The sequence below is a fragment of the Notamacropus eugenii genome, chromosome 1, assembly GCF_028372415.1.
Source record: "Notamacropus eugenii isolate mMacEug1 chromosome 1, mMacEug1.pri_v2, whole genome shotgun sequence".
In the NCBI taxonomy this organism is placed as follows: domain Eukaryota; kingdom Metazoa; phylum Chordata; class Mammalia; order Diprotodontia; family Macropodidae; genus Notamacropus; species Notamacropus eugenii.
In genome coordinates, this window is record NC_092872.1 from 472,159,438 (window position 1) to 472,303,616 (window position 144,179).

The following is a 144,179-nucleotide window of genomic DNA, read 5'->3' on the forward strand; positions in this document are numbered from 1 at the left end:
CCACTATTTGGTCTCTATCCCAAAGAGATAATCAGAAAGGGAAAAAGTCCTACATGCACAAAAATATTTATAATAGTCTTTTCCGTAGTAGCAAAATACTGAAAATTGAAGGAATGTCACCAATTGGAGAATGACTGGACAAGTTTTGGTATATGAATGCAATGGAACACTATAGTGCAATAAGAAATGAACATGCTTTTTTTAAAAAAAATTGAGTTTTGGAGACAGAGCCAAGATGGTGGAGTGAGAGCAATGACTCACCTAAGCTCTTGGACAAACTCCTTCAGATACCTCTGAAAGGAGAACCTGACCAAATTTTGGAGCTGTGGAATCCCATGGGAGACAGATTGTGGCAGATTCAGAGCCCAGGACAGACTGGAAGGTCTATGGGAAGGATCTGTTCCACCAGAGTGAGCCCCCAGGGCACAGCCCAGCACGTCCAACACAGTGAAGCAGAAGCGGCCCAGGAAACCTGAAAACGGCAGGTGGAACCAGCAGAGCAGCACCCAAGGGTGGGAGACCAGCCAAGCCAAGTCAGTCAGAGTCACTGAGCACCAGATATTAGCACAGCAGCTCCTGAGACTTTCAGCCCGAAGATTAAACATCACCTACTTGAACTTCCAGGAGCCAGGATGGTGGAGTGATCACTAAATTATCCCTCCTCCCTCCTTGATGACCATGAAAGAACCATAAAATATTTCCCCAGAAAAATCCTGGATCAGTAGGAACAGAAGAGGGAGCGAATAGTCTCATAACACCTGAGGCTAGGGAAAATAGCTAAGGGGGATTCCTCCTACTGTGGTGGAGACAAACCAGAAGGACAGAGGACCCAGGGTGGAGAAAATTCTCACTAGGACCCAGGCAAGCCTCAGTGCCAGGAGAGGAGCCCCAGGAGGGGTGGGAACTTGCATTACCTTCTAGGCATGTCTCAGCCCTCCAGGGAAACAGGAAGACAATAGGGCAGCTGGGACAACCATCCCCTGAGCTTGCCTTTGCCTCAGTTCAGCTGAGGAGATCTCCCATGACCAGACCACTCCTCCCTCACTTTTAACAAGCTAACCCCAAGGCTGATTGGAGAAACACAAAACAAAAACATGCTCTTAGCTTTTTCACACGTCAGCTCAACACAAAGTTCTGTAGCTTCTAACTAAAAAAACCAGAAGCCACAACACACAATCGAAATCATGAATAAAAAGAAGCAAAATAAGTGTGAAAAACCATAGAATCATTCTATGGAGATAAGGACCAAAACAAAAATACCAACGAGGTCAGTGCTGAGACTGTACTTCCATCTGAAACATCAGAAGGGACTATGAACTGCTCACAAGCGCAAGCAGCTCTCCTGGAACAGCTGAAGAAAGAAATAGAGGAAAAACTGGCCAATGATTTTAAAATTATAAAAAAAGAATTCACTGATGAGAACATCTCTTTGAAAAGGAAAATTGAATAAATGGAAAAGGAAGTACAAAAATTAACTGGAGAAAATAATTCCCTAAAAGGAACAGTTGGTCAAAGGGAAAAGGAAACACAAAACCTAACTGGGAAAACTGGTCAAAGGGAAAAGGAAACACAAAACCTAACTGGGAAAACTGGTCAAAGGGAAAAGGAAACACAAAACGTAACTGGGAAAATTGGTCAAATGGAAAAGGAAGTACAAAAATTAACAGGAGAAAATAGCTCCTTAAAAGGAAAAATTGGACAGATGGAACAGGAGATGCAAAAGTTAACTGAAAAAAACCAATTTGATAAAGATTAGAATTGGGCAAGTAGAAACTAATGACTCAATGAGACAGCAAGAATCAGTCAAACAAAATCTAAAGAATGAAAAGATAGAAGAAAATGTAAAATATCTAACTGGAAAAACAACTGACCTGGAAAATAGATCCAGGAGAGAAAATTTAAGAATTATTGGACTGACAGAAAGCCATGATGGAAAAAGGAGTCTGGACAATATCTTCCAGGAAATGATCAAGGAAAACTGCCCAGAAGTGCAAGATTCAGAGGACAAAGTAATCATCGAAGGAATCTACCATTCGCCTCCAAAAGAGATCCCAAACTCAAAACCCCAAGAAATATCGTTGCCAAATTCCAGAGCTATCAAAGTGAAGGAGAAAACACTACAGGCAGCCAGAAAGAAACAATTCAAATATCAAGGAGATACGATCAGGATCCCACAGGCCCTTGCAGCTTCTACATTAAAAGATCAAAGGAATTGGAATCCAATATTCTATAAGGCAAAGGAGTTGGGACTACAACCAAGGATCAACTACCCAGCAAAGTTCAGCAAAACATTTCAGATAAGGAGAAAGTCATTCAATGAAATAAGGGATTTCTAGAGCTTCCTGACCAAAATGCCGGAACTTAACAGAGAATTTGATCTTCAAATGCAGGTCTCAAGAGAATCATAAAAAGGTAAACAGGGGGGAAAAAAACAAAAAAACTTGTTACTCAATTAGGGCAAACTGTTTACCTCCCTATAAGGGAAGATAATACCTGTTAATCTTGAGAATTGTGCAGCTATTATGAAATATAAAAGGGATATACATAGAAGGAATAGGTATAAAGTAAATGAGGTCATGTTAAAAATATGAATGAAATATGAGAAGGGATTGTAACAGGAGGAGTGAAAAGGAGGAAGCAGAAAATGGTAAATTACATCACAGGAAGAGGTACAAAATTATAGTAGAGAGAAAGAGGGGAGGGCGATGAGCATTGTTTCAGAGGTACTCTCATCTGATTTGTTTAAATGAGGGAACAATAAACTGAAGTAGATAATCCTAACTAGCTCTATAGGCAGTAGGAGGGAAAGGGGGAAGAAAGGGGAGGGAAGCTAAAAGGGAGGGAAGAAGCAATAAAGGTAAAGAGGAATAAAAGGGAGGTGCGCTAAAAGAAGGAAGGGAAGGCAGCAGGAGAAGGTGGTGAAAAGTGAAAATTATTGAGAAGGAGAAGGGAGATGGGAGAGCTAAAAGGACAAGTGGTGGGAAAGAGGATGGAGGGAAATACACAGATTGTAATCATACCTGTGAATGTGAATGGAATGAACTCTCCCATAAAACGAAGAAGGATAGCAGAATGGATTAAAAGCCATAATCCAACAATATGTTGCTTACAAGAAATACATTTGAAACTGGGGATACACACAGGATAAAGGTCAAAGGTTGGAGCAGAATATAATGTGCTTCAGCTGATGTAAGAAAAGCAGGAGTAGCAATCCTAATCTCAGATAAAGCAAAAGCATAAATAGGTTTAATCAAAAGACATAAGTATGGAAACTATATCCTGCTGAAAGGCACCATAGACAAGGAAGCAATATCATTACCAAACATGTATGCTCCAAGTGGTATAGCATCCAAATTCTTAGAGGAGAGGTTGGGGGAAATGAAGAAAGAAATTGACAACAAAACTATACTAGTGGGGGACCTCAACCTTCCCCCCTCTGAAACTGATACATCTACCCTCAAATAAACAAGAAAGAGGTGAAGGAGGTAAATGAAACTCTGCATAAGGTAGATATGATAGATCTATGGAGAAAACTGAATGGGAATAGAAAGGAATATACCATTTTTCTCAGCAGTTCATGGCACATATACAAAAACTGACCATGTACTAGGACATAAAAACCTCACAATGCCGTGCAGAAAAGCAGAGGTAGTCAATGCATCCTTCTCAGATCGTAATGCAATAAAAATTATATGTAATAAAAGGCCTTGGAAAGATAAACCAAAAATCAATTGGAAACTAAATAATCTAATCCTAGAGAAGGAGTGGGTTAAACAACAAATCATAGAAACAACCAACAACTGCATTCAGGAGAATGACAATAATGACACAACCTAGGAAATCTTATGAGATACTGCAAAAGCAGCTCTTAGAGGAACTTCTATATCTTTGAATGCCTACATAAATAAAACAGAGAAAGAGGAGATCAACGATTTGGGCATGCAGCTGAAAAAGCTAGAAAAAGAACAAATTGAAAATCCTCAAGTACATACCAAATAAGAAATACTGAAAACCAAATGAGAGATTAACAAAATTAAAATTAAGAAAACTATTGAACTAATAAATGAAACCAATAGTTGGTTTTATGAAAAAAAAACTAATAAAATTGATAAATCTTTGGTCAATTTGATTACAAAAAAGAAAGAAGAAAATCAAATTGCTAATATCAAAAATGAAAGAAAGGGGTGAACTCACCTCCAATGAGGAGGAAATTAAAACAATAATTAGAAATTACTTTGCCCAACTTTATGCCCATATATTTGGCAACCTAATTGAGATGGATGAATATTCCCAGACTGACAGAAGAAGAAACTGAATACTTAAACAACCTAATCTCAGAAAAAGAAATTGAACAAGCCATCAATGAACTCCCTAGGAAAAAATCTCCAGGGCCAGATGGATTTACAAGGGAATTCTATCAAACTTTTGAAGGACAGTTAATTCCAATATCATATATACTATGTTGCAAAATTGGGGAAGTAGTCCTCCTGAATCCTTTTTATGATACAAGTATGATTTTGACACCTAAACCGGGAAGAGACAAAACAGAGAAAGAAAATTATAGACCAATTTCTTTAATGAATATAGATGCAAAAATTTTCAATAAGATTTTTATCAAAATGAATACAGCATCTTATCATGAGAAAAATACATTATGATCAGGTAAAATTCATACCAGGAATGCAGGACTGGTTCAATATTAGGAAAACTATTAGCGTTATCGATCTTCTCAAAAACAAAACCTAACAGAAACCACATGACTATATCAATAGAGGAAGAAAAAGCTTTCGACAAAATACAACACCCATTCCTATGTAAAATGCTGGAGAACATAGGAATAAAGGGAACATTCCATAAAGTAATAAGCAGTATCTATCTAAAACCTTCAGCAAGCATTATATGCAATGGAGATAAGCTAGATGCATTTCCAATAAGATCAGAGGTGAAACAAGTATGTCCATTATCACCACTATTATTCAATATGGTACTAGAACTGTTAGCTATAGAAATAAGACAAGATAAAGAAATTGAAAGAACAACAACAGCCAAAGAAGAAACTAAGTTATCACTCTTTGCAGATGATATGATGATTTACTTAGAGAATCCCAGATATTCAAGTAAAAAATCACCTGAAATAATAAACAACTTGGGCAAAGTTGCAGGTTACAAAATAAACTCGCACAAATCTTCTGCATTCCTATATATTAGTGAAAAATTCCAACAGGCAGAGATAGAAACAGTAATCCCATTTAAAGTTAGGGTAGATACTATAAAATATTTGGAAGTTTACCTGCCAAAACAAAACCTTATTAGACAATTTTTGCACAAATGAAGTCAGATCTAAGTAAGTGGAAAAACATCAGTTGCTCATGGGTAGGCCTAGCCAATATAATAAAAATGACAATTCTACCTAAATTAATTTACTTATTTAGTGCGTTATCAATTAAATTATCAGATAATTATTTTCCTGGATAAAATAATATCAAAATTCATCTGGAAGAACAAAATATCCAGAATATCAAAGGGAGCAATGAAAAAAAATGCTCGGGGAGGTGACCTAACACTACTGAGTCTCAAATTGTATTATAAGGCAGCATTTATCAAAACTACTTGGTACAGGCAAAGAAACAGAAAGGTAGACAAGTGGAATATGCTAGGTGCTCAAGACACAGTAGACAAGTGATATACCAACCTCCTGTTTGATTAAACCCAAGGACCCCAGCTTCTGGGATAAGAACTCACTGTTCGACAAAAATTGCTGGGAAAACTGGATAACAGTGTGGTGGAAAATATACATAGACCCATATCTGACCCTATACAAAAAAATAAAGTCCAAATGGGTACACAATCTAGCTATAAAGATTGATACCTTGGACTAACTGGAGGAGCAAGGAATAGTGTATTTATCAGACTTGTGGAGAAGTGAAAAATTTTTCACTAAGGAAGAGACAGAAAGCATTATGAAGTGCAAGATGGATCATTTTCATTAAATTAAACTGAAAGCTTTTTGTACAACCAAATCTAATGCCATCAAAATTCGGAGGGATGTAGTATATTGGGAAAGAATTTTTAAGACTAATCTGCATGATAAAGGCCTCATTTCTAGAAAATATATAGAACTGAGTCAAATGTACAACAATACAAGTCATTCCCCAATTTATAAATGGTCAAAGGATATAAAAAGGCAATTTTCAGAGGAAGAAATAAAGATATCTATAACCATATGAAAAAATGCTGTAAATCACTTTTGATTAGAGAGATGAAAATTAAAACAACTCTGAGGTACCACATCACACCCTATCAGATTGGCAAACATGACAAAATAGGAAAATGATAAATGTTGGAGAGGATGCGGGAGAGTTGGAACACTAATTCATTGTTGATGGAGCTTTGATGCCATCCAACCATTCTGGAGAGTAATTTGGAACTGTGCCCAAGAGCTACAAAATTGTGCATGCCCTTTGACCCAGCAATACTGTTTCTAGGACTGTATTGCCAAGAGATCATAAAAATGGGAAAGGGTCCGACAAGTATAAAAATAATTATAGCAGCACTCTTTGTAGTGGTCAAGAACTGGAAATCAAGGGGATGCCCATCAATTGAGGAATGGCTGAATAAATAATGGTATATGAATATAATGGAATACTATTGTGCTAGAAGAAATGATGAACAAGAATGGTTCAGAGAGGCCTGGAAAGACTCATATGATCTGATGCTGAGTGAAAGGAGAAAAATTAGGAGAACTTTGTGCACAGCAATGACCACAGTGTGTGACAGTTTTTTCTGGTAGACTCAGATCCTCATAGCAATGCAAGGACTTAAAAAAAAATTCTCAATTATCTTCTAAGGCAAAATGTCTTCCACATCCAAAAAGGAACTATGGAATTCAATCACAGAATATAACAGATCATTTTTTGCGTGTGTTTAATGTTTTGGTTTGCTTTATGATTTTTCCCATTTATTTTATTTCTTATACACAGCATGACTATAGTGAAAATGTATTCAATAGGAATATATATGCAGATCCTATATAGAATTGTAAGCCATATCAGGGAGGGAAGGGGGTGGTGGGGGATAAGGAGAGGGGAAAAGTCTAAGTTCTATGGTAGTGATTGTAGAATACTAAAAATAAATAACATTAATATAAAAAAGACCTGTAAAAATAAATAAAATCGTTTCTGAAAGTGCAAAAAAGAAAAAGAGATTAGACTCAGCTTCTTGTTTCACCTGGGCTTTGGGTAGGGGCAGGGCCACCAATCAAGGCTGGGGTTTAGATCAGCTGCTCTCTACTGCCAGAGGCTTTAAGCTGAGCTACCTGAACAATAGATCCAGGTTGCTTCCAAACCTCCATAGATGCCTATATTCTGCTGCAGCAGCCTCTGCCATCCCCTAGAGCTATTGCTGGAGGAACCCCATTCTTCTTGCCCAGCTGGAAAAACCCTCCCCCACTGACCTTTGGAGCTTTCTTTGTCCCTTGTGGGTTGAGGTATCTGGAACCTTCCCTGCTAGGAACTCTCTCTTGGAGGTCTGTTCAGGTCCTGTTCCTCCCAGTGCCATGTGGCCAGGGCTGTGTTCTGCTCTGCTCAGTGTCCCATGAGATAGACCTTTCCTGTTGGCATTCTGGCTTACCTTTGGCTGGAAACCTCTTTTGCTCAGTTGTTCTGTGACTTCTGCTGCTGTAGACTTTGTTGAGAGTCATTTTTACAGGGTATTTTGTGGGTTGTGGGGGAAGTGGTAGTGTATATGCATCTTTCTGCTACGCAATCTTGGCTCTGGCCCCTAAAGCATTCTTGATGAAAAACCAGGCCTGAAGAAAAAGTTTGAATTTCAAACATAAGATTCAAGACAAGCATGAAAAGGTATATAGAAAAGGGAGGACATAAAGGATTTAATAAGGTTAAAATGTTTACATTACTACATGGTAAGATCTTATTTGTATTTCATAAGACCTTACTCATGTTTAACGAAGTTATCAGAAGCATATATAGGCAGAAGACATAAGTACATGTAAATATGAAGGGAAGATATCTGAAAAAAAAATTGAAGAGTGTGAGAGAGGAATGTACTGGGAGAAAAAGAAAGGGAGAAGTAGATTGGGGTAAATTATCTCACATAAAAAAGGCAAGGAAAAGCTTTTGCAGTGGGGAGAAGAGGGGGAAGTGAGGGACATTTTCAAGGGTCATTGAACCTTATTCTCATCAGAATTGGGTCATATTGGGAATAATGTATTCAAGTGGGTATCAAAATCTATTTTATTTACTTACCTAGGGGTAGGAAAAGGGGGGAGGAGATTGAAAGGAAAGCACAATGTAGGAGGGTATAGTTAGGAGTGAAAAACTTTTGAGGAAGGACAGGATGAAAGGAGAGAGAGAATACAATAAATGGGGGAAGTAGATGGAGGGGAATAGTTATCAATACTCACCATGAAAAAGAAATTTTAAGTAAGTTTTGCTGATAAGGCCTCATTCCTCAAATATATAGAGAACTGAATCAAATTTATAAAAATAAGAGCCATTCCCCAATTGATAAATGATTCAAAAAAGATCAGTTTTCAAATAAATTAATCAAAGCTATCTATAGTCATATGTAAAAATACTCTGACTGACTATTGATGAAAGAAATGTAAATTAAGAGAATTCTGACTATTTCATTTCTATCAGATTAGTTAATAGAACAAATGGGGTAAGTGACAAATGTTAGAGAGGATGTGGAAAAATGAGACATTAATGCAGTAGCTTTGGAGTTTTGAATTGATTTAACTATTCTGTGGAGTAATTTGGAATCATGCCTAAAGGTGTATATAGCTATGCATACCCTTTGAACTAACAGTATCACTATTAGATTTGTATCCCAAAAGAGATAAAAACCAAAAAGGAAAAGAAACTACACATAAAAAATATTGATAGCAGCTATTTTCTGAGGGTAAAGAATTAGAGGTTGAGGGGATGCCACATCAGTTGAGAAATGGCTGAAAAAATTGTCATATTTGATTATAAGGGAATACTATTGTATTATAAGAAATGATGAGCTGAATTCTCTCAGAAAAACCTGGAAAGTTTGCATAGACTGATGCAAAGTGAAATGTACTGTATGCAAAGCAACAGCAATACTATACGTTGATCAACTTTGAGTGACTTAGCTATTCTTAGCAATACAATCATTCATGACAAGTCTGAGGACCTTATGATAAAAAATACTATTCATACCCAGAGAAAGAACTGATGGTGTCTGAATATGGATTGATTTGAGTTCCAAATTTTCTCCCCATCCATCCCCTCCCCCACCACAAGACACCATGTATACTGATTACCCCTTCCCCAATCTGCCCTCCCTTCTATCACACTCCTCACTTCCCTTATCCTATCTTCTCTATTTGCCAGTTGCATGCAAAAACAATACTCAACATTCGTTCCTAAAACTTTGAGTACCAACTTCTTTCCCTTCCTCCCTCCCCACCCATCGTCACTGAGAAGGCAAGCAGTTCAATATAAGCTATACATGTGTAGTTATCCAAAAGATTTCCATAGTAGTCATGAGTAGTCATGTTGTGAAAAACTAACTGTATTTCCCCCCATCCTGTCCTGTGCCCATTAATTGTATTCTCATTTTTGACCTTGTCCCTCCCCAGAAGTGTTTACTACTAATTACTTCCCCCTCCAATTTGCCCTCCTTTCTATCATCCCCTCCCACACCCACTTCTCCCATTCTCCCCTACTTTCCTGTAGTGTAAGATAGATTTTCATACCAAATTGAGTATGTGAGGAGAGTAAGATTCACTTTTTCCCTCTTACTTCCCCCTTTTTGCCCGCCATTGAAAAAACTTTTTCTTGTCTCTTTTATGAGAAATAATTTGCCTCATTCCATTTCTCCCTTTCTCCTGATAATATATTCCTATCTCACCCTTAATTTTATTTTTTAAGATATCATCTTTTCCTATTCAACTCACCCTGTGCCCTCTGCTTATATGTGTATAATCCTTCCAACTACTCAAATACTGAGAAAAGTCTCAAGAATTACAAATATTATATTTCAATGTAGGAATGTAAGTAGGTCACTTCAGTAAGTCCCTTATGATTTCTCTTTCCTGTTTAAATTTCATGATTCTCTTGATTTTTGTGTTGGAAAGTGAAATCTTCTTAGCTCTGTTCTTTTCATCAAGAATGCTGGAAAGTCTTCTATTTCATTGAATGACCATTTTTCCCCTGAAGCAATATACTCTATTTTGCTGGGTAGGTGATTCTCGGTTTTAATCCTAGTTCCCTTGACTTCTGGAATATCATATTCCAAACCCTTTGATCCCTTAATGTAGAAGATGCTAGACCTTGTGTTTTCCTGATTGAATTTCCACAATACAGGCATTGTTTCTTTCTGGCTGGTTGCAATGTTTTCTCCTTTACCTGGGAACTCAGGAATTTGGCTGCAATATTCCTAGGAGTTTTCCCTTTGGAATCTCTTTCAGGAGATGATTGATGGATTCTTTCAATATTTATTTTACTCTCTGGTTCTAGAATACCAGGGCAGTTTTCCTTGATAATTTCATGAAAGATTATGTTTAGACTCCTTTTTTAATCATTGCTTTCAAGTAGTCTCATAATTTTTACATTGTCTCTACTGAGTCTATTTTCCAGGTCAGTTGTTGTTCCAGTGAGATATTTCACAATGTCTTCTATTTTTTCATTGTTTTGGTTTTGTTTTGTAATTTCTTGGTTTCTCATAAAGTTTTTCACTTACATCTGCTCCGTTCTAATTTTTAAAGAACTGTTTTCTTCAGTGAGCTTTTGAACCTCCTTTTGCATTTGGCTAATTCTTCTTAAATCATTCTTCTCCTCACTGACTTTTTGGCCCTTTGTTGCATTTTGGGGTATTCTATTTTTAAAGGTGTTATTTTCATCAACATTTTTGGGGCTTCTCCTTCAGTCTTTTGACTTGCTTTTCGTGATTTCTTTCCTCACTCTCTTTCTCTTCCCAATTTTTCCTCCTCCCCTCTTACTTGCTTTTCAAATTCCTTTAGAGCTCTTCTGTGGCCGGAGACCATTGCATTTCTTTGGAGGTTTTGGACGCAGAAGCCTTGAGTTTTATGTCTTCCTCTGATGGCATGCTTTGTTCTTCCTCATCCAAACAATTGGAAAAAATACCTTTTTACTAAGAAAGTAACCTTCTATAGTCTTATTTTACCCCTTTCTTGTGCATTTTCTCAGCCAGTTACATGACTTTTGGGTCCTTTGTCAAGTGGAGGCTATACTCTAGGGACCTGAAAGTTCTCAGTTCCTCCAAGGTGACACAATAAATGAAGAAGAGTTTATTCCTCTCCTGGCCTGTGCTCTGGTCTATTGGAGCGACCACAAGTTTTCTGCCCAGGATCTTCGAGTAGAATTCCCTTTCCAGAGCCTCAACCACCTCCACCAAGTCAGTGCTCTTCCTCACCCCAAGGCTGCAACTCAGAGTGGAGACCCAGAGCAGGTGCTGGATTCCTCCGTGGTCTTTACTCTGAGGGTTCCTTAAATGGATGCTGCTGCAGCAACAGCTGCTGCCCTGGGCCTGGGGTCAGACTGAGTTCCCTTCTAACCCAGGTGAAAGATCTTTCTCACTGACCTTGGAAGCTCTTTTTGGTTTTTGTGGGTTGAGAAATCTGGGAACCCTAGCTCCTGCCCATGATTCCAAATCCTGAAACCTGTTCCAGCGTTGTATGTGTTGTATGGCCAAGGCTAAGCTGGAATTTGTTCTGACCCTGAGCTCCTGCCAACCTTCCAAGCTGTCTTGGGCTGGAAATCTCTTTCACTGTGTCATTTTGTGGCTTCTGCTGCTCTAGAATTTGTTTAGAGTCATTTTTTCAGGTATTTTATGGGCTATGGTGGGGCAGAAAAAGAGCTGGTTCATCCTTCAACTCTGCCATCTTGGCTACACCCTAAAGCACACTTTTAAAATTCATTTTTCTTGAGATTTTTTTTCTTTTTTCCGATGATTTTTTCTTGTCTATGATTTCTTTCACAACATGACTATTATGAATATGTTTTGGATGACCACACGTACAAAACCTGTATTGAATTTCTTGACTTCTCATTGAGCATGAGGGATTCAGGGATGAGGTAAGTTTGGGTTGGAGTCAGGTTGGGACTCAGCCAGTCTCTGCTTCCTGGAGGTTTTCCTTAGACCCAAGGGAATGCATGATGTCTTCTTTCTCCCAAGCAGAGCTAATGTAAGCCAAAAGGGAGACAAGTAGGCTCCTCCCTGACATGAGCAGGAAGTGTCATGATGGATCTGTCTAGATATCATCAGTTGCTTTCCCTGAATCCTCCAGAGTCTTCTGTAGGCTGGGTCTGGATGTTTCAGAACTTATGTTGGGAGTGGTATGACCACCCTGAAGGCTATTAGTAGGTTATATATATGAGGTGGGGGTTGAACTGCCTGTGCTCTTTCTTCTGCTTGATTCTAGATCTACACGGGTTGCTTACCTATCCTAGGTTCTCTGGAGAACTCAGTCTGTCCCTCTGTGGATTCCTGGATTGAGTGAAGGGTATACAACAATGATGACTCCATCTATAGTCTAGTAGACTGGTGCCTCTCTAAGCACTCAATGAAGTGCTTAAATGAAATCTGAAAGTTTCTTCAATTTAGCATGTCTGCATTTTCCCATGATCTTGGAATTTTGCACTGTTCTCTGTAACTCTATTATAACATCTCCTTTAGTTCCTCAAGTGATAGGGATATACTGGAGAAAACATGAGAAAATGTGCTTAGCATATCAAATAATCGGAGATGTACTCCATCTTGAGATTCAATTGACAAAAATAATAAAAGATAATAAAATTCAGTACTGGTGTGGTGAAGATATATGAGGTAAATTGTTACACAGCAATGCTGAGTTACAGATTGGTTCATCTCTTTTGAAAGTCATTATGAAATTAAACAATGAAATTAAAAACTGTTTGATGGTCTCACTAGTAGGACAACAAGCAGATGAGTTTGGACCTGTGATGTGATTGCTCTATGTTCTATTGTTCAGTGATGTCACTACATTCTATGTTCTATTATTCAGTGATGTCAAGTTCAAATAGAAATAGAGATCACTGAGTTAATTTAAAATGCAATATTATCTATGTTTTATAATACTTTAATTTATTTTGGTAAACATTACCCAACTATATCTTAATTTAGTTTAGATTGAACTTAGGTACGTTGTGGGGCATATGTGACCCATGGCCTGCACTTTTGATACCACTAGTAGAGGCAATAGTCAAAGTATATATTTCCTCTACTGATGCATGTTAACAAGGCATCTCCAACTTCCAGTTTTAGAGAGTTGCCTGAAACATTGCGAAATTATGTGACTGGCCCGTGGTTACACAGCTAGTATTTGTCATAATCAAGACTTCAATCTTGGTCATCTTAACTCAAATGCCAGGTCCCTATTCGTGACATGAAACCTCATGCAGAATATTGACAGAGGAAAGAGGAAAGACCTAAATGTAGAAAAAATTTCCAAGAAATGATATTTGGATTAACAATTAAGGATCCAAAGAAATGCGATAAGACTTGAAGTGATTCAGAATAAAGAAAAGCAGAAAAGATCAATATGTACGTTGACTACAACTAAGATGACCAAAAAAAAAACCTCACAACAAATTCTCCTTATATAACACATTAAATAAAGACAATAAAACATAAGAATAATACTGAAATTATTATATCAATGTATAGATAGTATATTTTTACTTATTTTCTGAATAATATATAGGTATGTGTGTACACACATATACCTACACATATATTTCAAGATAAGTTAAAATAAAATTTACATTAAAATCTTCACAATTACAAAATGGGCAAAAGTGTAGATCGCAGTTAGTAGGAACAGATATGTGGGTTGTTCCAAGTGAACTGCAAGGTTAACATCAACTGGAAGTGCTATACAGCAGGCAACAACACTAATAAGTTTGTAAGATAACAATTACACTGATCTTCCTACAGACAAGCTAATTTTGAAGTATGGTATTTAGTTATGGACAGTACACTACTGACAGGATGAAATGTGTCCAGAGAATACTGTTCAGGGTGATGAGGAATATTAAACTTCTGCTATAAAAAGATCAGTTGAAGAAACTGATTTTGTATAATATATTCTGTTGTCCTGAGTTTCCTCATCTGTCAAAGAAAGTAATCTGCCTCACCTAACTCACAGAGTTGTGATAGAGATTAAACTTTGTAAGAGATGTGAAAGTGTTCTAAAAAAAAACTTGAAAGTACCATGACATATTATTATTTAGGTTCAGCCTATATTCAATTCTTTTTTTTTTTTTTGGCTTATCAAAATGATGTTTTAAAATGCATAAAAGAAAACACATAGGATTACAAAGAAACCATTGATTAGTGAAAACAAAGATGTAATTTTTTTCTCATTCAAATTAACTGACTCCTCTGAAATCAACCTGCAGATTCCTATTTACAAAGGCATACTTGGGGGACACTAAGTTAAGAACCTCTGATTTAGTTCAAAATTCACTTACAATCACTCCATTTAAAAAAAAATAGATGAAGACATTGAAATGCAGAGAAGATAAATAGGTGGACCTAGTTCACAAAGATTAGTGACACACCTGGGTTTTAAACTCTGGTCTTTAGGAAACCAAATTTAGGTTTCTTTCATTTACTTTTTTTGTTTGTTTTCTATTTATTTTATTTTATTTTTTTACTGAATTATTTTATTTGTTTTCAGTGTTCAACAATCACTTCCATATATCTCAGATTTTTTTTCCAGTCCCTCCCCCTTATTCCACCTTCCTTCCCCACTCTCTCCCTGAGACAGGGTACAATCTTATATAGGTTCTACATGTATATTCCTGTTAAATGCATGTTGCATAGAAGAATTAAAATGAATGGGAGAAACCATAAAACAAAATAAAACAAAACATAATACAAAAGAAAATGATCTGTTTCCATCTGTGATCCAATTCCATAGTTCTTTCTCTGGATGTGGAGGGCATTTTGTCTCAAGATTCCAGTGGAAAATTTTTAAGTCCATGTATTTCAAAGAAGTACTAAGTCTACCAGAAAAATTCCTTGCACACTGTGGCTGTTGCTGTGTACAAAGTTCTCCTGGTTCTGCTCCTTTCACTTAGCATCATTTCATATAAGTCTTTCCAGACTTCTCTGAAGTCTTCCAGTTCATTGTGTCTCATAGCACACTAGTACTCCATTACATTCATACACCACAACTTGTTCAGCCATTCACCAATTGATGGGCATCCCCTTGATTTCCAGATTTTGGCCACCACAAAGAGAGCTGCTATAAACATTTTTGTACATGTGGGACCCTTTCCCATTACTATGATCTCTTTGGGATAGAGTCCCAGAATTGTGCTGGGTCAAAGGTTATGCACATTTTTGTGGCCGTTTGAGCATAGGTTCCCAAATGCTCTCCAAAATAGTTGGATCAGCTCACAGTTTCACCAACAATGAATTAGTGTTCCAATTCTCCCACAGCTTCTTCAAGATTTATCATCTTCCTGTTCTATCATGTTAGCCAATCTGATAGGTGTGATGTGGTACCTCAAAGTTGTTTTGATTTACATGTCTCTAATCAATAAAAATTAAGAGCATTGTTTCATATGACTACAGATAGCTTTAATTTCTTCCTCTGAAAATTCCCTGTTCATATCATTTGACCATTTATCAAATGAGGAATATTTTATATTCTTGTATATTTGACCCAGGTCTCTTTATATTTTAGAAATGAAGCCTTTATTACAGACACTAGTTGCAAAAATTCTTTCCCAGTTTTCTGCTTGCCTCCTAATCTTGATTGCATTGAGTTTTTTTGAGAGAAACTTTTCAATTTAATGTAATCAAAATTATCCATTTTGCATTTCATAATGTTCTCTATCTCTTCTTGGGTCATAAATTTCCCCATTCTCCATAAATCTGACAAATACACTATTACTTGCTCCCCTAAGTTGTTTCTAGTATCAATCTGTGTACTTAGATCATACACTCATTTGGACTTTATTCTTATGTAGCATATCAGGCAGTGGTCAATGCCCTGTTTACACCACACTGTTATCCAGTTTTCCCAGCAATTTTTGTCAGACAGTGAGTTCTTATCCCCAAAGCTGGGGTCCTTGGGTTTATCAAACAGTAGACTGCTATATTAGTTAATTGCTGTGTCTTGAGTACCTAACCTATTTGACTGGTCTGCCTCTCTGTTTCTTAATCAGTAACAAATGGTTTTGATGATAGCAGCTTTATAACAGAAGTTGAGATCTGGTAGGGCTAAGTCACCTTCCCTGGTATTTCTTTTCATTAGTTCCCTTGATATTATGAACCTCTTACAGACGAATTTTCATATTATTTTTTCTAGTTCCAGTCTACTCAGGAGCAGCTAATGTTTTTCCATTTACCTAAATCTGACTTTATTTGTGTAAAGTGTTTTGTAATAATGTTCATATAGTCCCTGGATTTGCTTTTGCAAATAGACTCCCAGATATTTTATAGTGCCTATGGTAGATTTAAATGATATTTCTCTTTCTATCTCTTGTTGTTGGGCTTTGTTAGTAATACATAGAAATGCAGATGATTTATCTGGGTTTATTTTGTAATCTGCAACTTTGTCAAAGTTGTTTATTATTTCAAGTAATTTTTTACTTGATTCTCTGGGATTCTCTAAGTATGTCATCACATCTTCTCCAAAGAGTGATAATTTAGTTTTTTCTTTGCATATTCTAATTTCTTGAATTCCTTTTTCTTTTCTTATTTCTATAGCTAGCATTTCTAGCGCAATATTGAATAACAGTGATGATAATGGACATCTTTGTTTCACCCCTGATCTTATTGGAAATGCCTCTAACTTGTCACCATTGCATATAATGCTTGATAATGGTTTTAGGTAGAAACTGCTTATTATCTTAGGGAAAGTTCCATTGATTCCACTTTCCAGTGTTTTCAAGAGGAAGGGGTGTTGTAATTTGTCAAAAGCTTTTCTTGCACCTACTGAGATAATTATGTGGTTTCTGTTATTTTTTTGTTGATATGATCAGTAATGCTAAAAGTTTTTCTAATATTGAACCAGCCCTGCATTCCTCGTATATATCCTACCTGATCATAATGTATTATTCTAGTGATAAGTTATTTTACCCTTTTTGCTAATATCTTATTTAAAACTTTTCCCTCTATATTCATTAGAGAAATTGGCCTACAATTTTCTTTCTCTGTTTTGGCTCTTCTAGGTTTAGGTATCAGAAGCATATTTGTATCATAAAAACAATTTGGTAAGACTCCTTCTTCGACAATTTTCCCAAATAGTCTGTATAGTATTGGAATTAACTGTTCTTTCAGAGTTTGATAGAATTCACTTGTAAATCCATCTGGCTCTGGAGATTTTGCCCTAGAGATTACATTGATGGCTTCTTCAACTTCCTTTTCTGAGATGGAGTTATTTAAGTACTCAACTTCCACTTCTGTTAATCTGGGCAATTTACATTTTTTAATTTATTTATTTTTATTTATTTAACTTTTAACATTCATTTTTTTAATTTAACTTTTAACATTTATTTTCACAAAATTTTGGGTTACAAATTTTCTCCCCTTTTATCCCCTCCCCCCCCAAACCCAAGCATTCTTATTGCCCCTGTGACCAATCTTCTCTCTGCTCTATCCTCCCTCCCTGCCCTTGTCCCTGTCTTCTCTTTTGTCCTGTAGGGCCCGATAGCTTTCTTGACCCCTTAACCTGTATTTCTTATTTCCCAATGGTAAGAACATTACATTTGATCCTAACACTTTGAGTTCCAACTTCTTTAGCTCCCTCCCTCCCCACCCCTTCCCTTTGGAAGGCAAGCAATTCAATATAGGCCAAATCTGTGTAGTTTTGCAAATGATTTCCATACCAGTTGTGTTGTATAGGACTAACTATATTTCCCTCCATCCTATCCTGTCCCCCATTACTTCTATTCTCTTATAATCCTTTCCCTCCCCATGAGTGTCGACCTCGTATTGCATTCTCCTCCCCATGCCCTCCCCTCCATCCTCCCCCCCACCCTGCTTGTGCCCCTGTCCCCCACTCTCCTGTATTATGAGACAGGTTTTCCTATCAAAATGAATGTGTATTTTATTCTTTCCTTTAGTGGAATGTGATGAGATAGACCTCATGTTTTTCTCTTGCCTCCCCTGTTTATCTCTCCACTAATAAGTCTTTTGCTTGCCTCTATTATGAGAGATAATTTGCCTCATTCAGCTTCTCCCTTTCTCCTCCCAATATTTCTCTCTCACTGCTTGATTTCATTTTTTTTTTAAGATATGATCCCATCCTCTTCAATTCACTCTGTGCACTCTGTCTCTATGTATGTGTGCGTGTGTGCATGTGTGTGTGTGTGTACTCCCACCCAGTACCCAGATACTGAAATGTTTCAAGAGTTACAAATATTGTCTTTCCATGTAGGAATGTAAACAGTTCAACTTTAGTAAGTCCCTTATGACTTCTCTTTGCTGTTCACCTTTTCATGGTTCTCTTCATTCTTGTGTTAGAAAGTCAAATTTTCTTTCCAGCTCTGGTCTTTTCATCAAGAAAATTTGAAAATCCTCTATTTCATTGAAAGACCATTTTTTCTCCTGAAGTATTATACTCAGTTTTGCTGGGTAGGTGATTCTTGGCTTCAGTCCTAGTTCCTTTGACTTCTGGAATATCCTATTCCATGCCCTTCGATCCCTTAATGTAGAGGGTGCTAGATCTTGTGTTATCCTGATTGTATTTCCACAACACTTGAATTGTTTCTTTCTAGCTGCTTGCAATATTTTCTCTTTCACCTGGGAATTCTGGAATTTGGCCACAATGATCCTAGGAGTATCTCTTTTTGGATCTCTTTCATGCGGTGTTCTGTGGATTCCTTGAATATTTATTTTGCCCTCTGGTTCTAGAATCTCAGGGCAGTTTTCCTTGATAATTTCATGGAAGATGATGTCTAGGGTCTTCTTTTGATCATGGTTTTCAGGTAGTCCCAGAATTTTTACATTGTCTCTCCTCATTCTATTTTCCAGGTCAGTTGTTTTTCCAATAAGATATTTCACATTATCTTCCATTTTTCGAATCTTCTCGCTATGTTCTGTGATATCTGTCTTTCTCATAAAGTCCTTAGGGTCCATCTGTGCCATTCCAGTTTTGAAAGATCTATTTTCTTCAGTGAGCTTTTGAATTTCCTTTTCCATTTGGCTAATTCTGCTTTTGAAAGCATTCTTCTCCTCATTGGCCTTTTGAACCTCTTTTGCCAATTGAGTTAGGCTAGTTTTCAAGGTGTTAATTTCTTCAACATTTTTTTGGTTCTCCTTTAGCAGGGAGCTGATCTGCTTTTCATGCTTCTCTTTCATCCCTCTCATTTCTCTTCCCAGTTTTTCCTCCACCTCTCTAACTTGATTTTCAAAATTCTTTTTGAGCTCTTCCATGGCCTGAGCCCATTGGATGGGCTGGGACACAGAATCCTTGATTTCTGTGTCTTTGCCTGATGGTAAGCATTGTTCTTCCTCTTCAGAAAGGAAAGGAGGAAGTGTCTTTTCTCTGAGAAAGTGCCCTTCAATTGTTTTATTTCTTTTCCCTTTTCTGGGCATTCTCCCCAGCCAGTGGCTTGACCTCTGAATATTCTCCTCACACCCACCTCGCCTCCTGGTCCTCCCAGCCAGAGTTTGGGGACTGAGATTCAAATGCTGCTTCCCACCTTAGGGCTTTTGGCGGGGACAGGGCTGCTATTCAGTGTGAGAATTAAGTTCAGATGGTCAGGTCGGGGCAGGGCCGCCTCTCAGGCACAGTTCCCTCAGGGGGTTTATGCACAGACCTTCCACAATGGATCCAGGCTCCCGCCTGCTTGGGGAGCCCCTGTCTGCAGCCGCCTCTCAGCTTCTATCTCCCAGGGGGGCCCGAGCCACAGGGGCACCCCACTCCCCTCTCCACCCGCGAAAGAGACTCTCTCACCTACTCTCGTCACCTGTGGGTGGGGGGGTTTGTGCGGCCGCTGGAGATCCCGTCTCTGAACCCTGCTCAGATCTGTACCTCTCGGAGCCGTGGCCGCCGCAGGGCTGGGCTCCGCGTCTGCAGCGCAACGGACCTTTTGTGAGAGGTTTGCAGGTCCCTCTGAGGGTGGAGGGACCTGCGTGGCCGCTGGAGATCCCGTTCCCATAGCCCGCTCGGATCTTTTCCTCATGGTGTCACGGCCGCTGCAGGGCTGCACTCAGCTCCCAGTCCCGGCGCCCAGTCCACAGAGCAAAGGACCCCCCGCGAGAGGTTTGCAGGTCTCTCCAGAACAGAAATCTCCCTCGCTCCAATATTCCGTGGCCTCTGGGTGCAGAATTCACCGTGAGTTGGTCCCCTCTAGCCGTTCTGTGGGTTGTGGGTTCGGAGCTATGTGTATGTGCGTCTTTATACTCCACCATCTTGGCTCCACCCAACTTAACATTCATTTTGACAAAATTTTGGGTTCGAAATTTTCTCCGCTATTGTCCCCTCCCCCCACCCTTAAACACAGAGCATTCTAATTGCCCCTATCACCAATCTGCTCTCTCTTCTATCATCCCTCTCTGCCCTTGTCTCCATCTTCTCTTTTGTCCTGTAGGGCCAGATAATTTTCTATACCCCTTTACCTGTATTTCTTATTTCCTAGCGGCAAGAACAGTACTCGACAGTTGTTCCTAACACTTTGAGTTCCAACTTCTTTTCCTCCTTCCCTCCCTACCCCTTCCCTTTGGAAGGCAGGCAATTCAATATAGGCCAAATCTGTGTAGTTTTGCAAATGACTTCCATAATAGTCGTGTTGTATAAGACTAACTATATTTATCTCCATCCCATCCTGTCCCCCACTACTTCTATTCTCTCTTTTGATCCTGTCCCTCCCCATGAGTGTCGACCTTAAATTGCTCTGTCCTCCCCATGCCCTCCCTTCCATCATCCCCCCCACCCTGCTTATCCCCTTAACCCCCACGTTTCTGTATTGTGAGATAGGTTTTCATATCAAAATGACTGGGCATTTTATTCCTTCCTTTAGTGGAATGTGATGAGAGTAAACTTCATGTTTTTCTATCACCTCCCCTCTTTATCCCTCTACTAATAAGTCTTTTGCTTACCTCTTTTATGAGAGATAATTTGCCCCATTCCATTTCTCCCTTTCTCCTCTCAATATATTTCTCTCTCACTGATTGATTTCATTTTTCTAAGATATGATCCCATCCTCTTCAGTTCACTCTGTGCACTCTGTCTCTATGTGTGTGTGCATGTGTGTGTGTAATCCCACCCAATACCCAGATACTGAAAAGTTTCAAGAGTTACAAATATTGCCTTTCCATGTAGGAATGTAAACAGTTCAACTTTAATAAGTCCCTTACGACTTCTCTTTGCTGTTCATCTTTTCATGCTTCTCTTCATTCTTGTGTTTGAAAGTCAAATTTTCTTTTCAGCTCTGGTCTTTTCATCAAGAATGCTTGAAAGTTCTCTATTTCATTGAAAGACCAATTTTTCCCCTGAAGAATTATACTGAGTTCTGCTGGGTAGGTGATTCTTGGTTTTAGTCCTAGTTCCTTTGACTTCTGGAATATCCTATTCCATGCCCTTCGATCCCTTAATGTAGAAGCTGCTAGATCTTGTGTTATCCAGATTGTATTTCCACAATACTTGAATTGTTTCTTTCTAGCTGCTTGCAATATCTTCTCCTTGACCTGGGAACTCTGGAATTTGGCCACAATGTTCCTAGGAGTTTCTCTTTTTGGATCTCTTTCAGGTGGTGGTCTGTGGATTCCTTGAATACTTATTTTGCGCTCTGGTTCTAGAATCTCAGGACAGTTTTCCTTGATAATTTCATGAAAGATGATGTCTAGGCTCTTTTTTTGATCATGGCTTTCAGGTAGTCCCATAATTTTTAAATTGTCTCTCCTGGATCTATTTTCCAGGTCAGTTGTTTTGCCAATGAGATATTTCACATTATCTTCCATTTTTTCATTCTTTTGGTTTTGTTTTGTGATTTCTTGGTTTCTCATAAAGTCATTGGCCTCCATCTGTTCCATTCTAATTTTGAAAGAACTATTTTCTTCAGTGAGCTTTTGAACCTCCTTTTCGTTTGGCTAATTCTGCTTTTGAAAGCATTCTTCTCCTCATTGGCTTTTTGAACCTCTTTTGCCAATTGAGTTAGCCTATTTTTCAAGGTGTTATTTTCTTCAGCATTTTTGGGGGTCTCCTTTAGCAGGGTGCTGACCTGCTGTTCATGCTTTCCCTGCATGTCTCTCATTTCTCTTCCCAGTTTTTCCCTCACCTCTCTAACATGATTTTCAAAATCCTTTTTGAGCTCTTCCATGGCCTGAGCCCATTGAGTGGGCTGGGATACAGAAGCCTTGACTTCTGTGTCTTTCCCTGATGGTAAGCATTGTTCTTCCTCATCAGAAAGGAAGGGAGGAAATACCTGTTCACCAAGAAAGTAACCTTCTATAGTCTTATTATTTTCCCTTTTCTGGGCATTTTCCCAACCAGTGACTTGACTTCTGAATATTCTCTTCACCCCCCACTTTGCCTCCAGATCCTCCCAGCCAGGGCTTGGCATCTGAGATTCAAATGCTTTTTGCCAGCCTCAGGGCTTTGGGTTGGAGCTGGGCTGCTATTCAGTGTGAGATAAAGTTCAGGTGCTCAGGTGGGGGCAGGGCCGCCTCACAGACTCAGTTCCCTCAGGGGGTTTATGCAGAGACCTTCAACAATGGATCCAGGCTCCTGCCTGCTTGGGGAACCCTGGTCTACTCCCACCTTCCGCTGCTGCCTCCCGAGGGGGCCTGAGTTATGGGGGGACCCCACTCCCCTCTCGATCTGCCAAAGAGACCCTCTCACCGATCCTTGTCACCTGTGGGTGGAAGGACTCAAGTGGCCACTGGAGATTCCATCCCTGAAGCCTGCTTGGATCTGCTCTTCCTGGTGCCACGTGGCCAAGGCAGGGCTGGGCTCGGCTCCGTGTCCACAGAGCCACAGACCTTTTTCGAGAGGTTTGCAGGGCTATCTGGAAGAGAAATCCCATCGGCTACATTGTTCTGTGGCCTCTGCTGCTCCAGAATTCACCGGGAGTTCTTTTTTACAGATATTCTATGGGCTGTGGATTAGGAGCTAGTGTGTGTGCTCCTTTCTACACCACCATCTTGGCTCTTCCCCCCAATTTACATTTTTTAAAAGAATCATTCATCTTGCTTAGATTGTTGAATTTATGAGTATACAGTTGGGCAAAGTAATTTCTAATTCCTTTTTTATTTTCTCTTTATTGGAGGTTAGTTCATCCTTTCATTTTTGATATTAGTAATTTGGTTTTCTTCTGTATTTTTTAAATCAGTTTGTCTAAAGGTTTATCAATATTATTGGTTTTTGCATAAAACCAACTCTTAGTTTTGTAATTAGTTCAACAGTTTTCTTAATTTCAATTTTATTAATCTCTCCTTTGGTTTTCAGTATTTCTTATTTGGTATTTACTTGGAAATTTTCAATTTGTTCTTTTTCTTGCTTTTTAAACTTCTTTCCAAATTCATTGATCTCTTCTTTCTCTATTTTTTTCATGTAAGTATTCAAAGGTATAAAACTTCCCCTAAGAATTGAGTTTGCAGTATCCTAAAAGATTTGGTAGGTTGTCTTGTTATTGTTATTCTCTGGAATGAAGTTTTTGATTGTTTCTATGATTTGTTTTTTAACTCACTCAGTCTTGAGGATGAGATCGTTTAGTTTCCAGTTAATTTTTGGTTCATATTTTCATGGCCTTTGATTACATATAATTTTTTTGCCTTATGATCTGAGAAGGATGCCTTGACTATCTCTGCCTTTCTGCCCTGGGTTGTGAGGTTTTTTTGGCCTAGTTCATGGTCAAGTTTTGCAAATGCACGATGTACTGCTGAGAATAAGGTATGTTCTTTCCTATCCCCATTCAGTTTTTTCCAGTGATCACTCATATCTAACTTATCCAGAGTTCTATTCACCTCCTTAACTTCTTTCTTGTTTATTTTGAGGTTAGATTCATCAAGTTCAGAGAGAGGGAGGTTGAGGTCCCCCACTAGTATAATTATGCTGTCTATTTCTTCCTGTAACTCACTTAACTTACCCTCTTAGAATTTGGATGCCATAACACTTTTAGTGTATATGTTTAGTAATGAAATTGCTTTGTTGTCTATGGTGCATTTTAGCAGGATATAGTTTCCTTCCTTATCTCTTTAGATTAGATCTATTTCTGGTTTTGCTTTGTCTGAGATTAGGATTGCTACTCTTGCTTATCTCACATCAGCTGAAGCACAATATATTCTGCTCCAACCCTTTTACCTTTACCCTATGTGTACATCCCCATTTCAAATGTGTTTCTTGTGAACAATCTATTGTTGGAGTATGATTTTCAATTCATTCTGCTATCAGTCTCTGTTTTATGGGAGAGTTCATTCCATGCACATTCACAGTTATGATTGCTATCTGGTCTTTCCCTCCATTCCCTTTCCACTTGTTTATGCCTTTTGTTCTCCCTTCCCCTTCCCCTCCACAATAGTTTTAATTTTTGACCACCCCCTCCAGCAGTCTTCCCTCCCTTCTTTCAGCCACCCTCCCTTTTAATCCCCTTTTCCCTTACTACTTCTTCCCTCCCTTTTAGCCTCCCCTTCCTTTTCTTTCCCTTTCCCCTCCTATTGCCCGTAAAACTAGTTGTGTTTCTGTACTTAACTGAGTTTGTTGTTCCCTCCTTGAATCCAATCAGATGGGAGTACATCTCAAACAATGCACATATCCCTCCTCTCTTTCCCTCTACTGTAATATATTTTTGTGCCTCTTTCTGGGATGTAATTTTTTTCTGCCTCCTCCTTTTCACATCTTCCATTACAATTCTTCACACCCTTAAATCACATTTGCTGTCATCACATCATTTAATTTATAGCGACTCCCTCTATCTAAGAATATCCCTTTTATATATCGTAATAAATACACAGTTCTCAAGATTAACAAGTATCATATTTCCTTATAGGGATGTAAACAGTTTGCCCATATTGGACAATAAGGGTTTTTTTTTGTTTTTTTTTTTCCCTGTTTGCCTTTTTATGCCTCTCTTGAAACCTGTGTTTAAAGATCGAATTTTCTCTTTAGTTGTGGCTTTTTCCTCAGGAAGGTCGCAAAATTCCTTATTTCATTGAATGTCCATCTCCTTGACCGAAATATCATGCTCAGCTTTGGTGGGTAATTGATCCTTCGTTGCTGTCACAGCTCCTTTGCCTTATGGAACATCGTATTCAAATTCCTTCAGTCTTTTAATGTAGAAGCTGCAACGTTCTGTATGATCCTGGCTGTAGTTCTTTGATATCTGAATGGTTTCTTTCTGGCTTCCTGTAGTATCTTCTCCTTCACTTGATAGTTCTAGAATTTGGCAGCAATATTCCCCGATGTTTTTAGATTAGAATCCCTTTCAGGAGGCGAATGGTGGATTCTTTCAATGACAATTTTGCCCTCCACATCTAAGACTTCTGGGCAATTTTCCTTGATGATTTCTCGGATGATATTGTTTAGGGTCTTTTTTCATCATAGCTTTCTGGTAGACCAATAATCCTTAGATTTTCTCTCCTGGATCTATTTTCCAGGTCAGTTGTTTTTGCAGTTAGATATTCTGCATTTTCTTCTTTCTTTTCATTTTTTAGATTCTGCTTGACTGATTCCTGATATCTCCTAGATTCATTACCTTTTACTTGCCCGATTCAAATTTTTATGAAATTGTCTCCTTTGATTAATTTTTTTTCCTTCTTAAATAGTTGTTTGTTGGAAAAAGTGGGCTGAGGAGGGGTCACTAGATTCACCAGAGAGCAGAAATACCACACAAATTAGGAGCGATGGGAGAGGTCAGCACAAAGCTCTGGGATCTCAGCTTCTTACTGGACTGTGAGGGATGGCCTTGAGTGTTAGGGCACACCCAGGTGGAAGGCCTTGACTTAAGTTAGTAGGCATGGTTAGAGATAGAGACTCGCTGGCTGCAGCTCCTGATTTTCCACTTGGCGTATACTTGCCTTGAGCACCTTGGCTTTCAGCTGTGGCCCACTTAATATATTCCTCTTGGGCAGCCTTGACATTTTCCTTTTTTTCCACTCCAGGTCTTGAGGCCAAGTGCCTGCAGGGTTTGGCCATTAGAGAAGGTCAGGACCCATGGCTTGTGCAAGGGGCAGGTATTAATGGCATTGAGGTTGATGGAGGCATCCTCTTCCCTCTGACCCCTAGAGAGCAAGGTGATACAAGTGACTGCAAGAGGCACAGTCCTACGAAGGGCAGTTATAGTTGTTATAGAAATCTTCTCATGTGAATATTTCTGGGTACAAGCATGGCCAGGGGTAACCATGTTAGGCTTCAGCAAAGTCCCTTCCAGATAGATATGGACGTCACTCAGAGCTTTGTAGACAGCAGCCAGAACCTTCTCAGCGACGTACTGACAACGCTTTAGATCATGTTCTCCATCAGGGCGGATCTCTGGCTCCACAATGGCCATTCTGCTGGCAAATGCTAGCATACAGGGCCAGCACATTGGCATTCTCCATGATAGCAAGTGAGGAAGGTGTATCATCCCCAATCTTCAGTACACAATGCCACTTGGCAAAGTCAGTTTCATCCTTTTTATACTGGGCACAGTGCTCACTCAGCCCATCCAGACCTTAGGTGGTAGTCTCGCCATTGGTCCCTGCCAGAGGCACTACAGCTTTGTCCACCTTGATGCCCACAATACCACCCTTATCCTTTATGACTTTGGAGAAAGGATGACCATAATCAGCTTTCTGGTAGAGTGTTTCACAGAAAAGGATAACACCTCCAATACAGGAGTTCACTTGATCATCTGCTGTCAGAAGCAACTGCCTATAAAGGCACCGATTATCCTCTGTGTTCTCAGTTCCGATGGACTGCAGCTGCTTTGCAATGCTACCAGTGGACTCATGTGCTGCCAAGATTCCCTTGCCCAGAGCAACAATTTGGTGAGCTATATCAGATAGTTCTTTCTTTTGTTCTGGTGTCAGTACTGAGTATTGATGAGGCATGTTTTCCTTGGTTGGACTGGTAGTCTCCAGCAGAAAGCAGACCTCTTATGGTCAAGAACCAAATTTATGCCTTCATTTAATTTTTACATCTCCTTTTCCATCTGCCCAATTGTTCCTTTTAAGGAGTTATTTTCTACAGTTAGGCTTTGTACTTCCTTTTCCATTTGTCGAACTGTCCTTTTAAATCCTTCTGTCATTTCTTTTTTTCATATTTTTAAAGTCATTTATCAGTTTTTCTTCTATTTCTCTGATTTGGGTTTTAAAATTCTTCCTGAACTCTTCCAAGAAGGCTCTTTGTGCTTCAGATCAGTTCATATTCCTTTCTGAAGTTTCAGGTGGGAGTACAGTCTCAATGCTGACTTCTTTAGTATTTGTGTTTTGGTCCTTGTCCCCATAGAAAGATTCTATGGTCTTTTTTTTTCTGCTTTGCTTCTTACTCATGATAATAATGATTACCTTTTTCCTAGCCTTCAAAGTAGATCTCTGCATCTGGGGCACAGGGGGCATAGTTCTTGTGCCTTGCACTTGTAGCTTTGTGTGTTGTAGTCTCTGGTTCTTTCAACTAGAAGCTAAAATGCTGTAACTTACCTGGTGCTGACCTGGCTGGTGTTGGAAAGCAGAGACCAGGTGAGATCTTTTTGTGTTTTCCCACAGTTACCCTGGAGCTAGCTTTTCAAGTGTGTGGGAGAGGCAATCTGGCCACAGGAGGTCTCCTCTGCTGAGCTAGAGCATAGACAAGCTCAGTTGTGGGTTGTCCCATCTGTGCTAGTGTCTTCCTAATTCCCCTGTTGTGCTGGGACATGCCTGGGGTCCTGGTATAGGTGGTTGCTGGCTTCACCTCCCTGGGGCTCAGGATCTTTTGTCTGGTTGTGACTTGGGGCTGTCTGGGACAGCTCTGGTCCTGCACTCTTCCCCTTTAGCCACAATAAGAGGGCCCCTCCTTAGCGATCTTCCTAGTCTCACAGGCTAAGAGACTGTTTATCCCTTCTGCTGTTCCCACTGTCCCAGGTTTTATCCCAGGGAGATATTCTCTGGCTTGGTCAAGGTTAACAAGGGGAGATAGCAATTACCAATCACTCCACCATCTTAGCTCCAAGAAAAGGATATCAGTCTATATCCATTTCAAGGCTTTCTATTCCATTCCAAATGAGTAAAGTAGTGGGCAGTCTGGCCCTTCTAGAGGGCCACAGAGATGTCATCATCATCATCACCATCACAATAATAATATCAATGTCTATCATTTACATAGCACCAGCTGTGTACCAGGTATTATGCTAAGCCCTTTGCAAATATTATCTCATTAGATTCTCAAAACAGCCATGGGATGTAGGTGCTATCGTAGTAGCATGAACAAACTTGAAGTCTTCCCAGAAAGATGAGGGGTGAAGCAAGGATTTCTATTATCAACAGAATTATTTGATACTTTATTAGAAATAATAGGTATAGCAATAAAAGAAGACAAAGAAATTAAAGCAATGAAATAGGCAATGAGGAAACAAACTAAATGCAGATTAAAACATACTTTTAACTTTAATTTTCTTGGGGATTTTTTGTATGTAAGTTTTTGTTTTTGCAACTTGACTAATATGGAAATATGTTTTGAATTACTTCACATGTACAATTGATATATGATTGCTTGTCTTCTCAAGGAAGAGAAAATGGCAGGAGGGAAGAAGAGAATTTGGAACTAAAAAATTAAAAAAAGTTAAAAAATTTTACATGTAACTGGGAATTTAGTGAAATTAACAAGAAATAGATTTTTAAAAAGTCTACCTCTGCAATACATCATGTAAACCTAATTATAAACCTAACAATTTGAGCAGGGACACTACACTAGGAGGAGGAAGTATTTGACCTGAACTTTGAAGGGAGGTATGGATATTAAAAAGCAAAAGTGAAGAATAAATTCCTTTATGGCATGAAAGATTAACTGTGAAAATGCACAGAAGTGGGAGCTAGAATGATAAATTAAGGAAATTGCAATAAGACTGATTTGTCTGGAAGGTAAATTCTTTAAAGTGTAGTGATATGAAATAATCATATAAAAGCAAGCTTAGGGTCAGAATGCAAAGAACTTTAAACATCAAGATGAAGAGTTTGTACTTTATCCTACAAACAATATTGAGTCAGTGAAAGGTTATTGAGTAGTAAAACTTGCCTCTTTTTTAGGATTATTTTTGATAATTAAGAAAGATGCCTAGTATAGGAGAGAGAACTGAAGCTAGAAGTGTAGTAATGAATGCATGAAAGAAAGTAAAAGCTTACTCTCTACAAAGCACTGTGCTAAACACTGGGGATTCTTGTACATGAGCAAGATAGTCACTACTTTAAGGAGTTCACATTTTAATGGAGGCAAAATAAATACAACAGGCTTCAGTTGAAAGTAAGACAGAAAGGCTTTGTGAGTCAAATAATAAGACAGTAGATGGTAAGAGTTCTTTAATGTCACTACCCTTGGTAAAACCTATTTGTTCCTTATGGTGAAGCATTTGAAAGAGAGGTGATGAATAGATGAACTAGACTGATGGCCATGGGAATGAAGAGAATGAGATAAATGTTAAGAGATTTTTTTTTGACCCTGTCCCTCCTCAAATGTGTTTACTTCTCATTACCCTCTTCTCCCATTTGTCTTCTCTTCTATCATCCTCCCAAGACCGCTTATGCCCTTTCCCCCTACTTCTCTGTAGTGGAAGATAGATTTTCATACCAAATTAAGTGTGCATGTTATTCCCTCAGAAGTCGAATATGATGAGAATAAGATTCACTCTTTCCCTCTCAGATTCCCCCTCTTTCCTTCCAGTGAAAAAGCTTTTTAGTGCCTCTTTTATGAGAGGTAATTTATCCCATTTTATTTCTCCCAATATATTAATCTTTCACCCATTAATTTTGTTTTTTGTTGCAGATATCATCCCTTCATATTCAACTCACCCTGTGTCCTTTGTCTACATGTATATAATTCCTTCAAATACCCTAACACTGAGAAAAGTCTCAGGAGTCACAAATATTATCTTCTCATGTAGTAATGTAAATAGTTCAACTTTAGTAAGTCCCTTATGATTTTTCTTTCCTGTTTACCTTTTCATTCTTCTCTTGATTCCTGTATCTGAAAAACAAATTCTCTATTCAGCTCTGATCTTTTCACCAAGAATGCTTGAAAGCCCTCTATTTTATTGAATGACCATTTCCTCCCATGAAGTACTATAGTCAGTTTTTCTGGATAGGTGATTCTTGGTTTTTTAATGTTTATCTACTTTTTTTAGTTTTCAAAATTCATTTCCACAAATTTTGAGTTCCAAATTTTCTCCCAATCTCTCCCCATTCCCCACCCAAAAACACAGTGCATTCTGAATGCTTCTTACCCCAATCTGTCCTCCCTTCTATCACACACACCCCCTTTCCTTGTCTCCATCTTCTTTTTTTTTCTTGTAGGGAAAGATAGATTTCTGTACTCCATTACACGTAGTTCTTATTACCCAGTTGCATGCAAAAACAATTCTCAACATTTATTCCTAAAACTTTGAATTCCAACTTCTTTCCCTTCCTCTCTCTCCACCCATCCCCACTGAGAAAGCATGCAATTAAATATAGGCTATATATGTGTAGCTTTGCAAAAGGTTTTCATAATACTCATTCTGTGTAAGGCTATAATTCCCTCCATTCTATCCTGCCCCCTATTTATTCTACTGTCTTTTGATCTTGCTCCTCCCCAAATGTATTTACTTATAATTGCTCACTCCTTCCACTTGTCCTCCATTCTATCATCCCCCACTCCACTTATTCCCTTCTCCCCTACTTTCCTATACTGTAAGATAGATTTTCATACCCAATTGAAGGTATATGTTATTCCCTCCTTAAGTCAAATGTGATGAGAGTAAGCTTCACATTTTCCCCTCTCACCTCCCCCTTTTCTCCTCCATTGAAAAAGCTTTCCCTTGCCTGTTTCATGAGAGATAATTTGCCTCATTTCCTTTCTCCCTTTCTCCTCTCAATATATTCCTCTCAGCCATTAATTTTAATTTTTTAGATATCAACACTTCCTTTTCAACCCACTCTGAATGTGCTCTCTCTCCTTCTCTCTCTCTCTCTCTCTCTCTCTCTCTCTCTCTCTCTCTCTCTCTCTCTCTCTCTATCTCTCTCTACCTGTCTGTGTTAGTGTGTATATAATCCCTCCAACTACCCAAATACTTAGAAAAGTTTCAAGAGTTGCACATATTTTTCCATGTAATAATGTAAACAGTTCAACTTTAGTAAGTCCCTTATGATTTCTCTTTCTTCTTCACCTTTTCATGCATTTCTTGATTCTTGTGTTTGGAAGTCAAATTTTTTTTATTCAGCTCTGGTCTTTTCATAAAGAATGCTTGAAAGTCCTCTATTTTCTGGAATGACTATTTTTCCCCTGAAGTATTATAGTTTTAATAGTATATATAATTTTCCTTGTGGATTACTCTTGGTTTTAATCCTAGTTCCTTTGACTTCTGGGTTATCATATTCCAAACACTTTGTGCAAGTAGCTAGATTTTGTGTTATCCCGATGATATTTTCATAATACTCGAATTGCTTCTTTCTGGCTCCTTGCTATAATTTCCCCTTGATCTAGAGACTCTGGAATTTGGCTGCAATATTCCTAGGAGTTTTCTTTTTGGGTTCTCTTTCAGGAGGTGATCAGTGAATTCTTTCAATATTTATTTTACCTCCTGGTTCTCAAATATCAGGGAAGTTTTCCTTGATAATTTCATAAATGATGATGTCTAAGATCTTTTATTGATCATGGCTTTCAGGTGGACTCATAATTTCTAAATTGTCTCTCCTGCAACTGTTTTCCTGGTCAGTTTTTTTTTTTTTTTCCAGTGAGGTATTTCACATTGTTTTCTATATTTTCATTCTTTTGGTTTTGTTTTGTTATTTCTTGGTTTCTCATAAAGTCATTAGCTTCCATGTGCTCCATTCTAATTTTTAAAGAACTATTTTCTTTAGTGAGATTTTGAACCTCCTTTCCTGTTGGGCTAATTTTGCTTTTTAAAACATTCTTCTCCACATTGGCTTTTTTGGCACTCTTTTCCCCAGTTGAATTAGTCTTTTTTAAAGGTGTTATTTTCTTCAGCATTTCTTTTTGGGTTTCCTTTAGCAGGCCACTGACTCACTTTTCATGATTTTCTTGCATCACCCTCATTTCTCTTCCCATTTTTTCTTCCATCTCTCTTACTTGATTTTCAGAATTCTTTTTGAGCTCCTCCACGCCCTGAGACGATTGCATTTTTTTGGAGGTTTTGGATGAAGAAGACTTGACTTTTAATTCTTCCTCTAATGGTATGCCTTGTTCTTCTTCATCCAAAATGATGGAAGAAAATACCTGTTCACTAAGAAAGTAACCTTCTATAGTCTTATTTTTTCTTTCTTTTTATTTTTTCTTTTCTGGGACATTTCCCCAGGACTTGACTTTCAAGTCCTTTGTCAAGAGGAGGGTTTACTCTGGGGACCTGTAAGTTCTCAGTTCCTCCAAGGTGGCACAGTCAAGGGAGAGGAGTTTACTCCTCTCCTGGCCTATGTTCTTGTCTGTGAGCAACCAGAAGCACTCTATTGTGCCCAATATCTGCCAGTAGGATTCCCTCCTTACAGCCTCTACCAGCTCCATCGCCAGTGCTTCTCCTCACTCTAGGGCCACCACTTAGGGCTGAGAATCAGAGCAGTTGCTCAATTCCCCCAGGGTCTTTAGGCAGAGGATTCCAAAAATGGAAGCCTGGGCTACTGCTCCTGGAAGGACTAGATCACGTTCCCTTCTTACCCAGGTCAGAGAGCTTTCTCACTGGCCTTTGAAGCTTTCTTTGGCGTTTGTGGGTTGAGCAATCTGGGATCCAGAGGTGCCGCTGGGGATTTTGCCCCCCTGAGCCCTGCTCCAGTCCTGTTCCTACTGGTGCTATGCCCCCAAGGCTGAACTGTGCTCTGCGGGCTGCACTCTGCCAGGAACCTGGTGTGATAGACCTTTCCTTCCAGCCTTCCAGGTTGTCTTGGGCTGGAAATCTCTTTCACTCTGTCGTTTTGTTGCTTCTGGTGCTCTAGAATTTGTGTAGAGTCATTTTTACAGGTATTTTATGGGCAACTGGGGAGAGCTCCTACAGGTCTGTCCTTCTACTCCACCACCTTGGCTCTGCACCTCAATTCATGGTTTTAATCCTAGCTTCTTTGATTTCTGGAATACTATATTCCAAGCCCTTTCTTCCCTCATTGTAGAAACTGCTAGATCTTGTGTTATCCTGATTGTGTTTCCACAATACTGGCTGCTTCCTATATTTTCTCCTTGACTTGGGATCTCTAGAATTTGGCTATAATATTCCTAGGAGTTTTCATTTTAGGATCTCTTTCAGGAGGTGATTGGTGGATTCTTTCAATGTCTGTTTTACCCTTTATTTCTAGAATATCAGGGCAGTTTTCCTTGACAATTTTTTGAAAGATGATGTCTAGGTTATTGTTTAATCACGTCTTTCAGGTAGTCCAATAATTTTTAAATTTTTTCTCCTGTATCTCTTTACCAAGTCAGTTGCTTTTTTCCCATGAAATATTTCACATTGTCTTATATGTTTTCGCTACTTTGGTTTTGTTTTATACTTTCTTGAGTTTTCATAAAGTCATTAGCTTCTGTCTGCTCCATTTTATTCCTTAAGGAATTATTTCCTTCACTGAACTTTTGGACCTCCTTTTCCAATCTGGTCAATTCTGCTTCTAAGCCCTTCTCCTCACTGGCTTTTTGGATTTCTTTGGCCATTTGGATTTGTCTATTTTTTAAGGTGTTCTTTCTTCAGCATTTTTGGGTCCCCTTTAGCAAGCAGTTCACTCACGTTTTATGCTTTTCTTACATCACTGTCATTTCCCTTGCATATCCGGGCTCTACTTCTCTTACTTGATTTTAACTATCCTCTTTCATCTCTTCTATGTCCTGAGACCAATTCATATTTTTCTTGGAGGATTTATTTGGATGTAGGAGTTTGACTTTGGTGTCTGCTGCTCTTTTCATGTTTTCTTCTTCCCTGTCTCCAAAGTAAGACTCTGTAGTCTGATTTTTACCCATTTTTTCATTTCCCCTGTCACTTACTTGACTTTTGAGCTCATTTTCAAGGTCGTTCTCTGTTTCAGCTGTACAACCGCCCTCCCCAATCTGTGAACCTAGATCTCCATAAATAGCCCCAGCTGCATAGCATCCAAAATACATCTTGACAGGTGTCTAATAAATCTTTATTGAATGATTAAAGAAAAATAGGAAATAGATAGAAAAAAGTTATAGAAAGAAAAAGTGAAGTAGAGAAATAGGATGGATTAGAGGAAGAGTAATATGAAAGAGAAGAAAGAAAGAAGAAGAAAGGAAGAAAGTTAAGCATCAGTATGATATACTGATTTAAAGACTTAATGGTATGCAGTATGAGGGGCCTGTCTCTATGGGTAGAGGGTTTGGGGGATAGGATAGAAAGATAATACAGAGAAAGAAAGAATAAGATAATGCATCATAGACAAAGAGTTATTCATATACCCTCAAGGGACTTAAAGTGGATTGTAAGCACATGAGAATTTGCATATCTCGACTAAACTGCATTACATGGTATGATAAAAATACTGTTTGTTGTATCTTTGAAAGTCTCAAATTCAACTTTATCCTTGAAAAGAAAGTAGTAGAGAGAGGTACTAATTAGAATGCATATAGGAACTAAATCTTATTTTAAATGTGGATTTATTTATTTCCTTGGATGAGACTAAAATCCTGGAACAGGCAGCAAGAATCAAAAATAAAGTTGATTTCATTTAATACAATCCTAGGTCAACCATTTCCAAGGAAAACTGATTCTGTCAAGCATTCTGCAAAACAATATAATGTCCCCTTTTGTAAGAGCTATGGAGTCCTTAACTCCCAATAATTGCACAATGTGTTGAGATTTAGCTGGTTCTTTTTATCCCTTCTACCTCCATGTTGAAAAGTTCTCCCATCGCCAGACAACCAGACACCCATTTCAAGTCTGAAAGTTATTCACATCAAGTTTCATGGAGTTTTCTTTCAAAAGAAATAAATTTTCAAATTATAACTCTGTAATGTCTCTTTTCACTCCAACTGGCTTCTCTGCCAAGATCTTAGTCCAAAATTTCAATTCCTTCTCCTTGAGCTTCTTGCCTGTCTTTATGGTGATGTTGATTTGAAGATACTCTTCATTCTGATCGTATACAGGCCACTTTAGCAAACCTTCACCATTGGGGTCTCTGAAAATGTAACAAAATTTTTTTAAATCTGTTAATCATTTAAAAGATGATGGTCATGGTTTTTAAAAAGAGGTATGAGGTGAAGAACTCACTCATTAGTCACACAAAGCCAAATTCCCTAGGATTGGGGCATTATTGTTTATACTTTGTCAATTGAACTTCAAATGCTCGTATTATGAAATATTTGTAGTGGTCATAAAACAAAAAATTCATTAATAGAATAGATTCAAATCAGTTGAATAGAATTCTAGACAACACACAATACCTGAGTATTTGATAAACTGAAGAACATAAATCCATAAATTACTTGGAGACATATTCCATGTTTGACAGTGGAAAAGGTATGTGAGGGAAAATTGTTTCCTCTCTCAACTTGAAGCTCAGTTAATACAAATAAAAATCTAAGCAGAGTTAACAAAATATTAATGTGTGAAAAGAGTGTTAACACCTTGTAATCTGTTTCAAAAATGTCCATACCCTTTGACCCAGATAGCTCATTGCCAAGTATATACTCCAAAGAAGTCAACGATAAATTATAAAAGCACCTGTATACATGAAAATATTTAGAGTAAACTTTTTGTAGAAGTAAAAAAGTAGAAATAAAGTAGACAGTCATGAATTGGGGTCTGGCTACATGAGTTATATATGATGGAAGATCATTGCATTAGAAGATATAAGAAATATGAATATGTAGAAGCATGGGAAGACTAATTTGAATTGATATAAACTTAACAGAACCAGGAAAACCATATATACAATGATGACAATAAGAATGCCTCAAAATTGTAATGAACAAATTTGACCCCAAAAAAGAAATATGATAAGTTGCCTCTTTCTGAAGTATGGAATGGTGTATATAGAAGTTTGTACATGTCAAACTTATTTGATGTGTAAATTAGTTCTCATGAATTTTCTACTCCAATACACATGCAAACTTGGAAATATACACATGAACAGACTTTTACAAAAATCTTTCATTAAGCTAGGAGAATTTCTAGGATAGGAAGAGTGGAGGAATATGTAACAGAAATGTAGGTGAAGGGAGAAAGAAAATATATTGGTAACAGTTTGGGAACAAAATGTTTCCCTCTTCTCTGTTACTAGTCTTACCCATTCCGAGCAAAGTTGGCCCAATATTTCATCATTATCTTTCTAAGTTGCTTCTCCTCTTCTGAGGAACTCTCAGAAAATAAGAGCAGAAGACAGAATGCAACTAGGTGTTAGGGATCAATACCGATTATTCTTCATTGTCCCCTATCACTTTACCTTCACACCATGCTTCCTTCAGGAAGTTCTTCTCTTCACAAACTTTTTCTACTTCACCCAGTGCCCACCATAAGAAATGCTCTGATTTTATCCATGAAACTTAAAAGAGGTTTTGATTTCCATTTATTTCCATTTACTGATTATCAAAAGACGATAAAGGAATTTAATACCCAGTCACAGTATTGCAAATACTAGCAAGTTTTTTGGAAGATGATGACAATATCTGATAAATATCATGAGATTTTACAGGTTGTGGGAAGATCCATATAGTTAAACCCCTTTGGTTTGCAGATTGGCAAGCTGAGGGCCAGACTTAAGTGACCTGTACAAGATCATACAAGTATAAGTAGCAAAGGTGGGATTTGGCTGCAGGTTCTCAAACCCCAAGTCCATGGTTCTCATTATGCCAAAATCCAAGTTTGCATCTAAAATCTGAGTGTCTTTAGTACTAACATTCTACCTGAAGATCCTTGCTTCTACTAGCAATGGAAAAGCAAAGAAAAAGGAAAAATGGGCTCAAATTTCTGTCTGAATTTTCAAGAAGTCCAATGAAGGGAAGTAGAAACTGCAAAACTTGAATAGAAAAATGAGAAAAATGAAGAGGCCTGAATTCCATGATAGAAAGAGGTATAATCATAGGGCTATAGCATGAACCTCCAAAACACCAATGAATTATCTGATTCTGAAGCTGAAAGACTCTTCCAAGGTGTGGCATCATGTGATCTCTTAACATTATTACCAAGAGCAGCTATGTGGTTCATTGGATAGAGCACTGGGTCTCTGGTTAGGAAGACTTGTCTTCTTAAGTTAAAATCTGGCCTCAGATACTTAGTAACGATACAATAAGAATATAACTTATTAATGATATAGCAAGGAACAAGAGTTCCTCATCTCTAATGCCTCATCTATAAAATGACCTGAAGAAGGAAGTGGCAAACCACTCTAGTATCTTTGCCACGAAAATCCCAAATGGGATCACAAAGAGTTGGACATGACTGAAACAACTGAACTGAATCTCATTAGTAATGTATTTTAAAGAAAGGCAATCATCAAAAGGAATCAAGGACCTGGAGCAGAGTTGTCTGGAATACTCATGGCTTTCTGCCTATAGAAATCACTCAGATTATGCCATATTTCACAATACATTCTACATGGATATACAACTTAAATATTAAAAAATTCATATAATAAAAATTATAAGATAAGCAATTTATCTCTTTCATACCTATAGATATAAGATGTATCCTTAACCAAACAGTGAACAGAAATAATTACCAAAAAAAAAATTGATCGTTTTGATTATATATGAAACTGAATTGCTTCTGCACTGAAAGAATTAATGTGTCTAAAAAACAATGGAAATGACTGAATGGAGAAAAAATATTTTTATTCAATTTCTCTTTTAAGCATTTATTATTAAAGACATATAAATAACAACCAAATTATATATATGCATGTATGTATATGTTGTGTATGTATATGTATGAATGTGTGTATATATACATGCATATATGCATACATACATGCTTACCTATGTGTGTGTACATTCCTCAACACATGAGTGGTCAAAGAATACGAACAACCATTTTTCAGATGAAGAACTGCAAAATTTTTATAGCTACATGAGCGAATGCTCCAAGTCACAGCTATTAAGAGAGACATAAATCAAAACAACCCTGAGATCTCATACCCTGCAATTGGTAAAGATAACAAAGAATGCAACAATCAATGTTAGAGAATGAAGGATGATAGGCATACTATACATTGTTCATGGATCTGTGAAATGGTTAAAAAAAAAAAAACTAGAATACAATCTGGCATTATACAAATAAAATTACTAAAGTGTCCATTCCCTTTGACCAAAAGACTCCATTACAGAGAATATACACCAAGGAAACCATCAACAAGAATAAAGTCACTATATACACCAAAACATTCAGAGAAGTGTATTTGAGTGATACTAAAGAAATGGAAATGACAAAAATCACCATCAATTAGGAAATGGCTAACAACATGTGGTACATTAATGTAATGGGATACTACTGTGTTATAAGAATTGAAATGTGATTAATACATAGAAGCACGAAAAGACCTACATGAGTTAAGATCTACATTAATTTAGCAGTGTCTCACAAAACCCAATATACAAAATGGCTAAAACAATGTAAATAGAAAGAACAGCCACTCTAAAAATATCAAAAGTGAATATGACAAAATTCAAGAAAAATTCGAAAGAAGAACTATGAGAAGAAATTCCTAATCTTTTCTTCTGTAGAGGAGGGAGGCCCACAGGTTCTGCACATCGTATATACTTCTGGACTTTTTCAACGTATTGTGGTAATTATTCTGCTTTTTTATTTTTTTAAATGCTATTTGTTATATAGAATAGTTTTCCAAGGGGGGAACAGCCAGGAATATTGGGGGAAACTATTATGACTTTTAAAAAACGATATAAAACAACGTATTTTTAAAAAATGCACTCAGAATTCTAGACTCTCTGAACTGGAAGGGGCCTCAGATAGCCACTAGCACAATTTATGCTGAACAAGAATAACCTTTCCAACTCCCCTAACCAATGGTCATATAGCTTTGACTTGAATAGCTGAGTAGTGGGGAAGTCTGATCTTAATTGAAAGAACAAGAATGATTTTGAACAGTCGAAATATTTCTTTACATCAAGTCAAAATCCACCTTTATGTAACTTTTTCTGAGCCTTAGTTTTACCTAATAAGACCAAATCTAATCGCAAATGGCAATTTTTCATATACTTGAAGATAGCTACCTATCATGACCATGCAGTCTTGGCTTCATGCTAAATCTCCCCCGGTTCTTCATCTATGTTTATGCAGCATGGTCTCCAAGTTCCTCTCCAATTTAGGTACTCTTCCTTCAGTCACTATCACAGGTCCTCCAGATATGATATAACCAGAACTTAGTATAGCTTTTGTGACCTTCCTAAATATTAAACTGCTGTTAATGCACCCTAGCATCACTTCCTAAAGTAAAAAAGGAATCCTTACTCAGTTTTGAAAACTTGTTTTTATGTTATGGGATGGAAATTAAATGAAGATTGATCTAGTTCTAGCTCTGTCACCAATCTTAACCAAATCACTTAGCCTGTGTGGGCCTGTTTCCTCATCTGTAAATTGAGTACACTAAAATAACATCCTTTCTACACCATAGGCTGTTATGATTATCAAAAGAGATAAAGGAGAGGAAGATACTTTGTTAAGTTAAAAGGGCTATCCAAGGGTTAATAATTAACTTCCAGAAATAAATAGTTGGTGATATTGTTTATGAAGCTTTTGTAATAAGCAAAGATTCATTACCCATTAGAAATGGAGCTCCAAAGACAATGAAAAGGTCATCCCCATGGTCTGCCTTCACTGTCATTGGTTTCAGGTTTCCCCAAAAACTTGGTCGATGCTGAAATTGGTACATGTAGGTAGGTGCACCTGAAGCTGAAAGTTAAGAAAATGGTGGATAATTTGGAATTTTAAGTCTCTTACCATTGATGGAACTCCTTACAGAACTCTTAAAAAGTAATAAAAAAAACTTCTGCTCTGGGACATTCAGATATTTTAAATAATGAGAGATTGTACGTCTTGGGCACAATACCTAGATTTACTAACAGATGCATGTAGAAGGATATTTCACAGCATTTGCTTTCTCTAAAGTTGTTATTCATATGTAAGGTAATTCAGTAAGTTATGCTCTTCTTCCTTCATTATAGAATCTTAGTGATAGCTAGGATATTCAAGGTCATCTTGTACAGTGTCATATGGGTCTCCTCAATAGAGGTCATCAAATCTCTGCTTGATAAAGGCAGATCATTCTAGATCTCCAGGTACCAAGTATAATCATGGTGCTGTCCCCAGCATCACCTGCTCTCAAACTATTGCTATATATATATATATATATATATATATATATATATAGTTTTATATATATGGTTTTATATATAGTTATATATATAATTATATATAGTTATCTATTCTGCCCTTGGGTAGAATGAGTTAGCATCATTGGTTAAAAAAAGGGAGAACTAAGTCTGATTGTATCTCTGTCCTCCTATTTGGTGTCCTTTGGAACTCACCTCTATGAAATTGAGCCACTATTATAGATGGAATGCCAAACATCAAGTCTCCCATCATGTCCAGAAAGAGGCTTTTCTTTTTGACAGGATCTTCTGTAACTCCAAGATACTCCTTCTTTACCAGAGGAGTAAGGTCTTTAGGGATTTTCTGAATGGATCATGAATGAAAAGTGATTGGTCATTCATTCAAAGCTTTCATTTTGTCATTCAAACATATACTATTTCATTGACTTTATACCCTATAAAAGATTGGCCCAAACAACATCTTTTCTTGATGACATTGTAAATCCATTCTAGCCAATCCTCAGCATAAATATTTGAAAACTTGCTGTAAATTGTTTGCCAATCACCCATTTATAACATCACTTATTAAGGCTAACTGCCCACGAAAATATTGTTTCATTTAATATGGTGTATTTATGGAACCATTATGATCTTTCTCATTTGTTCAATCATGTCAAATTTTTTCATGACCTCATTTGGTATCCTCTTGGCAAAGATACTGAAGTGGTTTACCCTATCCTTCTCCAGCTCATTTCACAAAGAAGGAAAATGAAGCATTCATACTTAAGTGCCTTGTCCAGGGTCACATAATTAGTAAGTATCTTAGGACAGATTTGAACTCATGTTTTGTAGATGCCAGGCCCTGTACTCTATCCAATGTGCCCCTGGGTTAACCCTGGAAACATTAGAGTTCAGTGGAAAATTTGTTTTCATATCTTCGTTCTAAAACTGAACAACTGCCCAGAGGGAAATAATTTTGCTTCTCTGGGGCTCAAGTTCCCCCTTTTTTTGCAATGAAGCTATTGATGTACTTTGCTTCTAGGTCCACTGATTTCTAACATTCTGCAATTTAAAATCCCCTCTCCACCCACTCATCTACCAATTTATATTGTAAATTTCTCTTCAGCTCTTGCTCTCTTACAAGAAGTGGGTAGGAACTCCACAATAAAGCTGTTGCTGTCTCTTGGTCCAGTTTGTCACCTGATAGAGGATATCTCAACATCTGCAAAATAAATAAACAAAAAAGCAAATATTTAATAAAATAAAAACAAAAATTTAATATTATTTTAGTTGTTTTTCTAAATACCATGTCAAAACAATTTTTAGCATTCATTTTTTACAAATTTTGAGTTCTCAGTTTTCCTCTCTCACTCCCCTCCTCCTCTGCCTAAATTGGTAGGCTATTTTATTTAGCTTATACATGGATACTGTGTAAAATATACTTCCATATTAGCTACAGCTTTGAAAAAATAACAGATTAAAAGGAAATAAAAAACCATGAAAGAGAATAAAGTGAATGAAAAAAATATGCTTCAATCTGCATTTGGATTTTATCAGTTGTTTTTTCTTTTAACCTGAAGGTGGATTACATTTCCCTCCTGAGTCCTTTGGTTCATTGTGTTACTGAGAAGAACTGAGTCATGCATAGTTGGTCATTACACGATACTGCTGATACTGTGTACAATGTTTTACAGGTTTTTCTCATTTCACTTTGCATCTATTTGTACAAGTTTTTCCACTTTTTTTTCTGAAATCTGACTGTTCGTCATTTCTAATCACACAATAATAACCCATTGCATTCACATGCCACAGCTTGTTCAGCCTTTCTCCAATTGATGGGCATCCCCTCAATTTCCAATATTTTGTCACCACAAAAGGAGCCACTAAAAACATATTTGCACATGTAGGTCCTTTCCTCTTTCTTGTGATCCCTTTGGGATACAGACCTAGTAGTTGTATTGCTGGATCAAACTGTATGCACAGTTTGGTTGCCTTTTGGATATAGTGCCAAACTGCTTTCAAGAATTGCTGAAACAGTTCACATCTCCACCAACAATGCATCAATGTCCCAATTTTCCTACATACTCTCCAATATTTATTATTTTATTTTTTGTCATACTGTCCAATGTGATAGATGTGATAGGTACTTTAGAGTTGTTTTAATTTGCACTTCTCTAATAAAAAAATTACTTAGAGCCTTTTTCATATGCCTAAAATACCTTTGATTTCTTCATCTGAAAACTGTCTTTTCATATCTTTTGAGCATTTATCAATTGGGGAAAGATCTCCATCCTTACAAATTTGACTCAGGTCTGTATATATTTGAAAAATGAGTTCTTTATCAGAGACTTGCTCTCAAGATTTTTTCTCAACTTTCTTCTTTCCTTTAAATCTTGGTGGTTTTGGTTTTGTTTGTGCAAAAGTTTTTAATTAAATACAATCTAAATTATTTATTTTATTTCATAATGCTTTCTATTTTTTGTTTGGTCATGGATTCTCCCCTTCCCAATAGTTCTGACTAGAAGGTTATTCCTTGTTCTTCTAATTTGCTTTTAGGTCTTTTACATCTAAATCATAGACCCATTTTAATCTTATCTTGGTAAATGGTGAAAGATGTTGTGCCCTGTTTTTTTCTAGTTTTTGCAGCAGATTTTTTTTTCAGATAGTGAGTTTTTATCCCCAAATCTGGGGTCTTGGTGTTTATCAAACACCAGGTTACTATGGTCATTGACTACTGTGTCTTGTGTATCTGACTGATTGCATTCATAAAGCATTGTGTTTCTTAGGCAGTACCAGAAGGTTTTGATGATTACTGCTGTATAATTTGAGATCTGGTACTGCTAGGCTACTTTCCATTTTATTTTATTTTTCATTAATTCTCTTGATATTCTTGACATTTTGTTCTTCCAGATAAATTTTGTTCCTAATATTTTCTAGCTCTGTCAAATAATTTCTGGCAGTTTGATTGGCATAGCACTGAATAAGTAAATTAATTTAAGAAGAATTGTCATTTATCTTATGTTGCCTCAACCTACCCATTAGCAATTGATCATTTTTCAGTTGTTTACATCTGACTTTATTTGTGCAGAAAATGCTTTTAATTCCGTTCATATTGTTTCCTAGGTTACTTTTGTCAAGTTTACTCCCAAGAATTTTATTTTGTTTAGAGGGATTTTGAATGAAATTTCTCTTTCTATCTCTTGTTTCTGGGTTTTGTTGGTCAATAAATACTAATGACTGGAGGTGGAGTCAAAATGGCAGAATAAAGGCAGAGACTTGCCTGAGCTCTTCTATAACTCCCTCCAATTACCTTTAAAAATGATTTCAACCAAAATCTAAAGTAATAGAACCCACAAAAAGATGGAGTGAAACAAATTTCCTGCCCAAGACAAGTTGGAAGGTAGGTAGGAAAAGTCTGTTGTACCAGGGTGAGAGTACAGCACAGTCCAGCTCAGGTCATGCCAGCATAGACTGAACACCAGAAAACCTGAAGCTGACCTCAGGGTGACTGACTCATTTGCAACATTGGTGGCTTCCAGATATCTCAGCCCACAGAAGTCAATGACAGCTAAGAGCATCAGCAGGAGAGATCTATTGATCCTGGATGAGAGTGAAGCACAGTGAAGCATGTAATTCCAGCACAGCCTTGGGGCCAGCAAACCAGGAGCAGACCTTGGGAGTGACTGAATCAGTAGCAGCAGTGGCTACTTCTGATGTTTTCAGCCCACAGATAGTAAGGAGGGGAGTGTCAAACAACTATTCTGAAGATTAGAAGGGTGTTTTTGCTAGCACTGAGGCAAGCCTTTTTCGCTTTGTCCATTTTTGGATCAGGGTCACAGTCCTGGTTGTCATTTCCAGGGTGATGACGAGCACTAGCATAGTGAAGCTTATTACCACAGTGGAGAGCAGATCCATCTCATAGTCCCAAGACAGAAAAGAGTGCTTGTGGTAGCTAACAGACCAGGCATAGTCCAGGAAAGTTGTAACCTATCATTAGGTCATAGCACCATGGGAAGGACTCAAAACCTGTAGGTCCCTGGAAGTATCTCTGAAAACAGCGGCACAAAACCCCTGAAGTTTGAGACAGTACATCTTCCACACTGGAAGCAGAGACCTGTTTTTCAATGAGATACTTCATATTTTCTTCTATTTTTTCATTCTTTTGGTTTTGTTTTATAGTTTCTTGGTTTCTCATAAAGTCATTAACTTCCATCTGGTCCATTCTAACTTTTAAAGAACTATTTTCTGCAGTGAGATTTTGATCCTCCTTTTCCATTTGGCTAATTCTACTTTTCAAAGCATTCTACTTCTCATTGGTTTTTTGGACCTCTCTTTGCCATTTAGTTTAGTCTATTTTTTAAGTCTTTTTAAATATATATATATATATATATATATATATATATATTTAAATTTATTTATTTTTGAGTTTCAACATTTATTTCCACAAGACTTCAGGTTCCAAATTTTCTCCCTATTATCTCCTTTCCTCCCATCCCAAGACACCTTGTATTCTGATCATTCCTTCCCCCAGATGGCCCTCCATTCTGTCACATTCCTCCCTTCCCTTATCCCCCGTCTCCTCTATTTTCTTGTAGGGAAGGTTGATTTCTATACTCCATTACCTACATTTTTTATTTCCCAGTTACATGTAAAAAGAATTTTGAACATTTGTTTTACAATTTTGAGTTCAACTTCTTTCCCTTTCTCCCTCCACACCCATCCACACTGAAAAGGTAAGCAATTCAAAATAGGTTATCCATGTGTAGTTATGCAAAACACTCCCATAAAAGTCATGTTGTGAAAGACTAACTATATTTCCCTCCATTCTATCCTGCCCCCCATTTATTCTTTTCTCTCTTTTGATCCTGTCTCTCCCCAAGAGTTTTTACTTCAAATTTCTCCCTCCTCCCACTGCCTTCCCTTCCATCATCCCCTCACCTTGCTTATCCTCTTCTCCCCCACTTTCCTGTATTGTAAGATAGGTTTTCATATCAAAATGAGCGTGCATTTTATTCGTTCCTTTAGTTGAATATGATGAGAGTAAGCTTCATATTTTTTTCTCTCCTCTCCTCTTTTTCCCTCCACTGAAAAGTCTTTTGCTTGCCTCTTTTATGAGAGATAATTTGCCCCATTCCATTTCTCCCTTTCTCCTCCCAATATATTTCTCTCACCGCTTAATTTCCTTTTTTTGAACATGTGATCCCATCCTATTTCATTCACTCTGTGCTCTCTGTCTCTATGTGTGTGTGCATGTGTGTGTGTGAGTGTTGTGTGTGTTTGTGTGTGTAATTGTACCAACTACCCAAATACTGAAAAGTTTCAAGAGTTAAAATTATTTTATTTCCGTGTAGGAATGTAAACAGTTCAACTTTTGTAAGTCTCTTATGACTTCCCTTTGCTGTTTGCCTTTTCATGCTCCTCTTCATTCTTGTGTTTAAAAGTCAAATTTTCTTTTCAGCTCTGGTCTTTTCATCAAGATTGCTTGAAAGTCCTCTATTTCATTGAAAGACCATTTTTTCCCCTGAAGTATTATACTCAGTTTTGCTGGGTAGGTGATTCTTGGTTTTAGTCCTAGTTCCTTTGATTTCTGGAATATCCTATTCCACACCCACCCTTCGATCCCTTAATGTAGAAGCTGCTAGATTTTGTGTTATCCTGATTGTATTTCCACAATACTTGAATTGTTTCTTTCTAGCTGCTTGCAGTATTTTCTCCTTGACCTGGGAACTCTGGAATTTGGCCACAATGTTCCTAGGAGTTTCTCTTTTTGGATCTCTTTCAGGCGGTGATCTGTGGATTCCTTGAATACTTATTTTGCGCTCTGGTTCTAGAATATCAGGGCAGTTTTCCTTGATAATTTCATGAAAGATGATGTCTAGGCTCTTTTTTTGATCATGGCTTTCAGGTAGTCCCATAATTTTTAAATTGTCTCTCCTGGTTCTATTTTCCAGGTTAATTGTTTTTCCAATGAGATATTTCACATTATCTTCCATTTTTTCATTCTTTTGATTTTGTTTTATGATTTCTTGGTTTCTCATAAAGTCATCAGCCTCCATCTGTTCCATTCTAAGTTTGAAAGAACTATTTTCTTCAGTGAGCTTTTGAACCTCCTTTTCCATTTGGCTAATTCTGCTTTTGAAAACATTCTTCTGCTCATTGGCTTTTTGAACCTCTTTTGCCAATTGAGTTAGCCTATTTTTCAAGGTGTTTTTTCCTTCAGCATTTTTTTGGGTCTCCTTTATCAAGGTGTTGGCCTGATTTTCATGCTTTTCTTGCATCTCCCTCATTTCTCTTCCCAGTTTTTCCTCCACCTCTCTAACTTGATTTTCAAAATTCTTTTTCACCTCTTCCATGGACTAAGCCCATTGAATATTTATTTTGGATTTTTGGGAAACAGAGGCCTTGACTTCTATGTGTTTCCCTGATGGTAAGCATTATTCTTCCTCTTCTGAAAGGATGGGAGGAAACATCTGTTCACCAAGAAAGTAACCTATAGTCTTAATTTTTTTTCTCTTTTTTGAGCATTTTCCCAACCAGTTACTTGACTTTTGGGTCCTTTGTCAAGAGTAGGGTATACTTTGGGAATCTATGAGATCTTAGTTCCTCCAAGGTGGCATGATTAAGCATGTACTGGTCTGGATGCAGAGAGGGATTTTTATTTCCAGAATCTTAGCAATTGCCTCTCCACAGCCACCTAGCCTCCAGGTCCACCAAGTCAGCCCTGGGTGCTGATTTTCAGATAAGCTGGATGGGCCGGGCCACCATTCAGTGTGAGACAAAGACCAGCTTGGCCAAGTCCTCCACCCAGGGCTGAGGTAGGACTCAGCTCTTCAGCGCCCCCAGGGGTTTTTACACTCCAACAATGAGTGGTCTGTATGGGCTGCTGTGCACCCTCTGTGGGTGCCGCCTGCTGCTGGAGCTATGGGAAGGCCCTTCTCCCTTCCTGGCCAGCTGATAAACCCCCATCACTTCCTTTGGTGCCTGTGGATTGAGGGATCTGAGGCCCTGATGCTGTGATTGGAGATTCCTCCCTGAAGTGTCCTCCTCGCCACATGGTCAAGGCTGGGCTGGGCTCCACGCTCGGTTCTGAGAATGTGCAACTGATGTTTCTGTGGGCCTTTCAGGTCACCATGGACTGGAAATCTCCTCCACTCTACTGTTCTCCACTTCTGCTGCTCCAGAATTTGTTGATAGTCCCTCTCTACAGGAATTTTGTGTGCTGTGTGGGAAGACAGTATGTAAGTGTGTCTTTCTAGTCTGCCATCTTGGCCCCAGTGAGATATTTCACATGGTCTGCTATTTTTTCATTCCTTTGGTTTTGTCTTATAATTTCTTGATTTTTCCAACAGTTACTAACTTCCATCTGCTCCGTTCTAATCTTTAAAGAATGATTTTCTTCAGTGACTTTTTGGATGTCCTTTTGCATCTGGTCAATTCTGCTTTTTAAGACATTCTTTTTCTCAATGGTTTTTTGGATCTCTTTTGACATTTGGGTTAGTCTGTTTTTTAAAGTGTTATTTTCTTCACATTTTTGAGAGTTTCCTTTAGCAAGCAATTGACCTATTTTTCATGATTTTCTTACCTCACTCTCATTTCCCTTTCCAATTTATACTCTACTTCTATTCCTTGATTTTCAAAATCTTTTGTGAGCTCTTGCATGGGCAGAAACCAATTCATATTTTTCTTAGAGGCTTTGGCTGGAGGAGCTTTGACTTTGTTTTCTTCTCTTTGCATGATTTGGTCTTCCTTTTCACCAAAGTTTCTATAGACTGATTCTTTTTCTGGTTTTTGCTCATTTCCCCAGCCATTTATTTGACTTTTGAGCTCTCTGTCAAGGTAATTCTTTCTCTGCTTCCAGTGGAAGTGGGAGGTATACTGTCAGCTACTCAATTCTCCCACAATCTGTTGGCTTAGAGCTCCAAAAACAGTTGCTGTCTCTGCTCCTGCTGCTGCAGTGGCTGCTGCAGGTTCTTCTACCCCCTACCCTCCTCCACCACCCTGCGGCTGGGGCTAAATCACTCCTTTCTCCTACACTGTTTACATAGGCTTTTCTCACTGACCTTCCAAATTATCTTTGGTGTTTTGGGGTCCTGAAGTCTGGAAACCATCACAGGTGTGAGAGATTCAGACACCCAAGACTTGCTCAGGTCCTGTCTGTATCAGCCCTGCACTCTGCTCCCAGTATGGCATGATAGACACTTCCCAGCAACCTTCCAGGCTGTCTTGGACTGGAGATTTGCTTCACTCCATCATTCTGTCACTTCTGTAGCTCCAGAATTTCATTTTTTTATTGAATTATTTTATTTGTTTTCAGTGCTCAACAATCACTTCCATGTATCTTAGATTTTTTTTTCCTACTCCCTCCCTGAGATGGTGTGCAATCTTGTATAGATTCTATAGGTAGATTCCTATTAAATGTATGTTTCATAGAAGAATTAAAATGAATTGGAGAAAACATAAAACAAAACAAAACATAATATGAAAGAAAATGGTCTGTTTCTATCTGTGATCCAATTCCATAGTTCTTTCTCTGGATGTTGAATCATTTTTCCTCAAGATTTCATTGGAAAGTTTTTAAGTCCATGCATTTCAATGAAGTATTAACTCTACAATAAAAATTCCTTATACACTGTGGTCGTTGTTGTGTACAAAGTTTTCCTGGTTCTGCTCCTTTCACTCAGCATTAGTTCATGTAACTCTTTCCAGGCTTCTCTGAAGTCTTCCTGTTCATCATTTCACAATAGTATTCCATTACATTCATATACCACAACTTGTTCAGTCATTCCCCAATTGATGGGTATCCCCTCGATTTTCAATTTTTGGCCCCCACAAAGAGAGATGCTATAAATATTTTTGTACATATGGGACCCTTTTTAATTTCTATGATCTCTTTGGGATAGAGTCCCAGAAAAGATATTGCTGGGTCAAAGGTATGCACATTTTTGTGGCCCTTTGGGCATACTTCCAAATTGCTCTCCAGAATGGTTGGATCAGCTTACATCTCCACCAACAATGAATTAGTGTTCCAACCCTCTCACATGTTCTCCAACATTTATCATTTTCCTGTTTTGTCATGTTAGCCAATCTGATAGGTGTGATGTGGTACCCAGAATTTCTTTAGAGCCATTTTTTGCAAGTATTTGTCTGGACTTGCTGAGAGTGCTCTTGAAAGTCTGTGCTGTACTCAGCCATCTTGGCTCCCTCTCTAGATTAGTCTACTTTTAAAGGTGTTATTTTCCTTAGCATTTCTTTGGGTCTCCTTTAGCAAACTGTTGACTCAATTTTCATGACTTTCTTGCATTGCTTACATTTCTCTTCCCAATTTTTCCTCTACCTCTCTTTCTTGGTTTTCAAAATCATTTTTGAGTTCTTCCTTGACCCGAGACCATTCCATACTTTTTTTGAGGTTTTGGATGTAGAAGGCTTGACTTTGATGTTTTCCTGAGATGGTATATTTTACTCTTCCTCATCCAAAAGGATAGAAGTAAATACTTTTTTCTCAAGAAAGTAACCTTCTATAATCTTATTTTTTCCTTTTTTGGGGCATTTTCCCAGCCAGTTACTTGCCTTTTGAGTACTTTCTCAAGTGGAAGGTACACTACCCTAGGTTTCAGAGGTTTTGTCCATCTGTTCTCTGAGATATCTCTAGGGATCTGTAAGTTCTCATTTCCTCCAAGGTGGCACAATCAAAGGAAAGGAGTTTACTCTTCTCCTGACCTGCAGTCTCTTCTGTGAGCAACCACAAACACTCTTTTCTGCCATGGAACTGAGAGTAGGATTCCCCTCTCCACAGGTGTTATGCTTTCTGCCCAAGCCAGTGCTCCTACCTCCACTCAGGACTGAGACCAACATCAGCTGCTCGACTGCCCCAGGATCTTCATGCTGAGGGCTCCAAAAGTTGACACTGCTTAGGTAGTGACTTGTATTATCCTGGTTCTATTTCCACAATACTCGAATTGTTTCTTTCTAGGTGCTAGCAATATTTTTGCCTTGACCTGAGAACTCTAAAATTTGGTTACAAAATTCCTAGGGGTTTTGATTTTGGTATCTCTTTCAGGAGGTGATCGGTGGATTCTTTCATTTTCTATTTTACCTTCTGATTCCAGAATATCAAGATAATTTTCCTTGATAATTTCCTGATAGAAAATGTTAAGGCTGTTTTTTTTTAAATCATGGCTTTCAGGTTGCCCAGTAATTTTTGGATTATCTTTCCTGTATGCATTTTCCAGTGAAGTCATTTTTCCAGTGAGATATTTCACATAGTTTTCAATTTTTTTTCAAACTTTTGATTCTGTTTTACAATTTCTTGATTTCTCCTAATGTCATTAGCTTCCATTTGTTCCATTCTAATTTTGAAGGGATTAGTTTCTTCTGTAAGCTTTTGGATCTCTTTTTCCATTTGGCCCTTTCTGCTTTTTCTCATCATTGGCTTTTGGGGCCTCTTTTGCCATTTGACTTAGTCTAATTTTAAAAGTGTATTTTCTTCAACATTTTGAGGTCTCCTTTAACAAGTTGTTGAGTCATTTTTATGATTTTCTTACATCACTCTCATTTCTCTTCCTAATTTTTCCTCTTCTTCTCTTACTTGATTTTCAAAACACTTTTTGAGTTCTTCCATAGTCTATGACCAATTCATATTTTTCTTGGAGGCTTTAGATGCAAGGAGCTTTGACTTTGTGGTCTTCATTTGGTTGCATGTTTGGATCTTCCTTGTCACCACTGACATGAGAAAACACCTTTTCACCAAAGAAGTAAGAATCTATAGTCTGTTTCCCACCTCCTCTCCTGAGCTGTTACCTCATTTTCCCAGCCAATTACTTGAGTTTAGAGTTCATTGTTAAGTGAAAAGCTCCAGAAGCAGCCACTGCTTTGGCAGCAACTGCTCCTTCCCTGGGGCTTGGGCTTGGGATGGGGTGGGACCATGCTCCCTTTTCAGTCAGGTAAGAGAGCCTTCCCACTGAACTATGAAGCTGTTTTTGGTGTTTGTGGTTTCAGATATCTGGAAACTGTCATAGTCACCAGCAATTCAGTCCTCTCAGGCCTGCTCCAACTCCTTCTGTGCTGGGATGGCTCCTGTCAAACTGCACTCTACTGTAGCCCAGTGCAATAGACTTTTCTTGTTGAACTTTCAGATTGTCTTGTGCTGGACATTTGCTTCCGTCTATCATTTTGTGCTTTCTTCTTCTCTAGAATCTGTTTAGAGTCATTTTTATAGGTTTTTTGAAGGGCTTGGGGGTCAGAGCTATACCAGGTCCCTACTTCTTCTCTGCCATCTTGTCTCTGCCCCCTGAGATAGAAGACTTTCAAGCATTCTTAATGCTAACACCAAAACAAAATAGAAAATTTCACTTTTAAATACAAAGGTGATTGGCTGCTTACTCTACCATCTTGGCTCCTGGAAGCTCCTTCCATTCATAAAAATTTACATTTTTTGCAGGTCTCCAGAGAATCATAAAAAGGTAAACAGAGGGGAAAAAACAAAAACAAAAACTTGCTACTCAATTAGGGCAAACTGTTTACCTCCCTATAAGGGAAGATGATACCTGTTAATCTTGAGAACTGTGCAGCTATTATGATAAAAGGGATATATGTAGAGGGAACGGGCATAAAGTAAATGATGTCATGTCAAAAATATGATTTAAGTATGAGAAGGGAATGTAATAGGAGGTGTGGAAAGGGGGAAGCAGAAAATGGCAAATTATATCACAGGAAAAAGTACAAAAGTATAGTAGAGGGAAGGAGGGGAGGGAGATGAGCATTGTTTGAGAGGTACTCTCATCTGATTTGTTCAAAGGAGGGAACAATAATCTTAAGTAGATAAGCCTAACTAGCTCTATAGGTAGTAGGAGGGGAAGGGGGAAGAAAGGGGAGGGTGGCTAAAAGGGAGGAAAGAAGCAATAAGAGTAAAGGGAACTAAAAGGGAGGGGGGTCAAAAGAAGGAGGGGAAGGCTGCAGGAGGAGGGGGAGAAAAGTGAATACTATTGAGGAGGGGAAGGGAGACGGGAGAGCTAAAAGCACAAATGGTGGGAAAGAGGTTGGAGGGAAATACACAGATTGTAATCATAACTGTGAATGTGAATGGAATGAACTCTCCCATAAAACGGAGACGGATAGCAGAATGGATTAAAAGCCATAATCCAACAATATGCTGCTTACAAGAAACACATTTGAAACGGGGGGATACACATAGGATAAAGGTCAAAGGATGGAGCAGAATATATTGTGCTTCAGCTCATGTAAGAAAGGCAGGAGTAGCAATCCTAATCTCAGACAAAGCAAAAGCAGAAATAGATCTAATCAAAAGGGATAAGGATGGAAACTATATCCTGCTAAAAGGCACCATAGACAATGAAGCAATATCATTACTAAACATGTATGCTCCAAGTGGTATAGCATCCAGATTCTTAGAAGAGAGGGTGGGGGAGTTGAAGGAAGAAATTGATAGCAAAACTATACTAGTGGGTGACTTCAACCTACCCCTCTCCGAACTCGATAAATCCAACCTCAAAATAAACAAGAAAGAGGTTAAGGAGGTAAATAAAACTGTGGATAAGGTAGATATGATAGATCTTTGGAGAAAATTAAATGGGAATAGAAAGGAATATACTTTTTTCTCAGCGGTACATGGAACATTTACAAAAATTGACCATGTACTAGGACATAAAAATCTCACAATACAGTGCAGAAAGGTAGAGATAATCAATGCATCCTTTTCAGATCATAATGCATTAAAAATTACATGTAATAAAAGGCCATGGAAAGAGAAACCAAAAATCAATTGGAAACTAAATAATCTAATTCTAAAGAAGGGTTGGGTTAAAGAAGAAGTCATAGAAACAATCAACAATTTCATTCGAGAGAATGACAATAGTGAGACAACATACCAAAACTTATGGGATACTGCAAAAGCAGTTATTAGGGGAAGTTTTATATCTCTGAATGCTTACATAAATAAAATAGAGAAAGAGGAGATCAATGACTTAGGCTTGCAGTTGAAAAAGCTAGAAAAAGAACAAATTGAAAATCCCCAAGTAAATACCAAATTAGAAATACTGAAAACCAAAGGATAGATTAATAAAATTGAAATTAAGAAAACTATTGAATTAATAAATAAAACCAATAGTTGGTTTTATGAAAAAACTAATAAAATTGATAAACCTTTGGTCAATCTGATTAAAAAAAAGAAAGAAGAAAACCAAATTACTAATATTAAAAATGAAAGGGGTGAACTCACCTCCAATGAGGAGGAAATTAAAACAATAATTAGAAACTACTTTGCCCAACTTTATGCCCACAAATTTGATAATCTAAACGAGATGGATGAATATTTTAAAAAATACAAATTGCCCAGATTAACAGAAGAGGAAGTTGATTACTTAAACAACCCCATCTCAGAAAAAGAAATTGAACAAGCCATCAATGAACTCCGTAGGAAAAAATCTCCAGGGCCAGATGGATTCACAAGTGAATTCTATCAAACATTTAAAGAACAGTTAATTCCAATACTACATACACTATTCTTGAAAATTGGGGAAGAAGGAGTCCTCCCAAATTCTTTCTATGATACAAATATGGTTTTGATACCCAAACCAGGAAGAGACAAAACAGAGAAAGAAAATTATAGACCAATTTCCCTAATGAATATAGATGCAAAAATTTTAAATAAGATTCTAGCAAAACGAATACAGCATCTTATCACGAGATTAATACATTATGATCAGGTAGGATTCATACCAGGACTACAGGGCTGGTTCAATATTAGGAAAACTATTAGCATTATCGATCACATCAACAACAAAGCTAACAAAAACCACATGATTATCTCAATAGATGCAGAAAAAGCTTTTGAGAAAATACAACATCCATTCCTACTAAAAACATTGGAGAATGTAGGAATAAAGGGAACTTTCCATAAAATAATAAGCAGTATCTATCTAAAACCTTCAGCAAGCATTATATGCAATGGGGATAAGCTAGATGCATTCCCAATAAGATCAGGGGTGAAACAAGGTTGTCCATTATCACCACTATTATTTAATATGGTACTAGAAATGTTAGCTGTAGCAATTAGACAAGATAAAGATATTCAAAGAATTAAAATAGCCAAAGAAGAAACTAAGTTATCACTCTTTGCAGATGATATGATGATTTACCTAGAGAATCCCAGAGATTCAAGTAAAAAATTACTAGATTAATAAACAACTTTGGCAAAGTTGCAGGGTACAAAATAAACCCACACAAATCTTCTGCATTCCTATATATTAGCAACAAAGTCCAACAGCAAGAGATAGAAAGAGAAATCCCATTTAAAGTTAGGGTAGACAGTATAAAATACTTAGGAGTCTACCTGCCAAAACAAACCCAGGGATTATATGAACACAATTACAAGACACTTTTTGCACAAATAAAGTCAGATTTAAGTAAGTGGAAAAACATTAGTTGCTCATGGGTAGGCCGTGCTAATATAATAAAAATGACAATTCTACCCAAATTAATATACTTATTTAGTGCCATACCAATTAAACTATCAGACAATTACTTTCTAGAGCTGGACAAAATAATATCAAAATTCATTTGGAAAAACAAAAGGTCCAGAATATCAAAGGGACTAATGAAAAGAAATGCTTGGGAAGGTGGCCTAGCGCTACCAGACCTCAAACTGTGCTATAAAGCAGCAATTATCAAAACCACTTGGTATTGGCTAAGAAACAGAGAGGTAGACAAGTGGAATAGACTTGGCACTCAAGATGCAGTAGGCAAGGAATATAGCAACCTTCTGTTTGATAAACACAAGGACCCCAGCTTCTGGGATAAGAACTCATTGTTTGACAAAAATTGCTGGGAAAACTGGATAACAGTGTGGCGGAAATTAGGCATAGACCCATACCTGACACCGTACACAAGAATAAATGGGTACATGATTTAGGTATAAAGATTGATACCATGAATAAACTGGAGAAGCAAGGAATAGTGTATTTATCAGATCTATGGAGAAGGGAAGAATTCTTTACTAAAGGAGAGATAGAATGCATTATGAAATGCAAAATGGATAACTTTGATTACATTAAACTGAGAAGTTTTTGCACAACCAAACCCAATGCAACCAAAATCCGGAGGGATGTAGTAAATTGGGAAAGAATTTTTACAGCTAAGCTCGGGGATAAAGGCCTCATTTCTAGAATATATAGAGAACTGATCCAAATGTATAATCATACAAGTCATTCCCCAATTGATAAATGGTCAAAGGATATGAACAGGCAATTTTCAGAGGAAGAAATTAAAGCTATCTATAATCATATGAAAAAATGCTCTAAATCACTATTGGTTAGAGAGATGCAAATCAAAACAACTCTGAGGTACCACATCACACCTATAAGATTGGCAAACATGACAGAACAAGAAAATGATAAATGCTGGAGAGGATGTGGGAAAGTTGGAACACTAATTCATTGTTGGTGGAGCTGCGAGCGCATCCAACTATTCTGGAGAGCAATTTGGAACTATGCCCAAAGGGCTACAAAAATGTGCATACCCTTTGACCCAGCAATATTGCTACTAGGACTATATCCCCAAGAGATCATAAAAATGGGAAAGGGTCCCACATGTACAAAAATATTTATAGCAGCATTCTATGTAGTTGCCAAAAACTGGAAGTCAAGGGGATGTCCATCAATTGGGGAATGGCTGAATAAATTATGGTATATGAATGTAATGGAGTACTATTGTGCCATAAGAAATGATGAACAAGAAGACTTCAGAGAGGCCTGGAAGGACTTATATGACCTGATGCTGAGTGAAAGGAGCAGAACCAGGAGAACTTTATGCACAGCAACAACCACAGTGTGTGAGAGTTTTTTCTGGTAGACTTAGATTTTTGTAATAACACAAGAACTTCTTACCAAAAAAAAAAAAAAAATCCCAATGGAGGATCTCAAGGCAAAATGCCTGCCACACTCAGAGAGAGAAATATGGAAGTCACTCACATATTGTAGCAGATCATGTTTGTGTATGTGTATGTGTTTGTGTATCATGTTCTGATTTGTTATACGATTTCTTTCATTTATCTTAGTCTGACTACATAGCATGACTATAGTGAAAATATACTCAATAGGAAAGTATATGTAGAATCTATACAGAATTGTATGCAGTCGTGGGGAGGGAGGGGGGTAGTGGGGGGTAGGTGGGGGGGATAAAATCACAATTGTATGGCAGTGATTGTTAAACATTACAAAATAAAAAAAAAAGAAAAAAAATTTACATTTTTACACATTTACATTCTTACGCTCTTACAAATTTGCATTAAAAAATTTACAAACTCCAATGGCAGTAAACAAATGAAGTAAAATATTCTTTGAGAAATAAGTGAAGAAAACACTTTTATCTTTGTCACCGAAGTAAGATTTTCTAAGCTGGGTTAGATCAAGGAATTCATTTAGTCTATAAAATATCCTAAGAAACCACAAAACTAAGATAAGATATATTTTTTAAAATTATTAAAATAATAGTTGCCTCACATTTATCAATAAATAAAACAGCCTATGGTTCTTATTTTGTTTAGAAGGCTGACCAGTGGGTCACTTCTTGACCATTAAGTCATATGTCATTGACTCTGTACTGTCTCTTTCCCCTATTCAAGCTGTTGATAAGGGTCTAGCCATTTCATCTTTGTAACACCACTCAAATATGCCCCCTTCTCTTTTGCCAGCACTATGGTGTATGCTCATCAGACTAGAATATTCTAATACCCTGCTGGTGGGTCTACCTGCCTCAAGTCTCTCCCAACTCATCCTCCAATCATCTGCCTAAATGATTTTTCCCCCAAAAGCAAAGATCTGACCATGTACACCCTTCCCCTTCACCCTCACTCAACAAACTCCAGTGACTCCCTTGCACCACTAAGGTCAATGAAGAAGTTGGAGGGAGCATGATGGTCTTAGATATTGGGTTGTGGGGCTAGAACCCCAAAAGCAAACAAGGTCTGTTTTATTTCTAAGTCTGTCACTAACTCGTATGTGATGTCCTAATGATCCCTTCTTTCTTTGCACCTTAGCTTTCTTATTTATAAAATGAAGTTTTTAAATTAGATGGTCTCTAAGGTCACTGATCTTCAAGTTACAGAGTACTCAATATCAGCTTTAAACCTCCAATAACATAACCACTGTCTAGAACAGCTGGAAATAGTGTACTATACTGAGGTCAAGAAGTACAGTGGTAACTCAACAGAATGGTCCCATCAAAATGAAGACTTTTTTTTCTTTAGTCAACTAGTAGGGATTTGCTCGTCCTGGAGAAAGAAAAAAATGTGAGAATAAACAAAAAAAACACAATGTTCTCACAGTTGGAAGAATCCAGCCGAATTCATCACTGTTGAATCCCACAATATAGGGGATACGGTTGAACTGTTTTTCAGCGAGGAGTTCTTTGGCGTTTTGGGGGAAAAATATGCCATCCACAACTGTAGGAGGCAGTACAATTTTCTGAAAGGAAAAACAAAATTACAAACACTTTCTTATACTAACCCTAAGAGAATTAAACTTTGTGATATTTTCAATGACCTTCTGCTATGGACTATGGAGTGACACATCCTTTCCATCTACTAATGAAGTCAACAGAGACAAGAACCTGAAGTCCTATTCAGAACCACAAGGACATTTATAGGTACTGTCTTTATCTCACCAATGGATTATTTCTGAATCAATTACTTTTTCCTCTCTTCTAAATGATTTTGAAACAATGCACTAGATAACCAGTTAAGTACAGTTAATTCATCTAATATGGCTAAATGTGTATTACAATATGAGTCTGCAAAAAATAATCCCTGACTAAAGTTTGTCCTGGATGCATAGATGAAAAGAAGCAAATGGTTTCTCCATCTTTTAGAGACCATGTTTAAGTGCTACATTCTCTAAGGAACTTTCCCTGATTATTTTAATTTAGGGGTTCATACATTTTTGTGGCACAGACTCCTCAGAATGTTTCTAAATAAGGTTACAAAAGCAACCAATGTTGATGAAATATATCAATTTGTTGTATAGAAGTATATCAATTGCCAAAATGTTTTTTTAAATCCTGTTCATAGATGTAAGCTGAGGAACTCTTTCACTAGTTATATAGATCTCTTCATTCTATAAACACACATATACATACATACTTACATGTGTGTGAGTGTGTATTTAAACATTAAAAGACCCCACCAATTTCAGAGCTAAGAATGCAAAGTTTAAGTTAGCATTCCATAGTTATGAGACTATGGACAATTCACTTTCTATACCTCAGTCAATACATGTGTAAAGTGATAATGATACCTGTACTCTATATGTTATAGGATTATGTGGAAAACAAAAAAAAAATACTGGTTGTATTTGTATACCAACCTACATTAAATTACTTAAAATATTTTTCAGTTATTTTCAGTCTTGTATAACTCTTCATGACCCCATTTGCAGGTTTCTTGGCAAAGATACTGGAGAGACTTGCCATTTCTTTCTCCAACTCAATTTACAGATTAGGAAACTGAGGAAAATAAGATTAAGTGACTTGCCCAGATTCACACAGCTAGTGTCTCAGTCCAGTTTTGAACTCAAATCTTCTTCACTCTAGGCCCAGTGCTTTATCAACTGTGCCTTCTAATTATTTTAAATACGATAATCTTCTCACAAAACTAAGAATCTCAAAATCGTAAAAGTACATAGATGGCATCTAATCCAACCCATAACTGAAAGGGAATCCCTTCTATGACATTCCCAAAGAAGTGGGTATCCTTCACCCAAAGACTTTCAGTGAGGTGGAATGCTTAAACATTTTAGACAGCAAATTCTACTTTTGGGTAGCTCTAGTTCTTAAGAATGGTTAAAAGCTTAAATCAGGCTTTCTACAATGTTCATTCACTGTTCCTAGGTCTACACTTTGGGGCCAAAAGGAACAAATCTAATTTGCTCTGCTGCATGACAGAACACTTGAAGTAAACTACCATGCCCTTCTTAAGTCTTCTTTGCTTTATAAATCTCTTGATTCTTTACATGATCTTCATTTGACATAAATTAGAGGTTGGTCAGCATTCTAATTACTGTTGTCCAGCCAATTTTCTGCTTACTAAACTGTTTCTTAATAAACTGTTGCACTGAGAATTTGCTAGCATACTTTCACTGGGCTGGAATATAGAACTTCACTATTCAGTAGCCTCCTTGTTGTTAGAAGTCCAATTTTGTATTTGGTTTCTTTTGGAGAAAGATTGGTAAGAAGTAGATTTCAAAAGTCAGTGAAAGGATAGGTAGGACAATAATAAAAGTAATAATAACAGCCTACAACACCTCAAGGTTTGCAAAGCACTATATGTGTTGGCTGTTTTGAGCATCAGAACCCTCTGAGAAAAATCCTGTTATGATTCCCATTTTCTGGATGAGGAAACTGAGAAAGAAAAGTTTAGTGATTTCTCCATCATTACACAGATAGTAAATGTTTGATGTGAAATTTGAACTCAAATCTTCCTGACTCCAGTTTTAGTCAACTTACCCATGGTACCACCTATCTTCTTCTATGATCCCATGGACTAAAATTCTACAGCAAAGTCAGTGCAGGAAGGATGAGAACCTCTCAGGAATGAAATTGTGAAGATAGAAAGAAAAACAATTCCAATGAGTAAGAAAAATGGGAGCTGTCTTAAGTGACACAGGATACTCTTCAATCAGCTGAGACATTTTTCCCCCAAAAGGTATGTACAAGCAATGCATACAAAGCCTCCAAAGGGGGACAACCAGGATGGTGAAGGTTCCTGATTTCATGTCATATAAAATTTGTTGAAGGAGTTTGGAATCATTACCCTGAAAACTAAGGACTCAGGGGATTATGACAACTGTGCTCAAGTATGGAAGGCTGTCATGGAGAGTAGAGTTTGGATTTGTTTTCTTTGGCTATACTGTGTAGAAGCAGGAGCGATGTATAGAAATTACAAAGAAGAAAATATAGATTTTAGGATATGGAAATTTCTCTCAGCAGCCATACAGTACAAACCATGTGTGAAAGGAATTCCTATTATAATGTACCAAAAGTCATTGTAGCAGGATCTCCCCTCTGATAAGGAAGATCTCACTTTATCGATTTCTACTTTTGGTCTTTCTAATTATTAAATTTTGTGATTCTGTGAATACAACTATACAAATATACAGAAATTGTTCACCTAAAAATTACGCTAATACCCTTTATTGTATTTAGTCATAGCCATGTAATAGCTTCATTTTACAGATGAGGAATATATGACTGAAAAGCATTTTAAACTCTTTAATTCCTAGAGATGAAAGAGACCACAGAAATAGTTTGGTCTACCTCTCTTATTTAACAAATATTGATCAAGTATTTATTGTGCGCTAGCCATGGGTAATGCAAAGATAAAACCTAAGCAGTCCCTGTTTTCAAAGTTCTCGTTATTACCTATAAACTCAACATTTATATACCTCCTTCCCTTGGAGAGGAAGAAACTGAAACTTAGGAGGAAATGAGGTACTCTAGTCAGAACTTATAGCTTAATTTCTCATCACCACAGTCTTAATCTAGGTTTCTTTCCACTACACCATGCTTCTACTACTGCAAGACAGGTGCACACCATCACAGTATGGCAAGTAGGCTAAGAAGAGAGGGAATATATATACATATACACATACATATACATATATATATATACACACATGTATATATATATATATGTATATATATGTGCATGTATATATATATATATATATATGTATGTATATACATACATATGTGTGTATGTGTGTAAACCATGGTTGTTTGAATGGGGTAAGAATCTGGGAAGATTCAAAAGTCCAAACTTAGAAATAATGGGATTGAAGGGAAATTATTTTTTTTCTTTTGATTAGTACAAGGTGACTTATTGGAGCAGGTGGGATTTAAGGGATAATTTCAATTTAAAAGGCAATCTAGAGTCATCTACAAATATTGTAATGGGGACTAACACCTTTGTAATGATGGGAACTATGCACCTAGGGAGAAAGTTTATTATTACAAAATCGAGTAGAAAAACATTGGAATCTCAAGTGGACCAGTTAATCCCCTCAACATTTTTACTTAATATTTAACCCAAAGCAAAGAATGAGAGACCTTATCCTCATAGGGCATATAAGAGGTGGTTGGCATTAAAACTCATAGCCTTCCTTACCTGAAACCTTGGCAATATCTCTTACAACTTCTGAAATAACTTGTAAGACAGGTGTTTCTCTAGGAGGCTGCTCTTAAAGTGAAAAAGAACAACTTTGGTCTCTTGAAGAGGGCACTGTCATTAATGATTAATGTGGAGTATTAGCCTGGGAATGAGGCAGACTGTTCCTCAAGTCTATGGGACTGAATTGACTCCATTCAAATAGGGTTATCTTCCTTGTCTTTACCTAGAGCTTAAAGAAATAAAGACTCAAATAATTTAAAAAACAAACAAACAAGGATGTCTAACCTGTGTGGGGTCTCCCACGAAATCCATGCTGAAAAATTCCTGTGAAGACAGACCAAAGATGAGTGAGAAACAATTTCCAGAAAATGTTTATTTTGCTACTTTATCCAACTGTTTCGTACTTTGTCAAGATTAGATTCAGGTATGAAATACACAGTATTTCTTGTCCCTATGTTTCACTACAGTAGTAAAGTCAGGCTATGGGATCCATGAGGAGAATCACAAGGTCTCTTAGAATTCCAGCTTGGAGCAATTCCCTGAGAATTTAGAGCTCTTTGCTCACTGCACTCTGAAGCTCAGACACCATTGGGCCCCTGCCTAAGGGCCCTCTTCTGGACCCTCCTGACTTAAGAGTGATTATCAATAGTAACTGTTGCTGTTTCCCTCCCAGCCTCATGTCTTTATTTTTCTTTGCCTCATTAAAAGGGCCATGTGCTGGCTATTTCTTTAATAGGCCCATTCATTGAATGGGTGTTACCCCACCCTAAGTGAGTACCTGCATAGACCTTAACTTAAAGGGGCCAAAGTCTCCCAGTGTATCCTGGGTCATGTCTAGTCATCCTGATGAATATCTGGTCACTGGATTCAGATGGCTCTGGAGGAGTGGTGAGGCTGGTGACATTGCATGACCCTCCCTCACTAAACAAAGTCAAGTGCAAGTCATATCATGGCATGTCATGTCATGTCATGTCGTATCGTGTCATGTCACCCTTTCCCCAAGCTAAACCTCTGGAAGAAAAGCCAGAAGAGGCATGCATGCATACAACTAGGAAGAGGGGCACTTTGCCCCAGATTTTTGAATGTCTAATCTAACTTTGAAATTAATTTAGAAATAGCCACTTAGCATTTTGAACAATTCTGAAAAAGCTAGGCCCTTGTTCTGAATTTATAGAATGACTAGATTCCCCAAAACTTAACTACTAGTTCCTACTAAAGTGAGTGCATGAGTACAAAGCAATAAATCTAGGAGTTATACAAATAATTATTGGTCCAACAAACTACTTTGACTTCACTTATCTGGGTGCATCTAATCGTCAATTTGTTTGGGGCTTTAGTAGATCTCAATCATTATCCCAAGGCTATATTTTGTTTTGTACATTTTGACACTAACTTAACGTTTGATCAGATTGGCCTCATTGTGAAAGGTAGCTTACTCTCTAGGATAGCATATGCTATCAAGCTCCCTTTCTGGCAAAGCAACAACACATATATCAAGTTGTCTGCAGTTCCAGGGAACACCTCCTCACCATGCCAACACTTGCATACACACACCTTGTTCTCTATAAGAATAGCTTTCCAGAAATACTGATTGTATGGTATCCTGATATGAGGAAGGACATTGTGTGGGATGGCTCAGGTCCCTACATAAATCAATTACTCAGAGGCCTCTCAAAGTGATGACAGAAAAGTGATTTATTCGATTCTCGAGAAGCGGGGCTCACCTGTAGGAGTAGGAAAGCCGAAGACAAAGAACAGGACAGTGATTTATATAGACCCTAACGCAAGTCCCTCCTCCCCCCACTGACCATTATCCTCATTAGCTGAGAATATGGTCTTACATTTTAGACACGAAATCTAACCAATCCCTTTCGAAATGAAGACATTGAGGAATTATGTAAGTTTTGTCCAATCATTGAGACCCTAATACACTACACAGTTTTATGTCCTTATATGGAACTATTCTATTCTAAAAATATTGTAACCTTGAGCCTTTAGGCCTTACCTCACCCCTGGGAGAAAAATTACAATCTGAGGAGTCTTCACTAAGTCTGTCCCACTCAGATATCAAGAACTCTTCTGGTCAAGCCCCTTGTGTGCTGAGAGGTGAATATCAGAAAAGAAATCTGAAAAATTCATTACTGTATCATTACATGGGTAATTTTCTAATTAAACAAGGTGGGCTGGGGAGACCTTTATGAAAGGCAGACATCTAAGTAAGATAGGGAAATCAAGCCTTTTCTACAAGACACTAAAGAGATTGTTTTATATATATATATATATACATATATGTATATATATATATATACATATACATATATGTATATATATACATATATATGTATATATATGTATATGTATATGTATGTATATATATATGTATATGTATATGTATGTATGTATATATATATATATCTTTTAGGACCAGAGAAACAGCTGAGTAGCACTGGGTTATAGTATCAGGAGTGGGGAACCTGCAGCCTTCAGGTCACATGTGACCTTCTAAACCCTTAAATCTGACCTTTTGATTTAATCCTAATTTTACATAACAAGTTTCATTCCCCACCCCCGGCTTTATTTCCTGTGTATAAGGGTGAACTTTTCCCTGGCTTTCTCACAAGTATCAACCGTTTTTCCTCATACCATCCCCCCCCTCCCCACCCCCCGCCCCAGCCAAAATCAAGGCACTCTCCAGGGCTATTCAAGGGAGCATTTTGTCACACCTGAAACCAGGTACACAAATTGCCTGTTGTCTTTCTGGTGAAAATAAATGTCCTTTCCCAACTCACTGATCAGTAGTTCTGCAGGTTAATATTTCTCACCCATGGCAATTCATCCAAGCTGCCTAGGAAAAAAAGTGTCTGAAGAGATCATGTAAAATAACTGTTATTAAAGAGATAAAACTCTGAGGTCACCTACCATCTTTTCAGCCGTGTTCAGGATCTCTTCTTCTGTCTTCTGCCGCATACAGTGAACCAAGCTGGCTGAAGTGGTTGGTTTACACCCAGCAAAGTTTGCAATTTTCTGTAACAAAATTTAACATGGGCAACCTTATATTCCTGGAATTGTGACATGCTACATTTGGAAAAATTTCAAAATGCAAGCCAGAGGAGGGAAATTCCAAAAGCCTTACACCTCCCTGTGTGATTTGTGATCACAGATACAGATTAGTTTCATTACATGCTGTAGCAACACACCTGAAGATCTCAACTATTGGGGTAAGAATTTACTATTTGACCAAATTATTGTAAAAAGTAGACAGTAGTATGGCAGATTCTTGGCTTAGATCAGTCCCTCATATGATATACCAAGATGGGTTCTAAATGGATTCATGACCAACATATAAAAGGCCATATAATAAGCATGTTAGAGGACAAGGAAGAAATTGCCTTTTTAGATCAATGAATAGGGAAAGAGTTCATGATCAAACAATGAATAGAGAGAATCCCAGAAGATAAACAAAGAATTTTGATTATATATTTTTTTGAAAAATAAAACAAATACAAACCCAGTTCAGTTAAGATTAAAAGAGAAACAATAAAGTAAAGTAGTAAAGCCTACATTTCTAAGATATAGCAGGAACTGACTCAAATTTGTAAGAATGCATATCATTCTACAATAGAAAAATTATTAAATATATGAAAAGTTGGTGAAAAAATCTAAGCTACTTAAAAGTCATTTAAAAAGGTTTGAGATCAATAATTAGAAAAAAATGAAAACATCTTCAATGTTATCCATCAGATGGGAGAAACTGACAAATAAAGGAAAATTACAGAAATTGAAAGAGTTTCAGGGAAAGGATAATAATACAAGTGATGGAGCTCTAAAGTGGTCTAGATATTTAGAAATGAATTTGAAACTATTGCTAAAATATTACTAAACTAGACATACTCTTTGACCTAGAGGCAACTCTTTGGTACCTATATTCCCAAAGTGATCAAAATAAAAAGGAAAACATGCTATATGCACAAAAAAAAGAAGAGCTTTTGGTGAAGTCAAACAAGTAGGGACTAGTAGGCAAATTATGGTATACAAATATAATGGAACATTGTTGTTCTCAAGGAAATGATGAAGAGGATGATCTCAGAGAAATCTAGGAAGACTTATATGAACTGAACACAAACTGAGATGAAGAGAACAATTTGTATAGTACAACAGAACCTTAAAAACAAACAATTTTGAAGACTTTAAGAATTCAGATCAACAAAATGATTAATCATTATTCTAAAGGATTGTCATTTAAGAATGTAGCCTACTCATGAGAGAGACATGATGGACTAATATGAAGAAGAAGAAAAACATTCTTTAATTTAGCTATGCTTGGAATGTTTGCTTGATTACCTGTATTTATTATAAAACTTTTGGTGTGTTTTTTCTTTTCTAGCAGGGAAGGGAATTGGAAGAAAAAACATAGTATTTTTGCTAATTTAAAAAAATAATTAACAAAGATCTTCCTTGTATGACTTAGATAATTCTTTTTGTAGAGATTCTATTTTTACCTCTGTAAAACAAGAGGGCATCCCTAAATCATTTCTAGTATTCCTTATAGCTCTAACTCATATGAGTCTATAAGAGGAGACAAATTTTTGGAGAGTCATACAATGTCAAAAACCAGCCTCAGCTGTTGATTTGATGTTAGAAACGAATAGGCTTTCCATAATGGCAACTCCACTCTGTGAAATGGCTCAGTGGAAGAGGTTTGTTGTCAAAGGAGAAAGAACCTGAGGGAGAAAAAAGGAAAGAGGAAATGAGACTATGATTTAGTATCAGAACTATAACTTGAGTAACAAAATTGTAGCTTTACCTTGGGATATTGGGAGGATGCTGACAATACTCTTTCACCAACATAAAAACCAATTCTTAGCATCCTGCTACAAAAAAAAAAAAAAATCATTAGTTAAAATTGAGACAGTGGGACCAGTTGTGGTATGGATTAGGAAAGTTGAGTTTTAAGTCTCATCACTGACACATACTGGCTATGTAAACTTGGACAACTGACAACTTATGAGAATCTCTATTGTTGATTTGCTTTAAAGAGTGAGTTTTCTCAGCAGGAATTTCCTGAACTATTGAAATCACATGGGCATTTTTCCAAAGAGTTAGAACTGGAGGGCATCAAAAAGCAAAATTGCTCCTCTTGGCCAACCTTCCTCAACTGGGTTGCTCTCTATTTCAGGTCTCTAGGGCTTCCCTGCCCCACTCAATGCAGGCTTTCCTAGGAGTAGACTGTTAATGACATCTGTAGCTGTTATTTCTTTCCTGTGGTATACAATCACCTTAAAGGCAAAAATGTTTTATATGTCTTTATATTCCTAGCATCTAGCGCTAGCGCACACACACACACGCACACTATCTCTTTGTCTGTCTCTGTTTCTGACTCTGTCTCTCTGTCCTTCATTAATCTTAAATTTTGATTTTGGGGCATTTTTCTAGTTGTTTGCCCTTGATGATAAAATGGCTATTTATAACATTGTTCAGGATCAGTTCGGTGGGTCAAGGTAGATGCACCTATGCTCAAAAAAAATACTGTCACTACTCTGCTCCTAAAAAATGCCTATTCCCTTCAGCTTTAGTTTCTGTTTTCCATTTTGCATTATTTCATAACTGGCTTTCAAGATTTTTTTGTATTCCTCATATTTGTATTGATGTTTTTATAGATTCTGTCAATTTGTATTTATAAAGGAGCATGTTTGCTTCCTGGAACCAACCCAAGTACTTTGAAGGGAGGTTTGATTTTATTTTTGTCTTTGTATCACTGGCACTTACCACAGTATTTGATAAATAGTAAGCCCTCCATAAAATCTGGTTGTTTTACTAACTGATTTTATAAATCTACCTACTGCATTTGACCTTTCCTTTATAGCTGGATATTTAGGAACTTTCATGTTGCTATGGAAAACTTGGAACAAACTGATTGTTTTGCTTCTTTTTTATAACACTTTAAGGGAAATATTCATAATGGTGTATTTACAGTTAAAAAGATAGGAAATTGGCTGAAAAACTATGTCACAGGAATGTCAGAGAATGTTGTTTTTTTAATGAGAAATGAGGAGTAAATGAAGAATTCAAAGAAATATGGAAATATATGTTTGAGTTAACAAACTATGCAATTAACAGGACCTAGAGATCAATATTAACAATGACTCTAACAATGTAAATGAGATAACAAAAACAAAACTGATTTCTTTTTTGGTTTGGTTTGGTTTTTAGGTCTTGAGACCATACTTTCTTTACCCATAGACAAGACTTGTCCTCCTCCTCCACAATAATGTTCTGTAAGTGATACACACATTCAGGCAGACACACACACACACACACACACACACACACACACTCACAAACCACTGTGGGTTATGCAGTTTGTGACATGGAGTATCCCCAGCAGTGGCTTCTCAGAATTACTCATCCCTACTGATAGTTTAAGCAAAATTCTAATAATCATGGGCAGCTGCTGGTCAAACAAGGGAAATCTGAGCATCTCTTAACATGGCATATAATGACAACACAGAGGTAACCATCTCACAGTAGCATATGTGGAAACAATTATTAATCAGGCCCAAAACAAAACTGTTAGAGATAGAGGTTTCTAGGGAGCAAGATGGCCAATGTGAAGGCCAGTAGACTAGAAATAAGTAGAAATCATAATCAGGTGCCATACTACAATCATCTGTTTTTAAGATTTAGCCTAATTTAGTTCTCTGCCTTTGTGAAATAGTAATTGAATTATCTACTTATCATTTGCAAGGGAAGTAGAATTCTGTCTCAAGCTGGCCACAATACATTCTTTATGAAAAACAGAGCTTGGCAGGCAGAAAAATGAACAAGAATTCAGGGGGACAGGGGAACTAAGGCACATTTATATTAAGTCCATTTATGACAGCCCATATTGCTGGCTGCTGAACAAGGTCTTTTGATGCAAGAAGAAATGTCTTAAATAAACACACAAAAGTAGCCCAGTTGCTTTTGTCATAGAATCACAGCATTAGTAAGGGCCATAAAGGTCATCTAGTCATGCATTCTCCACATAAATCATGAATTCTGCTCACTATTGTAAGACTTTTCATAAGTGGTTATCCAGCTAGTAATTAAATACTGCAGATACATGGAGCTATCTAAATGGCAAGGCTGCCCTTCTCATGAGTAGAAATTTATCAGGATTCATTGGTAGGGAAACTACCCTCTATTTCAAATTGGCAGCTCCCATTCTTAACCTTTCTTAAGATGATGAAACATTGCTTCTTCCTCATGTGTGAAGTAGGGAACACTTTGCTCTCTTTCCAAGTTTGCCCAGAGTTGACCTTGTGTCAAGAGAAAAGAAGGAGGTTTGGGGTGTCAGGGGCCACAAAACTTTTTATCTACTTACATGGGAATGCAATGGTTCAGTAAAAGACTTTCTAAGTGTTCATTGTGATGATGCTCTAAGTCACTTCGTAGAGTTGCAGTGAGAGGGCAAAGTGGTGTAGTGGGAGTACTGGATTTGGGGTCATGGAGACTCATCTTTCTCAATTCAAATCTGGTCACAGACACTTATGAGTTGTGAGACCCAGGGCAAGTCACTTAACTCTGATTGCCTCATCAGTAAAATGAGCTGGTGAAGGAAATGGCAAACTATTCCATTATCTTTGACAAATAAAACACCAAATGGAGTCATAAAGAGTCTGACAGAATTAAAAATAACAGAGCAATAAAAGGTTTCTGGGAGAAGAAAGAACATTGGGTTTGGAATATGAAAATAGAAGTATGAATCTCAGCTCAGATTCTTCATAAATATGTGATTTTAAACAAGTCACTTTATCACACAGAAGTTTAGTTTTCTCATCTGTTTAAATATGAATGATAATTCTTTGATTACCTAACTCACAGAGTAGCTATGAGGAAAGCGATTTTACTTACTTTTAAAATTTGAATTGCTATGGTTATTAAAGAAGAAACAATACATTAAAAAACTGAATCAAATCTTGAGTCTCACAGACCTTTACTATCAAATTTCTACAGTTAATCTTGGGGCATGGTAAGCTCCACTTTCTCATGGTCTCTACATTATTACCTTATAAGTCAAGAAATTCACTGCCTAGAATCACATGTGGTCTTGTGGAAGTGCCAAAGCAGCAAGCAGTCAATACCAACAACATCTGCATGTGACTGGGACTCCCACTCTGTGCTAACAGATGTTGGAAGAGTCCTGAATTCAAGCAGAGAATCCTGAAAACTTACCAGTGCTGAAACACTGATACTTCCTGCTGACACACTCAAGATGGTCACCAAATTAGGGTCTCCTCCAAAGTTGACAATGTTCTTCTGGACCCAGTGGAGTGCAGCCACTTGGTCTAAGTAACCCCAGTTCCCTCGGGCATGTTCATCTCCAGTGCTGCAAGGAAGAAAAGAGGAGGAAGATGGATGGTTAGAAAAGAAGTAACTATTGGTAAAACAATAGCAAGGAAGGAAGGGGAGAAAGTATGATATAGTGAGAAGATTAACTAATAGGAGATACCCAGATTAAATATGGCCCGAAGGACACAATTTATGACTCGAAGTCATTTAATATTTCTTGTCTAGTTTCCTAATTTATAAAATGGAAATGTGGTTGTTGTTAGACTTGAACCTTATAAGAGATATAAAACATAACAATTACTTTAGGAACGAGTAGTGTTATGGGAAATTTTGAATATTGTGGTTTCCCACTTCTAGTGTGTGGTCAACTTTTGTTATTGTTCAGTCATTTTTCAGTCATCTCTGACTTGCTATGACCTCATTTCTAATTTTCTTAGCAAAGATATTGAAACATTTTTGCATTTCCTTCTCTAGCTCATTTTCACGGATGAGGAAATTGAGCAAACAGGGTTAAGTGAATAGCCAATGTTCGCACAGCTATTACATGTCTGAAAACAGATTTGAACTCAGGAAGATAAGTCTTCCTGATTTCAGACCAAGAATTCTAAAAACATTGCCACCTAGATACTGGTCAACTTACCACCTAAATACTGTTAAGTTTATGTGTGGGTCATTTTTCCTCCTTTAGATATATTTTGATGAGGATAGGGATCAAGTCTTCCAATTTTCTTCTGTTACCTTCATGAACCTAGTAAGCCCTCAGGCAGCTTGATCAGTATTATTGATCTCCATCCCCAGTAGGCTTTGGATGAAATCTCTATTCCTTTGGTACCCATCTTCTTGCTGTCCTCACTGATGCCATGCTAGTCCCTTTGTTTTTTCATGTTCTTTTCCTCACTAGCATGTTTTTGCATCCTGTCTGACCATCCAAATGGCTCAGTTTCACACCTATCTCCTATAGAAAGTTTGAATTTGACCTATCCAACTGTAATTGCTTCCTCTCCTGAACTACAACAGCCAGGAATCCTTAGTACCTGTTACCTTCATTTCGTATTGGGGAAGAGGGGGATCGAGCCTTATCAACACTAAACTTAAGGAGACAGCATTTTTGTATGGGAAATAGGTTAATAAAAGAGGATCAATTTCCATCTCTATCTCCACCCCTCCCCCCCAGAAGATGTGTATGTGTATAGTAAAGGAAGAAGTGTGTCTCAATAGCTTCACTTAGCTTTGTATTTTGATCTAACCTCATTTGTATGTCTCTTTTCCAATCAATCAGGATTTTAAGAGACATTGGGACTTTATCTGCCCTAACTTTATATACTTTCTTTGGCACTATTTTGGGTAGAGTTTTTGAAATGTCCCCAGTCTTGGACATAAGAGGAGTTAAAAGGAAGTTGTTAACTTACCCACGTATTGTTTAGGATTATAGACTATAAATCTGCCCCTCCTCCTCCCCCCAAAAAAGGACAGTAGACTCTGTGATCCAGAAAGAGCAAATCAATGTTAGCCTGGGCACTTTCTGCTGGATTTTGTTGGTAGCCTGGCTTGGTGTGTTGCCTCATAGACTCATCATCTATGCAGTTAATGAAGTTAAACCTACACTTGTAAGAGAGGGATTTGCTAGGTATTGCATGATGGTCGATAAGACTAAAGAATCTAGCAGATGGCAATGAAAAGTTAAACTCCATCATATGGTATCAGTGTATAGCTGAGCAACCAGAAAATGAGTGGCATCCAGAAGAGACAATGCAACATTTGGTAGCGATTTGATATGCAGTCAGTCAACAAATATTTTAAGTTGCTTACTATATATTAATTGCTTAAAATACAAGGACAAGATCTAAGTAATCCTTGTCCTCAAAGGGATTACATTTTTTTATAAGAAAGAGTATGTGAAGAAAGAATTAATTATAAAATGTATGCAAAGCAAATAACTACAATTTTAAAGGAGTGAGGAGGCAGTAGTATGTGAGGGCTTAGAAAAGCTTTCATAGCAGAGGTGTTACTTGAAATGAGTTTTTAAGGAAATTAGAGGTTCTAAAAGATGCTAATGAGGAGAAAGGTCACTCTAGACATAAATAATAGAGGTTCCCAAAGTGGGCAATACTGCCCCTTGGCAGGTATTGGAAAGATGCTTGGGGGAAGTGGTAGTAGGGTGTAATGGGGGCATTGAATAAAACTAAGGGGGAGGAAGAAGCATAAGGAAATAAGAGAAGATAAGAAAATTTTGAAAAAGCCATTTGTACATGTTCCAATTGTTATATAGCAGAGTTAAATCTTAGTGAGTACATTATATAAACACTAATACAATTTATAATCTATCAGTGGTCCAGCCTTCCAACAGGTCTTTACAAGCATATGTGGGTAGGCCAGTCTGTCAAGCATTATGGGAAAGTGCAACATGCATGGGCAGGAATATGTGTATTTAATGACTTATTTACAATGCCATACTACAGGGTTATATGATGCAATATCACATCATCAGAATTTCAATATCGGGGGTGGGGTGGGGCAGTTAAGTGGTGCAGTGAATAGAGCACCAGCCCTGAAGTCAGGAGGACCTGAGTTCAATTCTGGTCTCAGACCAAACACTTGGCACTTAGTATCTGTGTGACCCTGGACAAGTCCTTTAACCCCAATTTCCTTACCAAAAAAAATAAATGCAGAAAAAACCCATGAATTTATAATAAATTATTAAATTTCAAATATGATTTTGAAAATATACATATTTTACATACTTTTTTGAAATGACACAAATTTGAAAAACAATTAAAGGGTTAAACAAAGTAGATTTCCAGGGGACCACTGAATGATTTTTTTTTTTTAAAAGGGGTGGTAAGCCAGAAAAATTTGGGAACTTCTGGCCTATACAAAGACACATTGATGGAACATGGAAGGCTATGTGTGACGAACATCAATTCTTCCTCTTTCTTATACGTGTATTCTGAGAAAGGGTACATAGGTTTATGGAAAGTGGTTGTGTCTTATTACTAATTCTCTTACTATGTTCTATATTACTGTATTACTCTACTCTATGACTATATTAATATTATTCTATTACTATAGTTCATTAAGTGCCTTTGCTTTCAATGCATTCTGTAATGTGGCTAACGATTAAATAAAAAGGTGATAGGAGGCAAGTAAACTACATAGACATACAATAATTTTTAAATAATTCAAATGTCTATGTAGTGGTAAAACAAAAGCTCTGGAAGCTTCTACAAGAGTAGAAAAATAGAAAAACTTGAAGTACAATATTGTACTTCATTGTACTAATTGTACTAATATTGAATAAGTCTATCATTTATGGATAAGTTTAGCTGTTTGGAGAGGCTTGTCACCATGCAAGATTATCCCAAATAGTATGTGTATGCGTGTGTGTGTATGTATGTGTTCATGCACATGTGTGTAAGGAAGGGAGAGGAGCCCTGATCCATGTTGGCAGAGGAAGCATCTATATCTTTGGAAATGATACTTTTTTGAAATATATTATATTGGTACACCACTCATCTTGTACTCCAGATTCAATGTAGAAACAGATGGACAATATGCTGGATTTGGATTTAGAGGACATGGGGTAATATTAGAATGAAGTTATTATTATTTTTAATTATTACTTGTTTTCTGAGTAATCTTGGACAACTCAATTCATCTTTTTGGTCCTTACTTCCCTCAGTTTAAAAGAGAGGGAGTTGGACTCTATGATGTCTGAAGTTGCCTCTAATTATAAATGAATAATCTGATTATTCTATTCTGTGAATCTGTATCTGCTTAAGCCATTAGGCTGCTTAAGGGACTCACCATATTCTCTCTGAGCCTCTGTCCTTTGGGTTAAACTCCTCTGTGACCACTCCACTCCATTGTTATTGTTATACAAGCAGCAAACCAGACAAATAATGCAGATCTCAATACTCTAACTTTTCTAGTTCATCATCCACACTTCGGCCTGAGTAAGCTTCCTAATTCACCCTTAGGGTAAAGTCACTCTACTAGTAAACACACACACAGGTGCCCAAAACTTCATTGTCTCCCTTTATCAGAAAAATAAATTCTTCTCGCTAGCACTGGAGGCCCTCTAAAATCTGACTCAGCTTTCTTGTAGTTAGTCTTTACTCAAAGCAAGCCCTTTCACATACTCTGTGTTGTAACCAGAATTAGTTGTACTATTTTCTCAACCTGACTTCTTCTGTTTCCAAGACTGCTGACACATCTCCAAGTCTGGAATGGACAATTCCAGACTCTACTCTATCAAAATCCTTTCTTTCTTCAAGGTCCAAAACATATTGTACCTCTTCCATAAATCATTCCCTACTCTTTCTTCCCTCTCAGGTGAGAGTGATCTCTCCTTCCTCCATTTTCTCATAACACCATTACCTGCCCCTTCACTTGTCACTAATCTCCTTCTTTTTTGTGGCCTTCATTTGTGTATTTGACCTTGCCCCATTAGACTATAAGTTCTTGGAAAGCAAGATGTGCATAAAATGTATCTTTATAATCTACCTCTAAATCCTGAATTCAGCACATATTATACACTTAATAAAGCCTGCATTGAATTGACTGAATTCACTGAATTCCAAGGTCAGATAATTAATTATATACTTTTTGAATCTCTCAAGAGAAATGTCACAAAAATCACAAAATGTCAGGGTTGGAAGCACCACGGGCTGCTTTGTGTCAACTAATTTCCCATCCTCCAGGTCTTACCTATAGAATCCAAAGATTCCTAGACGGTACTGAATGGCCACCACAACAACATTCTCAAGAGCTAAGAGGTGAAGCCCTTCCACAATTGAAGCATCACCCGTCAAAAAAGCTCCCCCATGGATCCACACCATCACCTGAGAGTGAGACAAAAATCTTATTGATCACAGCATGCTCCAATTTAAAGGAACCTCAGAAAGTACATGCTTAAACCACCCACCCCCAGTAATCTCTATTCTAGAGATCTCTTTGGAAATGATAGGGTTATAAAAAAAAAAAGGGAAGTGGACTTGAGACCAGAAGAACCTAATTGTAATTTGGGTTCTACCAAATTTGGGTTCTAATTTTCTGTATGAATGGAAGAAATTCACTTCTGTTTTCCAAATCTCTAGATGCCCAATTATCTAAAAAGAAGGTTTCAGACTAGATAATCTTTAAAGTCCTTTCCAGTTCTGATTTTATGACTTTGATAGAGTCCCACACCTAGGGAAGGGGTGCAATAAGGATGCATTAGGCTGCTTAAGGGACTCACCATATTCTCTGAGCCTCTATCCTTTGCGTTAAACTCCTCTGTGACCACTCTCTCCATTGTTATTGTCATACAAGCAGCAAACCAGACAAATAATGCAGATCTCAATACTCTAACCATCTGACTGAATCAGAAAATCTGTTGCTAAGAAAAATGAAGTATCCTAAACTTCTCAGATTTTTGTGAGTTGAATAAAGTATTTTGTTTAAGCCAGGAAAAAGAAGGACTTTGGGGGAGCATGATAGCTTAACCTAAAGTACTTTAAGGGCAGTCATGCAAAGGAAATTTTGGACTCATTCTATTTGACCCATTGGGCTAAAAAGAAGCAGTAATGAAATTAGCAGGAGAGTGAGGTTTATTTCTATGTGAGAAGACCTTCCTAAAATAATTCCTCAAATAGAATTCTTTGATAGGTAGTTTTTCCTCCCCCTACCTCCTACTTGTACACACGCACATACACAAACACACCAAGACTGGACGTTTTCAAGAAGGTGGAGAGTAACTACTTATCTGGTGTGTTATAGAGAGGATTCCTGTGCAAATACGAGTTGTATTAGATAACTTCTGACATCTTCCCATCCCTGAGGAATTGTACTTACACATTACTGGGGAGTTCCTAAAATTTTTTGTGTATCACTGATGACATTGGCAGTTTAGGAAGCCCATGGAATCCTCAGAATGATATTTTTAAAATTATAAAATAAAACACATAAAATTACCCCCCCCCCAAAAAGCAATGATATTGAAATAAAAATGCATTTCCATTCGTTAAAGGTCACAGACTTCTTAACAATTTATCCACAGATGCCTTGTGAGGGAGGAAGGGAAGGCATCCTACACTAAAGGAAAGTAGCCAAGATGACTCAAAACTGTCTTATAAGGATTGATTGAAAGAAGAGTACCTAAGTTTTAGAAGGAGGACTCAAGGGCTGGGCCAAAGTGGCAGAAGGAATTGAACACTTCTCTTCAGATTTCCCAAACTAATTCTTTAATTAACTCTTAAAAATGTCTCAAATCATATTCTGAGAAGGATAATTAAAAATGTCACAGTGTCTCATTTTTCTAGCCCAGAACAAGTTAGGAGGACTGAAAAAGAGGGCTACCTACACACACTGGAAGGGAGATTGGCCAGGAACTTGAGCTGTGAGGCCTGGAGATTGTGGTAGCAGCATTAATTAACACTAAGTGCAGTAAAGGGACTACAGACCTGGTTAGAAATGTATTAAACAAGATCCTTGTGCTAGTGATAGGAGTAGGGCTATGCATCATTTGGCAACTCCTTCTCCCATTACCTAGGTCTAAGTTGCAGTTTCAGAGGAGAGAAGAGTGATTAGTATCTGGTCACAAAGAATTGAGGCCCTCCCTAGGCAAGAACAAGAGCATACACCAGGAGAATAGTGACTATAACTCTCCCTGGCTCATACAACCTTGGGAACACCAAAAACCTACAGGCACCAGATCTAGTCACATTCTAAACTTATACCTGTGACCTCTACATATCTAGACTCCTTCTAACTGCTCTAATAATGATAAATTTCTTAGGAATTTCATGAAACAGGCAAGATAGTGGTGTTGATAAAGCATTCTAGCCAAAGTCTTCCAACATTCCCCTCCAAACAACTTTAAAGTAACTGGTCAATTTAAATTCTGGAGTGCTGTTGTCCACAAAAAGTTAGATTAAGACATTTTTTCAAGCCCAAGATAGTATAGAAGGTCAGAAGGAGAGGTTTATGATACAGGGGTGGGGCTTGACTAGAATATAGTGCAACAGCAATGCTAGCTGTGAGCCTTGAGGCTGTAGCAATGATTACAAAAGCATTTTGTGGAGCTCTCACTACCAAAAAACGTTGATGGGATTGGGCATCCAGTGAAAAAGAAAATACAGGGACCCTATATTGACACTGGGCACAGAATTGAACATTGTTTGATAATTCTATTGCTCATTACCCATTTTGAGTCAATGTTTCAGGGCTGAGAAGAATGTTTCTTCTGTTTGCAAGGGAATTGGGCCTCTACCTAGGAAAGGATCAGAATGCAGACCAGTAGTACAGTTATCACATTTATTCCCAGAACTCCTAGATCTTACCAAGTTGGAGGAACCAAAACTCATATAGACCCCTCCACAGGAGTAGTGGTGAAAATAGCAGAGAAAACAAAGTAAGATACTTCAGACAATAATTGCCTACTCACTCATCCAGGTGAGCAGAGCCCAACTCAAACATGAATTTCAGTCAACAAATAGGCTAGGAAAATGAGTATATAACAAAAAAGGAATCTGATAATAAAAAGTTACTATGGGGGCAGGGAAACTCAAGACACAAATTCAAAAAAAGACTACATGAAAACATCTACAAAAAAACATCAAAGAAAAATACATATTGAACAAAAGCTTAGCAGAAATCCCTGTACAAGCTAAAGAAAGCAATACAAAGGGCAAAAAGAATGATTTTAAAAAATCAAATAAAAGTGGTAGAGGAATATCTGGGGAAAGGAAGAGTGCAAGAAAGTTATGAAAAAGTAATGAACTGCTTGGAAGAGATATACAAAACTCCATTGATGAAAATAATTCCTTAAAAAGCAAATTTATCCTAATAGAAAAAAGAGATATGAAATATCAATAAAGAAAGTAGTTCTTTTACAATGGGAATTGTGGGGAGGCGGAACCAAGATGGTTGAAGTTTACTCTCATCACATTCCACTAAAGGAAGGAATAAAATGCACTCTCATTTTGGTATGAAAACGTGTCTTACAATATAGGAAAGTGGGGGATAAGGGGACAAGCAGGGTGGGGAGGATGATGGAAGGGAAGGCATGGGGAGGAGGGAGTAATTTGAGGTCGATACTCACAGGGAGGGGCAGGATGAAAAGAGAGAATAGAAGTAATGGGGGGCAGGATAGGATGGACTGAAATATAGTTAGTCTTATACAACATGACTATTATGGAATTCATTTGCAAAACTACACAGATTTGGCCTATATTGAATTGCCTGCCTTCCAAAGGGAAGGGGTGGGGAGGGAGGGAGGAAAAGAAGTTGGAACTCAAAGTGTTAGGAACAACTGTCGAGTACTGTTCTTGCCACTAGGAAATAAGAAATACAGGTTAAGGGGTAAAGAAAGCTATCTGGCCCTACAGGACAAAAGAGAAGATGGAGACAAGGGCAGAGAGGGATGATAGAAGAGAGAGCAGATTGACGATAGGGGCAATTAGAATGCTCGGTGTTTAAGTGTGGGGGGATGGGACAAAAGGGGAGAAAATTTGAAACTCAAAGTTTTGTGAAAATGAATGTTAAAAGTGAAATAAAAAATAAGTAAGTAAGTAAGTAAATAAATAAATAAATGAAATGACAATTGTGGAAGTGGAACCTTATAACTCCCAGAGGCATAAGAAACAATAAAACCAAATCAGAAGAGTAAAAAAAAAATGAAGAAAACATGAAATATCCCTTTGAAAAACACAAGTGACCTGTAAAATAGAATGAGGAGGGACAAATTATTTGAATATCTGAAGGCTATGATTTTAAAAAGAGAAAAAGAGCCTAGACATCCTATTTCAAGAAATCACAATGAAAAACTGTCCCAATATCTTAGAGGATAAAATAGAAATGGAAGAATCCATTGATCACTTCTTGAAAAGATCCCAAAATTAAAACTCACAGAAATGTTTTAACCAAATTGTAGAGCTCCCAGATCAAGGAGAAAATAATAAAAGCACAGAGAATGACCATTCCAATACCATGGAACCACAGTGAGGATCATACGAGATTTATCTACTACCACAATAAAGAAGTGGAGGAGTTAGAATACAATGTTCCAGAAGGCAAGTGAGATATTATTAAAACTGAGAAAAATCTTTACAGAAAAAATGGAGTTTAACTCTTCAGGGTAAAAAAGAAGGAACAGTTAATTAATTAGTGGACTTTCAAGCATCCTAATGAAAAAAATCAGAAAAGAATAGAAAATTTGACATTCAAACACAAAAATCAAGAAAAAGCCTAAAAAGTAAAACATAAAAGAGCAACCATAAGGGAATTAATAAGATTAAATAATTTACATTCCTAATGGGAAGATAATAATCTAACTCCTAAAAACTGTGTTACTATTAGAACCCTTACTACACAGTATTCAGAGTTTTGAGAAAATTAATTATGCTGCGATAATCACACATACACACACACACACTCAATGTGGTAGTCAGAAAGAGGAATGGGAGAAGGAGGGAATAAAAAGGAAGAAAGAGGCATATAAAGAAGAGATATTACAATGAGGAAGGGCAACTAGTGTTTGAAGATAGATACCGAGATGGATAGAGAGATAGGTAAATAGATGATACATAGATAGATAGATGATAGATAAATAGATAGATAGATAGATAGATAGATAGATAGATAGATAGATAGATAGATAGATAGACAGATAGAGAGATAAAACTAAGGACACATATATGGCCCAACAGGGAAGTAGGAGAGGATAAGGCTAGGAAAAGGGATGGACAAAGAAGAGAGAGAAATGATTAAGGGAGAGGTAAAATTATTTCTGCTTTTCTTCATCTTCTATAGATGCAAGAAGGAACAACAACCCATTAAATCCAAAGTTAAAAACAACTCAAAACATGAACTGCCTACAGGTAACTTAGTCTTTGTTGTCAGGTCAGCTGAGGCATAAATGTTCAGGTACAAGCAGTCTTCAGAATTTTTCAAGGAAGTTACTTTCAGATTGCCAGAAATTTTTTCCATAAACTCTCCTCCAGTTGGGTTCTGGGCACACCTGTGCAATGAAACATGATAAATCACTTCTTTTTAACAGCATCTCAAGAAAGCATATTTGTAGTCACAGAACCACTAGGGAATCAAGGGTTTGGGAGCTGGTAGGGTTCTTAGAGATCACCTTGTCAAATACATTCATTTTATATACGAGGAAACTGAGGCCCAGAAAGGCAAAGTGACTTGCCCAAAGTCACATTCTATGAACAAACTACATGCTTTTCTTGGAAAAAAATACAATGTAAAGGGTGAGAGTTATAATGCAAATAACCTATAGAAATTACTCTGTTTTTTGAAATATTGGTTTTCTTTCAGGGACAGCCAAATGCAAAACTGTGACCCGGAGCTGCTCCTAACTGCACTAGGAGTCTTGAGCTCTCACTCTCTGGACTTTCTGCTTGTGGGTTAGGTAGAATAGTCAGCACTGTCCGCACTGAACATATGAAAAAAAAAAGAGAAAAGTTAAGTGAATAAGCCTAGGTCAGAGTTATGAAATAGGAGTCTTGGCTGAAATCATGATTCTTCTTCCAAGGCTCTTTCTCCCAAACTGTTTTAAAGTCACTGAACCCATGCATGTCAACAGAGGGTGTGCTTTATAACTAGATGTGGTCCTGGCATGGGTGAAGAATGGGGGTAAAGGGCAATTGCAATCTGACTAGTCAATATGTTTGCAGAGATTTGTTTGATTGCAATCAAGTAAATAAAACAGTCCCATCTTTTTTATGCTGGGGAGTGCAGCAGGTCCTTGCTTTGTTCATTGTAGCCAAGGGATAAGGAATCTGTGGCCTTGAGACCACATTTGCCTCTCTGATCCTCAAGTGTGGCTCTTTGACTGAATCCAAACTCCATAGAACTAATCCTTTTATTAAGGGGAGGCCGCAGGTTCCCTCCCGTCTCAGGTTTCCAACAAAGGTGGATCACTTTATAGTTCAGGGCCATTTCACACTGCATGCCTAAGATGTCAGAAAGAGTAGAAATAGGAATATTTCCAGTGGGGAGGAGAAGACAGGCAAAGCAATGAATTATGAAATGATTTGAGAGTTCTGGAATAGCAGAAAACAAATAAAAGAATTAGGAGATGACTCTCTTAATTAAGAGATAATGACTTTCTTTACTTGAAGCTCTCCCCTCTCCAGAAAAACCTGAAGACTGATGACTTACATGGGTGGGTATGTAGTAGTGTTCTTCACATAGTCCCAGGGCACAGGGGGCTGGGGTGGAGCAAACCGAAGGTCTCCAAGAGGAGCTTTGGCAAAGGGGACTCCCAGAAAAACATTGACAGATTTGTCAAATTCTTGTAGTGTTTCTTGTTTGCCTTGGACTTTCCCATATTCAGTGTCCACTACAGGTGCTGAGGACTGTGGCCCTGTGCAACATTAAAAGAGGGAAAGGTGATTTTACTTGAGGAGACAACACGTCAGAGAGGAATCAGCACTGGTTTAAGAATCAAGACTACTGGGTATGAATATATAGCTATCTCTGTTCCATACTAACTGAGTGACCTTGAAAAAACAATGAAAGCTTTCTGGACCTTCTCCTATAAATAGGAAGGAATAATAGTTCTCTATGGGATTGCTTTAAATATCAAATGAGAGAATAGAAATGAAATTGCTCCTCAGATATTATAATAATATAAATCATATTTCTATTTTAACAAAAAGAGCCTTTTGTTCATAAGTGAACAAGATAAATGGTAATGTTATCTGAATTTTATAGATGAGAAAACTGAGGAACATAGAATTGGCTTACTCAAAAGTTACACAGCTCTAAATGGCTCTCTTTAAAAATGAATTTTTATTCACCTCATTTGTTTTATGCCATCAGAATTTCTCCCAGTGTCCTTCCTCTATTTCCTCCTAGTGATCTCATATAATGAATATTTTAAATAAAACATAAAAAAGAAAATATCAATCAACAAAACCAATCAATACACCAAAAAGTACAAAAATAGTTCCACCTCATAATCCTTTCATCTCTGCAAAGCCAACAGCCTAGGAGTGAAGTTGCTTGGTCAATGCTTATAGATATTTTAAACGCTTTATTAGAAAAATTCTAAATTTGCTTTCCAAAATGGTTATACTGATTCACAGTTCCATTAAAAATAACATAATGTGTCTATCTTCTCACTGTCCCACCAATACTGACTATTCTAATATTTTATCTTCTTTGCCAATTTGCAGAGTATGAAATAATACTTCAGAGTTGTTTTGTTTTTAATTTCTTTAATCTGGAAACTTCCTTCATATCATTGCTAAAGCTTTTCAGTTCTTTTGAGAAATATTTATTCATCTCCTTTAACCACCAAGAAGGAATAGTTTTTGGTTTTATGTGTATATCTGTAATGCAAAAATTATTTTTCCCCATTTGCCTGCTTCATTTCTTATGCTATATGAATTATTTGTTGATAATCTACTTCTTAATAAAATCTATTTTTTTCAAAAAAGGTTGACCAGGCCTTGCTAACTTTTTAACTGAGATACTACCAAATATTCTCAGTAGCTTCTACCAGTTTTTGTTTGTTTGTTTTGCTTTGTTTTGTTTCTGAAACAGGAAATAATAAACCCAAATCTTACCCTGAGTTGTGAATGCAATGAAAGAGCAGATAATCAGGGAAATCAGCCACATCTTCTTGGAAGTAGTTCTTTGCCACATGCCCAGTGTGGGGATCTGAGTAGTAATTAAGTTCCAAGTTCGCTTTTAAGCTACACAGGTGTAGACTTGTTGAGTGACTCACCCCTGGAATGAGTCAGAGAAAGCCAAGTCATTCAGAAACAGAAGAATTCATCTCTTTTCTGATGAGAGCTAGATTTAGTGCGTTGAGACTCTTCCCACAATCAACTTGCCTTCTTCTTTTGCGGAACTCTAATCATTAAACATCATGTTATAAAACTGAATACCTATATCAGTAAACAAGGCCAAGATAACTGAAGGTGTACTTTCACCCTGAAAGCACACTAAATTTTCACTTTCTCCAGGTCACACAAAGTCAATCACAGTGTGGTATGATGAGAGCCATTGGGATCTGATAGGTGTGAAGGGTATTACGATTTTCATATTAATTGTTGTGATATGTGTAATGAATAGACTAATAATTTAGATTTCTCAGGAGACTCTGGCTTAGAAGTCAGTCTTACAATGCAGCTTGAAATGATAAATGAAACTTTTTATAGTGCTCTCACAATCACTTCATTCCTGTGCCTGCATATGTTAAGGGAAGGAAATCAAAGGATGTAGAACTTATTCCCATCCCAGAACTCTGATTCTGCACTCCACTAATTAATCACCCCCAAATACTTGAAACAATATTGTTCCTTCAGGACTCCAGGACACTTTTATTATGGACTTGTGGGCTAGTCAAGGGAAACTACCTTGACCCAAGGACATGATTGTTTCTAATCTACCTTTCGCCCTCATTCTTTAAATCATGATTTGTGTATATAAGGTGTGCTTTTATTCCAGCTTAGAGAATATTTCTAACCCTGAAACTGATTAATTAAATGATTATAGCACTCCAGTCTCTAGACTGGCTTTGTGCATCTCTGAGTGTTTCCACATTAGAGACTGACTCAGTAAAATTCTGTTAACATGGACAAACTCTGGTCCTGTGGGTTGACTGGCATTCCCACCCTTTATATTAGAGGATATTCTTGAAGAATTTCTCCAACTTCAGGTCACATGTGTTTTCTCATCAGTGCAAATGATATTCCAAGTCTGAATTTTTTTTTTTGACTTCTCAAGGAACCCTAAGTGGTAATTGTAGATTGGGTAAATATTGTATGGGGAGATGGGAAGAAAAGAAAAGAGAAAGTGCCTAAAATTAAAAGAAGTTAGAGTTTACTGATGAAAGACAGACATACTTTGGGAAACAAATAGAAATGATAACAGTATAAGAGAAATAATAATTCATATGTCCCTAGCACTGCAAGGTTTATAAGCAAACCACTTTCCATACCACTCTTTAAGATGCACAGGGAAAATATTATTGTACTCATTTTGTAGATGAAGCAACAGCCTATCAGAAAGGTTAAGTCATTTACTCAAACCCACATAGAAAGTATCAGGGCCAACAGTTAAATTCAGGTCCTCTGACTTGAATCAAGTTCTCTTTCTTCTTCAACATATAGCCAACCTAAGGGGTGATGATGCAGCAGGTTTTGGGGGCAATTCCAATTAAAGATTGAGATTAAATTTGTAACTCTTTGAGTCTCCCTTATACAAGAACAGTAACTTTCACTTTAAGGTCAGTAGGATACTTTCAAAGCAATTTTAGTTAGTTAGTCTCCGAATCTGAAGTTTTTGGGTGGCACTCTGAGAAACTGGTTTTGACTAGTGTAGATTACAAATTCTTTAAAAGATACATTTAAAAGCTACACTTAATGGAAATGCAAAATTTCTTGAAAGATAGAGACGTGACTTTTTTAGAAGGCATAAGAGGAAAAATTTTAGATCACCTTCAGTCTTCAAAAGAATAAAAGTAAGTAAAGTTCGAACTTATTTACCCTTGTTTGCCGTATTCCTTTTAAACAGCCAACCTGATGACACCAAACAAGTCCTGTTGTAAGCCCTACATTGCAACTTTCAGACTGGAAGTGAATCCCAAAGTTTGCCTAGAGAGAGAAAAAAATGTTTAGAATCAGGACGCAACTGGAAAGTAAATAAAATAGAACATTTTTATATGAAGGATATATTAAGTTAGTGTAGGAAAACAGAAGAAATGGACTTAGCCTTTGAGTAATTTCCAAGGAAACAGAGAAAAAAGTTTCACATTGAGCCCTTCATAAAATTACAGTCTCCATCATACTTTGTGGGGTAATTTCTTTTAACTAATGAATACATGAAGTTTAAATAAAAGCAAACACTTCAAATGAAGAAATTATTGTAATATAAATTAAATGATAATTTATAATAACAATGACTGACTGATGATGATACAATTTTTTATTGCGTATCATAAAGGATAATAATTTACTTTGCTATCAAACAATTAGTGAAAGGAGTATAAAGTCCTGAGGGAGGACTACATCAAGGCTTTCTTAGTCTCTTTAAATGTCAAAGGATTTGTGTATGTGTCAAAGTTTCAAAAGGAGCTGTAGTTTAATTTACATTTAATAGAACCAATGTGACTCTGAAAATTACATTCCAACAGTTGTAATCTCACCATCACTTTTCAACCTGAGTTAATTTTGAAAAGTTAAACATTAGGTGATTGATAACAGTGGACTCTGAAACTTGAACTCCTGGAAGTTAATGGTCATTGTGAAAAACGAAATTTTAAATTGCTAATAGTAGTGATTTTTCAGGTGTAATTGATTTGGTTGGATTTAAAAACTAAATTAGTGTAATAAGAGTTTCTGTTCATTTAAAGTCGTTACAAAAATAATTCATCTTTTAGTGAGTCAAAGCCAAAACTTCTAACAATTCAATTAGATGTAACAATTTAATAATAGTACTGGAATATATCAAAAACATTGTGAATAGAAGAGGCGATGTTGAAGTAAGATCATTCAAAATAAAGGAAAACTTGCTATTAAATATCTTTACACATCTAAGTACCAGAACCAAAATGAAAGTTGCTTATTATACAATAGACTATAAATCCAAAGCCCATAATTGGCACTGGCTGATCTTTCTGGTCATTGACAAGTGAACTCCTTTGTGAAATGGGTGAATGAATGCTTTTCTGACATAAAAGAGGTTAACATTGAGAAGAAGAAAGCTGCCTTCTTCTCCAGTCATCCTACTTACTGAAATTTCTGACACTAGAATGAAAAAGTAAGAGTGTCTTTAAACTTTAGAGTTTGTGCTTAGAGAGCTGTATTTAAGTTTAGATATCACTTATAAAATGTATAAATATAATCAATTTTATTAGACCAAAAAGCCTCAAAGACATTTAGAAAGAATGATAAAATTGTAAGCTTTTGAGAAGCCAAAAATTCAATGGTGTGGGAATAAATTGGTTTTGTGTAATTAATACTCACACAAAAATGCAAAGAAAACTTTCATAAAATGAAGATTAAGTCTGTAGACAAACTTGGACATGAACATGATTAGGTCAAAGGGACAGTAGAATTAAGCAAGTAGAAGAAAGCACTGAAACAGAAAAGGATTTGAGGAATTTTCAGAGAATTTTCTCCTTGAAAATACTTACGTGTCCCTTTCCCAATCAAGATAAGAGTACAAAAGAACCTTCTTGAGACTGAAATATTACATGAAAATTTAAGCACTAAATATTAAGTAACTGATTATGAAGACAATATTGAGGTATTTTTGGTCTGATTTAAATATTTATACTAAGTACCTTTTAAAAAAAACCATTTGATTATTTAATGCCAGGGTTATAACCCTCAAACCTCTGAGTAACAGAAAATGTGCCCTTTATCTGTTCTCTTAAAGTGCATGTGTAGGTTTAAATTAGGACAATTAAAGTAATTGGTTTGGCTTTTGGAGTAATTTTGGGAAAACATTAACTTCCTAAGGAGTCAAGGGAAAAAAGCTGAAGACACACATCCTGATCAGCAACTACTCATTTCAAATGTCCACATATCCTTGGCACACTTGAAAGACATTACAATGGAATTCAGGCTTATGTTTCTTTAAACAAGGAGACTGGATAGACCCTCCTTAGCTGCTACTCCTTGATACTTGATGAAAAAATTCCTACCTAACATAGTGATTAGGACTTGTGAAGGATAATGTCTAATTAAGCTCCCCAGGCATGTATATTATTTGACAATGGAGTGTTAGAGTCTGAAGAAAACACAATGATCATTTAATACAACTTTCCCATTTTACAGAGAAGGAAATTGAGAAATGGAAAGCAAAACTGATTTCAAGACATAGGACATCAGGACTAGAAGCAGCTCCAGAATAATTTATGTTAAAAATGGGCATAGGACATTTGGATCACATGGACAACAAGATGGAAGACTAAACGCTTTTTCACAACCTACCAAACCTCTCCAAAATAGGAAATATGTTCAAGAGAGAAAATAATTTCGATTGCCTCCATAGTCTAAATCATGAATGCATGTAAAGGTAAAAGCTCGATTAAATAATATCAGAGAAGCTAATCCCTAACCTTCAACTTACTTATTCATTCAGCATGTTTTCCTCCATTAGCCATCAATCCAGAAAGATTACACAAGCTTAGCCACAAGCTTGCCACAAGAGTCAACTTTGCTCCTCTACTTCTCCCTCCTTACTCTCTGGAAAAAGCAAAGGCTTTTTCAGGTTGTCAGTGGAGCATGGCAGTATTCTAGGCTATAAGAGCACTCAGCTAGAGAACTGAGAGGGAACTGAGGCAGGGAACCTATGTGTGTCTCTCTATATGTGTCTATATATGTTTCTGTCTATGTACATGCATGAGTACAACAGATCTGAAGCAAAGAGGATTGACATTGAAGTTAGGGCCCATTCTATTCTCCAAAATTTCACTTGTAGCATTGATCAAAACCAGTGAAATGTCAATTCTTTAGCTCAGGAGGTAGATAGGAAAGGTATGAAATCTAGTTGTATGGTAACTGCCAAGAAAGGAGAAAGCATAAAGAATAATTAAAAGGAGAATTATACAGGAAAAAGTACTGAAAAGAATAAAGATGTCAGGAGAAAATTTCTCAGTTAGAGACCTTGAACATAAGCTGATGCACCAACAGTGAAGAAATTATCAGCAAAGGAAAGATTGCCTTTAGAGCAACTACCTTAATGTACGACATCTACGAATAGCCATCACAACAGAAAGGAAAATGAATAAACACCTAATTAATAAGTGGCCCTATGGATTCACAAGGGAGCATGGAACTACCTCCGTGGGTTCTTGATTTCTTTAAAAGAAAAATGAGAATTGTGAAAGCAATATTTATGGTTTCTACAACAGAAAAATCTGCAGAATAAGAAAAAAAACTTACATGGTAACAAACCTTAGTGACAGGTGTCCAAGTTGGTTAAGTTTAAGCAGCAGTCCAGCTGAACTCTTCCCACATTGCTTCTAAAAGCTATAAACTAATACCTCAAATCAAATTTTGGACCAGCAAAGCCAAGAAATTATCAGATGGAGGCATTTTTCCAGCTTAAGACACCTTGGGAGGTTGGCAGGTGAGGTCTGTGGCAACAGATAGGGAGCTAATCTGGAGCAAACATGACAGCAGCCCCAGTGGTGCACCTTTGAGGCAACTACAGTAGTGTGACCAGTAGTAATAACTTTGAGAATACTCAGAGCAGAGACACTAAGAGGAAGGGAAAATTTTAAAGAGCTTATTTAGGACCCTCTGCTAAACCACTCTAGTACCTTTGCCAAGAAAATAAAAAATAGGGTCATGAAAAGTCAGAGAAGACCAAAAAGATCTGAGCAACAACAACAACAATTAGTTTAGGAAGTTGATCTTTTCAAGATATTATATTTGTTTCAGGTTTGTTCTTATTGGATGATTTAAAGTTATATTGATGTTCTAATTTTACATTGGAAATATTTATTTACACATTACTCTTACCTCATGAGAGAACTCTGATAACAAAATTAAACAAGTAAATTGATTAACATGGTGACTTCATGTGATAGGGCAGGTGACATTTCACATTGGTAGCACCTCTATCTCTGTAAATCCATCACTTCTCTCAGAAGAGAATATTTCATGTGGAATCATGAATGATCATATTTCTCAGAGCTTTCAAAGTGGTCTATTGTCACATTATTGTTATCATATGATTTTTTTCTGCTGGTTCCACTCATTTCCTTCATCAGTTTCTAAGTTCTCATAATTGTTTATATTTTTATAATATTGATGATACAATGCAAATTATTATTTTGTCTCTGCTTGCTTCACTCTTCAACAGTTCACATATAAGCTTTCCATATATTTTTGAAATAATTTGTTTCTTCATTTCTTACTATTCCATCATATTTATATTCTGCATCTTTATTTACTAGTTCTTCAGTTTATGGGCATCCCTTTAGTTCCTAATTTTACCTTTTTTTTGTTTGTTTGGTTTGGTTTAGTTTTGCCACAACAAAAAGCTGTTCTGAATATTTCTGTAAATATGGGACCTTTTATCTTTGTTTGATCTCTTTTGTGTGTAGGTCCAGATGTGAAATAGCTGGGTCAAAGGGCATGACCTGCTCATTAAATTTTGCACATTATTCCAAATTCCTTTCTAGAATGCTCGTGCCCTTTCCGAACTCCACGAACAGTGCATCAATATTACTGTTTTCCACAGCCCCTTGTTAATTTTACTCAGATTTTTCTGTTTAACTAACTATTTTCATAATTTTTACTTTTATCAATTGAGGGAAAACTGAAGTTGAATGAGAAATGCAAAGAAGTGCCTCGGACTTTGAATGGCAAGAAAGCCATGACCAAAGTATGCTACTAATCAAGGATGAAGGCCTGACTGCCAAGTTTTCCAGGTACACTGACCTTCACTTGTACTTAATTGGGTATCCATCCTCTGGGGAACCACCTCTGCTACTTCATGGCAATTTGTCTATATCAATTCTACCATTTCAGGGAATCAATATTAATGAAAATTATGACACTGACTGGTCTAACATCCATTGTACATACCATAATGCATGGTACTGAACAGTCATAATTACTATGGAGTGAATGTGGATTTGTCCCAGGGTACCAACATGGTTAGCAGGAAAGGGAGTGGGGCTCATCTTCCTCCATAGAGTAACTTCTATCCCATTCACACTAGGCTCTATCCACAAAGTACGACCGTCTAATACTCTTAGAATCCTAGCATTATGGAAACCTTCTCCCAGGACTCTCTCATTGCCTCCACGCCCAATATATTCTGAAAGTCAACTGTCTTTTCTTTTTCCTCTCTCTCATCCCCATATACCTCAGATAGCTTTTCATTTAATACCACAGAAAAATAAAGAATTCTTTGTTATAGCCACTGTGTACACTAGAAATTGCTTTTCCCCAGTGGGATGCTGCAGAGGATTGCCTCTGATGATGATGGCACCAGCTTCCTAGTGATGGCAGTGCAATATTAGATTCATATTCTGAGCCCTGGATAGATATGGTCACATCTTAAATTCCTTTGAAGGAGCAGACTTCAGGAATTTAGAATTAGTTTTTAAAGTAGTATTTATTTAACTTGCTGCCTCCCTCTTTCCTGTCAGGCTTTGGTTACCTGCCTCACTGAGGCCGTCTGAAGAGTTAAACACCTTGTTCTTCCATGGCATCAGCCATAACAGCCAGCTGTACAGTAATGAATGGGATGAAAAGGCAAACAAGGCAGATGTACAGAAGATGGCAATAATGATTTGACCAATATCATTTTCCTTCTTCTTCAAACGAAAAGAAAAATAAGAATCTATAAATGTCCTCGTTTGAGTTCCTACTCCAGGAATAAAAGAACCATAGAAGAGTAGTGTTCCCAGACTAGAACACTAAATCTGAGGGAACTCACCTTTCCTAAAATCATGGAATGTATAGTCTCTATCCCAGTTGTACATAAGTTGCTTTTAGACTGTGTCTGGTATAGCAGGTTAGAAAGAATTGCACACCAATTTTGAAAAAACTAGATAATTAACAATTTCATGAAAATACATTTATTAAATGCTTAGTATGTGCCAGGTACTGAAGATTAAAAATACAAAAGTGAGACAATCCCCTAAAGAATGGATATTCTTTTAAAACATTTCATTCTTTTTTGCTTTTACATAACTTACATTTCCCATTAATCTTTTCTCCTTCCCCTTTCAGAAGAGGAATCACTATCCTTTGTGGTAAAGAATTTTAAAAAAAATCAAAAATTATTTCAGAGAAAATTAAATAATGCATAGAAAAACACTGACATTTTATACAGTGTTCCATACCTTGGCTTCCTCACTTCTTCAAAGAAACCTGGGAGATGTCTTCTCATAGCTATTCTCTGGGTTTAAACTTGGTCATTATAATTTCATAGCCTTAAGTTTCAGTTGTTTTCTTTGTGCAATTACAATTTTCATTTTAATAACGTTGTATGTATAAGGGTGAGGCCGGCTTAGAAAATTATTCCACCACCATTAAAGTTTATGACTGGATAGTCAGACTTGGTAGTGCATTCCTGTAACCCTGCTACCAGGGAAGGTTGAGGCAAGTGGATCATTGGAATTCATGAGTAATTCTAAGATGTACCAGGGCCAAAGCTGATTGGATGTCCATACTATGTCTGGAACCAATATGGGAAACCCCAAAGAACAAGGAGCCGCTTGGTTGCATTAGGAGGGACAAACAATCTCAGAAAAAATAGAGCAGGTCAAAATTTCTTTGCATTCAGGGATCAGTGGGGTGGAAACCATAAATGGTCACTGCACTTCCATTATGAACTTGTAAGGAACACTCAGTCTTAAAAAAAAAAAAGTGACAATTTGCTCCTCCTAATGCATTAACTATGTGAGAATGTACATTGATTGATCAGTAGATGTGAACAAGGTCTGGACAACCCTGTTGAATCCATAAATTATTCACAGACTTTAGATTAAGTGTAAAATATTCTTGATTAATTTAGATCCTGTGGAAAGTGATTGGATCAACTGGAATGATGTTGCGTAAGAAGCCTTTTAGGTTGAAAAATTTTGTTATGCCTTGTGGGGCTTGTTAAAAAAAAATCACTGAGATAAATGGAATTGGTATTGGATTGTCTGGTGATGGATTAGAAAAAAGAGAGACCTCAAGAGATTAGCTAGAAAGAATTAGCAGCACAGGGAAAATAAATAAAAGGAGAAAGAAATGGGATTAAGTCTTTCATGAGAAAGGAGAAATTGAAGAGAGCTATTGGTCCAACAGGTATTTGGGAGAAGATTTGTTACCATAAAGGATCCATCGAACTCATTTCCTCAAGGACTGAAGGACTTTCCAAGAAAAGGCCTACTTTCCCCTAAATTTGTCCACTTGGTGCCTGTCTAAAATAAGCTTTATTTAGTTCTTTACCCAAATGTTCCACATGAATTTTGCTTCAATGATAAAGAGACTAGGGGTTAGCTAGAGAGAGTAACATAGCCAAACCCCAATCTTAAATGTTAGAAATTTTCCTAACTGGGGACTGACCAATTGTCATTGTGCTCCTGGTTTTTCTTTTAATATAAATTCCTTTAACTAGCTGAGAAGAGAATTACATGAACATGAAGGTCCATTATGCTGCCCCCAGTATCCATTGAAATAGATTATGACGGATCAGATCTTTAGAAACAAAGGGAAGAAGGGAGGGAGGGTTGAAAATTTAGTGATGACTATCTCTGGTCACCTGTACTAGCACTGCCTACAGCGATAGCCATATCCATATTATAGCCATATTATCTTCCAGATATCACGTTATATCAATTCATACAATTCTTGGTATGCTTCATGGGAAGCTCCATGTATTCATGAAGCTAAACTCATAGGAAAAGAAAGCAAATATAGGGGAATAGCTACTAGAGTATTAAGTTTGGGCTGGGGAGTCACAAGGATAAAGAGTCAAAGGGGTAGATCCACAAGGCTCCACTGGTACCTCCTTTCCCGAAGCAATATTAGCATTGGTTTTATTTCTGTCCACAGCAAAAAGTAGAAAGCAAAGTGGGTGAGGGTATAAGAGGAAAGGGTATTGGGAGTAGGATATGAGTCAGGTAACTGGATAGATTGAAAGATATCCAGATGGATACATCCATGTTCAAACCAGGATGGGAGACATAGTGTAGTCTGGATGATGCTATGCCAGGCATGTTGGGCAGGGATAAGGGGAGAGATCAAGTAGGAAGACGTATTTGAAAATGTACAAGTAATTTAAGTATGAATGGATTATATGGTCTGGGGCTAACTAGATATGGTCTGTTAAGTGATATTTAACTCATTTTTCTAATCAAGCAATTGGAAATGCCCCTATTAAATGAGAAAACCAAGTTGTCCAGATAGCATGGTTCAGATCCAGAGGAAGGAAAGAAATAGTAGCAGGCCCAGGCTAGAATTGGTTGCCTTAAGAGAGGTGGCAAATACCTTATCACAGGAGTAAAATTCTTTCAAGTCATCTCTGCCTCCAAAATAGGCATGAGAAAAATAGCAGACAAGAACTAGCTCTTTTTCTGAATCTAAAATTCATTTTTTGGATTTTCTGTTTGCAAGTGACTCTTATTGGCTCTCTGACTTTCTGGAATTCAGAAATATGCAACACACTCATTTCTGTCATAACTAATTTCCAGGAACTTGGCCTCTTATCTCTTTGGATCTTCAGTAATTTCCAGTCCTTGTTTTGCCATGCTTTGCCTCCTTGTTACATACAACACAGCATGACAAACATATTTCAAGTTTTATTTTTCATGAGAACCATTGGATAGAAATAGTGAAGCAAAGAAATATTCATCCTGCTTATGAACGGAACTAATAAGTGGTCATAAAAGTTACTTTAAGCAGCTCTATTTGTTATGTTATCTTTCAATGTATTATGTAAAAATAAACTTAGCCTGATAAAGCCAAACCACAGATAACCTTTAGGATATACCTATCAGCATAATTTAACAACAGTCTTTGTGTATATCCACACAACAGGAGCCATGGGGGCAAAATGAGTCTACTATTGTAACCGTCAGAAAAGAAATGGAAAGTTGACTGATAAATAGAACCAGTACTTAAATTACTGGTTTAAATTACAACTTTTACCCATTTTCTCCCTATTCTTATTCTTCTCCTTGAAATTCTGTTCCTGAAGAATACAGGTGACCTCTTTATTACCTGAACTAGGAGAAGAGAGAACTTCCTTGATCTCACAGAAAGAACTTACAGAATCACAGAATTTGAGAGGCAAAAAGAATCTCAAAGGCCATCTAGGTCAACCCATAGTTAAGAGGAATGACCACTGTCACATAATTGAAAAATTCTCATCCAGTCTCTATTTGAAGATCTTTAATGAGATGTAAGCCACTTTCTCGCAAGGCAACCCATTACACTAATGGATAATTCTGTTCGAAAGTTTCTCCAAACATTGAGATCAAACTCTCTACTTTGCAGCTTCTGTCCATTGCTACTGACTTGATGCCTTTTCTTCATGACACCTCATTCACACACTTGAATACAATTGTCATATTTTATTTCCTTCCCCATTCCTTATTCTTTTGCAGATTAAGCATTCTTTCAATAAATCATAAAATGACATAGAGTCAAGGCCCTTGTGATCCTCGTTTTCCTCCTCTGGTCATTTTCTACCATATCAACGCTTTTAAAGTGCATCACCTAGAACTGAATACAGCACTCTAGATATGGGATAATTTTAAGGACTTTTAGCTAAGATGGCTAAATGGTAGACCACACACAAACACAATTCTCCTGCTCATATTTTAGCAACAGTTTAAAACGAGGACCAGATTGAAAAACAAACAAATAATTTGAGGAGAAATTTCAGTTCTCTTTAGTCTCTCATTGCCCACCTAACCTAGGCCTACACAAAAAAATTAAGAAAGTATAGATAGTAGAAGGGAAGTCTTGACAAACAATTCAGTAAGAGAATAGGTAAGCAGACCTGAAACTTTCCTAAAGGAGAACTGAAGAGACAATGCTAAGGTAGAACCCATAACTTTGACTAAGGGACCTCCAAAGTAGACAAAAGATGTAATGTTCCCCATTCAAAAGTGAAGGAGAGGGCAGAGTCTGTTTCAGTTTAGGAAGTAAAGCTTGAAAGTTAATTAATAAAAAGAAACCATTACTGATAAAGAAATGTCATAATTGAGAGATGTCCCAGGAACAAATCCATAAGAAGAGAATAACTCCACATTATATGTAATCAAATACTGAATTTAAATCACAGATTTGCCACACGACCAACTGGAAATTGTGGAATAAACATAATCTGTTTAAAATAATTATATAATAAAATGAAAGCTCTAGAGGAAAGAAAGGTAAAGGAAATGATATCTAAGGAGGAAATCATTGGAAAGGGAATAAAGAGCTGAATTTAGAAGAAATGAAACTTTATTCAAGTTACAGATTTCCTGAAAATGACATTGCAACTGAGGTCAATGATACTATGAGAAAGTGAAACATCAAAACAAAAATGAAAGGTAAAAAAGCCCTCACAAAATGAAAATTATTTTCCATCAAGAACAAATATGAAGGAAATATAATCTATGAATCATAAGACTGCCTGCAAAGCCCACCAGAAAGACCCTATCAGGAATACCATATTTCAAGAATTTATAAATGAAAACTGGTCAGACTAACCAGAACAAAAGAACAAAGTAAATATGCAAAGAATACACTATTTATTTACTGAAATAAACATCAAAATGAAAACTCTCAGGATTATCCTGGAAAAACTCTGAATTTTCAAATCAAGAAAAAAGTACTGTAATTAGTCAGAATGAAAGAGTTGAAGTACCAAGGAGTTACAGTGAGGATTGTGTCAGACCTGGAAGTTGCTACCATGAAGGAAAACTTGAAATAAGATAAGCTAAAGGCAAAAGATGTGAGCTTAAAACTAAGAATAACACTCAGAAAAGTTGAGCATATATAATCTTTTTAAGGGGGAAAATTGATAACAGATCGTTAGTGAATTTGGGGACATCTAAGAATTTTTGACAAAGTGTTCAGAATGAAGTAGATACTCTGAAATGGAAACATAAGAGTCAAAAGAAATGAAGGTAAAGACATTTGAAGAAGTCTCAGTGAGGCTGAAGTTTTTATATTCTAATGAGGAGGGGGAAAAAACCAACTCTCCCCTGCAAATTTTACTGCCTTCAAGGGTCATAGAGTGAAGGGAGAGAAAGAGAGAGAGAGAAAGAGAGAAAGAGAGAGAGAGAGAGAGAGAGAGAGAGAGAGAGAGAGAGAGAGAGAGAGAGAGAGAGAGAGAGAAGGAGAGAAGGAGAGAGGGAGGGAGGATCTGTGCACTAAATTTTGATGACCCTACCCTAATAGGAAAAAGGAATACTCTAAGGAAAAAGAGATAAGAGGAACTAAAATTGATGATTTCATATAAAGAAAGTATTTGAGAAGACTGTGCAAACATGGAGGGAAGTGTGTTATGTATAAACTTTACTTTCTTTTGAACTAGAAAAGGAGAATTGTGTATATGCACATAATGAAGAAGAATTTGGCATAGAAATATACTGAAGGCAACAAAATATTGGACAGGGAGAGAAATATTAAGATAGAGCATAGAGGATAAATATAAAGGAAGAGAATAAAAAGAAAACATAGTTAATTTGATGCATTGCTGCACAGTAGCTAAAACTTTGACAATGAACCACACTACCAAAGAGAAATGGTACCAATACATTCCATTATCATGCCACTATTTTTTTAAAATCAGTTCATTGCCTTGATGAAGTAAGACTGTTAGTGACATATATATGGAAATATATGAAGAACATTTGCTGAAAAAAGTAATTTAAAATAAATTAAATACATAAAATTTAAAGTAGATTCCATTTGTATTTTTTAAATTATTGCCTTGTCAAACTCACATGCTGTCCAATAAAATAAAATTTTAAAAGAAGAAAAAAAATGTGACTGAGGCCTAGATGGGGAGGAGATCAGAAGTAGTGGAATGGAAGTAAAATGTGTAAAATAGAAATCAGCAGTATTGAGTGTATCTCTCAAAACGCCCTCTTCATTGACAAAAGGGCTCATGAAGTGGATGGAAAGGTGAAATAAAAGAAATTCACCAAAAACAAGGAAAAAGGAAATGAATAATTAACAAGTATAATTCTATGTGAATAAGATGAGCACACTCACAAAATAGAGGAGGGTAGTGAAGGGGATTAGAAAGTAGAATCCCCCAATATTGGATATATTCAAAAATGCTATTTCTACAAGAAACACACTTAGAACAATAACGTTGTTGAAGGTTAATATCAGGATCTAGAAGAAAATCTAATTGAAGAGACCCTGTTCTATTACAACTCCTTCCTTTCATTGCCCCTTACTATGCATATTTTTTTCTTTGAGGATCAGAAGAAATGGTTCTTTTGAACTAGGGTCTAGCAGGGAGCTGCAACCCCTAACTTCATCTGAGCAAGTATACAAAGTGAAGTGAATGATCCAGTTGATATTTAATATATCTAGGTAAGGCAAAATCACCAGTTCCAGAGAAATCAATTTGAACTTACTTTGAATCTAGATAAGGTGTCAGCTTGTCATTCTATTTACATTTTTAATCTAGCATGAACATTTTTGCCCATTTACCTTTTTCATATATTCAAGCCTGTCTCTGAACCTATTCCCACTTCCAATTCTGATCACCCCCCCCAGCAAATGTTTTTGCTCATTGTTAAGAGCTTATCAATATGCAGCAGGAATCTCTTCACCCATTATAGCCCACTCTCCTCCCTCACACCCTCTCATCCTTTCTACCCACTGAAGCTTATTATTTGCTATGAGCAGAGTACTCACCTTTGGGCACTTGATCACCCTCTAATTCTATCTTTACTTGCCTTACTGATCAAGAATTTTTTAATCCTTCATCTTTAGCACAAATGAGTATTTTTTACCTATGAGAAAGGTATAACTTTTCAATACATTATCTAGAATGAGAATGAAAAGATATACTGGCACAAATATTTAACTGTGTCTTTTGTTGATTCTGCAATCAACTAGCTTGATGATTTTGAACACATCATTTCCTCTTTCTAGGCCTCAATTTCATTCATCGGATGAGAAGGTTAACCTAGACGATCTCTAAAGTCCCTTCTAACTTTTGGACTATCCAAACGTTTTGGACAAATGCCCAAAATACTAGTGTGTAAATTTTCTAGCTTTTTCAGAAATCATGCTTTTTTCTTTCTCTTTTCTCAGCCCTTAATAAGTTGTCTATTTCCTATTGCTTCTGTGATTGAGATTCAATTAGTTTTGTTTTGAAGTAGGAACTAGATCAAATTTTAAGTGGCTTACTTTTCCAGATATTTATTCTGGTTTATCCCAAGGCAAAATCAGCACCCTGATCCCCTTAAGTAGGACACCAATTAGCCTAGAAGGATATGGCACATAGTGTTAGCTTTCTCACTCAACTACTACCTTAATAAAACCACAGATCTCTTCTGGTAGAAAGATATCCAAAGGCAAGTTCCAAGCTGTATCAGAAAAAACAAAGCAAATCCAAAAATCATAAAACAATATAAAACAAAACCCAAACCCAGTCCTCACATAGTTTTCTACGAAGATAACATTACATTTTCCTAAGTTTTATGATTGTTCTTGGTTGGAAATTAAAAGAAAAAAACAAAATAAAGAAACCCCTACCTTGTGCAGAGATAGCAGCGGAGGAGCAAAGGGCTAGGGAAAACAACCATGTGTTGTCTGCAGCAGTGTGTTTCCAACTGTGTGGTAGAGGTATTTGAGTTGTTCTTCAGGACTGTCTCTGCTAAGAGCTGCACAGGGGTTAGCTGACTGACCTTCTGGCTGATTGACTCACAGACTTAAAGGGGCAAAAGACAATTTAATCAAAAAAAAATAGATTTACCCTTTTCCCGAAAATCTTGGTGAGAGCCAGTGTTGATGTGTTGAAATTCCACCCACAAATAACTTCCCCTCTTCATTTCTGTGGCTCTCATCCAAAAAACACTCAGATTACAGTCTCAACAGCCATGTCAGTACACCAGGCTAGGGTTACATAACTGTGCACCATAAGCATGAAAATTAATCTGAATTTTCTCTCTGTCACTGGCACTCATGATGAGAGTCTGGAGGGCAAATAACAGTGTAAGAAAAGTTGATCCCCGATGTCAATGAACAATTCAGGTATTTCTCAAGAAGGAAAACAATTGTTAGCAATGTTTAAGAAATAAACTGCAATATACTGTGTGTGTGTGTGTGTGTGTGTGTGTGAGAGAGAGAGAGAGAGAGAGAGAGAGAGAGAGAGAGAGAGAGAGAGAGAGAGAGAGAGAGAGAAGGGAAGAGAGTAGAAGAGAAAGGATGGCAGCAAATATTTTCTTAATTCTAGAGAAAAAGATGGAGAAAATATATACTTAAAATCATAACACTGACTGTATGATGAATTTATTGATAAAACAGCTGATGATATGAGAATGGATTAGAAAATAGAATATGCAGAAGTGGAAGCCCTAGCATTAGTTGGTTTGAGAGGCTGTCTTGGACCCAAGCACAGGAACATTTACCTCTGGGATAGTGAGGTGAGTTGGACTTCTGAGCTCGGGAAGATAAAGGGAACCTCTGCTGAGTAGGAATGCTAAACTCAGTCTTCCTGGGAAGAGTGGTGGGGGCAAGAAGGAACTAACCCATGCCTGGTGAGTGCAGAAGCAGTGGGGCAGAAGGCCCCTGGCTGTGGGCATTTAGAGGAGGTTGGAGGTTTGGCTTTGGTTCAAAGCTAGAGGGGAGAACTGAAGATCTGGGGCAAAAAGTGCCATCCCCCATACACATGGGGATGTTATTACAAAAATTAAGCTATTAGCACAAAAAATGCACAGGCAAAGCAGAAAGAATCCAACATAAAAACCTAGTAATATACTAAAAGAGAAGGCTGGGATTGATCTTCAGAGAAGGACACTGAAGTAAGGAAACCTCTGAAGAGTAATGTCAAAAGATCATCTGCAAAAAATAAAAGAATTCATAGAAGGTTTTAATTTTTTAATTGACTTGTTTTATTTGTTTTCAGTGTTTGACAATCACTTCCAAATATCTTAGATTTTTTTCCACTCTCTCTCCATTGTTGCCCCCTCCCTCCCCACTCCCTTCCTGAGACAACGTACAATCTTATATAGCTTTTACACTTATACTACTATTAAATTCATGTGGCATAGAAGAATTAAAATGAATGGGAGAAGCCATAGAACAAAGCAAAACTTAATAAAAAAGAAAATAGTCTGTTTCTATCTGAGATCCAATTCCATAGTTCTTTCTCTGGATGTGGAAGCCATTTTGCCTCAAGAGTCCATTGGGAGTTTTTTAAGTCCTTGTTTTGTGATGAAGTACTAAGTCTACCAGAAAAATTCCTCACACACTATGTTTTTTTCTGTGTACAGAGATCTCCTGGTTCTGCTCTTTTCACTCAGCATCAGTTCACATAAGTCTTTCCAGGCTTCTCTGAAGTCTTCCTGTTCATCATTTCTCATACCAAAACAGTATTGCATTAAATTCATAAACCTTTCCAACTGATAGCTATCCCCTTGATTTCCAGTTTTTGGCCACCAAAAGAGAACTGCTATAAATGTTTTTATACATATGGGATCCTTTCCTATTTCTATGATTTCTTTTGGGCAGAGTCCCAGAAGGGATATTGCTGGGTTAAATGGTAAGCATATTTTTGTAGCTCTTTGGGCATAGTTCCAAATTGCTTTCCAGAATAGTTGAATCAGCTCACAGCTTTACCAACAATGAATTAGTGTACCAACTTTCCCACATCTTCTCCAATATTTATCATCTTCCTGTTTTGTCATGTTAGCCAACCTGATAGGTGTGATGTGGTACCTCAGAGTTGTTTTGATTTGCATCTCTCTAATCAATAGTGATTTAGAGTACTTTTTCATATGATTACAGATAGCTTTAATTTCTTGCTCTGAAAATTCTTGTTCATATACTTTGACCATTTATTAACTGGGGAAAGACTTATATTCTTGTATGTTTGACTCAGTTCTCTATATATTTTAGAAATGAGGCCTTTATCACAGACACTATTTGCAAAAATTCTTTACCAGTTTTCTGCTTCCCTCCTAATCTTGATTGCATTGGGTTTGTTTGTGCAAAAACTTTTCAATTGAATGTAATCAGAATTATTCATTTTTCACTTCATAATGTTCTCTTTCACTGTTTGGGTCATAAATTTCTCTATTCTCCATAAATCTGAAAACTATGCTATACCTTGCTACCCTAATTTGTTTATGGCATCAATCTTTATACCTAGATCATGTACACGTTTGGATTTCATTCTTGTGTACAGTGTCAAACATTGGTCTATGCCCAATTTATGTCCCACTATTATCCAGTTTTCCCAGGAATTTTTATGAAACAGTGAGTTTTTATTCCAGAAGCTGGGGTCCTTGGGTTTATCACAGAGTAGATAGCTATATTCATTAACTACTGTGTCTTGAGTACCTAACCTATTCCACTGATCTATCCCTCTGTCTCTTAGCCAGTAGCAAGTGGTTTGAATAATTGCTGCTTTATAATACAATTTGAGATCTGGTAGAGGTAGGTCAACTTCCCTAGCATTTCTTTTCATTAGTTCCCCTGATATTCTGGACCATTTGTTCTTCCAGATGAATTTTGACACTATTTTTGCATCTCTAGAAAATAATTATCTGATAGTTTGATTGGTATGGCACTAAATAAGTAAATCAATTTAGGTAGAGTTGTCTTTTTATTATATTGGCTAGACCTACCCACAAGCAACTAGTGTTTTTCCACTTACTTACATCTGACTTTATTTGTGCAAAAAAATATTTTGTGATTGTGTTTATTTAATCCCTGGTTTTGTTTTAGCACATAGACACTCAAATATTTTATAGTGCTTACCCTAGCTTTAAATGAGATTTCTCTATCACTTACTGTTGGGCTTTGATATTAACATATAGAATTGTGGATGATTTATATGGGTTTATTTTGCAACCTGCAACTTTTCCAAAGATGTATATTATTTCAAGTAGTTTTTTGCTTAATTCTCTGAGATTCTCTAAATATATCATATTGTCATCTGCAAGGAGTTAAAACTTAATTTCTTCATCTACTCTAATTCTTTCAATTTCTTTTTCTTCTCTTATTGATATAGCTAGCTTTTCTAATACCATATTGAATAACAGTGGTGATAATAGACATCCTTGTTTTATCACTGATCTTATTGGAAATTAATCTAGCTTGTCACCATTTCATATAATGCTTGCTGATAGTTTTATGTAGATACTGCTTATCATTTTATGGAAAGTTCCATTTCTTTTTATGCTTTCCAGTGTTTTCAATAGGAATGGGTGTTGTATTTTGTCAAAAACTTTTCCTGCATCTATTGAGATAATCATTTGCTTTCTGTTAGTTTTGTTGTCGATATGATGAATAATGCTAGTAGTTTTCCTGATATTGAATAAGCCCTGCATTCCTGGTATAAGTCTCACCTGATCATCAGGTATCATTCTCATGATAAGTTGCTATATTCTTTCTGCTAATATCTTAATTAAAATTGTTGCATCAATAGTCATTAGCAAAATTGGTCTATAATTTTCTTTCTCTGTTTTGGCTCTTCCTGGCTTAGTTATCAGAGCCATATTTGTATCATAAAAAGAATTTTGTAGGACTCCCTTCTTTGGCAATTTTCCCAAATAGTCTTCATGTATTAGAATTAACTGTTATTTAAATGTTTGATAAAATTCACTTTTAAATCCATCTGGCCCTTGAGATTTTTTCCTAGGGAGTTCATTGATGGCTTGTTCAATTTCTTTTTCTGAGGTGGGGTTATTTAAGTACTCAACTTTGTCTTCTGTTAATCTGGTCAATTTATATTTTTTAAAATTATCATCCATCTCATTTAAGTTGTTGAATTTCCGGGTATAGAGAAGGATAAAGTAATCTCTAATTATTGTTGTAATTTCCTCCTCATTGGAGGTTATTTTACCCATGTTATTTTTGATATTGGCAATTTGGTTTTCTTCTTTCTTTTTTTAAATCATAATGACCAAAGGTTTATCGATTTTATTGTTTTTTTCATAAAACCTACTCTTAGTTTTATTTATTAGTTCAATAGTTTTCTTAATTTCAATTTTATTAATCTCTCCTTTGGTTTTCAGTATTTCTAATTTGATATTTACTTGGGGATTTTCAATTTGTTATTTTTTGAGCTTTTTCAGCTGCATGCCCAATTCATTGATCTCCTCTTTCTCTATGTTATTCATGTAGATATTCAAAGATATAAAACTTCCCAAAGAACTGTTTTTGCCGCATCACATAGGAATTGGTAGATTGTCTCATTATTATCATTCTCTTAAATTAAGTTGTTGACTGTTTCTATAATTTCTTCTTTAAGCCACTCATTTTTTAGGATTAGATTGTTTAACTTCTGGCTAATTTTTAGTTTATATATCCATTGCCTTTGACCATGTATAATTTTAATTGATGTATGATATGAGAAGGATGCATTGACTTCTCTGTCTTTCTGCACTGGACTGCAAGATTTTTGTGTCAATTTTTGTATATGTGCCATGTATTGCTAAGAAAAAGTATATTCCTTTCTATCCCTAATGAATTTTCTCCAGAGATCTATCATATCTACCTTATCCAGAGTTTTATTCACCTTCTTCACTTCTTTCTTGTTTATTTTGAGGTTAGATTTATCAAGTTCAGAGAGGTGGAGGTGGAGGTCCGCACTAGTGTAGTTGTGCTCTCTATTTCTTCCTGTAACTTCTTTCACTTCTTCTCTAAGAATTTGGATGCTATACCACTCGTAACATATATGTTTAATAATGATATTGCTTAGTTGTCTATGGTGCCTTTTAGCGGGATATAGTTTCCTTCGATATATCTTTAATTAGATCTATTTCTGGTTTTCTTTGTCTGAGATTAGGAATGCTACTCCTACTATTTTTACATCAGATGAAGCACAATATATTCTCCTCCAACCTTTTACCTTTACCCTGGGTGTATGACCCCATTTTAAATGTGTTTCTTGCAAACAACATATTGTGGGATTATAGTTTTTAATTCATTCTGCTATCCATCTCTCTTTTATGGGAGAGTTTATCCCATTCACATTCATAGTTATGATTACAATCTGTTTCTTTCCCTTTATCTCCCTCCTTCCCCCATTTATGCTTTTAGTTCTCTCTTCTCCCTTCCCCTCCACAATAGAGTTTTAATTTTTGACCACGGCCTCCCTCAGTCTTCTTTCCCTTCTTTCAGCCCCCTCCCCTTTAATTCCCTTTCCCTTACTACTGCTTCCCTCCCTTTTAGCCTCCCCTCTCTTTTCTTTCGCTCTTCCCCTCCTACTGGCTATAGAGCTAATTGTATTTCTATACCTACCTGAGGTATCGTTCCCTCCTTGAACCCAATCAGATGAGAGTAACTCTCAAACAATGCTCATCTCCCTCCCTCTTTCCCTCTACTGTAATATGTTATTGCGTTTGTTCCTGTGATGTGATTTACCTTTTTCTGACTCTGCATTTCATGTCTCTGTTTACAATCCTTTCACACCCTTAAATCAAATTTTTATCATGACATGTTTTACTTGATACCCTCTCCCTCTATCTTTGTATATCCCTGTGATATTTCATAATAAATATACAATTCTCAAGATTAACAAGTTTCATCTTCCCTTATAGTGATGTAACCAGTTTGTCCATATTGAGTAACAAGTTTTTTTTTTTCCCCTTGTTTAACTTTTTATGCCTCTCATGAATCTTGCTTTTGAAGATCGAATTTTCTTTTGCATTCTGACATTTTCATTAGGAAGGTCTGGAAATTCCTTATTTCATTGAATGTCCATCTCCTTGCCTGTGTTATCATAGTCGACTTTGCTGGATAATTAATCCTTGGTTGTAGTCCCAGCTTCTTTGCCTTACAGAATATTGTATTCCAATTACTTTGATCTTTTAATGTAGAAGCTACAAGGTCCTGTATGATACTAACTGTATCTCTTCAATACTTGAATTTTTTCTTTCTGGCTGCTAGCAGTATTTTCTCCTTCACTTCATATTTCTGGAATTTGGCAATGATATTCCTTGATGTTTTTAGTTTGGGGTCCCTTTCAGGAGATGAACAGTGGATTCTTTCGATGACTATTGTGCCCTCTGAATTTAGGACTTCTGTGCAATTTTTCTTGATGATTTCTCCGATGATATTATCCAGACTCTCTTTTTTTTCATCATGGCTTTCTGATAGACCAATAATCCTTAGATTTTCTGTCCTGGATCTATTTTCCAGATCAGTTGTTTTAATAATGAGATATTTTTCATTTTTTTCTATCTTTTCATTCTTCAAATTTTGTTTGACTGATTCTTGATGCCTCATAGATTCATTAGCTTCTACCTGCCAGATTCTAATTTTTATCATATTGCTTTCTTCAGTTAACTTTTGCATCTCTTTTTCCATCTGTCCAATTATTCATTTTAAGGAGCTACTTTCTCCAGTTAGGTTTTGTATTTCCTTTTACATTCATCCAATTGTCCTTTTAAATTCTTCTGCTATTTCTTTTTTTCATATTTTTAAAGTCATTGGTCAGTTTTTCTTCTATGTTCCTAAACTGACTTTTAAAATCCTTCCTGAGTTCCAAACAGAAGACTCTTTGTGCTTCAGATCAGTTCATATTCCCTTCTGAAGTTTCAGATGGGAGTACAGTCTCAATGCTGACCTCTTTGTTATTTGTGTTTTGATCCTTGTCTTCATAGAAAGATCCTGTGGTCTTTCCTTTTCTGCTTTTCTTCTTACTCATGATAATCACATTTTTCCTGGCTTTGAAAGTAGATCTCTACATCTGGGGTGCAGGAGGCTCTGTACTACATTTCTTGTGCCTAAAATTTGTGACCTCTGTTTTTTTCAGCGAGAAACTAAAATGCTGCACTTTATCTGGTGGTGAGCTGGCTCATGTTGGCAAGCAGAGATCAGGTGAGTTCTTTTTGAGTTTTCTCAGCAGTTACCTTGGAGCTAGCTCATTAAGTGTGGCCACAGGAGGTCTCCTCTACTGAGCTAGAGCATAGGCAAGCTCAGGGGTTGATGATCCCATCTGCTCTAGTGTCTTCCTGATTCCCCTGGGGTGCTGAGCCACGCCTGGGGTCCTGGTGTTGGCTGTTGCAGGCTTCACCCCTCTGGGGCTCAGGATCTTCTCTCAGTTTTCTGAGGTGGGGCTGTGTGGAACAGCTCTGGTCCTGTATTAGTCCCCTTCAGCCACAGCAAGAGGGACCCTCCTTAGTGATTTTCCTATCTTCGCAGGCTAATAGATTGTTTACCCCTTCTGCTGCTCCCACTGTTCTAGGGTTTTTCCAGAGGATGTATTCTCTGGTTTTGTCAAGGTCAGCAAAGGGAGGGGGGAGACAGCAATTACTGATCACTCCACCATCTTGACTCTCAGAAAAGGAAAAATCTCTCTTCATTTTTTTTTTGCTTTTTTTTGTTATATAGCTAATGTTTAAAGATATTTTACATGATTTTACATGTATAATTGATATAATTTTGCTTGCCTTCTAAGTGTTTGGGATAGTGTGGAAGGGAGAACTCCCTTTCTTTGTAAAAACAAAGAATATAAAAAGCAATAATTACAATTTTGTTAAAAGCAAACATTAAGAAAAAACAAAAAATAAAATAACTTATTGATAATGCAAATATACAAAAGTGAACGAAGATGTGGAAGAATACAAGCAAAAATCAATAATGTTGTAAGAAAATATCATATTCAAGTAAGTAAAGCATGTCGATTTTGAAGACAGGATGGTTAGAAATAATTAACGTATTTGAGATTTCAAAAAATAACATTTATGTGGAAATACATAAAAACCCATAATGCAGAAATACAGTATAAGAAAGTTTATAGAACTGAACATGAAGACAAAGGACCAATTGACAGAATCCAAGGAATGAATTCGGGAAAACTGTGCTTCAAACACAAAAGACAGTACAAATTCTGTAAGCAACCATGAGAAAGATCTCTGAATACAAAGGATATGAAATGTGAATAATTAACAACTATTTTGCACTTACCACAGCAGGCAAAGAAATAATGTGCTGGACATTAGGAAAGCTAGGTAAAATCAGGAAAGCTGCAGGTAAAATCTAATCTCAGTCAATTGCTAGTTCTGTTACATTTGACACGTCAATTAACCTGTTCCTCATTTTATTCATTTTAACTAGAGAAGTATTTAATCCTTCAGTGTGAAAAGCTTGCATTTGAAGATTTTCTAGGAGAAAAAAGTTTTAAGCACTTGATTTCCTATACAGAAATGCCTCATTGACCATTTAATAAGCCACCACTTTCACTCTCCATTCTAAGATATTTAATTGTGGATCATGACAGAATTTTGAAACCCCTCTATAGAACAAAGTCTAGAGCCCAGTTGATAATCATGATTTTATCTGTTATTGTTATTTTATAATCAATATTTTTCTATGCTCCAAAAACATGGGAAGAGGCACTATGTTCTTTACCAGAGTTCTTCCAAAAGAGTGAGTCATTCCTTGTGTCTCCTTACTACTTAGAAAGATAAAATGTAGATCTAGGAAGTCCTGAACCAAAGAATAATGTGAATTGAAAGGGACTTCACAAGCAATCTAATTGACTCCAAACATGGACAAGAATCCTGATAACAATATTGCAAAAAGTGATCACTCAAAGTGTTCTCAAAAACCTCCAGGTAATGAAACACATTATTTGTTGTAATGGTGCCTTATTTTTGTGTTAGCTGTCATTATTAGGAAATTCTCCCTTAAATCAAATCTAAATTTACCACTTTGCAACTTTCATCCATTGTTCTGGATTCTGCTTTTGGCCAAACAGTATAAATTTAGTCTTTTTTCACATAGGAGGCTTGACCTTCTCTCTAGCTTAAATATCTTCACTTCCTTCAACCAGTCATTATATGGCATGATCCTGATACTTTTTACTATCTCATTTACCCTCCTTTAGATTGTTTCTTACCTATCCTTATGCTTTTTAATTATGCAATGCCCCAGACCTAACTGATTCCAGGTATGATTTGACCAGGACAGAGAGCAGATGTAGCAATTCATTTGCAAAAGATCTGGAGTTTAGTGTAAAGAAAGTTCAATAAAAGTCAAAAGTATGGTGACAACTAAAACAATTAACAAAATCTAAGAGAGGAATAATGATTAAGACTAGTGAACTATTTTCTGCAGACTGAAGTGAGCAAGATCAAGAAAAAAATCTATATAATAGCAACATTATCAAGCAAAAGAGCTTTGAAAGTGACTACAATTCTGATATATGTAGTTACATACTGTAGTTTAAGAGAGGGGTGATGAAATCAAAATGCAAAATGAGGCATTCACTTTTTGACAGGGACAAGGAACTATTTGCTTTCCTTGATTATGAATATTTATTAGGTTTTCTTTCCCTTTATTCCTTTTGTCTATTATTTTGTTTAATGGGCAGGGGTAGTAGAAAGGTAAGAGGTTATAAACTGATTTATTTAAACAACAAGGGGAGAACCACAAATCCATTAGTTATTCTACTAGATGAATCCTTCCAAGTAGAAATAAAAATATTGATGTTTCACAGATGACACATGGAAGTCACTGGGGTTTTTGGACTCTATCAGATTCACTCTTAACCTGGTCAGAAAGGAATGACAGAAAGGAAGTTTTGGAAGAGTTAATAATATTACTTTATTCTACTCTATTCCTCTCAAGTGGGAGTTGCTGATAATAGGAATACCAGTTCCTATAGCATTCCCTAATCACCCTTTTTGCAAGGGTTGACAAGAAGAGAAAGCATCTACCCCTATATATCATTGGGGTTAATCAGGATAGATATAGTTTCTGCACTTCTTTATGTCCCCTCAAGCCTTAATGGAGGCTACTTGAGGCAGGTACATACAAAACTCTATGCATTACCCAAATCCCAAATAGGTTTCCCTATAGATTTCCTTATGGATTTCCCATTCACTGATCAGTTCCCACTGGCTTTACAGGGCAATAGACAAGGAAGACATCTTGTCAACATTAGCTTCACAGGTTAACTTTAGCAATATTTTACTTGGTGCAAATGTAGTAAATACCACATTATACAGCCCCTTACCTCAGTGCTCATGCTCAATAGAAGTGCCTATCACTATGATTCTAGGAATTATTATCTAGAATCTTTGGGAATGTTCTGGGAGAGATTATCTAAGATCTGGAAACTAGACATTCCTGTGGTCATGGATCATAAAAGGATAACAAAGTCCCCCTTACTTACAGTTAATAATTACTTTTTGGGGGATCTAGTCATTAAGTTAGTTCTAAATCAATCTATCTGTATGTTATATTATTGCTTGCACAGTATTTTCCCTATTTTATAAAGAACAAAATAAGGCCTGGAAATGGAAAGAACATTAGTTTGGGAATGAAAGGGCTTAAGATTCAGGCCTGTCTTCACTGTTTACTACGTGTTTGATCATGGGAAAAGTACTTCCCCTCTTGATACTTTCACGTTCTAAAGGTATAAAATGGAGGGGCTGCTTAAGATAATCTCTAAGTTCTCTTCCCACTCCAAATGCCATCAATGATCCTAAATAGTGATGAATATGATACTTAGAAGGGATAAGAAGAAGAATATGACAGAGACATCTCTTTCAGTTATTGATCCATGTTTCTACGATTCCTTTCCCCTAACACAATGCTTGTCCCTCTGATGATGCTTGATAATTGATTTGAATTGAAATCATGATCATTTCCTCACTTCCTACACTGGTCTTGCAAGGACAGATGATATAATTAATTAATGAATTCTACATTTAAAAATACTTTAAGCCTGATGGAAGCTACCAGAATTTTCATTCTGTTGGCATGACTTTCGAAACTCCAGGCTCACAGTGAGAAAATCAGAGGAATAACTTCATTAAGGTGCTGACCAGGTCAGCAAGGGAAAAAATTTACAGGAACATATAAGAGAAAATTACTTGTGATGCCTAATTAAGGCAAAATTCATTTTTGCTTTTATCATGAAATACAGGAAGAATCTGATTTCACCAGTGTGGAAATTACCTCCACCAAAAAAATCACACAACTATCAGTGACAGAAAGTGATTGAACTTTTTCAGATGCCAAGTTCAACACTTTTGCCATTTCTCTACACTATTTCTTTAAAAAACAAATTTATATGCACATTATCACTATATAATGGATTTCCCTACAGGATTTTCTTTTCAACCTATGCATCTATTCTCATATAATAGCATTTTAGCAGCTGTATTCTAGCTAACATTCATGGAGCTTCATTGTAGCTATTGAATGTGGTTTTGATGAATAAGTTAGAACTATTTTGTTGTTTGTACAAAGCAGATTGCCCCATATGAAATGCAATCCTTTGGCAGACTGAGGCACCACCCAACGTTGGAACGTGTAAGTTCTCATATGTTCTACTGTTTGTTCCAGTAAGTATTTACATGAGATATATAAAGATTCATCCTTTTTAGAGTTTCTGAATTTAACCATGAAAGTCTGTCTTATTTAAGTGATAAATCTCATTGAAATATACCTCTGGAAAACCAATCTTTGTTAAAGTTCATTTTGACTCAAATGGAATTACTTGAGCATGCCTTTAAATCCAAATCATTCTGGCATTCACTGATTGGCCAATAAGAGATCTCAGCCCAATACTTCTTTGCTCATTGTTTGATTTTTAACAGTAGCAATTATTTGTGTTCTGGTCAGAAATTCTGAGTGTATCCCTCTCAGACTGATTGTTTTATGAAGGCAAATTAAGTCATCATCTCTCTCAATTCTTACTTAGCCTTTAATTGAATGCGTTTTGCCTGAAATAAACTGGGACCTGCAAAAATCCTAAAAAGACCAAGGTCCCACAGTATACCAAGACCATCTCCAGTCTTCTTGACTTGTTTCTAGCCATTGAACTCTAATAACTCTGGAGGAGAGAGTGAGGTTAATGACTTTACACAGCTCTGCCTCACTTCAATTCAATTCACTTATCAGTCAAGGTATCATCCTTTCCATGTCAGTGATCCTCTTCAAGAACAAAAGATGAACGCCAATTTTAATCTAATCTTGCCTAAAAAACTTTTACTACACACAGATGTATACATGTAAGAGACTAGACTATGTATTAGGGTTCAAAAAAACAATGAAAGACAGAGCCAGATGGAGGAGAAAAGGCAGGATGTAGCCTGAACTCTCCTGTTTCCTTGAAACAATGTTAAATCAAGCCTCTAAATAAATTCTGTAGCAACATAACTCACAAAAAGATGGGGTGAAACAATTTTCCAACCCAACCTAACTTAGGAGGACTGCAGGAAAGATCTGTCTCACTTGTGTAAAAAGGGAGTGCAGCCCAACACAAGCAATATCTAGGCAAGCCAGAAGGAGGCTCTTAGCATAGCACAAATGAGCATTTAAGGCCCTGCTATCCTTGCTCAGCAGACCAGCAACAGGGCAGGTTGACTATGAGGTCTCCAATTCCAGTGTAGCATGCAAACTGTGAGCCCTAGAACCTCCAGCACAATAGGCACAATTCTGTCTGCAGCCCAAAGCAGTGGGCAATCTATTAGGAAAAGAAATGAGAGTGATGCAAGAGAATCATAAAAAAAGACTCAACATTGTGGGAGAAGAAAACAAGTCATTAAAGTACAATTGACTCAGTGGAAAAGGAAGTGCAAAAATTCACCAAAACAAACAACTCCTTAAAAAAGTAGAACTGGCCAATTGAAAAAGGAGGTATAGAAGCTAAGTGAAGAAAATAATTCTTTAAAAATTAGAATTGGTAAGTGGAAGCTAATGACTCTACAGGACATCAAATGAAATCAAAAGAATGAGAAAAAGAAGAAAACATAAAATATCTCATTGAAAAAAAATGACCTGGAGATCCAGGACAGATAATTTCAGAATTATTAGACTGCCAGAAAGTTATGATACAAAAGAGAAACAATTCATTTGGACTCCTCCTCTATTCCAATCAGTATCAATTAATTGATTTGATCCCCTGGGTGTAATGGTTATAAGTTCCCTATATTAAGCCCCAGAAATATGAGTGGCATATTGTAAGATAACATTCTTAATCATAGGAAGCTCTTGTTTGTTTGTTTGTTTTTTCCATTTTGACCAAGCCCAGAGTGGAGGAGGTGACACAATCACATGGGAAAATCTTCCAATTTATTTTTTGTACTTTCAGACCATTCCCTCTTGTCCAACATGAGCAGGTGAACACCTTATGATCATCTCATGACCACTTAGTCAGTGGAGATGCCTCATGTTTCACGTAATCTATGATCCCCTGCCCCAACTCCTCCACTTTCTGCTGTTATATCATTTTTGGTTCTCAACAGCAAGGTCTATCAACTAATGAGATTCTGTTCTTTACCATGCATCTTTTGCATATTTGGGTATGAAACTGTATGAATACAAGGTCTTGTAAGAAGGGGCATTTCAGATTGTGAGGGAGATCTGAGGTCTACTTCATTAGAGAAGACAATAGACCTTTTATTAAAATGATATTGGCTCAGACCTCTTTTATTATAGGTTGGACAATTTTAATCCCCACATTAATGGCACCCTGAGGTGGAACTGGTGATGCCTACACCTCAACCTCTTTAAGCTGGCTCCTTCAAGGGACCCAAATAAGAAGTCCATACCAGGTTGAATTTTCACTGACAGCATGCTCACAGATACTGGTCCTAGAGTGTGAGGGGGCTGGACTCACCTTGCTGTCTACATCCAAGTTTTCTGAACCTGAGGTAAATCTCTTCCTAATGGGTAAGTCTTCCTTGATTTACCCTAAATTGGTTTTCTTTACTAAGGGGCCCCAGTTCGGCTAAGAGGATGTGTTCGAATTTCTGATTGTTAGACTAATCTGTCTAAAGTTTTAAGCTCTGAAAGACTCAAATTCTATTTTTATAAAGTAGAATTATATTGCTAAAATTTTTAATTTTTTTTGTACAGGCTACTCCCCCCTCCATTTTTTTACTTTAATTGTGTTGAATCCAGGGATTCAGCAATGGAATTGCTAGCTCCTCATTTTTAACCAGCTAACCACCTGCCCAATTTTAAAATTTCCTGTCGAAAGGGTTAAAATAGGGTTTTTTTGCCTTTAAATTATTTTGATAAAGAGTCATTAAATCATTCTGTAATCAGTAGAGAAATCCCTTAATTTGATGAAGGAGAACTTTCATTGGTTCATAGCGGGTAGGGATAATAGGGAAGACCCTATTATCTGAACCTGGAGGGGTAGAAACTGGGGGAGTGGTTACCTTCTGAGCTCTGACACCCCCTCGAAGGAGCAATAACTCAGGCCAGACTGAGAGTCTTGGGAGAGAAATTCCCAGTCTCAACATTAAGCTGTCAAGGCTGTGACCATCCTGGGAGAAATCCACCCTCTTTTGACCCGAGAAGAAGACTCACTTTAGTTTTACAGATATAAAGAAAGGAGGTGATTATTTTTACTTGTATTGGCTTAGGACTAAGTTATCTATAGACAATAAGATCTAAATTTTCAGGAATTTTAGAGGAAAGTAAATCTAAATTTTGCTGAATATTCACTTATAAAGGATGTTTAGGCCCTGGTTGATTGATCTTAGGATCCCAGAGATTTAACCCAGAAATAAAGCATTGCAAATATTGGAGAATTTGCCAAAACAAATATCTGAATATTGCAGTGTTATCTGTGGGAAAGATGCCCACATAGGCAGAACTTGGGTGGGTAGAAGAATACCTCCTTCAATTCATTACTGAAGAGGGCTTATCTCTAAGGCCTTCAGTTAGGGAATTTGTCAGATAGAATAAGCCAAAAGATTGGTACCTTGGAAATCTAGTTCCATTCTTTCAGGAGAAATTCCTTCTAAGACTGCCACTCCTGGTTGGGGATGCCCACAGGAGAGATGGAGTCAGGCATAAGAAGAGAAATGCATCCTACAGGATCTCCATTGGGAGAAGGATCAACTCTCAGTTGGGGGAATGATTAAAGAAAGAACTATTAGGCTACGAAAGGTTTGGTTTGGGAAAAAAAAGAGCTTAGGGAATTGTTTTGGTCAAAGCATGGAACTTTTGTTTGCTTAGAAAGTTATGGAATTTTATGGAACAACCTCCCCAAAAGAGCTTAGAACAAATGAACTATTGATATTGCTAAATTCTACTCCATTCTGTTTTTCTTCCTGTGATTATACTTTGGTAAAAAGTCTAAATGAGTGCAATTTTAGCCAGGTCATCTATCTATTTGGAATTTGTTCTAAATAGAAAGTACATTTTAAATAGCTGAACCCAACTGACATATTAGACTAAAGCAATTTGTGTTACTACTAATTTACTCATGTTTCACAAATAATACACAGTAGGAACCGGAATTTTTGGACTCCAGCCACTAACAGGTTCACTCTTGATCTTGTCAGACAGGAAGGACAGGAAGACAGCTTTGGAGGGGTTAATAATCTTACTTTATTCTAGTCTATTCTTCTCAAGAGGGATAATGGGAGTGCCAAATCCTCCTGCATTCCCTAATCACCCTTCTTGCAGGGGTTGACAAGAATGAGAGATAACTACCCTTATGTCTTGTTGGGGTTCATCAAAACAGGAACAGTATGTGCATTCTCCCATGTCTCCTCAAGCCCCAATGAGGACTGGTTGAGGCAAGTACATGCATTCATCTATGTATTACCCAGATACCAAATGGGTTCCCCATTCACTGACCAGTACCCACTTTAGAGGGCAACAGACAAAGAAAGCAACTTGCCAACAGTAAGCTCATAGGTTAACTTTAGCAATATCATCATTGTGCATAAGTGTAGTAAATTTGACATTATGTCACCCTTTTATTTCACTCCTCAGGCTCAGCTGAACTGTCTATCACTATGATTCTAACAATTACTATCAAAGATACTTGGGGTTATTGTGACAGTTATTATCTAACACCAGGAGGGGGAAGCTAGGTGGTGCAGTGGATAGAGCACTAGTGCAGGCATCAGGAGGACCTGAGTCCTGAGACACTTGACACTCACTAGCTGTGTGACCTTGGGCAAGTCACTTCACCCCACTTGCCTCATCCTGGGTCATTCTCAGTTATCCTGATGAATATCTGGTCACTGGATTCAGATGACTCTGAAGGAGAAGTGAGGCTGGTGACCTGCACAGCTCTCCCTCACTCAAAACAAAGTAAAGTGCAAGTCATGTCATTATTTCTCTGATGGCACGGCCTTCTTCGGCAACGAAGGATGAACACACACACACACACACAGATAAACACATCTAACACCTGAAAACTCACTATTGCCATGGCCATGGATCCGGAGAAACTAAACTCTAAAGGGATAAAAAAAATTCTCTTTATTTAGTGTATTTTGTTGATAAAATTCTAAAAGCATTAACATAATTAGGAAACAGAAGAATTATCTTAAGCTGATAGTACAACTTCAACTACAGTTTCTATACTTAATAGAGCAGAAAGGTAAGTTCTTGACTTCCAAATCTTCTAAAGAAAATCTTAGGAGAAATTCAGGACTGATTTAATGTTGTGTCATTTCCTTGTGTGTCTCTTCTTTGTCTATTCTTTGTGTGTCTGTTGGAAACTAAGTTTTAGAATAGGTGGTATTTTATTTCAGATAGAAACAGACCTTATACAATAAGGAAAATCTTTAACAGAATGGGAAACACTTGTCTTTATTTTTCTGTGCTGTTAGTGCTTTGTGCTAACCCATAGCCAACTGGTGTTTTACAACCTTTCCTTTTGGTATGATCAACTAATAGAAATAGGCTAATAAAAAAAAGTCCTTTCAAAAAAGGTTTAAAAGAGAAGAGATAATCTCTTTTTTCTCTGTTTTCAGCACTGGTCATGTTGGAGATTGCTGAGATGAAAGACATGGAGAAATTAATTGAAAACTAAGATGCAAAAAAAATAGATTAGAAATCAAATGTGTAAGAAAAGAAATTATTTCTTTCATTTTTACATTATTGTAAGGTTAAGAGAATTTGCTAATCTTCCCTCTACCTTAATAGGTCCATGCCACCTGTTTGATCTTTGGCCCAGTCCCCAGTTTCAGTCACATGGAACCTATGATGGAAGAAACTTGCTGAATGGGTGGAGCAGAAAGGGTGGAGCAAGAAGAGAGTGAGGTAGAGCATGGAGAGAGTAAGGCAGAGCTGAGGCAGAGCAGCTAGCATGAATGAGAGTGGAAGGAATTTTGCCTAGGAGAGATTGTGAGGAGGCCTAAAGGAAGAAAAGCTTGGGGATATCAGTGCTCCCTGGATTGGTGATGTGTATAAAGTTATTTGTTACCATGGTGGAATGGACTTTCTAGAATCTCAATAAATATTTTAGTTTTGTCTTTGAGGAAGAGAGTTTATGTTTTGCTAATTTACCCTGGAAATATGCATGCATATTCATAGAGGTTACCATGAGAATCACATAGGTGTTACAATTATAATATGAATGTCTTTATATTTTGACGAGCTTATGGGCTACTACCAAATTCTATAGAATTTAATGACAACAACAACAGCAAAAATCCGTTATTCCTTAAATGGCATGTTTTGAATGACTAGGAATTCATTTAAAACTGAAGAGTACATTTGAAAATAATGTTTTGTTAATTATGAGATATGTTCAGGAGAGATTCAGTGAAATAGGAATTCAAGGATGTGTTAAAATAAGAAAAAAAATTAGGAAACAGTACAGGAGAAATTAGATTAATAACCTTGTGAGCTAAAATTATTCCAGAACTCAGAATGGAAAGAGGAAACACATTTGCTCTCCCTCAAGGAGTTTTAGCTAGCCAATCTCTAAGTCTGAGGTTTTGAGGTATTAATTTGTGAAATTGGTTTTAATTTTAGTATAGGATAAAAGTATACATAAAAACCATATTTCACACTGAGATAAGTTTATTGCAAGAAGGAATTTTTATTATTAGAAGCCAGGACAAGGAAATTTCAGACCATTTTCAGAGAAGAAGAAAAGTATATAGAATTGGAGTTCATTTACTTTTCTGTTGTTTGCTATTTTTAAACAACCTATCTGAGGACACCAAGCAAGTCCTGATAGGAACTTCCAGACTGAAGATGAATCACAACTTGTTTTCAAATGAGAAAGCCACTGAAGGTAAGAGAAGTTTACTACTCCTGCAATTTAAATCAATTGTATAAGTAAATTAAAACAGGGTAAAACTTCCGCTGAAATCAATTGGTGAGTGAAAATAAGTTCAAAGAGTATAAGTAAGGCCATAGTGAGTTAGAAAAGGAATCATTGAAGATAGAATCAAACAAGAATAGGTATAAAATATAGAACTAATTTAAGTGCTCAGATTAGAAAAGATCAAATTAAAATTAGCATATGACTTATAAAGGTATAAAGCCCTGAAATTTTGAGAGGAGAAAAAGAGAGTGCAAATTATTTAAAAAGAGGAAACAGATGCACATAAATTTAGTAATCTGAAAGAAAATGCAGAAAAAGTTACACCCTGAACCCTTCAGAAAAGTACAGTCTGTATAACATGTAGTGCATTCCTCTTCCACAGATGGTCTTTGACTTTTGGGCATTGGGAAAATAACTGGATGAATGCTTTTCAGGATAATAGAGGTTAACTTTGAGGACACATGATTTCTTCTCCAAAGTCATCCTGCTTCCTGAAATCTGTGTCTCCCTTCCACAAGGAACTTCTTATGCTGAGTGAGTTGTTTTTGAAACTATCACCACAAAAAAAAAAAAAAACAAAACAAAACCCATGTGACTATAACCAATTTTAATTACCCAAAAGTCCTTAAAGAAATTGGTGTGCACTCTGCATTTGCAACAAATAAAGAACCAAATAAATGTTTACTAGAAGAGTTAAGAAAGTAAATTAATAAAGGGAAATGTTACACAAGGAAATACGAAAAGTTAAGAAGGGGTAGAAGGGTAAAGAACATTGGAGCTAGTTTGCACTGACCCAACATAAATTCAGAGTCTAAAAACAAAATTTAGGAGTTTTGAAAAGTTGTTTTCAGACAGGTTCTTAATGCCACTGAAATTCAAAGGATTTAGGTATATATTTGTTTGGTGGTTGCTGCATGTTTTCCTTCACCAGTCAATATAAGACTACAAAATATATTTCATAAAGTGCATACTAATTGATACAGAAAGGATTCTCTCTTTGCTCTAGTTTAAATAAGCGTGCTATAGGATTAGAAGAGAGTTTAAAGTAATTGTTTGCTCTGGGAAATTCAAAGAAACAAAGAAGCAGCAATGGGAAGTTGGGAGTGTCACCAAGGATGTTTTTTTTAACATAAACCAACTGAAAATAATGGAAACTTTGCAAAATGAAGTTAAGTTACTGCCACTACTCATTAAAAATAAAATTTCATTGGGTAGAAATGTTGTAATGGTAGTAAGTTAGAGAATAGAATTAGTTCTTGTATGTACTAGGGGGATAATAACAATTTGGATAGGGGTGGAGCCAAGATGGTGGAGCAGAAAGACGCACATACACTAGCTCTTACCCCACCGCCCATAAAATACCTGTAAAGAAGAACTCCCAACAAATTCTAGAGTAGCAGAAGCCACAGAACAACAGAGTGGAGGAGATTTCTAGCCAAGAGTGATGTAAAAGACTGATGGGAAAGGTCTGTTGCAACAGACGTGGAGCAGAGCCCACCCCAGCCTTGGCCATGTGGCACCAGAGGAGCAGAACCAAGCAGGCTTCAGGGACAGAATTTCCAGCAACAGCACAAATCCCTCAACCCACAGGGGCTAAAGGTCAGTGAGAGGGTTTTTTCCGCTGACCAAGAAGGGAGCAGGGTGTCCCATAGCTCAGGCCTCTTCTGGTAGCAGCACCAGAGGCAGCGGTGGACAGGGGGCTCACAAGGCAGGCAGGAGCCTGTATCCATTGTTGAAAGCCTCATAGTAAAACCCCTGAGGGAACTGAGCCTGGATGGTGGCCCTGCCCCCACCTCAGCAGCTGATCTTAATCTCACACTGAATAGCAGGCCTGCTCCACATAAAACCCCTGAGGTTTTGCAGTAGCTCATCTGAATCTCAGTCCCCAGGGCTGACTTGTAGGAACTGGAGGTGAAGTGGTTGTGGAGAGGAAACTCAGAAGTCAAGTAAATGGCTGGGAAAATGCCCCAAAAAGGGGAAAAAAATAAGACCATAGAAGGTTGCTTTCTTGGTGAATATGTGTCTCCCCCATCCTTTCAGATGAGGAAGAACAAGGCATACTGTCAGAGAAAGTCAAGGCCTCTGCCTCCAGGGCCTCCGAAGGGAACTTAAACTGGGCTCAGGCAATAGAAGAGCTTGAAAAGCAAGTTAGCAGCTTACTAAAGGAGAACCAAAGAAAATGCTGAGGAAAATAACAGCTTTAAAAAGAGGCTAACTCAGTTGGAAAAAGAGGTCCAAAAAGCCAATGAGGAGAAGAAGGCTTTAAAAAGCAGAATTAGCCAAACGGAGGAGAAGGTTAAAAAACTCAATGAACAAAATAATTCGTTGAAAGAGAGAATTGAGTTCAGGGAAATGAATGACTATGAGATAAAACAAGCAGTTAGTAAACAAAACAAAAAGCTTGAAAAAATAGAAGATAATGTGCAACATCTATTTGGAAAAACAACTAACCTGGAAAATAGATCCAGGAGAAACAATTTAAAAGTTATGGGTGTACCTGAAAACCATGATCAAAAAAAGAGCCTAGACATTATCTTCCATGAAATTATCAAGGAAAATAGCCCTGATATTCTAGAACAAGAGGGCAAAATGAATACTGAAAGAATCCACACATCACCTCCTGAAAGAGACTCCAACAGAGAAACTCCTAGGAATATTGTGGCCAAATTTCAGAGTTTCCAGATCAAGAAGAAAATACTGCAAGAAGCTAGAAAGAAACAATTTGAGTATTGGGGAAATACAATCAGGATAACACAGGATCTGGCAGCTTCAACATTAAGGATTGAAGGGCTTGGAGTGGGATATTTCAGAGGTCAAAGGATTTGGGACTGACACCAAGAATCACCTACCCAGCAAATCTGAGTATAATACTTCAAGGGAATAAATGGTCATTCAATGATATAGAGGACTTTCAATCACTCATATTGAGGAAAAGACCAGATCTATATAGAAAATTTGGCTTCCCAAGACAAAAATCAAGAGAAGCATGAAGAGGCAAACAGGAAAGAAAAGTCATAAAAGACTTCCTAAAGCTGAACTGTTTACATTACTACATGAAAAGAAAATATTTATAATTCTTGAATCTTTTCTCAGTATTTGGGTAGATGGAGATTGTACATACACACATACACACACACACACACACACACACACACACACACATAGATAGAGAGTACAGGGTGTGTTGAATCAGAAGAGATGATATCCACACAAATAAAATTAAATTAAATTAAAGTTAAAGGGTAAAGGAAGAAAATACCAGGAAGAGAAAGGGAGAAATGGAGCTGAGCAGCCTATGACTCATAAAAGAGATAAGAAAAATCTTGTTCAATGGAGGAGAAAAGGGAGAAGGGAAGAGGGGAGAAATGAAGCTACTCTCTCCACATGTGGCTGAAGGAAAGAATAACAGACTCAGTAAATTTGATATGAAAATTTATATCACACCACAGGAAAGTAGGAGAGGAAGTGAGAAGTGGCTTGGGGGAATGTTAGAAGGGAGGACAAATGGGAGAAGGGAGTCACTAGAAATAAACACTTTCGAGAAGGGGCAAGGTCAATTATCAGGGAAAAATAGAGGGGATAGAGTAGGATAGAGGGTAATATAATTAGCATTACACAACATGATTATTATGGAAGTCTTTTGCAAAACAACACATATTTAGTCTGTATTGAATTGCTTGCCTTCTCAGTGGGGTTGAAGTGGTAGGGAGGGAGAGAAGTTGGAATTCAAAGTATTAGCAGCAAATGTTGAGAATTTTTATTGCATATAATTGGGAAATAAGAAATACAGGGAATGGAGTATAGAAATTTATCTTGCCCCACAGGAAAAGAGAGAAGATAGGGATAAGGGAAGGGTGGAGCGTGATAGAAGGGAGAATCCGTTGAGAGAAGGAGTAATCAGAATGCAAGGTATTAGGAAGCAGGAGGAAGGGAGTGATGGGGAGAAAAACTGGACATATTAACAAGTGAGGTAAAAGCAATTAGTATTAAAACAACTGACTGAATTAATTACTGAGAATAAATCAATGACATCTTTAGTTTGGGGAAAAGACTTTTAGTCTAAATTTCCTACAGGAAGGTAACCTTGGGTAAAACTTGGCATTGATGGAAAAGTTACAGTTTCAATGGTAAATTTGATTTTATGATTGCTGTTTAATCAGGAACTAGAACATGTGTAGAAAGGCATGTAAGCCACTTAAGACTTGCCTCAAAAGATGTTCCTTAGCGAAAGTGAAATTATAATCATATTTGAAACCTGCTTATTGGAACTTGCCATTTTTAGATGCTATGGGACTATTAAGTCACTGTTTTTCTGGGTCTAAGTCCAAGTGTGTATAGCAAGAAAGGTAGTCTGAGCCTCCAATCCATGATGCCAGTAAGTTGGTGAGATGCTGGTATGAACTGCAAAAGGTGATCTCATGGGAAGGGTGGGAGAGAGGCTGTTCAGCCTAGGGTGAGGTAGGATTCTCCTGACTCAATTTCGCCCCTGACACCTCTCAGACTTTAAGACTGAATGGAAGTGGAGAATCTAATACTGCCTGGAAATGACATGAAGTTGGGGAAATATTGTATCCCTGCAATGTCTCTACTATTGATGGTAATTTCCTATACTCAAAACGTGTTTAAGCCTAATACCAGATCTATTAAATTATACATTATTAGTCGGGGAACATCTGAAGTTAAGTCTAAAATGAAGCTATTACACATAGGAATTTAGACCAATAACAATGAGTTAATGTCCTTTAATTCTTAGTTATACTGTGGAGACAATTAGGTCAAGAATATGTGATGTTAGTGACATAAATATTATTTGTGTCTCAGTTGGTTAACATTTTAAAAAAAAAAATTCTTTTGTCGTCCATATTGTAAATGCTTTAAAAAGAAGCATCACCTGACCAAAAGTTTGAATTGCTTTATCTATTATAAACTGTGTTTAAAATTAAAAACATGATCAAATAAATAAATAAATAAAAGTTTAGATCTTCCAGTGTTGTTGGTACAAACACATAGATGTAAAGTGCTTATCAAAGTGCTTGACTTGTATAAAGGATGAGCACTATAGTGTTCAGACTTTGAAGGATTGCAATTAACCAAATGTCCCATTTATAGGTACCTTTTCTATTTGGCATGGTATGTTAACAAAGTTGAGAAATTATAGACTAAATATTTAAGTATTCCTAAAAACAGGCTTAATTAAGCAACTTTCAAGACATAGGACAAGCCTGACACATGGTAGGCACTACATGAGTAACTATTGTTAGCATAAAAAAATGTCAGGGGTAATAAGATTAATGACTTTCTATGAATTAGTAGTTTTGAAACGTTTTTGACTAAATTATTATCACCTGATTGATGATATTTTAAATACAAAATGGCTGAGAAGCTGTTAAAGCAAGTTTCTTCCTTTTTTCAATCTGAATACTGTTATGCTGTAAATATATCTATTGTATGATCATTCAAGTATATTTAAAAATAACAAGAAGCATGGCAAAATCCTATCAGGAGATCTTTGTTCCTTGGGATGAACTCTACCAATGGTACTTTGAAATTCTACAGCACTGCCATTTGAGGAACTAAGGCCTCTTCCACCCAAAGTGGAGAAAGGAAATTTTTGAATCACACCTGGATATTATTTGGGATCCCTTGGAAGTTCATGTAATTGTACCTTTTAATGTTGTTATTTTGAACCAACTATTCACTTTGTATGAATCTGTGATGAAGAAGTAGAAACAGCAATACAATTCTAAGCAAATCTCTTAAGTCTGGATGACTGAAACAGGTAAGCTACTACTTTTTTTTTTCTTTTTTTAGTTCATAAAGTGGAGGGAGTTCAATGTGACACACAGGGGATACTAGATTTAACTAAGCAAGAGTATATTACTCCAGATACCAACTTGAAGGATTGACACTTTTCCAACTTGTGTAGCTTTTAGTCAGCTTACCTTTTACATCACATCCACTGGTGACCACATGATAATTTTTTCTCTTCTCTCAGAAATTATAGACAAAAATATTTTTATTTTGCCCATGTTTGTCACTGCAGTTGTGCCCAGGTATGCCCCACTTCCCTCCACGTACTCTGTTAGGGGAATTTCATCTCACTGTCATTCCATTGTATTCTAAAATTGGTCTGATGTTCTTTTACCTTTATCTGCAGATCAAGGCAGGAAAAGACAGTTGGGAATGGATGAAATTTGTGAATGGTTGAAAAATTCTAGATGAGATTTCGAAGATAATATATATATATATATAAAATAATGATTGTCAAGCTCTAAAACTTATTTTGTGAAATTTTGCAGTTTCAGAAAGAGTCTTTTGGGACTTCAGTTTGCTGCACGTATATATGCTACATGTCACACACACAAAAAATGCCCATGCACAAGGGCATAAAAGCCTCACAATGCAGTGCAGAAAGGCAGAGACAATCAATGCATCCTTCTCAGATCATAAGGTAATAAAAATTATATGTAATAAAAAGCTAAGGAAAGACAAACCAAAAATTAATTGGAAACTAAATAATCTAATCCTAAAGAATGAGTATGTTAAACAACAAATCATAGAAACAATCAACAACTTAATTCAAGAAAATGATAATAATGAGACATGCTACTAAATCTTTGCGAGACTGCAAAAGCAATTCTTAGGGGAAGTTTTATATCTTTGAATGCCTACATGAATAATACATAAAAAGGGGAGATCAACGAATGGGTCATGCAGCTGAAAAAGCTAGAAAAAGAACAAATTGAAAATCTCCAAGTAATTACCACATTAGAAATACTGAAAACCAAAGGAAAGATTAATAAAACTAAAATGAAGAAAACTATTGAACTCATAAATAAAAGTAAGAGTTGGTTTTATGAAAAAACCAATAAAATTTATAAACCTTTGATCAATTTGATTATAAAAACAAAAGACAAAAACCAAATTTCCAATATCAAAACTGAAAAGGGTGGACTAACCTCCAATGAGAAGGAAAATAAAACAATAATTAGAAATTACTTTGCCTAACTATATCCCCATAAATTTGAGAATTCAAATTCCAAAATTTTTGAAAAAAATTAAATAAACTATTAGCAAAAAGAATACAGCAACTTATCACAAGAATAATAGATTATCATCAGGCAGTTTCATACCATGAAGGCAGGGCTGGTTCAATATTTGGAAAACTATCAACATTATTGATCATATCAACAACAAAGCTAACAGAAAGTGTATGATTACTTCAACAGATGTAGAAAAAACCTTTGGTAAAATAGAACACCCGTTCCTATTGAAAACACTGGAGAACAATGGAATAAATGGAACCTTCAAAAAATAGTAAGCAGAATCTACCTGAAACCATCACCAAGCATCATATGTAATGGGGACAAGCTGAGTGCATTTCCAATAAGATCAGAGGTGAAATAAGGATGTCCATTATTACCACCATTATTCAATATGTTACTAGAAATATTAGCCTTAGCAATAAGAAAAGAAAAAGAAATTGAAGGAATAAGAATAGGCAAAGGAGAAACTAAGATATCACTCTTTGCAGCTGATATGACGATATACTTAGAGAATCAAGTAAAAAATTATGTGAAATGATAAACAACTTTGGCAAAGTTGCAGGTTATTAATTAAATCCACATAAAATGTATGCATTCTCTATATTACTAACAAAGCCCAACAGCAAGAGACAGAAAGAGAAATCTCATTTAACGCTATGGTAGACACTACAAAATATCTGGGATTCTACCTGCCAAAACAAACCCAGGCACCATATAAACACAATTACAAAACATTTTTCACACAAATAAAGTCTCATCTAAGTAACTGGAAAAAAATATCAACTGTGCTTGAGTAGGTTGAGCTAATATAATAAAAATGGCAATCCTACATAAATTAATTTAGCCATTCAGTGCCATGCCAATTAAACTATCATATTTATTTTCTAGAGCTAAAAATAATAATATCAAAATTAATCTTGAAGAGCAAAACGTCCAGAATATCAAGGGAACTTATGAAAAGAAAAGACAGGGAAGGTGGACTACTCCTACCAGATCTCAAATTTTATGATAAAGCAAGAATCATCAAAGCCATTTGTTACTGGGTAAGAAACAGAGGGGTAGACCAGTGGAATAGGTTAGGTCCTCAAAACATGGTAGCCAGTGAATTTAGCAATCTACTGTTTGATAAATCCAAAGACCCGAGGTTCTGGGTTAAGAATTCACTGTTTGACAAAAATTTCTGGGAAAACTGGATAACAGTGGGGTACAAACTGGGCATAGACCATGGCCTGACACCATACAGAAGGATAAAGTCCAAATGAATACATGGTCTAGGTATAACGATTAATATTATAAACAAATTAGGGAAGCAAGGAATAGCGTATTTGTCAGATGTATGGAGAATGGAAAAATTTGTGACAAAGCAAGAGACAGAGAACACTATGAAGTGCAAAATGGATGATTATGATTCCATTAAATTGAAAAGCTTTTGCACAAACAAATCCAACACAACCAAGATTAGGAGGGAAGCAGAAAAGTGATAAAGAATTTTTGCAACTAGTGTCTGTGATAAAGGCCTCATTTTTAAAATATATAGAGAACTGAGTCAAATGAGAATATAAGTCATTCCCCCATTGATAAATGGGCAAAGGATACGAACAGGGAATTTTCAGAAGAAGAAATTAAATCTATCTATAGTCATATGAAAAAATATTCTAAATCACTATTGACTAGAGATGCAAACCAATACAACTCTGAAGTACTATATCACACCTATCAGACTGACTAACATGACAAAACAGGAGATGATAAACGTTAGAGAAGATGTGGGAGAGTTGGAACACTAATTCATTTTTGGTGGAACAACCGTTCTTGAGAATATTTTAGAACTATGCTGAAAGCGTTACAAAATTATGCATACCCTTTGACCCAGCAATATCACTTCGAGGACTGTATCCCAAAGAGTTCATGAAAATAGGAAAGGGTTCCACATGTACAAAAATACTCATAGCATCTCTCTTTGTGTTGGCCAAGAGCTGGAAATCGAGGGGATGCCCATCAACTGGGGAATGGCTGAATAATTTGTAGTATATGAATGTGATGAAATACTATTGTGCTATAAGAAATTATGAACAGGAAGACTTCAGAGAGGCCTGGAAGGACCTATATGAACGGATGCTGAGTGAAAGGAACAGAACCAGGAGAATCTTGTATGCAGCAAAAATCACAGTGTGCAAGGAATTTTTCTGGTAACCTTAGGCCTTTACGGCAATGCAAGGACTTAAAACAATTCCCAATGGACTCTTGAGGCAAAATGCTTTCCACATCCAGAGAAAGATTTATAGAATTGCAGCGCAGAATGAAACAGACCATTTCCTCTTGCGTTATATGGTGTTTTGTCTTGTTTTCTTTGTTTCTTCCTTTTATTTTAATTCTTCTATGCAACATGACTAAGGCGAACATGTATTTCATAAGGATGTATGTGTAGAACCTCTGATATAGGGAAGTGATTGTAGAAAACTGAAAACAAATAAATCAATTAATTTTAAAATATTATTATAAAACTGAATACCCCTATCAGTCAACAAGTGCAAGATTACTGAAGGCAAACTTTCACCCTGAAGGTACACTGAATTTCACTTTCTCCAGGGCACACAATGTTAATCATAGCATAGTGTGATGAGAGCCTTTGGGATCAGATGAGAGTGAAGGAAATTGTGATTTTCATTTTAATTGATATAACATGTGTAATGAATACACTAACAATTTAGATTTCTGAGGAGACTGGCTTAGAAGTCAGAGTCTTACAATGCAGTTTGAAATGATCAATCCAACTTTTTATAATGTTCTTATAATCACTATATTCCTGTGCCTGTGCATGTTAAGTGAAGAAAATGAAAGAATGTAGATCCTATTCCCATTACAGAACTCTGATCCTTCATTCCACTAATTAGTGTCCCCCAAACACTTGAAACAATATTGTTCCTATAGGACTGCTGAGCACGTTTATTGTGGATTTGTGGGCTTGTCATGGGAAACTACTTTGGCCCAAAAAAATGAGAGTTTTTCATCTATTTTTCCCCCTCATTCCCGAATCGTGATTTGTGTATATAAGCTATGCTTTTACTCCAGCTTAGAGAACATTCCTCATGCTGAAACTGATTAATTAAACCTCTACTTGATTATAGCACTCTGGTCCCTACATGTACTTTGTACAGCTCTGAGTGTTTCCAGGTTAGGGACTGGCTCAGGAAAATTTTGTTAACATGGATAAACTATGGCCTTGTTGGTTGACTGACACTTCCACCCTTTTGTTAGAGATTATTCTTGAAGAACTTCTCCAGCTTCCTGTCACATGCATTTTCTCATCAGTGCAAATGACATTCCAAGTCTGAATTCTTTACAGAAAGAATCTTTGTCTTATCAAGAAACTCTAAGCGCTGATTATAGATTGGGTAAATATTTTGTGGGGAGATGGGAAGGAAAGAGAAGAGGAAGTGCCTAAATTAAAAGAAGCTAGAGTTTACTGATGAATGACAGACTCATCTTGGGAAAAAACAGAAATAATAACAGCATAATAGAAGTAAAAATTCATATGTCCGTAACACTGCAAGGCTTACAAACAAATCACTTTCCATACCACTCCTTAAGATGCACATGAAAAATATTACACTCATTTTGCATGTGAAGAAAGTGCCTATTGGAACAATTAAGTCATCTACTCATATCGAACATTTGAATATAGGTCCGATGACTTGAATCATGTTCTCTTTCTTCAACATATAGACAAGGATAAAACAAATTTTGGGGGCAATTCCAATTAGAAATTGAGATTAAATTTTTAACACTTTGAGTATCACTCATATAAGAACAGTAACTTTCACTTTAAGGTCAACACAATACTTTCAAAGTAGTTTGTAAGTTTCTGAATCTGAAGTTTTGGATGCTGCTGAGAAAATGGTTTTCACTTATGTAGATTACAAATTCTTTAAAACGTGTATTTAGGAGATGCACTTAATTGGAATGCAAGGTTTCTCACAGGATAGAAATGTGATGTTTTCTATTAGAGAACATAAGAGGAATAATTTTACATCACCTTTAGTCTTCAAGAGAATAAAAGTAACTAAAGTTGGAACTTATTGACCCTTGTCTATCTTATTGCTTTTAAACAATCTACCTGAAGACACCAACCAAACAACTCTCAGACTGAGAGTGAGTGCCAAAGTGCTCCTAGACAAAGACTTTTTTTTTTAAATCAGGAAGCAACTTGAAGGTAAGTAAAACATGACAGTTTTCTTCTTTTTTATCTTATATTTACATTTATTTATTTGGTTTTCCTTCACTTCAAAAATATCAAAAGCATACTCTAAATATACTACTAATGGACAGAAACTTAACTACAACAGGCAGAAAATGCAGGGAAACTCTTAAACAAATAACATTGAAGACTTGAGTGCTTTTCAAGTGATGTTCTAAGCCCCAGAGATGGCATAGGAGTCTGCTATCCACTTTTACAGGATGACCAGTTTTCATTTGTAATTTGATTGTTGTGCTATGGAGGAGCAGGGGTCAAGCCTGGCACCCTCTTAGTATCTTTCCTGTTTCCTCTGCTTCACTTTGATTTCTCTTGTTTTAAAGTCCCACTGTGAAGCTGAATAAGTATCCTTTATAAAGTCACTCAGTGCAGATTTATCCAGCATCAGCGCCTTTTTACAGGCTTGGAGTTCTCAATTTCACCTCTTGTAAATTCTTCTTTTTTTAATTTTATTTTTCATTTTTAATACAGTTTATAACAGATAAAACAATTCAGACTTTTGGTGAGGCGATACTTCTTTTTAAAGCATTTACAATATAGACCACAAAAGAATTTTTTTTTGAAATATTAGCCAGCTGAGACAAAAATAATATTTAGACTTAACCTTGGATATTAAAAACCTTTTCACTATAGGGAATTGCCACCAAGCACAGGTACATTGCAAGGAAACAATATCTATCCAACTTCAGGTCAATTCTAGGCAGGAGTAGATTGTCCACTTGCATTCAGTCAGTCTTAAAGTCTGAGAGGTGTCAGGGGCGAAATTGAGTCAGGAGAATCCTACCTCACCCTAGGCTGAACAGCCTCTCTCCCACCCTTCCCATGAGATCACCTTTTGCAGTTCATACCAGCATCTCACCAACTTACTGGCATCATGGATTGGAGGCTCAGACTACCTTTCTTGCTATACACACTTGGACTTAGACCCAGAAAAACAGTGACTTAATAGTCCCATAGCATCTAAAAATGGCAAGTTCCAATAAGCAGGTTTCAAATATGATTATAATTTCACTTTCGCTAAGGAACATCTTTTGAGGCAAGTCTTAAGTGGCTTACATGCCTTTCTACACATGTTCTAGTTCCTGATTAAACAGCAATCATAAAATCAAATTTACCATTGAAACTGTAACTTTTCCATCAATGCCAAGTTTTACCCAAGGTTACCTTCCTGTAGGAAATTTAGACTAAAAGTCTTTTCCCCAAACTAAAGATGTCATTGATTTATTCTCAGTAATTAATTCAGTCAGTTGTTTTAATACTAATTGCTTTTACCTCACTTGTTAATATGTCCAGTTTTTCTCCCCATCACTCCCTTCCTCCTGCTTCCTAATACCTTGCGTTCTGATTACTCCTTCTCTCAACGGATTCTCCCTTCTATCACGCTCCACCCTTCCCTTATCCCTATCTTCTCTCTTTTCCTGTGGGGCAAGATAAATTTCTATACTCCATTCCCTGTATTTCTTATTTCCCAATTATATGCAATAAAAATTCTCAACATTTGCTGCTAATACTTTGAATTCCAACTTCTCTCCCTCCCTACCACTTCAACCCCACTGAGAAGGCAAGCAATTCAATACAGACTAAATATGTGTTGTTTTGCAAAAGACTTCCATAATAATCATGTTGTGTAATGCTAATTATATTACCCTCTATCCTACTCTATCCCCTCTATTTTTCCCTGATAATTGACCTTGCCCCTTCTCGAAAGTGTTTATTTCTAGTGACTCCCTTCTCCCATTTGTCCTCCCTTCTAACATTCCCCCAAGCCACTTCTCACTTCCTCTCCTACTTTCCTGTGGTGTGATATAAATTTTCATATCAAATTTACTGAGTCTGTTATTCTTTCCTTCAGCCACATGTGGAGAGAGTAGCTTCATTTCTCCCCTCTTCCCTTCTCCCTTTTCTCCTCCATTGAACAAGATTTTTCTTATCTCTTTTATGAGTCATAGGCTGCTCAGCTCCATTTCTCCCTTTCTCTTCCTGGTATTTTCTTCCTTTACCCTTTAACTTTAATTTAATTTAATTTTATTTGTGTGGATATCATCTCTTCTGATTCAACACACCCTGTACTCTCTATCTATGTGTGTGTGTGTGTGTGTGTGTGTGTGTGTGTATGTGTGTATGTACAATCTCCATCTACCCAAATACTGAGAAAAGATTCAAGAATTATAAATATTTTCTTTTCATGTAGTAATGTAAACAGTTCAGCTTTAGGAAGTCTTTTATGACTTTTCTTTCCTGTTTGCCTCTTCATGCTTCTCTTGATTTTTGTCTTGGGAAGCCAAATTTTCTATATAGATCTGGTCTTTTCCTCAATATGAGTGATTGAAAGTCCTCTATATCATTGAATGACCATTTATTCCCTTGAAGTATCATACTCAGATTTGCTGGGTAGGTGATTCTTGGTGTCAGTCCCAAATCCTTTGACCTCTGAAATATCCCACTCCAAGCCCTTCAATCCTTAATGTTGAAGCTGCCAGATCCTGTGTTATCCTGATTGTATTTCCCCAATACTCAAATTGTTTCTTTCTAGCTTCTTGCAGTATTTTCTTCTTGATCTGGAAACTCTGAAATTTGGCCACAATATTCCTAGGAGTTTCTCTGTTGGAGTCTCTTTCAGGAGGTGATGTGTGGATTCTTTCAGTATTCATTTTGCCCTCTTGTTCTAGAATATCAGGGCTATTTTCCTTGATAATTTCATGGAAGATAATGTCTAGGCTCTTTTTTTGATCATGGTTTTCAGGTACACCCATAACTTTTAAATTGTTTCTCCTGGATCTATTTTCCAGGTTAGTTGTTTTTCCAAATAGATGTTGCACATTATCTTCTATTTTTTCAAGCTTTTTGTTTTGTTTACTAACTGCTTGTTTTATCTCATAGTCATTCATTTCCCTGAACTCAATTCTCTCTTTCAACGAATTATTTTGTTCATTGAGTTTTTTAACCTTCTCCTCCGTTTGGCTAATTCTGCTTTTTAAAGCCTTCTTCTCCTCATTGGCTTTTTGGACCTCTTTTTCCAACTGAGTTAGCCTCTTTTTAAAGCTGTTATTTTCCTCAGCATTTTCTTTGGTTCTCCTTTAGTAAGCTGCTAACTTGCTTTTCAAGCTCTTCTATTGCCTGAGCCCAGTTTAAGTTCCCTTCGGAGGCCCTGGAGGCAGAGGCCTTGACTTTCTCTGACAGTATGCCTTGTTCTTCCTCATCTGAAAGGATGGGGGAGACACATATTCACCAAGAAAGCAACCTTCTATGGTCTTATTTTTTTCCCCTTTTTGGGGCATTTTCCCAGCCATTTACTTGACTTCTGAGTTTCCTCTCCACAACCACTTCACCTCCAGTTCCTACAAGTCAGCCCTGGGGACTGAGATTCAGATGAGCTACTGCAAAGCCTCAGGGGCTTTATGTGGAGCAGGCCTGCTATTCAGTGTGAGATTAAGATCAGCTGCTGAGGTGGGGGCAGGGCCACCATCCAGGCTCAGTTCCCTCAGGGGTTTTACTATGAGGCTTTCAACAATGGATACAGGCTCCTGCCTGCCTTGTGAGCCCCCTGTCCACCGCTGCCTCTGGTGCTGCTACCAGAAGAGGCCTGAGCTATGGGACACCCTGCTCCCTTCTTGGTCAGCGGAAAAAACCCTCTCACTGACCTTTAGCCCCTGTGGGTTGAGGGATTTGTGCTGTTGCTGGAAATTCTGTCCCTGAAGCCTGCTTGGTTCTGCTCCTCTGGTGCCACATGGCCAAGGCTGGGGTGGGCTCTGCTCCACGTCTGTTGCAACAGACCTTTCCCATCAGTCTTTTACATCACTCTTGGCTAGAAATCTCCTCCACTCTGTTGTTCTGTGGCTTCTGCTACTCTAGAATTTGTTGGGAGTTCTTCTTTACAGGTATTTTATGGGCGGTGGGGTAAGAGCTAGTGTATGTGCGTCTTTCTGCTCCACCATCTTGGCTCCACCCCCTATCCAAATTGTTATTATCCCCCTAGTACATACAAGAACTAATTCTATTCTCTAACTTACTACCATTACAACATTTCTACCCAATGAAATTTTATTTTTAATGAGTAGTGGCAGTAACTTAACTTCATTTTGCAAAGTTTCCATTATTTTCAGTTGGTTTATGTTAAAAAAAACATCCTTGGTGACACTCCCAACTTCCCATTGCTGCTTCTTTGTTTCTTTGAATTTCCCAGAGCAAACAATTACTTTAAACTCTCTTCTAATCCTATAGCACGCTTATTTAAACTAGAGCAAAGAGAGAATCCTTTCTGTATCAATTAGTATGCACTTTATGAAATATATTTTGTAGTCTTATATTGACTGGTGAAGGAAAACATGCAGCAACCACCAAACAAATATATACCTAAATCCTTTGAATTTCAGTGGCATTAAGAACCTGTCTGAAAACAACTTTTCAAAACTCCTAAATTTTGTTTTTAGACTCTGAATTTATGTTGGGTCAGTGCAAACTAGCTCCAATGTTCTTTACCCTTCTACCCCTTCTTAACTTTTCGTATTTCCTTGTGTAACATTTCCCTTTATTAATTTACTTTCTTAACTCTTCTAGTAAACATTTATTTGGTTCTTTATTTGTTGCAAATGCAGAGTGCACACCAATTTCTTTAAGGACTTTTGGGTAATTAAAATTGGTTATAGTCACATGGGTTTTGTTTTGTTTTTTTTTTTTTTTGTGGTGATAGTTTCAAAAACAACTCACTCAGCATAAGAAGTTCCTTGTGGCAGGGAGACACAGATTTCAGGAAGCAGGATGACTTTGGAGAAGAAATCATGTGTCCTCAAAGTTAACCTCTATTATCCTGAAAAGCATTCATCCAGTTATTTTCCCAATGCCCAAAAGTCAAAGACCATCTGTGGAAGAGGAATGCACTACATGTTATACAGACTGTACTTTTCTGAAGGGTTCAGGGTGTAACTTTTTCTGCATTTTCTTTCAGATTACTAAATTTATGTGCATCTGTTTCCTCTTTTTAAATAATTTGCACTCTCTTTTTCTCCTCTCAAAATTTCAGGGCTTTATACCTTTATAAGTCATATGCTAATTTTAATTTGATCTTTTCTAATCTGAGCACTTAAATTAGTTCTATATTTTATACCTATTCTTGTTTGATTCTATCTTCAATGATTCCTTTTCTAACTCACTATGGCCTTACTTATACTCTTTGAACTTATTTTCACTCACCAATTGATTTCAGCGGAAGTTTTACCCTGTTTTAATTTACTTATACAATTGATTTAAATTGCAGGAGTAGTAAACTTCTCTTACCTTCAGTGGCTTTCTCATTTGAAAACAAGTTGTGATTCATCTTCAGTCTGGAAGTTCCTATCAGGACTTGCTTGGTGTCCTCAGATAGGTTGTTTAAAAATAGCAAACAACAGAAAAGTAAATGAACTCCAATTCTATATACTTTTCTTCTTCTCTGAAAATGGTCTGAAATTTCCTTGTCCTGGCTTCTAATAATAAAAATTCCTTCTTGCAATAAACTTATCTCAGTGTGAAATATGGTTTTTATGTATACTTTTATCCTATACTAAAATTAAAACCAATTTCACAAATTAATACCTCAAAACCTCAGACTTAGAGATTGGCTAGCTAAAACTCCTTGAGGGAGAGCAAATGTGTTTCCTCTTTCCATTCTGAGTTCTGGAATAATTTTAGCTCACAAGGTTATTAATCTAATTTCTCCTGTACTGTTTCCTAATTTTTTTTCTTATTTTAACACATCCTTGAATTCCTATTTCACTGAATCTCTCCTGAACATATCTCATAATTAACAAAACATTATTTTCAAATGTACTCTTCAGTTTTAAATGAATTCCTAGTCATTCAAAACATGCCATTTAAGGAATAACGGATTTTTGCTGTTGTTGTTGTCATTAAATTCTATAGAATTTGGTAGTAGCCCATAAGCTCGTCAAAATATAAAGACATTCATATTATAATTGTAACACCTATGTGATTCTCATGGTAACCTCTATGAATATGCATGCATATTTCCAGGGTAAATTAGCAAAACATAAACTCTCTTCCTCAAAGACAAAACTAAAATATTTATTGAGATTCTAGAAAGTCCATTCCACCATGGTAACAAATAACTTTATACACATCACCAATCCAGGGAGCACTGATATCCCCAAGCTTTTCTTCCTTTAGGCCTCCTCACAATCTCTCCTAGGCAAAATTCCTTCCACTCTCATTCATGCTAGCTGCTCTGCCTCAGCTCTGCCTTACTCTCTCCATGCTCTACCTCACTCTCTTCTTGCTCCACCCTTTCTGCTCCACCCATTCAGCAAGTTTCTTCCATCATAGGTTCCATGTGACTGAAACTGGGGACTGGGCCAAAGATCAAACAGGTGGCATGGACCTATTAAGGTAGAGGGAAGATTAGCAAATTCTCTTAACCTTACAATAATGTAAAAATGAAAGAAATAATTTCTTTTCTTACACATTTGATTTCTAATCTATTTTTTTTGCATCTTAGTTTTCAATTAATTTCTCCATGTCTTTCATCTCAGCAATCTCCAACATGACCAGTGCTGAAAACAGAGAAAAAAGAGATTATCTCTTCTCTTTTAAACCTTTTTTGAAAGGACTTTTTTTTATTAGCCTATTTCTATTAGTTGATCATACCAAAAGGAAAGGTTGTAAAACACCAGTTGGCTATGGGTTAGCACAAAGCACTAACAGCACAGAAAAATAAAGACAAGTGTTTCCCATTCTGTTAAAGATTTTCCTTATTGTATAAGGTCTGTTTCTATCTGAAATAAAATACCACCTATTCTAAAACTTAGTTTCCAACAGACACACAAAGAATAGACAAAGAAGAGACACACAAGGAAATGACACAACATTAAATCAGTCCTGAATTTCTCCTAAGATTTTCTTTAGAAGATTTGGAAGTCAAGAACTTACCTTTCTGCTCTATTAAGTATAGAAACTGTAGTTGAAGTTGTACTATCAGCTTAAGATAATTCTTCTGTTTCCTAATTATGTTAATGCTTTTAGAATTTTATCAACAAAATACACTAAATAAAGAGAATTTTTTTTATCCCTTTAGAGTTTAGTTTCTCCGGATCCATGGCCATGGCAATAGTGAGTTTTCAGGTGTTAGATGTGTTTATCTGTGTGTGTGTGTGTGTGTTCATCCTTCGTTGCCGAAGAAGGCCGTGCCATCAGAGAAATAATGACATGACTTGCACTTTACTTTGTTTTGAGTGAGGGAGAGCTGTGCAGGTCACCAGCCTCACTTCTCCTTCAGAGTCATCTGAATCCAGTGACCAGATATTCATCAGGATAACTGAGAATGACCCAGGATGAGGCAAGTGGGGTGAAGTGACTTGCCCAAGGTCACACAGCTAGTGAGTGTCAAGTGTCTCAGGACTCAGGTCCTCCTGATGCCTGCACTAGTGCTCTATCCACTGCACCACCTAGCTTCCCCCTCCTGGTGTTAGATAATAACTGTCACAATAACCCCAAGTATCTTTGATAGTAATTGTTAGAATCATAGTGATAGACAGTTCAGCTGAGCCTGAGGAGTGAAATAAAAGGGTGACATAATGTCAAATTTACTACACTTATGCACAATGATGATATTGCTAAAGTTAACCTATGAGCTTACTGTTGGCAAGTTGCTTTCTTTGTCTGTTGCCCTCTAAAGTGGGTACTGGTCAGTGAATGGGGAACCCATTTGGTATCTGGGTAATACATAGATGAATGCATGTACTTGCCTCAACCAGTCCTCATTGGGGCTTGAGGAGACATGGGAGAATGCACATACTGTTCCTGTTTTGATGAACCCCAACAAGACATAAGGGTAGTTATCTCTCATTCTTGTCAACCCCTGCAAGAAGGGTGATTAGGGAATGCAGGAGGATTTGGCACTCCCATTATCCCTCTTGAGAAGAATAAACTAGAATAAAGTAAGATTATTAACCCCTCCAAAGCTGTCTTCCTGTCCTTCCTGTCTGACAAGATCAAGAGTGAACCTGTTAGTGGCTGGAGTCCAAAAATTCCGGTTCCTACTGTGTATTATTTGTGAAACATGAGTAAATTAGTAGTAACACAAATTGCTTTAGTCTAATATGTCAGTTGGGTTCAGCTATTTAAAATGTACTTTCTATTTAGAACAAATTCCAAATAGATAGATGACCTGGCTAAAATTGCACTCATTTAGACTTTTTACCAAAGTATAATCACAGGAAGAAAAACAGAATGGAGTAGAATTTAGCAATATCAATAGTTCATTTGTTCTAAGCTCTTTTGGGGAGGTTGTTCCATAAAATTCCATAACTTTCTAAGCAAACAAAAGTTCCATGCTTTGACCAAAACAATTCCCTAAGCTCTTTTTTTTCCCAAACCAAACCTTTCGTAGCCTAATAGTTCTTTCTTTAATCATTCCCCCAACTGAGAGTTGATCCTTCTCCCAATGGGGATCCTGTAGGATGCATTTCTCTTCTTATGCCTGACTCCATCTCTCCTGTGGGCATCCCCAACCAGGAGTGGCAGTCTTAGAAGGAATTTCTCCTGAAAGAATGGAACTAGATTTCCAAGGTACCAATCTTTTGGCTTATTCTATCTGACAAATTCCCTAACTGAAGGCCTTAGAGATAAGCCCTCTTCAGTAATGAATTGAAGGAGGTATTCTTCTACCCACCCAAGTTCTGCCTATGTGGGCATCTTTCCCACAGATAACACTGCAATATTCAGATATTTGTTTTGGCAAATTCTCCAATATTTGCAATGCTTTATTTCTGGGTTAAATCTCTGGGATCCTAAGATCAATCAACCAGGGCCTAAACATCCTTTATAAGTGAATATTCAGCAAAATTTAGATTTACTTTCCTCTAAAATTCCTGAAAATTTAGATCTTATTGTCTATAGATAACTTAGTCCTAAGCCAATACAAGTAAAAATAATCACCTCCTTTCTTTATATCTGTAAAACTAAAGTGAGTCTTCTTCTCGGGTCAAAAGAGGGTGGATTTCTCCCAGGATGGTCACAGCCTTGACAGCTTAATGTTGAGACTGGGAATTTCTCTCCCAAGACTCTCAGTCTGGCCTGAGTTATTGCTCCTTCGAGGGGGTGTCAGAGCTCAGAAGGTAACCACTCCCCCAGTTTCTACCCCTCCAGGTTCAGATAATAGGGTCTTCCCTATTATCCCTACCCGCTATGAACCAATGAAAGTTCTCCTTCATCAAATTAAGGGATTTCTCTACTGATTACAGAATGATTTAATGACTCTTTATCAAAATAATTTAAAGGCAAAAAAACCCTATTTTAACCCTTTCGACAGGAAATTTTAAAATTGGGCAGGTGGTTAGCTGGTTAAAAATGAGGAGCTAGCAATTCCATTGCTGAATCCCTGGATTCAACACAATTAAAGTAAAAAAATGGAGGGGGGAGTAGCCTGTACAAAAAAAATTAAAAATTTTAGCAATATAATTCTACTTTATAAAAATAGAATTTGAGTCTTTCAGAGCTTAAAACTTTAGACAGATTAGTCTAACAATCAGAAATTCGAACACATCCTCTTAGCCGAACTGGGGCCCCTTAGTAAAGAAAACCAATTTAGGGTAAATCAAGGAAGACTTACCCATTAGGAAGAGATTTACCTCAGGTTCAGAAAACTTGGATGTAGACAGCAAGGTGAGTCCAGCCCCCTCACACTCTAGGACCAGTATCTGTGAGCATGCTGTCAGTGAAAATTCAACCTGGTATGGACTTCTTATTTGGGTCCCTTGAAGGAGCCAGCTTAAAGAGGTTGAGGTGTAGGCATCACCAGTTCCACCTCAGGGTGCCATTAATGTGGGGATTAAAATTGTCCAACCTATAATAAAAGAGGTCTGAGCCAATATCATTTTAATAAAAGGTCTATTGTCTTCTCTAATGAAGTAGACCTCAGATCTCCCTCACAATCTGAAATGCCCCTTCTTACAAGACCTTGTATTCATACAGTTTCATACCCAAATATGCAAAAGATGCATGGTAAAGAACAGAATCTCATTAGTTGATAGACCTTGCTGTTGAGAACCAAAAATGATATAACAGCAGAAAGTGGAGGAGTTGGGGCAGGGGATCATAGATTACGTGAAACATGAGGCATCTCCACTGACTAAGTGGTCATGAGATGATCATAAGGTGTTCACCTGCTCATGTTGGACAAGAGGGAATGGTCTGAAAGTACAAAAAATAAATTGGAAGATTTTCCCATGTGATTGTGTCACCTCCTCCACTCTGGGCTTGGTCAAAATGGAAAAAACAAACAAACAAATCCTATGATTAAGAATGTTATCTTACAATATGCCACTCATATTTCTGGGGCTTAATATAGGGAACTTATAACCATTACACCCAGGGGATCAAATCAATTAATTGATACTGATTGGAATAGAGGAGGAGTCCAAATGAATTGTTTCTCTTTTGTATCATAACTTTCTGGCAGTCTAATAATTCTGAAATTATCTGTCCTGGATCTCCAGGTCATTTTTTTTCAATGAGATATTTTATGTTTTCTTCTTTTTCTCATTCTTTTGATTTCATTTGATGTCCTGTAGAGTCATTAGCTTCCACTTACCAATTCTAATTTTTAAAGAATTATTTTCTTCACTTAGCTTCTATACCTCCTTTTTCAATTGGCCAGTTCTACTTTTTTAAGGAGTTGTTTGTTTTGGTGAATTTTTGCACTTCCTTTTCCACTGAGTCAATTGTACTTTAATGACTTGTTTTCTTCTCCCACAATGTTGAGTCTTTTTTTATGATTCTCTTGCATCACTCTCATTTCTTTTCCTAATAGATTGCCCACTGCTTTGGGCTGCAGACAGAATTGTGCCTATTGTGCTGGAGGTTCTAGGGCTCACAGTTTGCATGCTACACTGGAATTGGAGACCTCATAGTCAACCTGCCCTGTTGCTGGTCTGCTGAGCAAGGATAGCAGGGCCTTAAATGCTCATTTGTGCTATGCTAAGAGCCTCCTTCTGGCTTGCCTAGATATTGCTTGTGTTGGGCTGCACTCCCTTTTTACACAAGTGAGACAGATCTTTCCTGCAGTCCTCCTAAGTTAGGTTGGGTTGGAAAATTGTTTCACCCCATCTTTTTGTGAGTTATGTTGCTACAGAATTTATTTAGAGGCTTGATTTAACATTGTTTCAAGGAAACAGGAGAGTTCAGGCTACATCCTGCCTTTTCTCCTCCATCTGGCTCTGTCTTTCATTGTTTTTTTGAACCCTAATACATAGTCTAGTCTCTTACATGTATACATCTGTGTGTAGTAAAAGTTTTTTAGGCAAGATTAGATTAAAATTGGCGTTCATCTTTTGTTCTTGAAGAGGATCACTGACATGGAAAGGATGATACCTTGACTGATAAGTGAATTGAATTGAAGTGAGGCAGAGCTGTGTAAAGTCATTAACCTCACTCTCTCCTCCAGAGTTATTAGAGTTCAATGGCTAGAAACAAGTCAAGAAGACTGGAGATGGTCTTGGTATACTGTGGGACCTTGGTCTTTTTAGGATTTTTGCAGGTCCCAGTTTGTTTCGGGCAAAACGCATTCAATTAAAGGCTAAGTAAGAATTGAGAGAGATGATGACTTAATTTGCCTTCATAAAACAATCAGTCTGAGAGGGATACACTCAGAATTTCTGACCAGAACACAAATAATTGCTACTGTTAAAAATCAAACAATGAGCAAAGAAGTATTGGGCTGAGATCTCTTATTGGCCAATCAGTGAATGCCAGAATGATTTGGATTTAAAGGCATGCTCAAGTAATTCCATTTGAGTCAAAATGAACTTTAACAAAGATTGGTTTTCCAGAGGTATATTTCAATGAGATTTATCACTTAAATAAGACAGACTTTCATGGTTAAATTCAGAAACTCTAAAAAGGATGAATCTTTATATATCTCATGTAAATACTTACTGGAACAAACAGTAGAACATATGAGAACTTACACGTTCCAACGTTGGGTGGTGCCTCAGTCTGCCAAAGGATTGCATTTCATCTGGGGCAATCTGCTTTGTAGAAACAACAAAATATTTCTAACTTATTCATCAAAACCACATTCAAGAGCTATAATGAAGCTCCACGAGTGTTAGCCAGAATACAGCTGCTCAAATGCTATTATATGAGAATAGATGCATGGGTTGAAAAGAAAATCCTGTAGGGAAATCCATTATATAGTGATAATGTGCATATAAATTTGTTTTTTAAAGAAATAGTGTAGAGAAATGGCAAAAGTGTTGAACTTGGCATCTGAAAAAGTACAATCACTTTCTGTCACTAATAGTTGTGTGATTTTTTTGGTGGAGGTAATTTCCACACTGGTGAAGTCAGATTCTTCCTGTATTTCATGATAAAAGCAAAAATGAATTTTGCCGTATTTGGGTATCACAAGTAATTTTCTCTTATATGTTCCTGTAATTTTTTTCCCTTGCTGACCTGGTCAGCACCTTAATGAAGTTATTCCTCTGTTTTTCTCACTGTGAGCCTGGAATTTCGAAAGTCATGCCAACAGAATGAAAATTCTGGTAGCTTCCATCAGGTTTAAAGTATTTTTAAATGTAGAATTCATTAATTAATTATATCATCTGTCCTTTCAAGACCAGTGTAAGAAGTGAGGAAATGATCGTGATTTCAATTCAAATCAATTATCAAGCATCATCAGAGGGACAAGCATTGTGTTAGGGGAAAGGAATCGTAGAAACATGGATCAATAACTGAAAGAGATGTCTCTGTCATATTCTTCTTCTCATCCCTTCTAAGTATCATATTCATCACTATTTAGGATCATTGATGGCATTTGGAGTGGGAAGAGAACTTAGAGATTATCTTAAGCAGCCCCTCCATTTTATACCTTAAGAAAGTGAAAGTATCAAGAGCTGAAGTACTTTTCAAGGATCAAACATGTAGTAAACAGTGAAAACAGGTCTGAATCTTAAGCCCTTTCATTCCCAAACTAATGTTCTTTTCATTTCCAAGACTTATATTTGTTCTTTATAAAATAGGGAAAATACTGTGCAAGCAATAATATAACATACAGATAGATGGATTTAGAACTAACTTATTGACTAGATCCCCCAAAAAGTAATTATTAATTGTAAGTAAGGGGGACTTTGTTATCCTTTTATGATCCATGACCACAGGAATGTCTAGTTTCCAGATCTTAAACAATCTCTCCCAGAACATTCCCAAAGATTCTAGAAAATAATTCCTAGAATCATAGTGATAGGCACTTCTATTGAGCATGAGCTTTGAGGTAGGGGCTACATAATATGGTATTTACTACATTTGCACCAAGTAAAATATTGCTAAAGTTAACCTGTGAAGCTAATGTTGACAAGATGCCTTCCTTATCTGTTGCCCTGTAAAGCCAGTGGGAACTGGTCAATGAATGGGAAATCCATAAGGAAATCTATAGGGAAACTTATTTGGGATTTGGGTAATGCATAGAGTTTTGTATGTACCTGCCTCAACTGGCGTCCATTAAGCCTACAGCACTGGAAAATACCAAAAAACATTGTAAAGGGAAGAGACAATAAGGAGGTAAGATCATTCACAATCAAGGAAAATGTACTAATAAATATCTTTACACATTTAAATACCAGAACCAAAATGAAAGTTGATTATTATAGAATATACTATTTATAGACCATTAGAATATTAAAATAGAATTATTATTTTCTAAATAATTACAATAAATTAGAATATAAATTATTATAAAATAGATGATAAGTTGAAACCAACCATAATTGGCTCTGACTGATCCCTCTGGTCATTGACAAGTAAGTCCTTTGTGATATGGGTGAATGAACGTTTTTCTAACAAGAAAAAGAGATTAATTTTGAGAAGCAGAAAGTTGCATTCTTCTCCAAAGTCATCCTGCTTACTGAAATCTGTTACGCTCTAAAATGATAAAGTAAGAGTGGCCTTAAACTTTACAGTTTCTGCTGAATGAGCTGTATTTAAGTTTAGCTACCATTTATAAGATTTATATGATTATAACACTTTTTAATTGACCAAAAGGACTCGAAGAAATTAGAATGAACTATACAATTGTAAGCCTTTGAGATCCCCAAAATGTAATGGTACTGGAATAAATTGTTTTTTGTGCAATAAATACTTGTACTAAAATGAAGGTTAAGTCTGTAGACAATCTTGAACATGATTGAGTTAAAGGGATAGAGGAATTATGCAAGTAGGAGAAAGCAAGGGAGTTTTGATACTACTGAAATGCAAATGATTTGAGGAATTTTCAGAAAAATGCCTGTTTGAGAAATACTACATGTCTCCTTTCCCCAATCAATGTAAAATTACCAAAGAAAGTTCTCAAGATTTTGAAGTGCTACATAAAAATTTAACAACTACATATCAACTTACTGGCAACAATATTGAGTTTTTTGGGTCTGATTTAAGTATTTGTACTAAAAAGTTTATAAAAACATTATACTTTTTTCCTGCCAGGGTTATAACCTCTGAGGAACAAGAAATGTGCACTTTATCTGTTCTCTTAAGGTACACTTGGATGATTCATTTAGGAAAATAAAAGTAATTCATTTGGCTTTTGGGGTAATTTGGGGAAGATTTTAACTTTCTAATGGGTCAAGGGAGACAAGCTGGGGACAGACATTCTGATCAGTAACTGATCACATATCCGTGTGCACACATCCTTGCACACTTGAGAGACCTTATAATGGAATTCAAGTTTATATTTCTTTAAACAAGTAGACTGGATAGACCCTTCCTCCTTAAGTTCTACTCTTTGATACTTTTGAAAAATAGCTCCTACCCAACATAGTGATTAGGGCCTGTAAAGGATAATATCTAATTAAGCTTCCCAGGCATGGGTATCATGTGATAATGGAATGCTAGAGCCTGAAGGAAACACAATGTTCATTTAATACAGCTTTCCCATTTTACAGAGAAGGAAACTGAGACGTGGAAAGGGAATGTAATCTCATGACATGGGACATAAGGACTAGAAGCAGCTCCTGAATAACTAATGTTAAAAATGTACATAGGACATCGGGTCTCATAACCAACAAGATGGAAGACTAAACAAGTTTTCAGAGTCTACCAAACCTTTCCAAAATAGAAAATTTGTTCAAGAGAGAAAGTAATTTCAGTTGCCTCCATAGTCCAAAATGTCAAGAATGTTAACAGGAAAAATTTGATAAAATAATATAACTGAAAGCTAATCCCTGACTTTCAACTTATTTATTCATTCACCACTTTTCCCTCCATTAACCATCACTCTGGAAAGGCTATACAAAGTTACCCACAAGGTTGCCAGAAAAGTCACCTTTTGTCCCCCTACTTTTTCCTCTTTGCTCTCTGGAAAAGACAAAGGTTTTGTCAGGCTGGTAGTGATGAATGGCAGCATTCTAGAATATAAGAGTATTCAGCTGGAGAACTGAGAGAGAACTGAGGAAAGCAACCTATGTGTGTCTCTCTCTATGTGTTTATATGTATTTCTGTCTGTGTCAAATGAATACAAGAGATCTGAAGCAAAGACGATTGGCACTGAAGTTGGGGCTCATTCTAGTCTTCAAAATATCACTTGTAGCAGAGATCAAAACTGATGAAATGCCAATCTTTAGCTCAGGAGGTGACTAGGAAAGGCATGAAATCTAGCCCTATTGTAACTGCCATGAAAGGAGAAGGTATCAGAGAGTAAACAATGGGGAATTATACAGGAAAAAAATACTGAAAATATCAAAGATCTCAGGAAGAAAATTTCTCAGTTAAAGACCTTGACCATAAGCTGATACACCAACACGGAAGAAATTAACAGCAAAGAAAAGGTTGCTTTCAGAATAGCTAACTTAATGTAGGACATCTATGAATAGCCATCACAACAGAAAAGAAAATGAATAAACATCTAATTAATAAGATACCCTATGGATTCACAAGAGAGCATGGAATTGCCTCAGTGCATTCTTGATTTGTTTATAAGAGAAATGAGAACTGTGGAAGCAATAGTTATGGTCTGCACAACAGAAAAAAATGCAGAATAGGAAAAATAAACTGACATAGTAACAAACCTTGGGGTCAGGTGACCAAGATGGCTGAGTTTATTCAGCAGTCCAGATGAACTCTCCCAACATTGACTCCAAAGACTTTAAACTAACACCTTAAATCAAATTTTGGACTGGTAAAGCCAAAAAATGGTCAGATCGAGGCGTTTTTCCAGCCTAAGACAATTTGGGATGATGTCAGGAGAGCTCCATGACTCCAGGTGGGGAGCTAATCTGGAGTACACATGACAGTAGCACCACTGGTGGAACTTTGAGACAACTGCAATGGTGTCAGCAG

General features: G+C 36.8%; 1 protein-coding gene and 1 pseudogene across 1 annotated transcript; both read right to left on the bottom strand.

The window, feature by feature from the left end:
* Positions 1–25,882: 25,882 nt before the first annotated feature.
* On the bottom strand, positions 25,883–27,021 carry LOC140526841 (fructose-bisphosphate aldolase A pseudogene; annotated as a pseudogene).
* A 7,698-nt stretch (positions 27,022–34,719) lies between these two features.
* Positions 34,720–98,359, bottom strand: LOC140519348 (liver carboxylesterase 1-like). Its single transcript, XM_072632253.1, is given in 16 exon segments — positions 34,720–35,259; positions 38,057–38,171; positions 39,855–39,986; positions 40,622–40,769; positions 41,547–41,627; positions 57,742–57,882; positions 61,866–61,904; positions 64,500–64,604; positions 66,197–66,301; positions 69,795–69,948; positions 74,619–74,752; positions 79,767–79,908; positions 81,066–81,270; positions 82,478–82,640; positions 84,404–84,511; positions 98,096–98,359. Coding segments are annotated over 14 exon segments (1,758 nt in total). The 5' UTR covers positions 82,557–82,640; positions 84,404–84,511; positions 98,096–98,359; the 3' UTR covers positions 34,720–35,081.
* Positions 98,360–144,179: the final 45,820 nt, after the last annotated feature.